Source organism: Lytechinus variegatus, chromosome 5 (assembly GCF_018143015.1).
Source record: "Lytechinus variegatus isolate NC3 chromosome 5, Lvar_3.0, whole genome shotgun sequence".
NCBI lineage: Eukaryota > Metazoa > Echinodermata > Echinoidea > Temnopleuroida > Toxopneustidae > Lytechinus > Lytechinus variegatus.
In genome coordinates, this window is record NC_054744.1 from 3,961,796 (window position 1) to 4,093,558 (window position 131,763).

General features: G+C 37.4%; 6 protein-coding genes across 6 annotated transcripts; 2 read left to right on the plus strand and 4 right to left on the minus strand.

Moving 5' to 3' along the window:
* Positions 1-61,930: 61,930 nt before the first annotated feature.
* LOC121415097 lies at positions 61,931-65,127 on the minus strand. The gene has a single exon (XM_041608191.1). It carries the CDS (start codon positions 64,993-64,995, stop codon positions 62,911-62,913), a length of 2,085 nt encoding a protein of 694 aa, XP_041464125.1. The 5' UTR covers positions 64,996-65,127; the 3' UTR covers positions 61,931-62,910.
* Positions 65,128-76,653: 11,526 nt separating this feature from the next.
* LOC121415098 (EEF1A lysine methyltransferase 4-like) lies at positions 76,654-80,641 on the minus strand. Its single transcript, XM_041608192.1, has 4 exons — positions 79,535-80,641; positions 78,791-78,947; positions 77,950-78,076; positions 76,654-77,010 (listed from the first exon to the last, which is right to left on the minus strand). The coding sequence occupies exons 1-4, from the start codon at positions 79,713-79,715 to the stop codon at positions 76,708-76,710; spliced, it is 768 nt and encodes a 255-aa protein (XP_041464126.1). The 5' UTR covers positions 79,716-80,641; the 3' UTR covers positions 76,654-76,707.
* Positions 80,642-81,026: 385 nt separating this feature from the next.
* Positions 81,027-90,945, plus strand: LOC121415099 (endonuclease 8-like 1). The gene is made up of 6 exons (XM_041608194.1): positions 81,027-81,590; positions 83,277-83,396; positions 85,149-85,306; positions 86,944-87,099; positions 88,719-88,798; positions 90,138-90,945. The coding sequence occupies exons 1-6, from the start codon at positions 81,046-81,048 to the stop codon at positions 90,531-90,533; spliced, it is 1,455 nt and encodes a 484-aa protein (XP_041464128.1). The 5' UTR covers positions 81,027-81,045; the 3' UTR covers positions 90,534-90,945.
* A 5,722-nt stretch (positions 90,946-96,667) lies between these two features.
* On the plus strand, positions 96,668-100,307 carry LOC121414820 (SET domain-containing protein 4-like). Its single transcript, XM_041607876.1, has 2 exons — positions 96,668-96,755; positions 97,308-100,307. The coding sequence occupies exons 1-2, from the start codon at positions 96,668-96,670 to the stop codon at positions 98,516-98,518; spliced, it is 1,299 nt and encodes a 432-aa protein (XP_041463810.1). The 3' UTR covers positions 98,519-100,307.
* An 845-nt stretch (positions 100,308-101,152) lies between these two features.
* Positions 101,153-109,061, minus strand: LOC121415100 (scavenger receptor cysteine-rich type 1 protein M130-like). Its single transcript, XM_041608195.1, has 4 exons — positions 108,048-109,061; positions 106,307-106,621; positions 105,321-105,638; positions 101,153-104,900 (listed from the first exon to the last, which is right to left on the minus strand). The coding sequence occupies exons 1-4, from the start codon at positions 108,118-108,120 to the stop codon at positions 104,095-104,097; spliced, it is 1,512 nt and encodes a 503-aa protein (XP_041464129.1). The 5' UTR covers positions 108,121-109,061; the 3' UTR covers positions 101,153-104,094.
* A 6,294-nt stretch (positions 109,062-115,355) lies between these two features.
* LOC121414724 (tetranectin-like) lies at positions 115,356-119,878 on the minus strand. Its single transcript, XM_041607788.1, has 2 exons — positions 119,474-119,878; positions 115,356-115,836 (listed from the first exon to the last, which is right to left on the minus strand). Exons 1-2 carry the CDS (start codon positions 119,565-119,567, stop codon positions 115,691-115,693), a joined length of 240 nt encoding a protein of 79 aa, XP_041463722.1. The 5' UTR covers positions 119,568-119,878; the 3' UTR covers positions 115,356-115,690.
* Positions 119,879-131,763: the final 11,885 nt, after the last annotated feature.

The window sequence follows — 131,763 nt, forward strand, 5'->3', positions numbered from 1 at the left end:
TTACGCGCCATCACCAATGAATACTTTATGGTGGATATCATTTACCGCAAGAAATTATCACCAGTCGTCCTTAAAGTCACTCTTAACTTTAGCCTTATGGAAGGGCACCTGATTCCTGCTATTACGTTTTGACCACTATGTGCAAGATATCATTAAATTAGTGTAAATGTCAACTGTAATCGTTTGGCATTATGTCAGTCTAGTGCATAAATTTGTTGGGATCTGATCATCTCAGCCAGCGATAAAGCACATCTTGGTTGATTATCAGTGTTTGTACTTCTGTTAACCCCCTTCTTTTCTTTTCATTCGGATTATGCATCATCGTTTTTTTCTGAACTATTCGGTCCTGTTTCCCTAAAGGCCAAGGAGAAAGTCTTAAAAATTTTGGACGTAAAATGTCACATCATCACGAAGGTTTCTGTCGGTCGCACTTTGATATTAAACCTGTGCTAAAATATTGATTTGGAGTGGAATTTTGCGAAGGGCGATCTTGGGAGTGTTGTTTATGATTTTACAAAGAACTTGAATTTGAACATTCTGAGTTATGCTATGCTATCCCATCTATTATGCGAAGAGGGCAATGGATTGCATGGACTAAGATGATCATTCCTAGGTGTTGAATTATTGTTTTAGTCATGTTGGTGTATACTGTAGTATATGTGCAGCACTTTGTAATCGGAAGGAAAGGGCGCTATTATAGCAAATGTCTATTGGATTGGACTAATTTGAATATGTTGGCATTTTTGTCGTTGAACTTTCACTTAAATACTTCTAAGATATATATTTATGATAAAATGTAATTTTAATGGGCTTCGTTCTCATTTTACATAATTCAAGTTTGATATTCACGTTGAACCCCTCCGGTCAGACGTAGCTTAACAAAAATCATTATTGCAGCTGTTCATCTAGCATGTCTAGTTGCAGAGCTGCATATAACACTATTTCTGTTAGTGCGGGCAACACAGCTATGTTTCTGTTGCGTTAATTTCATTCCTATATCTTTCTTAAGATAAGTATTAACCATATGACTATAGTTGATAACCGTGCGTTTGTGTAGTATTAATCCTGTACAAGCTTTTAATAGATTGAACATGACCTGCAAACGATAGATAACAGCATGGTTCTGCATGTGCACTCACAAAACATTCTCGCAGCTACGATGTGGTGACAGAAATCGAGGGAGGAGGACGGAGGTGATAAGAGGTTGGGGTGGGGTAGGGGAAGGGCAAATAGGTGGGATGGGACGAGAGGGGGAGGGATAAGGGATTATTTTCATTTGGTCCAAGGCCGATTCGTCCAATTGCCAACTCGTCTACTTTCATTCGGTCTACCATCAGTTCGTCCAATATCCACATGGTCTAATTGCCATTTCGCCCACTCGCCATTTTGTCTAATAACCAGTTGGTTCATATACCATCAGGTTGAATTAGACTTAGTGTTAATGTGGCAAAATGAAAGAAAATAAAACGAATGTTAGACCAACTGGTTATGAGACAAAATGGTCTAGACGCACTGGTGATTAGACGACGTGATGATTGGACCAAATGATTATTAGAGCAATTTTTTGTTAGACGAAAATGTTGATGGACGGAATGGCATTAGGCTAAATGAAGGTAGACCATGTGGTGAGTGGACGAGTTGGTTGTGGACGAATTGGCCATTTACTGTGGTATAAGTTGGAACATGGACCTAAGTCCATGGTTGGAAGGAGTTGAAGGCATTGTCTAAGCTGGAATCGTGATAAGATCAGCGTTGATCAGGGGAATTATTGGGTCCATTTATTTTGAATTATAGAATCGATGAGCGCGGGAAGAGCGTCACGGGTTCATAGGGGGGGGGGGGGGGGAGTGAATGAATGAGTAGAGAGAGGGGGGTAGGGAGGAAGAGAGGATGAAGGTGGAGAGTGGGGGGCAAGAGGGTGGGAGAGGGTCACGGGACACGAGCTTAAGGGCTGAAAAATAATTTCTATCAAAGCGAGGATGATGTTGGAGATGATATTAAAATAATATTTGAGTATTAGACATTATTTTTTTTCTGCACTGTATACTCACCAAATCTAGAATAAGAAGAATATTGCCAATCACTCTCCTCTCACCATCCATCTGATTTTCCCTCTATCCCCTCGTCTGCCTTTCCCACCTAAATAACTCTTCTATTTCAATAACAAATAAGCGAGGAAAACATTTAAAATACACTTTCCCCATTTCAATATTTTGAACGATCACGATATTGTTAAAAAAAAAACAATGGAATGAACATGATGTCGTCATCGGGCCAAAGCCTCTCGGAAGTGACACAATCATGAACAGCATTCCGAGGCACCTACCGTATCCTTGAAAAATCATGAAAACAAATAAAACTCGAAAAAGTTTCATATCCTGTATTCAGTTTTAAGTCGTGGATTTTGATGACGAGACGTAATGCAACTCATGTAGATTCGGTCGCATAACTTGTTCGTTTTTGCCTTCATTATTTTGTTTGGGGTTTATTCAGATGCGCTAGTTATGGTTGAAAAATTATATAGATTTTGCTTCACCGGTGGAATGGCTCTTTCATATTCCTTACTCTTCCTTATTCCAATTTACCAGTGAAGCTCAGTTATTAATAGTTGATATATTTCATGACTGTAATTTCAAAACGGGTACAGGTAAACTGCCACTATATCGGGCAAACATGCCATGTTCTCTGTGTTAGACATTTGGACTATGAGAACGTTAGAAACAATGAAGTCAATCTAAAATAACCAATGCAAAATATAAATCTAGATCAGGATTTAGAAAATAAGCTCAAAGTCACAATAGCACGTGATATATACAATTACAGCAAAGGACCTTCATTACAAAATGGACAACTAGTAAAGCTAGGCTTTGGCTTCATATATATATATTCAGAAAATTATTTTACGCCACTCCCAGCACAGGATATATCGTGAGGGCCGATGCAGTGGCAGCCGCCCCTTATCATTTTATTAAGTAATCAAAGTTAGTAATTAAAAAGAAGAGGTATAACGGATAAAAAGATGAATAAAAGAAAAGGAAGAACATAATTCTTACTGGGGTCTAAAACTATTTTGATACCCCTCTGCTTTTTTGACAAAAAGTTCCATTATAGTTCACCTTGCCCTCTTTCCCCTGCTATAGTGACAAATGTTTGCGTTAATCATATTGCTTGTTTAGAGGGGGAAAACACAGCTATATGGATCTTGAAGGATGATGAATTATCTAAATTTATAAGATATCAAATTAAGGAAACACACCAAATCAGGTTTATAGACTAATGAATATAATCCAAGAAAACATAGGTGGGGGCTGCGGGTGACCACCCCTAAAATTTCGTAACAAAAGGTAGGAAATAATGATAAGAAGTGATATAATTACATTTATAATTGGCAAAATTGTAACCCTGACGTCAAATTCAGTTTTGAAGACAATTAAAAAATTGAAACAACTGAAGTTTGGGCAAAAATCCACCAGAGAATAAGAAAAAAAAGTAATGAAATGTTTTTTAAGTTCTGTGACGTCACGTGTAAGTTTCTCCCATTTATGTCGTAATATACGTTCCATAAATTATTGTTTTTGTTGTTCAGGGTAAGAATATTTCCTTTTCATTTTCCCCTGTTTTCCCCTTCACCTTGGATCCGAGAATACCTTATGGCGTGTGTTGGGCGTTCCTATAATGGATAAAAGCCAATCAACAAGCAGCAAATAAAAGGGTTTGCTCAAACGTTTTGCTCCATGTCCCTTTAAACTGTTTTTTACACGCATATCGCTTAGTACGTTCGTAATTTCACTCAGCTCTGTAGTAATCTGTCCCATTCATCGGGCATACCCATCACTCAACAGATATCACCTAATTTAAAGATCTCCTTCAAACATGAATTCTGAATCATTACCTCCTTTTACAGCATCAATGGTCTCCCTCCAAGGCGGTTCGTTCATTTTTTTTTAATTCAAACAACCGGCGACTCGGGATTTTTTTAATGGAATTGAAATCTGGTAACAGGAATGAATGTTTTATGTCGATTTTAATCGGTAAAGACCTACATCTGATATAAAATTGCTTTGACACTTTCTCCGATTACATCCATCATAGACCTACTTCAGAGTAGTAGGTCCACGCATTCACTTAATGCCATTTGTAAAAAATCCTCAGAAGAAAACAAAAAACAAAAACAAACATACTGTTACTGTGCCCAAAATGTGTTCGAAAAATTAACCATTCTACACAGTTAAAAAAAAAACACGTGATTTTACAGAAAAAAGGAGAAAATTTTGCAGAAAGCAATAACGGAATCATTCTGTAAATTCATAAAACAGGATTTTTTCTGCAATTTAACAGAACAGGTCTGTTTAAAAGGGAGAAAAGGGTGTTTTATTGAAGGAAATTGGTAAGATTCCATACACCAAATACCAATTTCCTGTAAGATTGCGCAATCAGGTAAGATTACAGGTGTTCTCCATACTCTGCTGCAGGAACTTCTTTTATTTTAAGGATAAATTTTCTAACAGTGTAACAATCAAGAGTTTAACCTTATCTATCCAAGCTATAGGTTTATTTGAATTCACTTTTTTTTTTCATTTCTCACTACATTAAGATCACTTATTTTCTTCCCACGTACATGAATATTAAACTATCGAGTGATTAGCAATCCAATAAGTAAATTAATTCAACTACAATGAAATGATAAGATTAATTAATGTGCATCTTTATATCAATGTTCACAAATTTATCTGATATTTTTTTACTTTTCTTTTCATTTTGTTCAACTATTTTTTTATTAAGTCAAGTAATAGCTTGCCTCTTGTAATAATTCCTATATCGCATATTTTCTAATAAAACTGTTTAATTTCATTAAAATTAAAAATCTCCTTGCTATATGCTTAATCAGTTTCACCAAACAATCTGTCTATTAAGACTACTTCTATTTTGATTGCCCGTTTAATTCTTGGCCCTCCTCCAGAGATTTTAAATGCTCTCCTCCTACAAGATGTCTTCGTCACCGCGTATAGACCGGATCTTTACTCCCCTTTTTGAAGTTTTTCCGGTCGTGTTCTACCCTATTAGCACTGTCCGCTACCCCCAATTTACTTCCCCTACAATATTTCGTGGACAAGGGGGCATGAAAAGGCAAGGAAACTCTGTTTGTTGATCAGAAACCTTGCTTTCCATCATAAGTATTAAGAAAATCGGATAAAATAATTTTATCGGATTTTTTTGTCATCCAGTTACTCTTTTTCGTTCTCCGATTGTGCAATCTGCATCAGATTACTGGTCGGCCCTATATCCTTCGCAAGTCTGCAAAATTATTTTGGACATCAAGGTTAATTATCAAAAGTCTCCAAACACAAAAAATGATTAGTTGTGTCTCTGATAATCCATACCAGTCACCAGAAATAACCTCAAGCTTTATAAAACAGGATATGTGTGGGTTTGTTTCGGAAGCAAACTTACATTAATATTTCTATTTTTTGTTAAATAATGAATATCGATGAATCAGAAAGAAAGCAAATCCCAGGCATTTGCTTTTATTTCATAATATCATCACCGTTCTCAATGCCAATAGTCTGGGTGATCGAATCAATTTACATGTTTGTATTGATTTGAATTGATTGATTTATTTACTTATTTATTTATTTATTTATGTATCTATTTATTTACTTACTTATTTATTTATTCATTTATTTATTTATTCATTTATTTATTTATTCTTTATTTGTTTATTTATTTATTTATTTATTTATGTATTCATTCATTTATTTATGTATTTATTTATTCATTTATTTATTATTTTTAAGGATGTTTTTACTTCTTCCTCTTCAAATATGAAAATCGTTACAATAAATCGCGCATAATCATTGGAAGATTGTACATGGACGACTTTCCCTTTCAAATCATACACTCGTTACAAATTACCTTTCGATTGATAGAAACATGTATACCTGTAACAAACATACACACACAAATGAAAATAAAAATAGTAAACAACGATTTTTATTGACTGAGGATGGGTATGTATACGCGAAACCTTCGTCTCGATCTTGGGCAATAATTTCTGTGGGGGGGGGGGGGGCGTATTGCTGTTTGGGCTATTATCAACAATGCCTTCCTTAAATCATTGAGATGTGTAGTGACAATTTCTGAGTTTATTTTATGATATCAAAGAAGCCTGAAATACGTTTATGTGATACTGTGTAAAAAAAAGAATCAAAAGCAATTTGGCTTTTTTTTAGTTGGACGCAAAGAAATTTCCACCTGTTTTTATTAAAGACAGTATTTACCGAACAGCAAATGAATTTCAAAAGAAAGCATGCCCAATACGTGTTGATCCTTAAGAGACACGGACTTTAGTATATGTAAATAATGGTTTTCTTGGTTACGCAAAATGACCAATTAGATCTCGCCCTGTAAGGGCGGTTTCGTGCATTCGTAATTAACGAATCTCGATTCTTAAGAAAAACCCGGTTGCTGATACTTCAGCAGAGTCCTCTGTGTTCAATATTAGTTACATCTTTTTCTATGGGGATTTGAACCAATATCTCCCCGAGATCGTCGGCTTAGCTCCCAACAGCGTACCTCACCGATGCTGTCTGGGCTCTTCATTTTGTAGAGGAGAAATGGACTCCTGTTTTAGCTGACTTTTTACCTACTTCTTTTTCCTGATATTCATCGGGTATGTACTCTAATATTTATTAAAACGTTTCTAGTAAAAAGAGAAAAGAGACATTTGACATAACTAATTTCTTGACAAAGTATTTGTACTGAAGAAATTATGCTGAGTATATAGGCTATACGTTTGTAGACGACTTTGTTTTTGGTATAAAATGTCATCTATATGAAATGTCGAATATTATACAAAAAAAATCTTTGAAATTATTTACGATAATTTATAAGTCATTGTAGACAGCTTATTTTTTAAGCGATCTTCAGTTGTCGGTATAGACCAGTTCGTAGTTACTTCATGGGCAATTTGGGTCAAATGACCTTTCATTTCTTTCATCATGATAAGCAGACTTCAAAGCAAAAAGCTTGCCTTACATAGCAGGATGAAGAAATTGAATAGACCAGGTGACTAGAATAGCACACAAATGAACACGGTATTTGTTGCATTGCTACTTTGAATGCATATCTTAGCATGTTGCACAATGTACTAGACAAACTGTGAAATACCAGTCGTTCGTGGAAGCATTGTTGTTTTTTGTGGATGTAAATGAAAACGACAATTCAAAAGAATATATGAATAATCAAGACATCAAAGTTGGTGCTTATCTCATTAGATTTTAAAGCACCATGTCACTTCAGTACAAATGACCTTCTTCTGATCATGCGTAGAATCTTTTGATCATGCGCAGAAAGGAACAACGAACTGGCTTATTATGGAGAGTTTTCCCGATGTACTTGATAGTGACCATTGTTATTTGACCTTGACATTATGAAAGTCATTCTCGTCGAATTTCTTAAAGGCATATAGCCTGGTTGTATATGATGTACTTGTATTTTTGTTTGAGAAATGCTCCTAAATAGTCAATCCTCATTGTCATTATTATGAGATGTAAAATTATATCTTGTTATACGTTTTGAGGTCGTTTATCTTTGTTCGACGATGATAAGTGTATTAGGACACTGTTTTATTTTGATAATTATCAGGCACAACTGAGACCCTCACCATTGACGAGTTTTTGTCCTGATATCGATGATTCCTCTAGACGAGTTTTCCACTCTCCGATGTACACGGGAGGCCTAGCTACCTATTTTTGCGATTATTTTGTTTTCTTTCTTTCCCCCTTTTTCTTTTTTTTTTGCTCCGCCAATAGGGGGGGGGGGCATCCTCATCGTTGGCCTTAAATCAGCCTTTCGATGTCCGGTACATCTGCTATACTAGCGTCAGATAAAGATTTCCTATTTCAAAAACACAAAGCAACCTTGAGAGATAAGGAATCCAAAAGAGATGATCTCCAGATGATATCATTCTTTCGTTTAACATTGTACTTTTAAGCAGGAAAGACGTAAACAATGATAAGTAACTGCATGTAAAATCGTTAAATTGATACATTTTTTCTTATCTAAAGGAATTATATGTAATATATTAGTTTGACTTTGTTATGCCCGTACGCATATTGCTTTAAATAATGCATAATTTCTAAATGAAAACAATTTTTGTTTGGTTGGTTGTTTATTACTTATCGCTTGACTTAAAGTTATTGATTGATGTTCCCGAATTATCGGGTTTTGTCTTTGATGATTTTGTGTGAACGATCTAACTTTCATGAGTCTAGGTGAATCATACGAGGTAGAGATATTTAAAGTGTTATAATTTAGCAGATTGCAACCACCGCCATTTTACCTTATCACATGATTATTTTTTTAAAAGTCCATTCGGTATAAAGTATCTACAAACTCTCCGAATTGAACATGAAATGTATTCAGATTGTATCTTGAAGAGATAAACTTTATCTCCCCGAGGATGATTTGCCAATCACATCAATCTTTCACAATCTTTTTTTTTTATTCCCTATGAAAATTATCTTAGATAAGAAAAGGTCTGTGAGTGCGCTGGCGCGAAGGTGTTTCCTTTTACGTCTACACTTTGACTTAACTGCCAAGTTCGTTGAACTTGACCTTTTCCGATGTTGTTGTACACGTCCATTTCAATTATAAAAGCAAAACAATGAATAGGTGTGTTCGAAATTATGTGAATATAATGATATGTCCATGTATAGCGCAGATACTATGTGCATATACTGAACTGCGCTTTGATACTTGTTATCATATTATTACCCCAGCTGTAGCTGAGCCGTCATATTAATAGGCGCTGAAACATGCAAGGAATAATCCTACCGGGTACCCATTCACCTCACCTGGGTCGAGTGCGGCACAATGTGGATAAATTTCTTGCCGAAGGAAATTACACCATGGCTGGGATTGGTACCCACGACCCGCTGTTTCCAAGTCGGGAGACTAATTCACTATGGCGAAAGATATAAAGTAAACACTGCAGAGAGAGAGAGAGAGAAAGAGGGGGAGGCAGACGGACAGAAACAAAGAGACAAAAAGAGACGAAGAGAATGAGCGTGATATACATGATATAGGGGTTGGTGCAATAGCAGAACCCCAACATGCCCAAGGGGTGTTAATTGGCACAATTGTGTTCATTTGTGTACCTCTAAGGGTGCAGTTAGCTATATTTCTACACCCTTTAACATGCAGAGATGAACCATTAAAAAAGGTGCAAATTTGAACCTTTTTACTGTCAAGTATTATACACTTTGAAAAGATGAAAAGTTGCACCTTCTCGGGTGCAAACGAGCATTATTGGTGCAAATAATAATAAGAAGGGTGCATTTTTACACCCTTTTCTACTGGCTGCAAGATTACACCAGGAGGTCGGTATAAGACGTTTCATTTAGCATGTTTAGGTTGCAAATATTTCTTAATGCTTAGAAAGACAGAGAGAAAGTGAGAAAAAACAGTCAGAAGAGACAGAGTGAGTGAGTGTTGAGAGGGGGGGGGGGGGGTGGGTGGGTGAGAGAGAGAGAGAGCGGCGGGTGATAGCGATAGGGTCAGGGAGATTCAGACAGTTCATGAATGAACATAATAATTATTCTTTGTAAATGTTTTCATAACATGAAATGCAGATATATTATGGCAGTATCAGTCTAATGAGAAGCATTCTGATCGCAATCGCTACCATCTGTTCAAAATAAATCCGATTTATAACAGCCTCACATTTTGAAATTTGATTATCTCGAACACAGTAGAACCAAAATTAAATAATCATAGATTAATTAACATCAAATTACAGGCTAGTTTGTTTTTCAGATGTATTTAGAACGATTCCAGATGAAATTACTAGCCAAATGTTTATTTTTTTTTCATTCCGTAAAACAAAATGTATTCATGTTCGAGCTATGCTTTTGATTATTTAATTCTGACATGTCTGACATGTCACGCACAGAAAACACCGATACAGGTAAATGAGCTTTGTATTATACTGCATGCACACTAATAACGCCTTTTTAAAATTCTTATACAACGCTGTTCACTAAATGAACCTTACTGTATAGTTGTTTAATACTTTAAACAATCATGATTGTTATTTTGAGAAATGAATATTGATGATTAAACTCTGTTTTTCTTTTATTAAAGATGTTAAAACATGTTTCAAGTATTTACTTTAAACAACAACATAATAGTAATACAGCTTTGTATATATATTTTTTTCAACAGCGTTTACGGACAAGAATCTTTTAAATACATTTTCCACATTTGTTTTGTAGAATGAATATCTATACACATTGATATACCTAAGTATATAAATGCTTTAATGATATTTATTTTACGAAACAAATGGAAAAAATTTAAGAGTGTGCACACGAAAAATAGCACAATCATACTTAAAAGAAGATTGGAAATTTTATTTCAATATCAGGGCGAAAATAAGAAAAGGATCAGCATGAGTAAATACAGAAATAATAACAAAGGAAAGAAAAAAGGGGAAATATAACAGAAAAATAGAGAAAATGAGAAATAAAGAAAGACAGAATAGGAAACAAAACTAGAAGCAGGAAAAGAAAGGAAATGCAAATGGGTGTACATTGAATATAAAATTAATCAAAAATCTAAAAAAAATCGCAAACAATTAGCATATTATAATGTTTAGCTTTCTTTACTTTTTTTAAAGTTCATATTGTCTATAAGTTTTTTTCTGGATTAATCATCCGATTTAGCACGTAAACATTTATATCAAACATATTTTATGATATGAGTTTTCGTTCAATAAAATGTAACACAAATAGAATAATTACGTCATAGAATAAATCTGACATAATACGTGTAATACGTGCACCGTCGTGCTACCTGACATGCCTGGCGGAAAACATGGAAAAATACATCATGACATAAGTCTTAATCATCAAACATTTTTCAAGAAAATGACACGAACTATGCCTTTCTGTCACGTTTGAAACAGAACAATGAGGCTTTAAAAGATACCTTTTGATGAAAACTGATACTCCATACCCTGTGTATCACTGTTATGCTACCATGATTTGTAAATGTCACGAGACGTTTTGGTGCCAAGCGCTCATTAAACTGCGGTAGAAGAAAAATAATGATAAAAAAAAGAGTCCTTCAAAAAAAAATGGAAATCATGACTAATAATATCCCTGGATTCTAGAAATTCAACGCCACGGGGGAGTTCTACATGTTCTAGGTCAGCATTTCTCGAACTATGATGACGACAGGGAACAATTATATTATATAGTCGAACATTGCTTATGTAAAACATTTGATTTCCTGGCAAACATACTTGGCGCCAAGCAGAATATGATAATAAATCATGTCTGTTGTTGTTTTAGTTTTTACGGTGCATACCATTCAGCTGAGAATATTTGTGCTTATAAGTATTCCAGGTTATAAAGAGAAACTCATTTGTTTGCACTTCACATACATACAAATAAATGTATCAAAACTGAAATCAATAAATTCAGAATATTGCACGGATAAAGAGAATATACCAATGATGTAGATTACGGGGTTAACAAGGAAGTGATATAAACTTGACATAAATCAATATATTTATAAATGAAAAAAAAAATCCGTTAGATGATAATGGATTTGTTTTGGGGACGTCACGGACGACCAGTCTTGTTACATAAATCCCCCATAAAAAAAAAGATTTTTCTCTAAAAAATGAAAATTATTTTATTTGAGCATGGGATTTATCATCATACATAAAAATCTTATTCATGTTCTAGTGAAAAATGAAATATGGAATTGATACACTTTGATGGACATTCATCTAAACTTCTCAAATACGTTTCCTTTTTCAGCTTTTATTTCAACAAACTTGTAGTCGGGGTGAACTTCCCCGTTAAGCCTTCAATATGAAGGGCAATGTCACATGACTGTGACCACGTGACTCCGAGGCCATGTTGATGTATGATGTCACATCGCGTGATGTCACAATGAATGTTATTCGCCAATCAAAACAGAAATAACTTTTGGGGGATTTGTATCATGTAATCTAGAAACCTTGAGAAAACCTTGTTTGAAAACAAGTACTGCTGCAAATGAGTGTGGCAACGTCTGCAATCATGGTACTAACAATCTCAGTAAAAGCTTTAAACCCCACTTTAAGAGCTAAAAAAACAGATGGACATGTTCCTGTGGCGTTCGAAAGATGTTTAGATAGTAGTTCTTAGTAATTAAGAAACAAGGAAATTAGGTTATTTACTCTCTAGTTAATCGTTGTATTCTTGTTATAATGTTATATTTAACTTATTTGTTATTCATTTATTTATTTATTGTTATTATTATTTTTTTGGGGGGAGGGGGGGGGTCACGGAATATACCCATCATTGAAAATTATGGCAAATTGTTTTGCCAGACGAGAAGTGAGCAGGGCCTTTGGTTGGGAGTTAATGATAAAAAAATGTTGTTTTTCGACCTTATTATCAGGTGGAGTGAAAATGTTGAATCATAACCTTGCATTTGAAGTTAATATATTGTCTCGTGGTCAGACGATCCGTCGCAGCAAAATATTAGGCGCGGCTTTGTGGTGCTCCTAAATTTGGGCGTCTACGCACCTGTGTCCGCGAGACAGGTTTCCCGCCATGCCCTCGGTTAATAATTGGATGAGCAGGGGAGCTTTGCCGGTCAGATGACAGAGCTACCTGCAAGAGCGACATGGCGGAAAACACTCAAATGCAAACACTTTTCTATTCGTCATTAATAAAAAATAATAATTGTATTAAACTTTGGGAAGGACACTCAGAAATGACTTATCATTTTCCGGTTGTTATTCTTTTTACGAAGGTCATTTCATTTCATGAAAGTGTATTTTCTGTGTTATGTAAATAGTGTGATAATATTGCGTTACTTTCATTAGTCGTCAAGATACAAGCGCCGATTTTGTTGTAATTTTTAACTCTGTTATATCCATGTATGTAGGGTAGCTCACCGTAGCTGAAATTGAATATAGACTAATAGCATGATAGTCGGCAAAGCCATACACAGATTTTTGTCCCCTCCCTCCCCCTTTGGGTGCAAGACACTTTTTTTTCGAAAAAAACCTCTAAAGCCAAGAAGAGAAAAGACTGAGTTTGTCGAGGGGCGCTTTTGTATTTTTTAAAGTGAAATTGAAGAACCGCATGCACTGTTGGTGAATCAAGAATTTCAGTAAAAAAGAATGCAAGTTTCAAAATTTCTGGGGGGGGGGGTGCGACAGCCACCCAGGCATTTTATTTCCTAGATATGTAACGTTTGTGAGAACATAGAACAAGTGAGCGCAGCGACCGAACTATTCAAATTGTGTTTTTTTATCCTTATCCTTCATCTTAATATTTAGGTTGAAATAAGCTGGCGCACTCTAGTGGATTTTAATGAAAATGTGCATTTAAGAATATATTTTTTTCAAAATTGCAAGAGGTAAGTGCCCCTACACCACCCGCCCCTCCACTTTATACGGCCATGAGTGCGGCTAACATTTGTCACCACCGTCATCATCACTTCACCCAACTTTACCCAAACCCAACTACCCAACCCCAACGCAACGCCCGACGACTGATACAAAGCCAAGTTGCACTTGTGTGGGTTATTAAACAACATTGAATTCAATCCGCCAGAAGCTCCCCAATCGGCAATTATCTTTGATAACTATCAAGTTCCTGTCAGGGGGGAAATAAAATCTTGATTTGAAACACCAAATGAGTCTTTGAAAATGACAGAGGGAGGTGCGAAAGGTAGGTCAAAATGAAATTAAATCCAAAAGTATAATGAGGAGTATTATAATATGGGCGTGAACGGCATTGTGGTCTACAGATACATTCCTCGACAAATCCAATTATGATATACCGTACGGAAAGTAACGAAACATGAAATGAGTAACGGTAATTTGTTTCCATGGATTTTATTTTGACATGAAAAGTAAACAAAAGAAAAAGAAAAGGTAAAAGTTACAAATTGGAAGGATAAAACAAATAAAAAATGAGTAGAATTTATAAATTGTAAAATTCCTGACTTTTCACAAATTTTTGAACTCCCTGAGCTTTTGATACTTAAAAAATCACATGTTATCATGCATTACTTCATCTTTGTGGTTTTTTATACCATGGTCACATTTGTTCTACGGCGGCCGTACGGCGAGTCAAAAACAGCCGTTTTAACATTTTTGTACCAGCTAAATATAGGTGGTTTGAATAAAAATGAATAAAACGGCTGTTTTCGACTCGCCGTACGGCCGCCGTAGAGCAAATGTGACCATGGTATAAGTGCTATATGTCAAATTTAATTCAAAATTCAATTTCAAATTCAAATTCTGGGCGCATTCAGAAAATTTGTATGCACGTTTATTATCAGTCACCCAATGTCATGCAAAGTATAAGTTAAATAGATTTGGAATGAAATTAACTATCTTAAAATTTACAAATCATGAGTGAGTGATGAGTGTCTAGCTATTTACAGATATTTTGATAAAATTTGAAAAAGCTGAATAGATTGATTTATGGAATGATCGATATGCTTCTGATGAAAGATATATAGATATGCTTCTAAATTAGATTCCATACAAACCCTCACCTGTGCGAGTTTGTGATAACGTCCGATTAATGTTATAACTCACAATTCACTGGTTTTATCGTCTGCATAACCAATAAAAGGTCATGTTAATTATCGACTTCAAATACTCATAGATCCATTACATTTTATACATCGTCATTAATGATCACATTGTATGCGGATAAGACGACAAAATGCTACGGTCGAAAAAAATCCACAGTTCCTAAAATTGATGTACATTATAAACATTCTTATCTCATTCTGAAATATGTTGATATTGCATTTAGGAAACAGCCCAAATAATTGGAAACATGATGATTAAAAGCATCTTCTCCCAACAGCAAACACACCAGCTGTTCTAACTGTTCTGATTCATCGTGACTAGGGTGAAATAGAGCACTTGCGCATGGATCCCCAAAAGACAAATAAATAAATTAATCAATTAATCAAAAGATAAAAACAAATGATTGAATGAATAAAATAACAAATAAAACATAACAAAAAGTGAAAAATAAATAAATAAATAAATAAATGAATCAAGAACAAATAAGAAATAATAAAAAAGTGAAAAATAAATTAATTAATTAATACATTGAAAAATCACGACCTAGAAAAAAGAAAGAAAGAACAAATGGTGAAAAAAGCCAAAACTTCTGAATGTGAAGCAAAAATCTATTACAAAATTTGTTTTTTTATATTGATGAAATAGGACAAAAAATGTCACCTGTCGCAACGCTCGCTCGCAGCTTTTCAGATGTGTTTATTTCCCAATACTCCATCATGACCTATGGCTCCCTAAATATTTTTTGCTCATAGAGAGACGAAGAGAACAAAGCAGTCTTGAAGAAATTTCTCATTTAGGCTTTAAGCTTTGATATTTAATCCGTGTATTCACAAGAAAAAAAGTCACGAGTTTGAGGTCTTTCTCTTCTTGAAAGCTCACACCTTCAATTTTTCAAACCCTCGCCAGCACTCGATATCATGAATAATTACGGTGTAAGTTTCCAGCGGCAATGGCAGCGGTTTGGCTCAAGTAATACGAGCAGTTGGAGAAATGTCACGAGGATTCCCAGGGGAGCTAGAGATTACTTTGCGATTAGTTAAGCTCCAGATAAGACCTTGACGATATAACATTTTCACAATTTTATCCATTCTTTGATGAGTTTTTATCGTAAGGAGAAAAATAGGCCATCAATGGATGGCAGAAAATAAAGTGCAAACCGCAATTTTTACGAGAACAACACAAGGTTAAAAAATAATTTCCATATAAAATTACTCCCACGCACACACAGTAAAAAAAATCTACAACGCTGTTTACTATATGAGCCTTTCAGTAATTGTTTAAACAGTTTAAACAAGTGTTTAAATCTTAAGCAACAAAGTCTTATTTTCAATATCTAATCTTCAATAAATTTAACATGCTTGTTTAAACGATAAAACAAAATACTGTAAGGTTCATATAGTAAAAATCGTTGTATAAAATCTAAACAGCATTCACTGTGTTCAATACCAGTATTTATTAAAGACAGGTCGGTACAACAGTTCGACGTCAATGAAAAAATACCTTCCTCTGGGTTTATATGTCCCCAAATTGTCGAAAGACAAACTGAAAAATAACGAATCTTTGCTTTTGACGGTGCCAAATTTCTGTGCAGATGCCGATGGTATCATACAGTTTTCAAAAGGTCATGTTTCAGTATGTGTAATTCATTAAGCAGTCGCTCATTGCATGTCAAAACATATGCTACCCAATGCATTAGATGATATAGGGCAGTGACTTGGCTCAAAATGGGGAAAGTGTTATGACCAGCGCCAAGTACTTTCGAAATGAATATTGGTTTTTTATTTTTCGTGTTTATCATTAACCATGATTAATTCTTCCATTAGTCCCATAAATATCTTTATTAACATCAACGCTAGCATCCACTGACTGTTCATGAACTTGTGTATAGTGATAAGACACTGACTTATATTTTACTCATCAGAGATAACATTATGAAGGGTGCAAACAATTTTGTTGATTGTATACTAGTATCATTTATTCGTATTATTGCTCTCTAAATCAAAGCAATTGTAATTATTTAGATGGACATTTCTTTCGTGAATCGTATAGCATCATCGATCTCTAACTGTCTTAGCCAGACAAGATAATGTAATTTGGGAAACAAATGTTCGTTTATATTACGATATTCATGTTATATTAACCCCCCCCCAAAAAAAAAACATATTGACGGATGAAACTTCTCATCTTTTCTTTACGACATTGTTTCACCGTGTACGCTGTAAAGGTTTTGCCAAATAATGTTCAATATCTGAATACGTACGTTTGTTGTGGGTAAGACGTTAATGTGTGTTGTGCTGTGTATAATTAAACTTTGCATAAACTTCATCAAATGTTGCGTTAATACATGCTTCCATAAAACATTTATTTTACCTCATGGTTTCACAGAATTCAAGCCAACAAACTCGTGTGTTTCCCTTTTTAACCAAGATTCGATAAATTTAGAGCGTATTTAAAGATTGTTTTAGACATTTAACCGAAAAATAACAACTAGCTAGGGGAATGAACAAGAAAATATGAATTCTTTAAAAGCTTCCCAGGTGTCTAGAGTAAACCCAGACACCTGGGAGAAATTAGCTGAGGACCGTTCTGCCTGTGTCGGGATATGAGTGAAGTCGTGTGGACAAGCAAGTACAAAAACGCCAGTGTCGAAAAGACCGCAACATTCGTAATTCCGAAGCTTCGTTATTCCGAAGGTTCGGATATTCCGAAGGTTCGTTATTCCGAACATTTGTATTTCCGAAGGTTCGAAATTACGAAGGCTCGTTAGTCCGAAAACGAAATGAGGTTCGTAATTCCGAAGGTTCGTTAGTCCGAAAACGTAATGATAAACGGACCTTATTTCGTTTTCGGATGAACGAACCTTCGGAACAACGAACCTTATTTCGTTTTCGGATTAACGAACCTTCGGAACATTGAACCTTATTTCGTTTTCGGATTATCGAACCTTCGGAATAACGCCACAAATGTTGGGATTAACGAACCCTTTTACGTTTTCGGATAAACGAACATCGAGGTATAGGCAATTTACGTGTTTCGGAATTTCGAACCTTCGGAATTACGAAGTGTAACCGAAAAGACAGAGCTTGCCCCACAGCCAGCTTTTGCTTGCCCACACTGCAACAGACTCTTTTTTTCGGGCGAAAATTGGTTTATTCAGCCATCTTCAAACCCTCAGGTATTTTCAAAAGTTGTGTCGTCTTCGCTAGCGAAGGACGAACATCATCATCATCATCTTTGAAATAGCCTTCAAAATATTGAACAACTGTTTACTTTTTTTTCATTTATAGCATCGATAGCAAATATCCATTAGATTAATAGTAATTCAAACAAAGACGGAAATTTTGAAGAGCGATGCTTGTTTTAACTTATTGGCATCATTTTTTTTTCAGTTTCCCCTCATGGCTTATCCAATCGATCTTTGGCATACATCCGATAGACCTCATGATGACGTCACAAGAGGATCATAGCTTAACCCAAACCAGATGAGAACATTATGCAAATACACAAATGTTGTAAGTATGATCTGTTAAAGAGAAGTTCTGCGTATTTCGATGGCATTATATCTTAAGCATTTTCTTTGTCTAGTTCCTAGTATGATAGTAAATGTGTACGAGTGCAAAGCTTTACAACCAAGAAACTAAACTTTGGCGACCATAGCCTGGTAAAGGGGGGAGGGGGAGGAGGCGTGTTATAGATACATTGGCGGGGTTTGTTTTTCTCTTAATTTCCTGGGTATTACAGGCAAGGAACGGGTTGAGCAATTAAAATCTAAAAAGCAATTAAATCTTACTTAAACTATGTTCACAGGAAACTTGAATTCCTACTTGCAGATATTTATCATTTATGATCAGGTATGTGTCAGCTGAAAAAACCGTTATTAAATATATCATAAAACACACATCTACCGTAAGTTATAATGCCTGCTTCGCATGCTCCATCAGTTATCTGTAGATAATCTAACTTATGGGGGGGGCAACATTGAAATAATTGATATTTACTCTAACAGGAACAATGACGAAAAGTGAAATTATGACGATGTTTAATCCTTCATTTGCGTATACATTTTCATGACACAGTTGAAACATATGCCTTTCTTCTTTTTTTCTCTTTTTTATTGAGTTGGACTTTGCCTTTAAGCGAGAGTAATTGGCTACGAAAAGTACCGAGATGTAATATCACTTTTCTTTTCTCAAGAGATCTCCAACGTTTAAGATTGGGACCCATTTTCTTGATATAGCGCCTATATAGATTGTCGTTTTGATTATGGCGTAAAATTGATCTTTTCCCCTATACTGCAGTCTCTGTCCGATCCACACCCAAGTAGTTAGATCTTCGCTAGGAGGGGTGCTATTTTTCTCAAATTAGAATGGAATACGGAAATATTTTTTTTTTCAAGAAAGCCTTGCGTTTTTACTAGTGTTTTTTGTATTTTTGTACTTATTTTGAATCGTTCCGATCTTGTAAATATGTAACTATGTCAATTTATTTCAATAAAACCTTAAATAAGAGTTATCTAGATGCGACAGTAAATAGTTTTTTGAAAACCCCAGCGAAAGATTAGTGAAATAGCCTACCTGCAGAGTTTCAGTTTATATATATATATATATAAATATATATATTTATACATATAATCATAAACGGTATAGTAAATGCCGTAGAAATAAAATCATAGATTTTAAAAGGAGCATAGCTCTCAAAGATGAAAGGTAAAGTCACACTCTTCGTCAGTGCCCATGACAAACAATAAAAAACAAAAGAAATAGTGAGTGAAAGACATCATCGATTGTCTAATTTGCATGGCTCTGAGTTGGGCATATACCTGTTAAGTGAAAAATAAGCGAAACTTTGAAATGTCATAACTTTCCCATTTTACATCCGATTATTTTTGTTCAAATCTTCAGCATGATGCTAATTTAATTTTCCCTATTTAATCAGATCAACATTTTTCTGGGGTGGACTTGACCTTTAAGTTACAAGTTTGCCATCAACGGTGAAAAGCATTGAAAAAAGCATTCCGACCTGTCACTCGACGGCAGAATTTTACCATCAATGACGAAATTTACGAAATAGCGAGTTTCGAACCGAGAAACGTGTGATCCACAATCTGGAAAACTACCCACCCCTTTTCCACTAAGAAATCAGTTCGATCACAACTTTGATAAGCAACAATTGCAGCCAACGAATTTGACAGGGGGAATCATCGATTACATTCTCTTCCCCCACCAAACCCCAAAGGCTTCGGAAACAAAAGCACAGCAGACGACACACACACATCAACAACACAAACAAGCTTATTACCATGGCAACGTGACTCAGTTCACACAAAACGTTGCCCCCAATCTCCTCCGGAAAAGTTGGGCTTTGCCCCGCTCCAAGAGAGTCAGCAAATATATTGCAAACTTGTTTCCGTTGCGGAATCTCTTTTCATGTTCTGATGCGAGTAAGTGATTGCAATTATTCCGCATTGGTTTGTCTTGCCATGGGCTGTTAAAGAGGTACTCCAGGGTGAAAATAGTATGATTTGAATAGATAAAGAAATTCAGAAAAACGAAACACTGAAAAGTTGATCAAAATTGGACAAGGAATAATAAAGTTATGGCATTTTAAGATTTGCATTATTCCGCTGAAACATGTAATTCTAGGCATGTCTTCATGAATATTCAATGAGCAAACTGACGATGTCAAATCCCCATTTGTTCTTTTGTATTTTATTAGATGAAATTAGATTTATCCGTTTTTTTCCTCCAAGAACCCCCCCCCCCCAAAAAAAAAAATGAATGACAACTGATCTGGTGCATTGCATATTCATTGCTGCAACCTATTTCATTACAAGGAAGACATGTCATTCTCAAATGTATGAAACAAATAAAATAATTATGATTTCATGTGACAACCATGACAACGTAAGAAAATGACAGTGTTGATGTGACATTATCAGCCCATCTAATGAATATTCATGACACCGTGCATATAACTGTTTTCACGGTATATTGCTTAACTTAACAATTCAAGAACTTGGCGAATTTTTATCAGACTTTTATTAAATTTTCAGCATTTTACTTTTATGAATTTTACTCTGTTAAGATATCTTCCGCCCGAAGTACCCCTTCAAAGAAGAACAGATTTTGGTGTAATTTTAGTCCATTTTTAATATTTACCCGAACTGAAATTAAACTGTATTAAACTATATTGGACATGTTGGGCTGTATGGAATTTGATACAAATCTTCCACAATTGCAGATTGTCTAAGAATGTACTTAAAGACGCGATATATAAGAAACGCGTTACAATTGCCAAGTCGAAACTTGGAACTGCAAGTCCTGTTGGAAGCAACATATCGGGTAATAGCATGATCCCTTTTTCCTTAAAACTCTCAAATTTAAAGGACAAGTCCATCCCAAACACAAAGTTGATTTGAATAAAAAGAGAAAAATCCAATAAGCATAACACTGAAAACTTCACCAAAATCGGATGTAAAATAAGAAAGTTATGACATTTTAAAGTTTCGCTTAATTTCACAAAACAGCTTATGTGCACATCCTGGCTAGTATGCAAATGAGGAGACTATGATGTCATCCACTCACTATTTCTTTTGTATTTTATTGTCAAGTGATACAACGATTTATTCCTCCCTAAACATGTGGAATTAGCATCGTTTAATACTATATAATGGTTCAGTCAAGTTGGTCCTTATTGTCAAATCTATAAAAAATTTAATATGAAAAAGAAAAGAAATAGTGAGTGATGGACATCATCGATTGACTCACCTAGTTGTGCTTATCACTGTTTTGTGAAAAATAAGCAAAATTGTAAAATATCATAACTTTCTTAGTTTCCATCCGATTTTGATGAAATTTTCAGCACTAAGCTAGTTTATTTTTCTCTATTTATTCAAGTAAGCATTTTCCTGGGTGGACTTGACCTTTAAAATGAAAAGATACGTGTTCTGAATAATGCCAAGAAGGGAAAACTTACGAAAAGATAAATACATTACTGTATCTAATTCTTTATTTCATTGCGGTTTCTGGCAAAGGGTGTTATCGATACATTGGCTTTTACGGAGGCAGGTGCGTTTTGGCGCCAGAATGCCGAGCAACGGGTACAAAATTGGCAGAAGACATCTTTAATGTTTCTTGCCATAAAGGGGTGCGTCCATATCACCTTGTTTCATATTCGTGGATGGGGGATTTTGGATCGTTACTGTGGGATTATAAGATTTCCATTTTGTCTAAAGACAGTAAAAAGTATTTAAGACGTCGCTTAAGAAATAGTACAACCTGATTAATAATCAAATGTGTTTTGTACTGCGTGACCTGTTAAGCTGGTTAGTGCAGTTTATATTGACAAAATAATGGCTGCATTATTTAACCATGGAGCTAGTACATAGCTTTATGATTTAACAGTACTTTCGATTGTCCATACTTTCTTTTAGTAATGTCACCATATTTCTTACATAATGACAGAAATATATCACAAAAGGCATTTTAGCGTACAGATACAATGAGAGGGGGAAATTAAGGGGGAAAAACAGAACAAAGATCAATGGAACAAAAAATGAGTGGGTGAGAGAGAGAGAGAAAGACGGGCAGAAAGAGAGGGAGAGGGGGAAGAGGGGGTACACACAGACAGTTTGACAGACAGTAAGGAACGGAAGAGATACACAAACGGAGAGAGGGGAGAAAGAGAAAAAAAGGAGAGAGAAAGGGAGAGGTGAAGGAAAATGGAAGCAGGATAGCATGGAGATCTGCCATGTTCAATTCATGTTCAATCACGCGGGGGTTCTCTGGGGAATAATCACATGGATACCGTAGCAAGCAATACGAAAATCATGTGATACTGGCGATTATCAGAAAATCATTGAACATATACTTTTGTAGAGGATAAGCCTGTTTGCAGATGCATATATAATTTCTTCAAGTAAATACAACGATGACGTAACCCCGAGAGTTGTATGACCCAATACAATATTTATCTTGAGGGGGAAAAATCGTGTGATCACGTCAAGATTAAAAAAAAAACGCATTTTCTCATCGAAGCGATCCTTTTGAAAGACCAATAAACAGGTAAATATCAATTATGAATATGACGTTTAGATGACGAGACAGGACGTCATAATTCATAATTCTATGTCTTTAAAGGGGTCCCATGTAGGAGGTTTGTGTTATTCCCTCATCGGAGAGCCGCCCCAGCCTATTATGTTCACCGCCCACTCCGCAGAGGTTGTGCCAAACCATATATCTATGCGTCACTTCTCACAGCCAATAATGCGCCCACGAGTACACTAGAGGCTGATTATTCATATACGGGACAGCCCCTTAGTAGCGTAATACGCCTAACAAAATGAGTGGGTATTGAGCGAAGCGAGCGACTGAATGAATATTTGATTCCCTCTTTAATATAAAAAGCTATTATTGATTGGTTTTTCTTTCATAATATTCTACCCTTTTCTCTTTCTTTTTTATTTCCGTTTCTCCTTTGTTTCTTAGTCGTGACTAATTTTTCATTTTTCATTTAATTTTTTATTCATTTATTTGATCATTAATTAATTAAGTTAATTAATAAATTATTTTATTTATTTTTATTTATTTAATTTATTCATTTATTTATTTATTTAACAATTAATAAAAACCTGCCCTGCTCAAGCTTCTGGCCTCAAGTAATGTCACTGATCACAATGGTAGAAGAAATTAGACTTTAGGTATACAGGTAATTATTTTAGTGAATTATAGATGTAGCATCAGACTAAAAATTACGACGGCGATGACAAAGATGAATCTCTTAAAAGCACAATTTTACTAGTTGATGGTAGTTTACTGTGCGTGTCAGTAGCCACACTGCGCTGCACTCAAAACCAGGTGAGGTTTAACATGTTAAAGGGATGGTCCTGGCTGGAGATATTCATATCTCAATAAATACAGTAAAATTCACAAAGCAAACTGCTGAAATTTGATCAAAACTCGGAAAGCAAATAACGGAGTTAGTGAAATTTAAAGTGCTGCATTATTCCGTGTGAAAGTTCTAAGCACGTCTTCATGAATATCATTAGATGGACTTGTTCTTACATGAAATTAGGTTTATTCAAGATTTTTTTAACAAGAAATAAAAATTGGATTGACAAATGATTAAGTGCGTTAGTTATTCATTGCTGCAACTTTATTTTATCATAACGGAGTTACATCATTTACACATGTATGAAAAAAATGAAATAATAATAACATAAGAAAAGGAAAGCGGGGATATGACATCATCAGCCCACCTAATGAATATTCATGACGAAGTGCATATAACTGTTTTCACAAAATATTGAATAAACTTTAAAATTCAATAACTTTGTCATTTGTTATCCAATTTTGATGACATTTTAGGTATTTTGTTCTGTCATCTTACTCAATTTTACTTATTTATTTTGATATAAATATTTTTAACCCGGACCATCCTTTAATGGGTACCTGGAAGGAATGAATTCCTTAAAATCATCGTGTGCGCTCTAATAATTACGGCTGTCATTTGGTTAAATCTGGGGTCTTTCAGAAGTGCATAGAGACGTGGTAATCATATAGTGGTATGCGCTAAATAAGAACTGTTTATAATTGATATTATACTATTGTTAACGTGAACAAATATGACTTCTTGGTATCAGGTAATAGGAATAAATTTATATTAAAAGAGCTAATCTAAATCCACTTCGCAATCCGACACAACTTCTATGATACCTCTGATCTGTGTTAGCTCCATGCTTTGATAGTCAATACTATTTAAACAGTCCCAATAAAGCCTTTTCACATTTCATATCTACCTAAGAATAAAAACAGGAAATCACAAATGACACTCGTTTATCCATCGCAATAAAGCGTGTCAGGTATAGACGCTAAAACCTGGATCATAACGTCCAAATCCTCGACCAAACTCTGAAACTGTACAGACGGAATTCATTAACCTGTTCGCAAAATCAATTTCCTCTTTCGTAGAAATTCTCCCTCAACCCACACGTCTCGGCACCCCGGAGTATCATTTATTGCACCTACAGATACGGTTTTCAGCGCGTGCCAAATCAGATATATCTACTAACAATAACTGAAAAAAAATATTTATTGAATCTCCATGAAGAGTATTTTTCATCCTTGCTTTAAGATAAGTTTTTATTTCAATTCAGAAAAAAAATGCTATGTTTGTTATGCCTCTCGAAGAATGTTTATAATTTTCCATCTTGCAAGAATAAGCCCAAAAATTTAGGGGGTGTCCACCTAAAGTTTTGGGATGGACACAGGTAAAAAAATTGGACAAGCGCCCGACGAAAAGGTTATCAACCGAAATTTTAGGAGTTGCTAACCAAAAATTTCTGACAAGCAAAAAAAAAAAAAAAAAAAAAAAGTTCAACCTAAATTTTAGGGGGGACAACACACGTTTCAGGGGGGGTCCACGTGAATTTAGGGGGATGCAGGAAAAAAAAAGGTTATCCAAAAAAATTAGTGGGGATCGTTCGTCCCCCCACCTAAAATTTAGGGGGGACACGTCCCCCCGTCCCCCCCCCCCCCCGCTTCCGCCGCCTATGGACAGGGGTAAAGAATCCCCTAACTCGGCTCCTTCCCGCAGATAGAGTAGAGAAGGGATTATTATACTAATAAAGCAGCAATTAAAGATACATGTGTACTGCCATCAGAATTGGTAAAGGATTAAACACTCAAAATAATGATCAAACCAAAGAAGGATGCTTCGATCCAACAGCAGAAGCAAAATCTTCATGACTTTGCAGTCTCCTGAGTCATTCATTAGAGAGAATGACACCCTTGCTAGTAAACAAGTCACGACCGATTATCCCAGACGTAATTAAACACTCCCCAACAGTCTACATCATTTATTTAAATAATACCCAAACCTTAGCCACACTTATTGCAAACGTAGGTTCCCATGTATCTCTCCATGTAGCTACCTTCCCGCGTGATTAGGGAGTTTTTGCAACACTATACGCAGACGCTTTCTGGAACGTTAGGAATCTATTGTCGAAATCCATTCAAGCCGAAGCAGCCTTTGTCGAAAATCGGCGAATCAAAACAGCAGTGTCGTCCTGGACTCGGAAAAAACCCCGACAGATTTGCAATTTTTCATTAGCTCCGAAATTTTGGACAAAACATGTCATTCCGGGTTCATCATTTTCGTCAAAGAACTGCCAGCTGGTCTTTGTCATTTGACGGGCATTTTCAATATATTCATTGTCCTCTCGAATCATCCATACGTTGCGGAGCTAAAACTCCAGAGTATGTTGCTACTAATGCATATATTTGAATCGTCTAGTTCTTCTATCTTCATGATGGTGTATTAATGGACGATGTCCGCGTTTTGCACCATACAGTCAAGCATAATTGGCCCATCATTCACATTGCCCACATTATTTGGTATGGAATAGCACCCACACGAATCGTCAAAATTATCTTCTATAACCATGATGTATTTGCAAATCCCGTTTCGCGCCAGGTAGATTGACGGATACGTCATTTACATTGTCTTTTGTGCATGTCAATATACCTCGACCCCTTTAATTATGCCTCTGGAAAAAGTTTACCCATGCATACAATTGAAATAATCTAGCACGTTACTACTTCTCCTCAATACGAAACAAAAAGATGAGTAGGTGAATTAAAAAAAAATCATGGTACCCCTAAAAAACGGTGGTGTTAAAACTGACACCAATTGGTGTTAATAGAGGACCACACCATGAGGTGTTAAAATTACACCCTAGAGATTAAACATAACACCAAAGAGTGTAAATGTAACAACAAAAGGTGTTGTAATAACACGTATATGTGTAAAACTAACACCACCAATTTAACACCGGTGTAAAATAACTGGTGTGGACCTCTATGTACACCGGTTAACACCACAGTTTTTGCTGTGTATACAAACAGTTGTAATGCTGTGCAAAGTAGTGAGCAAAATTGACAACGAAATTAGCCCACGCTGAACCATGAATCTAAACAGGGGATTACCACACACTCAAACACACACACGGGACTACTCATCAACAAGTAAATTCATAAGCTTAATAGGTATTTGACTGACTAATAATGTAATTAGGGATGTGCTACCACTGGCAAGAGTGACTTGCTAATTAGACGTCATTAAGTTATTAACACCGAGCTTGTCATTAATTGATGACGTTTTATCGATATCATTCATTTTCAAAACATTATCATTACACAATCTACTTCATATGCAAATAATAATCTCGATGTACGATTGGTAAAAAGGAAATCACGTGGGAAGAAAATGTTTGCCTATCACACCCCCCCCCCTTCTGGATAAAAGTAGCACTGAATACCATAAGGAAGAAACCACACATTTCGCAACCCCATGACATATTTGTGAACATCGGTATCGATGTTTTTTAAAGAAATCTAGTGGTTAGACTCCCGTCTTTCAATCAGAGGGACATTGGTTCGAATCCCAGCCATGTTTTTTTTTTGATCAAAGCTATATGCATGATATAATATAATAGTAAGAAATTTACCCACACGGTGCAGCACTTAACCCAGGCATGCCAGGTGAGGAGAGTAGGAAGGATGAATTCTTTCAGTGTAATGAGCGCTAGAAGGCAGCTCGAGCCAGAACCTGTGTAATGATAAAAATAACAATGCGCCTCTGAATACATTATTTCGAGATAGATGACGCTATATAAATCACTACTATTATTATAAAAATAATAATGATAATAATAGTAATAATAATTATTAATATTATTATTACTTTTATGATCATTATCATCATCATCACCTTCATCATCATCATCATCATTATAAAATAAATATAATTGATTTTCTTGAATAAAAAAATGGAGGTAAACCTCCACCAGGTGATAGTAATACACCAGAGTGTGAAAGAAAAATCCAAAGGTGTTGTGATAACATCCTTGTGTGTTCAACCGACACTGTAAAATAACACCATAGTAAAATAACTGGTGTAGTGCTCCATTTACACCGACTAACACCAAAGTTATTTGCTGTGTAGTATAATGAACCATCATGTGGACCTATAAAGTAGTAGGCATATGGATAAACCTAACACTCTCTATCTCCTGCTGGCGCCAAAAAGGTGGGAAGGAAAAAATTGTAAGTTCATTCAATGCATGGTCCTGACTCGACTGGAGCTGGTGTCACCATGAGTGCACCTGTCCAAAATTAATGATGACAATGAGACAGTATGATTCGAGATGATGCATCAACTCTTTTTTTGTTTTTTTCTTCTTAAAATCAGGGCGTGTTCTCTAATCAAGAGGGGGAGAATGAAAGAGAGAGGGGAGGGGAAAGTGTGAGAGAGAACGAGAGACAGAGAGAGAGTGGGGGAGGCTATGATTTTCTTTGTCATGTTGTTTCTTGTAGGAATTCCAAGGCGAGGTTCAGATGGTGACACATTATAAAAATTGATAAGAGAGGGAGGGGTGGGGGAGAGACTGGATTCAGTGTTAAGGCACCAGCCTCATGAACGGAGAAGGCGTGGGTTCGATCCCCAGCCAGTAAGTCTGCAACTCGTATACCAAAGTCTCACAAATAAAATACATTTTACTCTGCCTTCTCGACAGGCACTCGAAATTTAACTATCGGATAGAGGACGGTACTCATAGCATTGTGTCACGCGGGGCCAGTTATTTAACTTAGGCTGCCCTCGGTATAAAATTAAAGGCTTTCATTATCCTTACTATCTTAATTATAGAGCGTAAATGTAAGGGATCCGTGGGGGGGGGGGGAGGTGGACGAAGGGGGAAGGGCTGTAGAAAAAACAAAAGATCGGGTGCAAAAGTGATGACGATGATTCGACTTAACAGTTACATGAGGTTGCTATTGCTCGACCACCCTGTCTATGGAAATTGGAGGGGAGGGGGGGGGGGCTGGCATTTACCGTGTTTTCTGATCGTATCAGGGGTGAACAAGGGGTGAGACAGAGTCTCAAGTTTTACGAAGAAGCCGTTTTAAAAAGATGATCGTCATCTCGCCAACCAGTGTAACTAAGCACCCTTGCAGTTACCATGGAAACTAAACACCGCAAAAACGGGGTGTTAAAATTGACACTAGTGTCCCAAGAGGTTAAACCCTGAGGTGCTGACATTACACCCCGAAGATTGAGTGTAACACCAAAGAGTGTAAAACCAACAATCAAAGGTGTTGTAATAACCCACATAGGGTGCATTATCGTCCCTTCAAAACCCGGTCATACGAGATTGATAGACACTCCTCTATTTATAATGCTATACTACTCTGTTCTCAATAAAAAGTTGGTTTGAATAAAAATAGAAACATCCAATAAGCATTACACTGAAAGTTCCTTCAAAATCGGATGTATGGAATTATATTAATGACATTTCAAAGCTTTCTTTAATTTCACATCACAGTTCTATTCACATCCTTGTCAGTGTGCACATGAGGGGACTGAAAACATCACCCATCTATTATTTATTTTATACTGAAATGTGAAATATTTCAATTTTCTCCTCGACATCATGTGCAACAAAACTTTATTTCCTCCTCTATTTCCTCCTCCCAGGGCGCCGGAAGCGGGGGGGCAGGGGGGGCACTTGCCCCCCAAATAAAATTTTTGGGGGGGCAAAACGAGATTTTGCCCCCCCCCCCACAACGTGCCCCCTGAAAGATGAAAAATGATAAATTATTTAAGGACAAAAGTAAATGAAGGCACTTTTCTGCCTGAAAATTGTCATTTCCATTGTCAAAAATGAAAAAATTTTGCCCCTGACGGGGCAAATACATTATCATAGTAAGCCTCTCGTCTTTTGACGAACAGTTCCTCTGTGAAACATAGCTTTGATAAGCCCCTTTTCCATCTTATTACAGTGTGATAACGTTTAACCTTTTAATGAATACATTTCAGACTAAAAGCGAATGGCAAATTGATAGTGGTCCACCAATGATTAGGTTAATAATTCTATGATGCTGGCTGTGTCGTCTAACAAAACGCGCGGTCGCCCAGAAACGCTCAGACCGGACCCGATATAACTAACGCGTGTGAACACTAGTTACTCGAGCAAGATATGGAATCTATGTCATAGCTGTCAAGCCCAGAAACCATAACATCTCGAGAAACTTGTTTCAATTATTTCATTTTCAACTAAATATAAATTGAGTTAATACAGTGATAACAAGAGAGCGGTGTTGGCTCAGTCGGTAACGCGTCTGCCCGTCGAAGTCGAACCAAAGATCGTAGGTTCGAGTCCACCCTGGGCGGATGACTGAAGTCAGTGCGTTGTGTGTAAACGTCTCTCCCATGTTTCATAGATGCAGGCTATGTTACAATGGAAAACACTCCGTCCCTCGGATAGGACGTTAAATGGAGGCCCCGTGTAGAGGAGAGTCACCACCTTGGCACGTTAAGAACCCACTGCACTATTCGTAAGAGTAGGGGGAAACCCCGGTGTCGAGGTCCACCTGCATCCCCCCCAATCAGTTATATCGGAGAGACCTGTGGATCATAGTGATTCAGTTCGCTTTTCGCCTCCCAGGCACAGGTGACGCCAAACAAATAATAATAACAATTCAGTGCCCTAAAGAAAATACCAAGGTCATTTCTACTCAATATAGACATGTTATCAGAAAATTACACTCAGAATAATCATGTGTAGAGGATTATAATTTATAATTTGTAAAAATGGTGAATCCCACTCGAAAGCAACTTAGAGATAATGTTTAGACATGAAAAAAATAAAATCATCTGTGAAAGTGTCTTCTTGACCGGACTCATATTATCCGAGATATGAATAATAATGTAAAGAATATAAAAGAAAAAAAATAAGCGTTACAGTAGTGCTCTACAGTTTTATAAAATAAATCTTAAGATATTTTCACAGCCCCGTATTTTCCTCTATTTCTATTCATTGGCATGATTGGAAGGCGTTTTGTCTGATACTATTTCAGCTCATATATAGCACTTATGTATTTTAGATTCCAAAACTTCTTCCCATTACCTGTTACCAATCAGATCGAGATGGCAGCTATGTTCTCTGGTTCATCCCAGCTTTTGTTATTCATGGACGTTTGCAAAAATAAAAAAAAAAAAACCCGGGAGTGGGTGGGGCTGCAAGACCTAAATTTTCGAAGAAACGTAAGAGCGAGGGGATTTGTGATGGGGGAGCTTTTGCATTTTCTAGAATGAAATTGAAGGATTTCGTGCACACTTTGGTGAATTTTGTGAATTTTGCCCTCTCGATCGGCGGTCCCCGGCTGCGTACGGTCATGTTTGTCATCTTAAAGTCTTTAAAAGGCCTATATTACACTGGTTTGAAACAATTTCGTTTGCAATAAGGCTCGTAATTTGCTGGAACTGCGACCCTGGTCATGAAGAAACACCAGGCTGGGTCAGAAGGGAGGAAACAGAAGGAGCAAAAAGAACTCCAAGACTGTTTAATTCTCAAGAAATTTATTTTTGAATGCACTTAGAAACGCAACTTTTATACTAAAAAAAAAATTTTTTACACAAAATCCTTACCGTAGGGGGGGGGGGTCCCATAGCCTCTCCCGCTCGATCGCTTCGGTTACGCTGTCAAAAATATTGTGCCCCCTCAGTCGGGATTTTGCCCCCCCCAAACTGAAAGTGTTCCGGCGCGCCTGTGTGCACTTACTATTGTTTTAACACCTGTGGTATTTATAGTTAGATATGTAAATATTTATATATATTTTATTATTCAAACTATGAAAAACAAAAGAAAAACAAATCATCGACTCTCTCATTTTGCGTAATCACCGAGTTGTGCATATAACGGTTTAGTGTAAAATTAGTGAAAATTTAAAATATCATAGCTTTCTTACACTGCATCCGATTGATTACTTTTCTTCGTTATGCATGTTTTTCTTCTCTCTACTGATTGAAGTAAGCATTTTTCTGGGGTGGACTTGACCTTAAAACTACTTTCTTACCCATTACCTGTCCATTTTTTGAACACGATTCCACTTCTAGAAAGAGAAGGACAATGCAGGAAGAGAGGGAACTTCCGACAGATTCTTAATCCAACTGCCTCTCCGATTAAACCGAGAGGTTGGTTTATTATTGACGGTAGTAGAGTCTGTCATCTATGGGATTAAAAGCTTAGATGTAGAAAGGTGAGCAAGGAAATGCACTTTGACAAAATGACGTCGCTTGACCTTGAATCTGAGAAAGAGCGAAACAAAAGACAGATAGGCATCTTCAGGTTATAATCTACGGTCTCAAAATATGACGTAATCATGGTAATGAAATGGTGATACTTTCCATACTTTCTTAATGTGTTTTGCAAGATGTGTGTCAACTTCATTTTTCGTATTGCGAATACTGTGACAATCGTTGCAAATAAATATTATTTTATCTTTTACAATTTCTGTGGTAATTCTTATTTTCGGAAACTTGCATTAAAACATAACGGTCTATTGTCATGTGACCTACAGCGTCGATCTTCAGTGGCCAGAGCCAGCACAACTCACAAGACATATATACAATACTCTATGCTATTAAGGTTAAGAAAAACTACGCGTCCATGTTTTGAAACAAAGGTTTGTTTAGACCTTTGAAAAGTATTTACCTTTCATCAGAACTTTCTCAAAATGATAATATATGCACATATATGTATATAATCTGAGGCTAAGTATTGTTAATTGCGATTGCGAAACTCTATTCACTACCGCACTAAGAAGAGTCATCGCAATTATGATGTCATAAAACTGTAGTAGGATTACCACAAAGTTTGAGCCAAGACTGTATGTGCGGTTTACGATTATCTCCCATCCACCAAAATCGACAAATTGATAAAGAATGCGCATGCGTACATGGTTATTGGAATATGAATATGCTGTCAAAATTGAAGTTTTAAGGAGCATGGCTCGGATTGTATTTGACATTCGCTTCCTGCTTGAAATGACGTCTCCTCAGGAAAACCCTTTCAATCTCGAAGATTATTCCCCTCCGTACCAGAAGGGGGAAGTGCCTTTATTTTTAGCAAAGATGAGCACATTCTTTTGTGATCACCTGTCTCTTCGAACGGTTGTTTAATGTCTAAATCAATTAAAGGGAAGTCTGCAGGTTTCTGCTCGAGAATAATAAATGACTCACTCCGAACCGTAAACTTCTAGACTTGGGGGGGGGGGGGCTATAACTGTATGAAATCTCAACTTCGAGATTTTTTTTGTCAATAATACAATAAATAAAAAGCGAAAGTCGGACAGCTAGAAAGTGAATTGATGGTAAATATGTTGGTCAAATGTATTTAGAGTTGGGGAAAAAAAGAGAAATGTTATGGGTTACATTTTCAGTAGATAAACATGGTATTTGAACCAAGTTCCATGACAAAATTCAAGTGGCGTTTATATAATTACATATCATCCTAGAAGTCAAAATTATGGCAATCACGTTGTTTCAATGTATGCACTTTTACATGATTGTTAAGTCATGTAGCAAAATACCTCATATTTTCTATGCGTATGTGTTATTCTTTTATTACTGTAAAAAAAATATATCACCTGTCATTTGCCTATGTTACTTGTGTCCACCAAACATAGGTGTCACCTATAACAAATGGCAATTCATTTTATAATCACTGATAATAAATATCTAAACATGTCCGCTCTCATTTGTTATTTCACATTCACTCTCTCTTGACATGCTGAACATTATTATCCGTGTATGGGTGTACGGTAATAGACTCCGGATATCAAATTAAAGAATGAGATTCAAATCTTTAAGAGTATGCTGAAGAACGTGCTTATTTTGGCATCGTTCTGCCCCATTAGAAGCCAGTTGCTCAAAAAAGGGGGAATGATTAGAATGTCACAAGATTCTTTTTCTTCAAATTCCTTATCCAATTTTGATCAAACTTTCAGTGTTCTGTTGATCAATTTGTTCTTAATTTCTTCAAATCATATTATTTTCAACCTGGAGTACCCTTTTCAATATAATCCCCTTCAAACCGAAGTAAAAAAATCTGAGCTGTTGATTAGATTAAAATCAGCTTGTGTTCGATCAATCGAGATGCGTTTTAACGAAATTCTTTTTGCAAGTGACTCTTGTGCCGAAGATAACACCTCCCTTCCCGTACTCGTTCCCCATTCGTAAATTAATGAAACATATCTTGCTTTCTGCAACAAGCAGCAATAAGATAACACCCAATCTGAATGAAATTAGAGAACATTAAGAGGAAATTTAATTTCAAACAGTGGGAGCTCTATAATACATTTTTGTTTCAAATTCATCTATCCATTCAGAGGCCTTTATAATCAGTATAGAAGGCCGGGTAAGAAACATAATTATCGACTCGCATGAATGGAAAAAAATCAAAGGCTTATGAAAATGCTAACCTTTTTTATTTACAAAAAATATTTGAAATGTACTATTTTTTGTTCTCTCGGTTAGGACACATGTATATACATGAGCATGATGGGGGACCTTCCGAAATGAAGTAGAGATTCGAGATTCGTGCCCTAGTCAGTAGTCACGTCTTTCGGATGGTGACGTTTTAAAGGTAGGTCCTTGATTATTAGATATTTACACTCCGTAAAAAATAAACATGCTTTCGCGCGATCGGGCGTTCAGCATTTGGAACTAATTTTACATCGAAGAAAACGGCTCCCATCTGATTGATTGCATGTCATTGAAAAAGTGACGTGATAGCTTTGATCGGCCTGGAGCCGTTTCACTTATGTGACTGTAGAATAATGATGAGAGGCAACTTATTAGATAGGCAATCCTATGACGGGCCGTTCATGCCATAAGCCGTCACTCACTCGCTCGAGTGAGTGAATGAGTATCGCTCACTCGGGAGAGTGAGTTATTGAACTGTTTCATCCAATCAGAGAGCTAGTTCCTTAATCGAGACCCCCTTCGCAGAAATGTTTGTACATGATGCATTCGAGTGCATGTAAACAAAATCATGAAAATGTACAACTACTTATGTGGACTTATACCCGAGTGGCTGTACAACCATTCGAGTGAATGCATGTCAATCAATTCGGTGAGGGGGTCTATAGAAAACGATTGTAGCTCTCCGATTGGATAAAACAGTTCAATCACTCACTCCCCGACTGAGTGATGGTAATTCACTCACTCGGGTGAGTGAATAATTGACGGTTTATGGCATGAACGGCCTTTCATACATCCCCGACAAACCTAATATGAATATCCCTTTCAGAATGAATATGTATATGATTTTGTTAAGTAATTTTATCATTTATGAGGAAATTATATATGTCTCGAAAATACGAAACCAGTTGCGTAAGGATTTATGAAATAAATGAATGGGCAGTGATACCTGATCAGGCAAGGAAGGAACTCCGTCCGGGAACTCCGTCGGGGAGAATGATCTCCATGCCAGATTTTTGAGTAAAATGATAACCTCGACTTGTGTTTGACTTCTCAGGCCATCCAGAACACCAAACTGGGATCTTGAAAATATATCCACTTGGGACCCTAAAATAGACTAATTTTGGCAAGGACCTCTTTTTCTGATGGACTTAGAAAGGTCATATTAAAGATGTGTACATAGAAGGTGGTTTAATAACTGTTAATTTTGTATGATACCAACTTGTAAATGTAGAGCAATTATGCAATAGAATAGAAAAAAGGAATGGATTTGAAACAGTCATGACAGTGTTAGTAATTTGTGTTTTAAATCTTGTATTAACTATGAAACTACACTAAACACTTCGGGAAAATTTTGTAACACTTCTTATTTAGAAGGACAGCAAAATAATTTAATATCCTTCATGAATACAAAAATTTGAATTTAGAAACTTTAGAGTGGTCTTGTTGGGTTCAAATTTTCAATCTCAAATTTCTGACCAGGAACTGATTTGTAAAATGAAAATGCCTTGTTATTTAGGGGAAACTGAATCTATCGGGTAAGAAAAGTGAAATTACTCCTGTACTCAAATTGACAATGGAAATGTTATTGACGATGTGGAAAATTTTGTATAATAAGGGATAAAGAGGTAAAATAAAGCGGGTACGTAAAGTCAAAGAGAAACAATATTAGCATTATTCTAATAAAAAAATTGTCTGGCCGCTTATCAAGCAACGCGAATTCTAGTCTCCATAAAGATAAAAATGCTCTAGATTTCCACCCGTTTTAACTTAAAAAGACCAACACCCAAAACTAGTCAATTAACATATATTTTGAAGTGCCTATAAAGATCAAATTAGTGAGCGAATCAGTTCCGCGATTACTTAACAGTTACCTGGAGTAATCTCGAATAGTGAAGAGCTACAGTATACACTTGACATGAGGCAGTCTTCGGCATTTGATGTAGGCAAAAATGCTATTGAAGGAATTCAAAGCATTAATAGACACAATGTAAAATTCTTATTACTCGGTTTCATATTTCTGAAATGCATGTTAAATGTGTTAAATATTTGCATTTGAATAAAAAGTAAAAAAGCATTGACTGAGAGGTAGTATTCCAAAATAATGTGTAGTTCTAAGCAGAAATTGTAAAAATCCACTTAATTATAAAAAAAAGAATTAGAACAGCTTACACATGACAGTCTCCGACTTTAGACCTGTTTTATCTTAAAACAGGGCCCCTATTAAAATTTGCAACCAATTATTAAATAGTTGAAACAAAAGTTCTGATGGGTTTTATCGCGCATTCTTTTCAGCAGTAGTTCCGACTGGCCATTGTCATTTTAATAGCCATTGATTGAACAACTATGAGTTATAGAATCCTGGAGTACATTACTTTCATCATGTATGCAATCTCGATAGAACCAAGTAACTCCTTGATTGAACACAACTTGCGGTGCCACCATGAAGCAATTACAATGCCGTCGCGGATGGTCGCTATGTTATCAAGAGCCTGACACTTCTTAAAATAAACCCGTTGACACCTTGAAGCTTTCCTCACCCAGAACAAGCGACGAAGAAAAGATGACAGGACGTGCAGGAAGGAAAGAGTCCCGCGCCAAAGACACAACTCTCCTGTCAAAAGTGGGTCCTGGCGAGACACGAGCAACCGTGCTTTTCTTGGGTTAGACAAACTCTGGCTTCTTTCTTGTACATTATTCGCAAAATGAAGCTCAGGGGAGAGAAAGAACGATTAAAGGATCGATCATACATAATTTGTAATTCATTTTGTCTTCTTCATCCATATGAAGTTTACCGTTCTGATCAAGAAAGCCTATATGCCAACCCCAATGGTTTGTTCCAAATATTAAGTAGGTCTGTGCCTGCCTCTATTAATGTTGATCTTAGCAATGAGTATGAAGATGTGGATGAGGCAACTGCTAATTACTATAAAGGTAAAATTTGACAGTTCAAGAGAAACTAGGAAACTATTCATGACTTGAAACATCAGGTTCATGTCGCTATTCTTGTTTTATCAGTCAGATATAATGAGGCCGCGGTGCCGAGAGGGGGGGGGGGGGGGGGGGGGCTTGCCCGCCACTTTCATGACTTTTTTTCAGTGATCATCAAATTTGGATTTTATGCATCCTAATACCCCCCCCCCCTTTCCCACTTCCAAAATTATTTTTCAGCCCCTTTTTGCTTCTTTTACTGTGCCATCATTCTGCAATGAATGGGATGGAAATCATATCAATAATAGTCTGAAGAAAAGTGCGATAATTAGACATTAGACAGGTTCGAGGCGGTATATGGCTGAAACATAGATTTTGAGGGTTTCCATAAAGACCATAATAACGTATTTTAGCATCCACTTCGCCGACGCTCTCTGCAACGTTCAGAATCTATTGAAAGTGCCCGTATAATCACAATGGACAGATTAGAGGTCATTGTCGAGTATTGGTGGACCGGGACAACACGTCGGACCGGACTAAAAATAAGCGCAAATATGTCATTTGTTCAGAGTCCACGACGACACTGCTATTTTGATTCACTGATTTTCGACAAAGATTTTCTTTGTTATGAAGGGCTTTTGACAATAGATTCTCTGCGTCTTAGAAAGCATCTGCGAAGTAGTGATTGCTAAAATGCTCTATTAACATGATTAATATGGCCTTGTCATTCCATCTTGCCCGTTTCTTGCATGGGTTAAGAACGGAAGCATGAAGAAAGACCACGGGATGTTCTGTGTAGGAGAGAGCCGCCGAGTCATGTCATTGTTCATGACGACATAATTTGAAATAGCTATCGGTTGTAGACAAATGGAATCTCTATGGCCTGTGTTCTATCTCGGCCGTTTGGCGGATTATTTCACTGAAGCTTTTAAGCGAGACCCCTAAGAAGAAAATTTCTTTGCTCGCTGGTTTTAGAGATTGCCGTTCACTGTGTTACTCTCTGTTATTCCTTTTACACTTTAAGACAATGAGCTCGAATTTAAAGAGACACATTTTCAGACGGGAATTTAATAGAATTTCTATTTAAAAAATGAAAAGTTCCTTGTAATGCCATTTTGAAATAATAGAATAGATTAGTTTTGACAGAAATCTAGTCATTATTTAATAGAAATTCTACTAATTGCCCCTTTAAATTTGTGTTAACTGCTTTAGGGTGTAGTGTGGCAGGGGGCCTTTCTGCTAGGACATTAGAGTAGATCAATTACATATTACGTGATTTTATAAACTTAAATAACGCATGCTTTTTTTCCAGTTCAACAAGTTTTAAGTACTATAACTTACAATTAACAACTTTGAATGGGCGTCAAGGGCATTTCTCATGATAAGTATCGGGTATAGGCCTATAAAATGTACCGATTAAAGATATCCAAATACGCCTATTACTTCATAAGAATTTATATGAGCATGAAATTAAGCATAAAAAATATTTTATCGCAAGTATAAAATCAGTTTGATTTAGAAAGAGCGTTAACGTTGTTGGCGTAATTCATTCAGTGGCGTATACAGTTTGGATGTGAGTGGTTGGGGGCAGTCCCTCAAAATGTTTCTCGACCAAGAACAAACAGAGAGAGATAAAAAGAAAAGGGTGTGGGTGAAGTATAATATCTTTCTTCAGATATGTCAAAATCTAAGCCAAAATTCGAATTTTGTATCAAGAAGTTCAACATTTTGACCCATACGTTTCATCTGGCCCATCATTATTTTTTTACTTATTAGGCTACTGTATCTGATCTCATGATCAAGTATATCAAGCGATCATTGCTAATGTATTTCTAATCTTGTTTCTTTGTCTTCATAGTCTTAAATACTTAAACCACGTGATGCTAACGGTTATAATCATTTATAGAACTGTGATGATAGAAACCATGGACCACTGTATTCAATAGCGAAAATGAAATACATCAGCGCAATAGCATGACTCATTGCACGTGACCACAGGAAGCGTTTTGATTGGTCAATCAACAAGATTGCCTTTATTCGCAGCGAGTCGCCGGAATCCAAGGCGTCTTTACGTGCGAATCCCTGGATTTCAACCACAAGCCCTTTAAGAATATGAATACTAAAGGAGATGTTAAAAATATAGGTTTATAGGCTTACGAAAGGTCGCCATGGAAATCTACGTAGGATAGAACTGCCCCGTCTCGAATTACCCAAGACATAGATTCTGCATATTTTATGTCTGATGAGGAAAATCAGTGTCCTGAAAAAATTTCGCCCACTCGGCGGTAGTTCCAGTGAATTGGCAGATTGCAACTGCAAAATATACTGAATTCGATATTGCACAACATAATAAGGGAAATGTTTCATAAAAGCGGTTATAAAATACCTTGCTCAAAGACAGTGAAATAATTGTCATAAGGGGACAAAACTCCTGACCTTTTTGACTTATTTCCACTCAAGAACATTTTTTTTAATCAGGTCGATACGTTGCGTTTTAGACGACGAGTGCTTCTCCGACGGCTGGAAACTACAACTGTCCCGTCGATCAGTGTATTAAGCGTTTCCGTCCTGTGAATAAACCATTTCGATTTTTGAACGCGGACGTACTCGCGTTCACGGACCAATTTTGTCGTTTTCAGTAAACGCTGAGTTACCCCGAAAATAAGTCTTAAAAACTGGAGGATGGACGGAACCTCAGAGTTGGCGCATGCGCAAATGGTTCAACTGTCAATTTCATCGTCGTATCATCCGTCTATATAGTCGTCCATAACGAAAACACATTAATGCCCGTAGATGCACAATTGGACAGCAATGCAGATAAAATGCTTTGCTCGAGGCAGGGGCAGATCTAGATTTTCCAAAAAGAGTAGCTAGGGGCATTTTCACGGGAGAAAATTGACAAGCAAAAATGAAGTTCTCAGTACAAAATGGAAATCATTTTATTCGAGGAAAAATTTGACAATCAGGAAAAAGGTTTTCACTACAAAATGGAGATCAGTTTGTTCCATTTTTGTGTCTTTCAATTAATAGTCGGGGGGGGGGGGCACGGGGCGGATGCGCCGCCAGTGGCTCAAGGGGAAGGGGGGGGGGGGGTGCCCGGGAGTCGAACATTTTACTTCCATGCGTGTACATTCAGGCAAGACCACGCGGTCATGGTACACATCCATGGTACGTCTGCGCACCGAGGATCCTCCATGCACATTTCATTTTCTTATTTTTTCATTTAGGTGTACACTGTAAAAACTGTGGTGTTAAAACTGACGACCACACCCTGGGGTGTTAAAATTACACCCTAAAGATTGAACATAACACCAAAGAGTGTAAATGTAACAGCCAAAGGTGTTGTAATAACACCTATAGGTTTTAAACTAACACCATCAATTTAACACCGGTGTAAAATAACTGATGTGGCCTTCTATGTATACAACGGTTAACACCGGCATAGTTTTTGCTGTGTAACATTGAAGCACCCCACTATTGTACACCCATCACTCATGTACCCCTTCCACCCTCTTTCTAACGCTTATAGGGTCCTACCCCACCTCTACCAATCAGAATATCGGTATCTGTCAACTGGGATACACTCATTTGGTCTAAATCGGAGGAGACGACAGCTATGTTTTGGACACTTCTTTCAACGAAGAAGACATCTCCCGCTTCCTGAGACCATCCCAGCTGAATTTGACCAGGAGGTATTTAATTAAGATTAGTTTCCATGTTAATCATGACCGAATCCAGTACCCGGATGGGGGTCGGGTGAACATTCTCATTTGCATCCGAAAATCCGCGTTGCTTGAATTTTGGTCAGAACATGTTCTGTTGAGGACCCAGTCAGTAGGATTTATAGCGTTAATTCTGTAGGTCTGAATGGCCAACACAGACCTTCCCACATGGACCTGGACCGTAATGCATAAACGTAACTAATATGGTAACGTTGCCATCGAATGGTAACTTCCCTGAAATCCTATATTCTGATTGGCCGATGACAAAGTTACCATGGTTACTGTTGGATGACAATTCGTCATAATGGTAACTTTCATGCAGCGGGATTCTCGGCATTTTTAGGCACTGGAGGCAATAAACAAAATATGCTCAAAGCTCTTGAAGATTGGGTTAGGATATTTTTAAAATATATTCATGGATAGTATCTTACAACTGACAGACCCTGACACGACATTTTCTCCTGCGACATTTGCTCCGATCACAATATATCAGAGGGCATAGGGTTAGAGTTGGGATCGCAATGAAGTTTTTGATTCGGAATAGTTTTAAGATAATGATTAGGGTTTATTTAGTTTTGGAGGTTAGGTTTTATGTTTGGCTGAACGTGCAGATTTTCCATCTGAGCAATTGTCGCCGGAGTAAATGTCGTGGAACCACTCAAACATCATCGTCAGCATGGCATAGTTGGTTGAATATTGACTTGACCTTGTCTTCTGAAGTTCCGCATTAAAACTCTTTAAAAATGCATCTAATCAAAGAAATAAAACATACTATGCATAACCCTCGGCATCTTTCTTTTAGAATAGATATACATGTAGTTGAATCAACTGGTGTGTGTTTGGGTAAAATTTCAACGACCCCCCCCCCCCTCCGTCCCGTTCAATTATGCTTTCCCAATCCCCCGTCCTGAATGACTCATCCTTGATCTAGTTTATAAGTCAAGTCCAGTTAATGAAGGTCAGTGCGTATCGTGTCGATTGTAATCAGTAGGAATATAGGGGTGCAGATATTTTTTAAGGGGGGGGGCTGACACAATTTGTATGAAATAAAAATATGGGTAGGTTTCCATTGTGAATGGTGTAGAATTTACCCCGCTCATCCTGCTCGTGGTTTAGTGGAGGTGCCTTGGCCGAGTGGTCTAAGGCGCAGGACTATAGAGATCCGAGGATCGGGGGTTCGAATCCCGGCTCGGCATTTATGCCCTTAAGCAAGGCATTTTATCCACATTGCTGTTTTATCTTATATCAAATAAATGAAAATAGTATTACGACTACAAATGTGTGGTCTTTTTTATTATTATATTTTTGGGTCTTCCAGTTTAGATTTGTTCTCTTTTTCTCTCGAACCCCATGAACCCCTCCTTCCTCCTATCGCGCGCTCTCCCCCCCCCCCCCCCCCCCCCTCCTCTCAACCCCGACTACCTCTCCTCTCTCTCAGACTACCTCTCCTCTATAATGTGTATATTTATCTCTCTCTCTCTCATTGTGTCTCTCCCTCCCCGTTTCCCCCTTTCTTTGTTCCTAGGGATCACCCTCCCCACTTTTGCCCTTTGTTTTGTACGTTTGAGCAACCTCTCTTGCTGCACATTACAAAAATATGAAAATTGCACGTTGTTCAAGCCCGTCGCTCTAACGACAAGTTCTTTAAACTTTTGAACAATTTTTCTACTCGTCAAAACCTTTTTAACAACTTGTTTAAAACTTTAAAGTTTGAAGTTATTTGAAGCAAGCTGTTTAAAAAGTTGAAACAAAAATAAAAGAAACAACTTTTGAAAAAAAAATACAATATTTGTTTAATAGAGTGATGGACATCTCGGTTTTTCTAAAATGACCCCCACCACAGAGTGAAATAAACTACAAAGACAAATCCCCCTATTCCGAAGCCTGGTTTATCAAATATTAGATAATTGCATTCTTCCCTATATAGGATGACAGTGGTCTACAAAAGCAATTACTTCTCTTGAAAACAAGACTAGAATGATGCATTATTATTGACCTCGTAATTCTCATAGGGGTAGAAAAATTATAAAATGTATATATTTAGGGAAATAAGCGAATAAGATAATATGATTTAGTTTGTCGGGTCAGACATGTCAGAGGTACATGGGTTAAGCTTAAGTATATGATATACATGTATTATTCTCATTACTGAGCTAAACGTTTCCATTTCTTATGATTTATGATAAAGCTGAAGTAGTGATGAAAGTAAAAACTTCACGAATTACCATTTGCCTTGATTTTTTCTGTTAAATCAATAAAATATAGCGTGTACATTATTAACTCGGTTATGGGATAACTGGGTTTGTGTGTACCTGGTAAAAAAATATGTAGGATAAATTTTTCATCTCCGCTCTACTAATCGGTATCAATTTGTTTCGGATATCTCCCTGCTTGGTAAAACACTGTGAGCCGGATATACTATTCCTACAGACCAAATCGGATACTTCCTCGACTAAGGGTTTGGTAAACCTATATCGGTTGCTATGGAAACTACCAATATGCACGGTTTGCACTCGATACGGTTTGACTGCTCTACCCAGACGAAAGCGAGTATAATTCATTACTATTTTTTATCATTTTGTTCGGAAATGAAAACAGAATCATTGTATACACTCAAAGGGGTGTGCCAAGCTGAATATATTATATATCCCAATAAATAGAGTAGAATTCGTAAAACAAAATGTTGAAAATTTCATCAAAATCGGATAACAAAATACGCAGATATTGAATTTAAAAGATTTGCATTATTCCGGTGAGACCATTCTAGGCATGTCTTCATGAATATTAATTAGGTGTGCTGATGATGTCCCTACTTGTTTTTTTTTTTGTATCATATTATATAAAATTAGGTTTATTCAAAAATTTTCTACCAAGAACTAAAACAATCGCGATGGATTGACAACTTGCTGATTAAGGGCATTAGTTATTTCTTGCTGCAACTTATTTCATAATAATGGAGACACATCATATATACGTTTATGAAAAATGAAACAATTATGATTTCATGTTATAACATAAGAAAAAGTAAAGTGGAGATGTGACATTATCAGCCCACCTAATGAATAGTCATGAAGACACAGCGGCGTACCTAGGATTTTTCAATTTTTGGATGATATTTCGTCCGCGAAAAAAATTGACAAGCAAAATAAAAAGGGTCCTCAACCACAAATAAAGGATTTCGTACCAGAAAAAAAATGACAAGCAAAAAAAAAAGATCAGCAGCCCGGAGTATCCCTTCAACTGTGATGTAATAATTGTAGTTGAATCAAAGGCATCTGTTTTTGCATGGAACTTTGTATTGTATATTGATTTTTTGGTATTCTGAATTTATTGATAATTATCATAGTGCTTACTACATTTTTTAAAAGAATTTCATACTATTACTCTTTTTATCACGGCTACCCTGATCGAAAGTTAGAACAGTCAAGAAATTCTTCCCTACCTGGCATTTACTACACATGGGTGGAGAGTGGCAAAGGTAGATAAAATCCCTTGCCAAATTGCGTAAATGAGAAATCCATCAAAATATGATAACATGGATCTGCCTACATAATCTAAGATTCGAAATACATGGACAATATTGGATAGCTATGTCTAGACATGCTTTCAAAATTGAAACGTCGAACTCTTTATATTGGTTTATACGTCGTCGCATTAGGAAATTTCTCAGTGAGTTACCGCAATTAGTGACCTTGGCAATCGAAGAAATTGCTTTTTATAGGAAGGAATTGGTTTTCGTCACCACAGGATAATGAGTGTCCAGGCAGCTTGCCAATGTCTTCAAGGGCGATTCGGTCTGGGGTGAACCCCCTTCAAACACTTAAAAATTAAAAGTTATATAAAAATGTAGATGCAAGGAATATTCTATATAAAATAAGTTAAAACCCAAACTCTCTCTATCTTGATTCCATGATTGGACATGATAGTTTGATATTGTATCTACCTTTGATTATGAGTTTCACTTTGTAACATTTGATATATATATATATATATAATTTTTTTTTCATTTTACACATCAATCATTGTGTTTCTTTTTGATGCCAAAATCACACTCAGATCAAACTATGTGTTAGCGTTTAATGACATGCAGTAAAACACTCTATTATTGAGGTTATGTAGATTCGAATCAGTGATTGGTCGATACGCCATCACGTGATCTTAGCTACAAGGATCGCGATGGTAATATTCCAAGCACACTAAGGTAAACGGCGGCGGTATTACTACTACTACTAATAATAATCCGCTTTTATATAGCGCTTAATCCATCGGAACGACGTTTCTAAGCGCTTTACAGATATATTATTAGCCCGTCATCGGATTCAATCAGTCATTCCCGCACACAATGTGTGCACATCCTCCACTCCCTGGGGAGTATTCCAGTCAGTCGCCTGTGAGGCGCACACAATACTGGACAAGCTACAATGACTTTCACATCCTACCGGTACCCATTTAGCACCTGGGTCGAGAGTGGCAAAGTGTGGATTAACGCCTTGCCAAAGGACGCCAGACCGCGGTGGATTCGAACACACGACCCTCTGTTTACAAGGCGAGAGTCAGAACCACTACACCACGGCTCCTCCACTTTACTAATTAGGTGACGTCACTCACTGCTTAAAGGCTGCGTAATCACGTAGTTGTATATTCAACTCGATTCAACTTGTCATGATTTTTGTTTTGTTCAGGTTATGGCTATTATCATTTTCTGTTTTTGAAAGTGCATATGCTGCACAATGGTGTATACGTCATAGTCCAATATCTAGGTTCGATTTCTCTGAATGAATACGGAAAGAATGCATAATTGTTTACAACTCGTGGTTGAAGGAAACCCACCATCAAAACGATAGAAATTCGTCACATCCCTACCCCTCTACCATAAAGACCGTGGGAAAATAAACTAAATGTTGTGGCGTGCCCCTGTGGGCCAGCTGCCTGTAGAAGTTACAATAGTGATTCCGAAGTCCATGGTTCAAGCTTTTGACATTCCAATTCATCTCTGAATATTAAATAGTACCACAAAACAGAATCTAGATTACTTCGATAAAACAATAATCATAACCGCAAATTCTGGCAGATATTAAGTAAAGGATAATTAAAACTCCCGTACTTTATTCGTATTCTTCAACGGAACTAAAGTAATATCAATTGAGGGAAAGGATATAACAGTCATCACAAATACAAATTGATTGCAGCATCCATTTTACAACTGAATTATATAACTGTTAATATAGCTATTGAAAAGTGACGGGCGCATACACTTCAAAGCTGTACTCCTCCCCCATTTAGATGAATAGTGCTATTATAAAATGGACTTTCAACATTCTCTATGGACATATAAAAGCATAAAATTAAAGGAAGATGTTTTCCCGGGGGGGGGGGGGGGCAGTCAAATATATTGCTGTACACACGCGTGAAAAAAACGCATTTAAAGGGTATTTTTCAGTTTTGGACGCGGTCCGCGCGTGGACTCGTTAAGGGTATCAGAAACACCGATTTTCAAGAAAAAGGGTGGTTTTGAAAGACTAGTCAATGGTCAATTGCGGGGTAAAACGTACTTAGAATATTTTTCCCCCAAAGTTTTTTTTTAAGACAAGTCAAACGTACTGTTTAGGTTTTTTCTCGAGGTCATGTTTTGGCGACAACTTGTTAAGGGGCCAAAATGTGTAAATAAAGCCCGCGAAAAAACTTGTGTAGGGGGTTATTTTGCACACAGAGAAAAACTCGTTTTGGGGGTGTTTCGAAATTCCTTGCTCACGCATGTGTACAGCAATATATTTGACTGCCCCCCCTGGATTTTTAAAATATTCACTTTTGAATTGGGCACTAACCAACACCCAAACACCAGCAATGGGATGCCGCTTATCAACTCGTTTAGTACCTGCATCATGGCATTGTTCCCATGCATGTTGTGACACACCTGCTTGTTCTCGAAAACGTTTCTGTCAACACCGAATTCAAAACCGAAAAGGACCAGGAAGACGCGTACTATTGCTTACAACCTGGTCATCAGATACGTTGATAACCTTTAAAATATGAATATGCCTCATTAAATTATGTTAAAAAGAGGTCTGGATTAATTTTGCTCCTAATGACTATGTGAATGGACATTTTCAGTTTGCGAGTATAAGATCCTGTCGAAGCCAGGTAAGAGATGTACTTGCTTTATCTTGCAAAGATACTACTGTAAACCTCTGGACCAAGAGAACACACGACCAAGTTTGGTCAAAATACTGGAATGATTTGCCACTTATAATGAGACAGTCTCCATCACAAGCAATTTTCAGAAAGGCATTAAAAGTGAAAAGCATCACTTTTTTGTTTGCATTTTTAACATCATATTAATTAATGATTTCATTGTAAGCGCTTTGGGCCTTATGGGGAAAAGCGCAGCATAAGTAATAACTACTACCTGCTGCTGCTACTATTGGTTAGCCTCAGTAATGTGCCGTTTCTAACACATTCCTTCGGAGGAAGCCACATATAGTAGGCATCTATGAGTTGAAAGATGTACTCGACCGACTTGATCCGTAGATCCACTATTGGCATGTTTCTGGACCTGACAAAAGTTCTGAAACCAGAAGTGCCACAGGATGGTCCTTGGCAGTGCGAACATACTGGTGAGATTCTCGGTATGACTGACTTGGGTGAAACGAAATATCTTTAAAACTTTTACATGCCATAATGTGTTAGCTGTTTAAGAAGACGAAGAATACTCCACAGGGAGTGGAAAAGTGCATGCTTAGTGTGGGAGTAAACCAGAATCAGCTGACCGGGGTAAGTCGAATACGAGTATCTGGTGGAACAGTGGATATGGAATATTCTTCAAGAAGATTGCAAGAACGCTATAGGTTGCCATTTTCAAGAAGAGAAAAACCATGGAAAGAAAGTGAGTTTCATCGGAAGGAATCCTAGAGTAGTAGAGGATGATACCAGGTTCCAATACTCCAGAGTGAAGATGACAATGCCGCCATTGCGGTGTTTCACTTGGGAAGTTTCTGGAGCGTCGGAAGTGTCCTGTCAACACAATGCCCAAAACCAGAAGTGGACGGGAAGAACCTTGGTATTGCGTACATCCTAGTGAGATAAAGGAGGAGGGAAACCGGAGTTGATAACCTTTCTAATATCGGAGAGAATCTTCATTTTAGATTCATCAAACATTACCGGAAGATGATCACTGATCATGCACAAGGTCCAGATCTATTACAGGGCGAACATCATTTTTATGACGCAGGCATGCAGTACCCTGGGAATTATGTTTTTACTGGGGGTGCTGATGAAAATATGACAAGCCCCCCCCCCAAAAAAAAAGGGGGCTGGGTTCAATACAAAATGAAGGTCATCTTTTCCCCGATAAATTTGACAGGGAAAAAAAGGGTTTCACTACAAAATGAAAGGTCATTTTGTTCCGAGAAATATAAGAAGCAAAAGAAAAGGGGGAGGGGGACAGCATCCCCCCGCTTCCCACGGCGATGTAGGCAAGCAGAATGTACTCTTCAAGAGAGTTGCCAAAAGAAAACATACACTCTTATAAAAATAGTTGCTGATTAGGACCATGGGCCTGGGAAGCGGGGGTGCTAGGGCGCTGAATCACCTAGAAGATTTACTGGGGGAGCAGGGATACTGCGTGTATTATTTACCAAAGCACCATGCATCCCCTGAAATCTGATTTGAAGTATGCTAAAAAGCAGAAAATTGATCCAAAATCACCTTGATTTTGTATCGAAATCCCTTTTTTTTTGGGGGGGGTGTTAAATTTCTCGTGACTAAACAATTTCATTTGGGTGAAACCCCCTTTTTTTGCTTAAACCAGTAACCCGTGTTCGTTCCCAAGGCCCTGAGTTGACCCTTTCTATATCCCGTATTTAGAACTTGTTAAGGTTCTTTAAACAAGATCGAGGAAATTGGTTCGAAAGTGTTTTTGGTTCTACAATGAATCCTTAAAGGATTTATAAAAAAAATCATTTGCACGATGTTCCCACTATCAAGAGCGGATCACTGTTTCGAACCATTTCCTGCTTCCTTGAAGAATGTTAAAAACATTCCTAATGCGGGATAAAGAAAGATTCTAAAATTTCGAAGTAGACAATGTTTTCCCCAGCATTTGCCATCGTGTATACATCAAGACAAACCCTTATAGACGTTCTTGGTGATTCACTTTACAACATTAATAAATTAAAACACAGAAGTGTTATCTATAATACACCTTCAGCCATTTTACTGGAAAGTGCTGGCTGGAGCAAACTACAGAATAGCCAGGTTTCAGACAACAGGTTCTGTCAAGAAAGACACCAATGATTAACAAATTAATAATTACCAATTGCTTATAGCTCAGGACTGCATGAATCATAGGTTTGATCCAAACAAATACAGATGAAAGTATATATGTCCATGAAAAAACAAACAAACATGATGAAATCACATCAGTATTTACATTCAATAAGTAGGGATGAATGGCCTAGAGATTAGCTAAAACTGTTATCGCATTTTAACATCCACTTTGCATACGCTTTCTGCAACGTTGAGAATCTATTGAAAATGCCCGTCAGATCACAATGGACAGATTAGAGGTCATTGTCGAGAGTTGGCGGACCGGGACAGCACATCGTCTTAAGATTCGGACCGGACGAAAAATTGCAATTATGTCGTTTGTCCAGAATCCAAGAAGACACCGCTGTTTTAATTCACCAATTTTCGACAAAGACTGCTTTTGTCATGAAAGGACTTTGACAATAGATTCTCTACGTTCCAGAAAAAAAATCTGCGCAGTAGTGTTTGCGAAAACTCCCTACTTGTGACACACGATGTGAAAGTCGATCACACACAAGCGAAAGATCTGCTCCTGATGAACTCATTAACACCAAGAACACCGACCATTGATACCAAGATTAAATTCCGATTAAAAGGATACCGGAAAAGGTCAAATACACTGGCCTCAAACTATGGCTTTGACCCATGAGTCAAAGCTATTAAGCCCAAATCAAAAGATTATTAACTGAGCTATAAGCGTGAACCCCCCCCCTGGTCCGAGCATCAATGCATTCCGGTTTAAGATGCCATATAAATTTAGTTTCTACCTAAAAATGTTCTAACAAAAAAAACTTTGTTTTGTCTGTATATTTCTCATAATAACCCCGACACTTATCATGTGTATCTTGCTTGAATACTTCTAATGGTTGCTGTACAGAATTTAACATTTTCTTTCGCATTTCACAACAATCAATATATGCTTCATTATTCGTATTTAGATTTTTTTTTAAATGAACTGAAACGATCAGTCAATCAATCGAAGAATGCTCGTTTTGACAAATACTGTTTTAGTTTCATTGTTGCCATGGCAATATGATTCAAATCGAACATATGTTGCTATGTTGTCAGCATATATTTTGAGAAACAATGATATATAGAGCTATCATCCCAGATCGCAGATTATTCATTGCCAAACGGAATGCGACAAAACAGAAATGTGATTTCATGTTTATTCACTCATTTCCTGGGATACCTCCGGCCCCCGGGGACTCGTCTAGATCGTGAGATGATTTGACTTCCATAAGTCCCTCTAAAATCTGATAACTCAATCCACATGAATCGAAGACGAAGGCCGAAATCAAAATGTAACAATTTATATTTGTCCATGTTTCTGTTATGACTACAGTGCAAACTAATAACTATCATGTTCTTTCGAGAGATCCTGATAGATTCAAAAGCATTTTCTTAAACTTGTATTGCAGTTGCTTAAGATTTTCTTAAGATTGCAGTTACTTAAGATCTCCTTGAGTAGCTGCTTGGTGCTTTTCATATTTAAGTCTTCCCAGATTAAGCCGTCCTTTTCTTCTTTTGGCTCAGTCCACAGTATTGATTAAATCCTAAATAATTATGATCATGGACCTACGGATTAATATACGAAGATTATAACGCGGACGGTAATGCATTCGATTCATTCAGAAACAAACCTATCTCGTCTGATGAACTGTTTTCCTGAAGACATCACATATATTGTCCCTTTATTTGTCTGCTACCGAAGACTAGATGTATTTTCAACGTATTTGCTATTTTTTGTTATTTATTCATCACTGAAAATAAATCTTTTTTAATCTTCATTAACTGACTTATTACAAAAATGATAAGACATGATATATTTTTTGACACAATCTTGCTTTGTTTATCAATAGTACCGCCTAATTTCATTCATTAATTTTCATTTAATTGTCGAGGGGTGTGAGATATCAGAATATTCTTAGTCTAAAGATTTGGTAAGCATCATTGTTCCTGTCTTGATATATAAATATATCAAAAAGTATAAATTCATACCTCAATGTCTAGTTGTCTATATCAAGAATATCATGAGAACGGGCCTTCAGCTTGAAGCTCCCCCATAAATGTAATTCTGGATTGATTCACAATTTTTCATCACTTCATATATGATTTAGAACTTTCATTCATAGCATCAGAAAATTTCCATTAACCATCAACCTTGTCGTGTTTCTTTATCCATGCGGATGTTTTTACTTACATCTGTAAATGTTATATTTGTATTTGTATCATAAATTGCACTTTTGTAAAACATGAGGTGACTAAAAATTATTTCCAAATCATTTTTCTTTTCATTTCAGATAAAAGATGCACCAATTTCAGTTGGGTAAGTCGCGAAATTTTATTCCGTATTCAGTTTAATTTATTTGTTTTGCATGTAATTCCTTCATCATCAACGCAAATATCTATATAGTTTAGGTAAAAGTGAAAGTTGACATGGTTGAAGGGTTGTCTCCTTCACTATTTCATAGATTACTGACGTTGATATAAATATGACATATTATGTAAGCCTATTGGGAATCTGGAAAATATTAGGAAAATCCATCTCAACCTCCAGACAACCGGTCATCAGTCCACATGACTCCCAGGTCCCCGTTAATAATAAAAAAATGAATTAATCATCATAAAAATATACAAATACAAAAACTATACTTTCATCATGCTCATGGTCACTTTTCATTGGTTGTAATTCCATGCTATCCTTAATTTTAATAAGCTGTTGACGTTGTTACCATTGGTAACAAAGTAAGCATGGAATTAAGTTTCATGTAACCTGGTCCTGCTTATAGTGATTTTTGTCAGAGGAAAATAGAATGGTTAAAGTGGGAAGGGAGCTATGGGAAGGATAAAGAAGATATTTGCGTCGATGATGAAGGAATTACATGCAAAAACAAATAAATAAATTTACATTTTTTTAACAAGTGCACACCGAGTTACCAATATAGCATTTCCATTTATTTCGAAAGCAGGATAAAAGAGCAATGTAGATTAAATGCCTTGCTCACGGGCATAGGTATTTTGTATTTTATTTATTTAATCACTGTTAAAAAGCCTGCTTTCAGCTAGAAGCTGCTTTTCAGCAAGGCCGTGGCGCAGCCGGGGATCGAACCCCGGACTTTACATGTATAGCCAGGCGCCTCAGGCCGTGTTTATGCTTCCACTTTTCAGGCCAGAATCAGCGTTTCCAAACGTGATTAGTCCGAAACACGGTTGCGACTCGGCAACGGCATCTCCACACACACACACACACACACACACACACACACACACACACACTCACACACACACACACACTCACCCACACACACCCTCACTCAAAATCGAAATCTAAGGAAAATCCAGACAGATGTCGTTGTAATTGTCTTTTATTCGAAATGATGACTTCCATTAATTGTTTATTTATGAACGCATGATTTTTTTTCTCTCTCTCTAGGGGAGTGAATCAGTAAAAAAAATCTGTCCGATAATAATATACGCAAGAGAGCTAAGCAACCGAGCTGATGACGGGAAGCTATTTTTGTCACCTTTAAATCTTTAATTGGTTTTCTTTTGTTGAACATTTGTGATGAGATAAATGTGTTATGAAAAATATTAGACACCCGGGTTGGACAACCGCCCACACGGTACCACTGTCCAGTTTATCAAAACTTTATCTTATACATTGTTAAGCTTACTCATTCCGCGCAGGCGCGATTTCATATTAATCAATTAGCGTTGTGTTTTATACAACTTTCATGGGCTCGTATCTTGCTTCTGCGGTTAGTGACAGTGCATGATGTTTAATCATCACCATTCTACTATTGTTTTTATATGAAAAAACTCCACGTGAATAACTAAATGGGAAACGTTCCATGACAACACCAATCTAATTACCAATCAAAGATAATTTCCTTTTGTAAGTGGCAAAGAAAATGGGTTAAAAAGTAACGAGAATTATTCCTTTTTGGTGTAATCAAATTAACCTATTACGTAACATTATTATCTAATTCTCACACATTTCCTGCTCTTTTGTTTCTGCCAGATTTCATGAAAGTGAACCTGCTTCGTGACAGGTGTAGACATAGTACACGAGGTTTTTGTGTACTATGTGCTTTTGAATATGATTTATAAGAGAAGTTGGCGAGAGAGCAAAATGTACATCTTCAAAAAGTTGATTAATGTCGTAACAGTTTTGTCATAATTCAAAGATTAAAAGTCGATGAGGTTAGTGAAAGTAGAAAGTATCATATCGAAAAATAAGTTTCACATTATTTTTCCCTTTTTGTACTCTATTGTGACATTTTCATGCACCACAAAAAAAACCCCGTCATGTGAGAGGGGAAACTGAAGGAAAGAAGAGTGAAATGGGGGGGGGGGTGCAGATGGGTGCTCTTGCCCTCACCCCACCCCCAAAATAATGAAATAAAAAATAACACTTAAAGAAAAATCAAATCAGAAAATGAAAAAGAATAATATTAATAGTAATAATAAAAAATCGCGACCAAGAAAAAAAAAGAAAAGGAAAGAGAGAAGGGTGAAATACAACATTGAATTTTTGAAATGAAAATGTCAAGACTTTTGCTCGTTCGCTTTGCTTGCAAAATTTTTATTAATTTCTGTGTCTAGCTCCGTATTTTTTGGCTCATTACGCCTACTAATAGAGAAACAGATGCAGAGAAAGACAGACAGACAGACAGACATGCAAATAGAAGCTGGCATAAGATAGAACGACGTTGAGTGAGTGAGAGGAATATCAAAGCAATGCAAAAGAAAATGAAGTTGAATAGAAATTGACCGAATGTCGATTAAACATTTAGCCTTTGTTATAGATATATATTTTATTTTTGGGATTTATGCATAAAAACTAAGATCAGAGATAAACCTTTATTAGTCGCAGCTTATTTCGAAAATTAATTTTAATAAGGAGTTATTAACTTAATCCAAAAATATTTTTCCCAATTCATATATATGTGATCAGTCCCGAAACCTGTTGTAGGAAAAGGGAGAAATTGAAAATAGTGCAGAAAATGACGTCATGGTTTATTGTTAGGTTGATGTGGTCGTCATGGCAGTAGCTCTCCAAAACACAGAAAAAGTTTGAAGAAGAGGGCGCTGTATACGTCAAGGCTTCGAGGTGATTTATTATCCTAATTACCTCAATGACAATGATTTCTACCATAAATTTCGAATTTTCCAAAGTTGCCCATATCATAGTTTATCGTAATGATCCACAAAACTTAACCGATCTGGCATATTGTGTGTATGCGAGATCATGCAGAAATCATTTCCACGGGAATAGATCGCTCAATAGATTAATTCTATAAATCATGAAATATTTCTCTATAAACTCGACAATTTTGGAGTTCATGGGAAGGCCTTGGAGTGGTTCAAAAAATGCCTCTCATATCGTAAACAATTCGTAAGCATAAATGAAAAAAATTCTTCTCTACAAAACGTTAACAGGGGTGTCCCTCAAGGCAGCCTTCTAGGCCCACGTTTATTCATCATCTACATAAACATGATAAATGACATCCAGAACTCTTTTAAAATATTATTTTATGACCTTTTTGCATGCAGATGATTCAAATGTACTCTATTCTTTTCCCAACACCGAAATTTAAATTAATGTCCTGAAGACTGAACTGGATAAGTTGGTACAATGGATAAGGGCTAACAAATTATCATTTGTTGTACATAAAACCCGAAATGCATGCTTTTCAGCAATTCTTTAGAACACGTACCATTCAATATTAAACTGGACAATATATACATCGAAATTGCAACTACAACAACATTTTAGGTCTCACAATAGACAACAAATCATCTTGGAAAACAATTATTGACTATATGTATATATATATGTCATACAATTTTACGCAATATTGGTGTTATCAACAAAGTTAAGTTTTTTCTTCCAACATCCTCTCGAAAAATGCCTTACTCAATATTAATCTTACTCTATCTAAATTACGGGACGGTACGTAGGCTGGGGAAATATTTCAACCTACCTAGCTTTTTAGACTTTTTAGACAAAAGAATGCGTTGCGTGTTATGTTTAACCTGTCCTGGAGATTCCATACAGATCACTTGTTTTTCAACTATAAAATTTTGAAAATAAAAACTGTGTACCAATATAACTTAGGTCAATTCATGCATCAGTTAAACAATAATATTTTACCACCCATATTTAATTCTTCATTTAACAAAATAAAACTTTTCACAAATATCCCACACGCCAATCAGATGAATTCCATCTACCACTTCCCCGGACCATCCTTGCAAAAATCAATATTATTTACTTTTTAAGGCCCAAGACTCTCTTAGCTTAAACTCATTCAAATTTAAGTTAAAAAAGTTTCTCCAAGATAATCACTGAATTGGAAATTGAACTCTTCATCATTCAAACTACTTTTTACATGAATACCATTATACGTACACTTTTTCATATCTTTCGTTATCCTGTTGATCAGCGAGGTCGGTTTGTGAGTGCTTGGCATTTATTCTGGAGACCTTTAATGATCTCTTCCCAATTTCCCTTTCTATTGTCATTTTCTCTCTATTTTTTTTTATTTAACTGGTGTATGCTCAAGCTGTATTTTTTATTTTTTGTTTATATATACTATGTACCTACAAGAATGTTTTGTATTGGGAGGCTGCACTCTACAAGCTCCGATTTTTAGCAGCCTTTCCTTATAAACTCCATTTACAACCTCAGTGTTATAATATAATAATATTGAGTATAATTTTTATACATGGAGATTTGAGATAGGTTTTTCTTGCATATTTGTATGTCAAATGTACAAAACATATTGTAATCATTCGGAAATGTATTAAACGAAATGAAATGAAATTCTTATTCTTTTTCATGTTTCAAGATTTTTAGAGTATCCAAAGGGAGCCCCTATAGCTGTCCGCACCGGAGAGACAGGACAGCTAGGGCTGTACGGTGTCGTAAGATCCAGTAACCTGTAAGATACAATAATCTTAATTTTTTTCAAGAAAAGAAGAGGAAGAAGAAAATTTGGCGATAATAGTCAAATATGACTGGTCTCTATTATTACCCCCAAAAACCAACAATGACAACATCAAAATATTTTACTGTAAACAATCAGTTCACTTGTACATATTGCATGATGTTCTTATGAAACATGGATATAACATGATCATTTTGTTTCTCTTGGGTATCATTATAATTCCATCGCCTTAAAAAAGTTTCGTAAGTCCCACATTATCATACTTTACTCTCTCAAATGCTCAAATCGACTTTCTATTGAGGGCGATTTAAAAGTATAGTATGGCCAATGCCCCGCCACTTCCGCCCCCCCCCCCTCCTGTTATTGTTGGTCTGTAGATTTGTATCTTGGTCATGAATATACTTTGATATCAAGAACATCAACCAACTTGATTGATGCATTCATTAGTATCATAGCCTTTGAAATCAATGGCCGCATAATGATCATGATGATATCGATATAAATTATGGAGAATAGCGCATTAACTTTTACATTAAAAAGCAGAACTGCCATTGAAATATTGACAATTTTAACTTCAATCAATTAGAATGAAAAAGGAAGGGGTACATTTAAAAAATAGAGAGAAAACAGAGAAGAAAGTGTGAAGATAAAGTCAGTTTAAAATAGAACATGGGCTTTAAACCTTTTCGGATTTTGACCAAATAGAGAAGAGAAACCAGAATCTACTAATATTTACCGAATAAAATCCTGACTTTGGCTAAACAAAATTGAATCGGTCCCAAACATGGTGCATATTTCAGTAGTCTTTGATTGCCAAGAAAAGCATAATATGCCACACTCGCATCATGGACCTACATGTATGGACCTGTATGATCAAACTCTACTGATCAACCGGTCTGGTTTGTAATACAAACTGGCGCCATCTATTGTCCTCTCTTTGGATTACACTTAGGGGGCGCGGTTCTTGGACTAAATTTGAGGGGGTGCTCTCCTGGGATATTAAGGAACTTTTCACATTGGTCATTTCAATAAAAGGGAAAAATTTAATATCGTGGCAGCATATGAGCTAGCCTCTTGTCGAGGCCCCGGCTGCTGCTTCCCGAGCGAAGCGAGGGATATCCTAATTCGCGAAGATAATTATGCCTGGCGAGCGCAGCAATGCACTCTGCGAATTAGCGAATTTGTTGTCATTTCTGTACATTATAATTTTGTTCTTTACATTGTATTTTTTTGTTGTATGTGAAATATGCACTCAATCTTTCGATATGCAGCAATAGCGAGAGGGGGTGCTGGGAACTGCATGGTGGCGGTAAAATCAGCCCCTTCAAAATACACGTATGTGAATTCAAACTTTGTTTTTAAAATCTTAAACACTTGTTTAAAATTTCTAAAAAAAAACTAATGTGCGATTCACATAGTAAACAGCGTTGTTTAGATTATTTTTAACAGTGTATCACCCCCATACCCGGCGAAAAACTAGTGTGAATTATTATGCGCCGTAGCGTATAAAGCGACCAATAATTGAGAAAAATCACATATTCAAACCGCTGGTAAATATATTTCAGACCCATTCCATCCCCATATAATTATAGCACCCATCAGGACAAGGCATTTCGTTTCACGTGACTGGTAATCAAGAAGGGTGCCTTTTTTACCCTCTCCTTGCATTTTAATTATTTATACACGAGGGAGCGTAGAGACAGAGCGGCAGAAATTCCTATTTTCTTGAGCGAAAGGTTACATTTCAGAAACCTTTGGAATCAATAGTAGGTATAATATGGTATTACATGGAATGGGTTTATAGCATCAATGGCCATGGCACCCTCTCCCCCCTTTTAACAATATTACGAAGGAATTAAGTGACCGATTAGAAACTTTAGAAAATGAAACTTCTTTGTTTGAAGCACTATGTTATAAGAAAATTTTCGAATCCTTAAACAGATCATGGTGGAAATAGAAAAAAAGGTTACATATTCAAACTGCTTGTAAATGTCTTTTAGAACCATTTCATCTACATGTTATAGCACCTAACGATAAGATTCGGACCGGACAAAAAAATTGCAAATTTGTCGTTTGTTCAGAGTCCAGGGGAGCGTTTCATGAAAGCACTTGTCAGACGTTTTATCCATAGTAACAGTATTCTCAGCCAATCAGCATCAGAGAAAGATGTCAGATCTGACAACTTGTCGGACGAAGATATTGATGAAACGCCCCCAGGACGACACTTTGTTTCCTTCACTGATTTGCGACAAAGACTGTTTTTGACAATAGATGTTCTGCGTTATAGAAAGAGGCTGCGAAGTGATTGCTAAAACGCCCTATTGTCTCGATATAAACCCCTTTAAAAAGTTTGGAAATCTTACTTTGATCGATAATCCCTCCTTCGGTTTGAGTAAATATTAATATGTGACTGATACCAATGAGTATATCATTTAATTCCTTTAAAATGATATTCTACATGATATGATTATGGTTTGGTGAAGTGCCTTAAAATGTGGGGCAAGGTCAAAATTCAAAAGTTGCAAAATGACGCAATATTGAAAGTCACTGTTTTTTTCCGTGGTGAAGAGTGTGTTTCTCGGCGGTTTCTTTTGTTTTCATGCACCTTGGAGATCTGTGAGATAACATGGTTTGAAATATCCACGCGTGTTTGTCTGTTTGTTATGTGTTTGCTTGTGCAGAGGGTGTTTGATTCCATGTTAAAGTTGATGTCAAGGAAAAAATGGAACCAGTGAGATTCGAACCTGTCATCTCTGCTTGCATAGTTTAAAATTGGGAGTTGGGAGAAATTAATGGCCAAACTCAGATTTCTAAACTATTTAGTAGTTAGTATATGACGTTCGATCGAGTGCCGTGTTAGATTACTATGAAGTGCATTTTTTTCTTTTATAAGAGGTCAATTGTGTAGAAACGTTGATCAAATAACATGAAAGGCATGTTTTTGTTTATCTTTCTCTGAAAACTATCAGTTTCATTTGATGGTAGTCTATCTTCCTGAATGATATCATGTTAATGGTAAAGCGGAAAAAATACCTAAATGTCGGCCAATCGGTGAAAGATATCAGAACTTTTCAAGGACGGTTGAATCAAAATTTAAAAAGGCTTTATTTTAAAGAACAGATGAACAAAAACAGTTTCAGATTCATTGGTTCGTTCGATCATAATGAGAGACTTCATCTTAAAGAACAGATGAACAAAAATAGTTTCAGATTCATTGGTTCGTTCGATTATAACATGTATAACGCGAGACAATAATAGCCGAGAGTCATTTGACACGCTTTCATTGGATAGCATTTTGATTTGATTTGATATGAATTGGGACTTGTAAAATTGATTTTTTTGTGTTTTAATGTACTTTAATATACTGGTTTACTAGCGTACCTGGAGGGGGGAAGGGGCAGTCTGCCCCCCTGACGAGTCACAACCCATGCAATGGACGTATCTCTGCCCCCTAACACGCATGAAACACCTCCCCCCCCTGACGAGCTTGAAGGCCCTTTTTTTTGTCCCTTATTTTCTGGTACAATATCCTTTATTTGTGATTGAAGACCCTTTTTTATGTGTGGACGGTTTTGCCCCCCTATGGAAAATCCTAGGTACGCCACTGTATTGGGTTGATTAAACTGATCAAGATAAGTTACCACATGAACCGCAAAACGACTTAAACCTCATTGTATCTTATATACATCTGTATTCCTACTTAAGTATAATGATTAATGTGACAGCATAGTGGCTTTTTCGGAATTTCTTTTTTTTTTAATTATGTGTTTTATTACCGCAAAATCATAAAAAAACCTTAAAATAGGTTCAGATGAGTGCACGTTGAAAACCTTCAGTACGTCCGTTTTCAGGGCTATTTTAAAATTAGGTTTTGTTATGACTGATTTTCTGGGTCACCATAGTCCTATATGTTTGAAATTAATGCATTATCAAACATAAAGAAAACAAACGTCATGGTACAAGAATTTAAATTTACAAGTAAAACAACAAGATAGAATGCCAGACTTGAACTAAAAATTGGGTTATAGCGCTGCGCCTGAAGCACTTCACGAATTTGTGTTGAATTGTATTTCTAATTGTTATTAATTGCAGTTGCTAAGTAATATTTTGGGATATTATTGATAACTAAGTTACCGTTTTTGGAAATGATTTTTACAGACCCTTATTTTAGACAGCAGGCTTTTCTAAAAAAAAATGACAATGAATATGACTTGATGACTCATAACAGAGCATTTTTTGTACTAGCAACAATGGTACATTCGGCTCAAAATCAAAGGCAGAGGCGGGGCTTCGGATTGGGGGCACCAAACCTCTGGGATATTTTAAGTATAAAAATAACGATACTTTGTCATCTTTCCACGTATGCTATTCTTTTTTGAAAGGATAATCTGTTTATTGTGTGTTTTTTTCAATGAGATTCGCTCTTCCGATTGCGGCGCACTATAGTTCGCACAATTTGCACCCTCCCCCCTCCATCACTCTCTCTTTCTCTCGTCTCTTTCCTTTCCCCATTCCGGCCATGTGCTCTTCTCTTTTGACTCAGACTTTTTATTTTTCTCTCTCTTTCTCCCCCCCCCCCTCATTATAGTTTACCCCCATTTCCCATTCATTATCTATCTCATTAATGCGATCTCTTCTCCAATTTTTACGTTACATTTTCCATAATATTTTGTCTCACTCCCTTACAGCTCGATCATTCACAAGTCCTTATTCTCACTCCTGTAGACTGTAGAGTTCCTTCAATGTTGATGTAGACTGTAGATTTCACATTGAAAACGTTACATCAATATACAGACATTTCTTTAATGTATAACTCTTAGCATTTCTCTTAATCAATCTGCAAAAATAAAAGAACAAATACGGAAAATAGCGATCAATATATACATACATTATTGCAATGGTCCAGCCATTGTCTTTATGCACAATGCAGAGTAAGAAACATATCAAATATTACACATATATATACATTTACACAATTATTAATGAAACAGTTTTTTGTAATACCAATACATAAAACATTAACTTACTAAACTTGAGGGGATCATATCCACAAATTGCGATTTAGAAGTTGAAAGTCTTTTAAAATGGGTATAAAAGATATTGGTATTCCAGCAAGCCCGTACACGATTGCCCCCCCCCCCACCAGCGGAGGGGTGGTCACTTTGGTTATTTTCATTGACCAAAACAGACTTCAATATAAATAAAGCGAATAGATTTCTACTTTTCAGAAAGTCTGAACCCCAACCATGTGAAATCTCATTCTTTTTTTAGGTTCTATTTAGGGGAGATGCAAAAACTCTGACCCCCCCCCCGTTTGTACTGCCCTTGGTAATCTCGCCCTACCAAGACCCCCTCCCCTGCTCCCTTCTTGATACGCTACTGTACTATTTAGTGAAATAAACGAGAAGTGGATGGATTGGTAGATAAAAGTAATGACCATCAAAACTCACAAATATATCGTCGCACGCACCACGAACCGTCCGACACTGGTAAATAATTTGCTCTCCTTGTAGGTGCACTTATTGCTGGTTTTAAAAAAGCTTTTCTTTCAATGCGTTTTCTGCCAAACTAACTTTCGCATCGAAGTGCGCAGAGAGGACGGTTTATGGTGCGTGCGACGATATAAAATAGACTGTATATAATATATCACCTACTGTAATGACATAATAAGAAGGCCTATTACCACATAATCGTCTGTAATAGTCTGGAGCTAAAAAAAAAAGTCATTGCCCCCTTTAAACACCAATGACATACATTCTGAATCATCTTTACATGGTTTAATACCATTTGAATATCAAAGGTGCATGTCAATCCCCAAATATTTGGTGGTGACTTTGCAGTAGAATCTATTAAAAAAACAATTGTAAGCCTAAACATTCGACTCCAAAAAACGAACAATAATCATGAACATAATTCGAATTTGTGACGTACATATTTCAAACCTATATTTTGGATGAAGACAAATTGTGACCATGGATGCCATTGAAACAATTTATTATCTAAATCACTCGTCCTTAATTGTGGTCAAACAATACTGCAGTCACTTAATATAATACCCGAATTCAATATGCTTTAACAAACACTCTTAAAAAGGTTGGGCAAAAAGGCCCAATTTTTAACCATCACTGCGTTAAATTCTGTCCCAATTGGGTATCAAACTTGCTCAACTGGATAATAATTGCCTATAATATATATATTTTTACCTACATACATTACCCAACACAGTGGACAGTATGTTGCCCAACATTTCAAGTGAGAACTTTGGTGACTGATCATTTTCAAAACAACTAGAGCATCACATATTTTGCTGTTATATGTTCGCTATATTGGATATGTGGGAACGATTTAATTCAGTCGACAAAATGTGAATAAATAAATAGAATGAAATCAATCTGAACCATTACGTAAATCAGAATCTGAACGAAAAACTAGAATTATAATCGAATTATGAAACTGTAATTCCTACTTCAGGAACTGCCCTTTTTGGTGCAGGTCAGTTGTGACCTTAACCGAAAGTACAATCTTATCACAATTAGGTAACGAATATCCTTACAACGTGTGAAAACAATTTACACTTTAAAATGTATCCGGATATCAGATGTAAGGAACCGATATCAGTCATAATCACTACAAATTGACCCGGTTGGACATTTCCTTCTGGAAACAATGTTTTTTTCTCTCTTGGTAAGAATAGAATAATGATCTTTTCTTTCTAATAAAAAAAATTAAGTAGAAAAATTATTGTTGCGATATGATGTGCAAGATATGAGTTGTGTATGATCGATTAAGCATCTTACAGTTAAAGTTTTAGAAAAAAAAATAATGTGTATGCTATTTGTTTGATCTTTGAAATGCACCATATTGACAATGAAAACATGTATGGTACATAATACGTGAAACAGATTATGATCTGATCTGGTTCATGCATGGCGTTTGTTTCTCTTTACAAAACATCAAATGGACCAGCCACCGATATCGAGTAAAATAATTTCATAAAAAAAAGTTTCAGTCATTTCTTTTAATAGGTTGGCGATGATGAATTGTCTAATCCTCTATATTTTCATTTTTGGGGAAGCTTAGAACCCATAAATGTATACTCTCGTTTGCTAGCGTCGGGAGGGATGTCATACACCTCATCGGGTGATGAAGAACTAGGCGGTAGTTCGTACACGTATCCGTCATCATCGTGGTGCTTGTCAACGTCAACGTCGTGGTCATCGTCGGAATCCACCACCGGATGATCGTAAGGATTGTACGCTTCGCCATTCAACCTCGCGCCTTGCTGGAGCACCTGATCAGCGTAAGCTTCGTCATAGTGGCAAAGGCTGAGATACCGACTTTCTGTTCTCCCAGGGGTCAATCCGCAGTATTCGTTTTTCGCAGGGGCTGTACCTTTTGGATTGGACTGGCGTTTATCAGCTGGGACTCTTGGAGGAGGCTTGTTGGGTGGTGGGGAGGTAACGGCGACGGGAGGGCGTGGCGGGTTGCCGGTGGGTGGTGGGGGACGCCTGGGTTCTTCCTCTGCCTCCACAAATGGCACCGAGTCGTATCCGTAGGGGGATTCTGAAACAGTGGACGGTGACGTAGGAGGCGCTGTCGGAGGTGGCAGACGACCCTGGGGTTGCTGATTACTCTGATCAAGAGCAACAGCATTGCTGTAAATCGGCGAGGGAGGGGACGCCGAGGAACGTTGTCCGCTTTTTGGAGCATCCAGAGGAGATGCCGCAGGGGTACCAGCTACACCTAGAGAAACACCCACCGGAGGAGATGAAAGTCCTTGAGAATAGACCCCTTCACCCATGCTATCAAACGACGAATCATTTATGCTATTATAAAACACCCTTGGTGCACCGGTTTCAGGATCAATGTCACTACGATCATTAGGCCTGATACTCACACCACCGACATAGATGTTCTCTCCCATATCATCGACACCTTTCGCTCTCGGTTCTGGAGGATTTCTCATGTCCACGTCTCTCATCACAGGGGCAGGGCGACGTCTTGCTTTCCTATCTTTCATCATCCTGTTTACATACCTATGGAGAGAATAAACCATGATGACAAACAAGACTTGTCCGACGATGACAGCGATGACGATTATTGCTATGATGACACCAGAAGTTTTATTCGGTAACTCGTCCATCGTTTCGTTATAAAAACCAGTTGCGTTAATGGTAGTCGGTTCAACTGTATATAATTCTTTGACTTGGAGCGAAGCTCCTGAAGTTGACGATAACCCATGCGTTGTAGTTGCAGTACAGTGGACAGGACTTTCGTCGTCTTCAAGTGTAATATCGTTAATTATCAAAGTTCTGCCATCTCGGCTTACCTCTATTCGCTGGATGTCATCAACTGGATTGTTGTCGAATAACCAATCGTATTGGACGATTTCGGGTAGGCCGAACGCGACGCATGTAAAGACAATACTTCCTCCGACTTCTGCGATGCCGAGAGGAGGCTCGACTCGAACATCGGGACGAATCGACAAAAGAGTGACGCTACAGAAACGCGGTTCGTCGACTGCAGGAGACTCGCTGTCGCAGATGAATTCTCGTCCGTTGTGCTCACCACTTACAACGACTGACAGAATGTTGGGTGATTCTTTCGGTTCTGTAAGGATCCTTTCTCCTAGTCTCCAAGTCAGCCTCGCTGGCGGTCGACCGCCTTCGGATCTGCATGTCAGCATCGCTACGTCATCAATGTCTGGTCGGTCTGGAGAAAATTCACACATCGGCGAACCCTGATTCGGTGGTCTCAGCACAACAAGAACGACACTTCTGAAGGTAAATTGCATGTTGGGAATCGCAAATCCGCATCGATAGGTGCCGGCATCTTCGAGCTCAACGTCCCGAATCTGCAAGTGGTACTCTCCAAGATTTGCATTGCCCAGAATAGAAAGGCGTTGATGCTGTGGTACGTTCGAATGAACCATGCGGTTAACCGTTAAGAACCTCCGCGTTGACAAACGAAACCAATAGACATTCTGGTTGCTTTGTAGGTTCCTGATGATGCAACGAAAGAGAACGGTCTGCCCTTCTCGAATAGTCTGGTCCTGGGGACGTTCCACAAAGTTTTGAGACAATGCAACATTGCAGAAACAAATGCAGAATACTGCTAGCACGGGGTATATCACATAAGCTTGCATGGCTAATCAGCTTAAGAACGACAAACTTCGATGTGAATGTAGATCTGTTGCAGCAAGGTGTATTTACATCTGTACCCAACCGCTCGCTTATCTCATCTATGCCTATTCCCTGAGCGAAAGTGGTGTTAAATAATCAATTTTGTATATTATCTCTAACCTGACGTTCAATCAGTTGACGTACGTCATTTCCAAAAGATAGCTATAGGAGTTAATAAAAAAAATAAGGCCAGACTAATGATAACGCGATGTCATTGTAACCGATTACCCACTTCCTGCATCCGACTTCTTTCCGGAGCTGGTACTCTAAGGGGGCGGAGGAACCGGGGGAGCAGGGAGGGGGCAAGTGCCCCCCCCCCACAAAAAATCCCCGTTGGAAAGAAATACCCTTTATAAAAATGGAAAATACCCTTTTTTTCGAAATGAAATGTGCCCGTTTTCAAAGTGAAATACCCATTTTAATTAAAACATACTACATTTTAGGTTAGAAAATCACAAAATATTTGGCTCGCGCTTCACGCTCGCATAAATTATTGTTTAGTATAAGTTATTTGTCCTGTCCATGGTTACAAAAATGCATAGAATGTCCAGTTTTCAGGTTGGAATATCATACGATTTTGGCTCGTGTTTCGCGCTCGCATCAATTACTGTTTATTAAGGTACTCATTCTGTTCCTGGTTACAAATAGTGCTTAGAATATCAATTTTTCAGGTGGTGAAATCGCAATCTTCTGACTCGCTCTTCGCGCTCGCATCAATAATTGTTTAGTAAGATATTCACCCTGTTCGTACAAAAATGATTAGAATGTCCAGTTTTCAGTTTGGAATATCACACATTTTCGGCTCGTGTTTTGCGCTCGCACAAATTACTTTTGGAATTTAGGTAGTCATTCTGTTACTGGTTAAATAAAATACCTAGAATGTCCAGTTTTCTGGTTAGAATATAACAAATTTTCAGCTCGCACTTCGCCCTCTTATTATTCGATTGGTGAGATATGCAGACCGTATCTTATTCATGAGTCACTAAATGCAGTATTTAAAGGGTTCCTTTTCTGGTCAGTATTTTAAAAATTTTAGCTCGCGCTTCGCGCTCGCGTTAAATCTTTAGTTAAATTCACATCCTTTTTTCATGATTACAAAAACTGCTCGGGATGTTTACTTTTCATGTCTTTTTACATGAAATGTATAGAAATTTGAGGCCGTGATTCGCGCTCGCAACATATCGGAAGGATGCCCTTTGAACAGTAATTTTTAGGTTCATAATTGACCAAAAAGCGAATTTTACAACTTCAGATTTGAACATTATTCCAAACCGCTCGCTCGCGAAAAATAATAATACCTTAATATCTATATCTTATCAATCAGAAATCACTTCAAAAAACAATTGTTCAACTATATACAAAACATACGCATGATAATCTCATGGTGAAAATATCCGTTTGCACCAAAATGCCCGTTTTGGCAGATAAGTGCCGTATTTTCGCTATGCCCCCCCCCCCAAAAAAAAGAAGAAAATACGTTTCGCCGCCCCTGCTCTACTTGCGATTTAAGACTATGGATGTAGTTTTTACCTCCATGTTTAGAATTATATGGATTAGACGTAGCATGGGACGGTGCTGCGGAGGGGGGGGGGGGGGGAATGAGGTGACCCTACATATGATTTTGCACTTATCATACAGTGTTTTATTTCGAATGAATGGCATAGTTACTTCTTAATTTTTTATCCTTTTTCTTCTCTCTCCTCTCCAGTTAGATGAAATGTTGCATGTGGGCATACAAGAATAGGGTTTTGTTGTGTCATTGGGTTTCTGTCGAATCTCATGTTTTTTTTCTTGTTTTCTTGTTTTTATCTCTGTGTAAGTCAAAATTTTTTTTTTTTTGGGGGGGCGGGGAGGATCCTGAAGGAGAAGGATTACTTTTAATTTAGGTTTTGAGTTAGGAATAATGTGATGGTGCATGTGTCTGTCTTTTCTCTTATTCTTTAATAAAAAAAATCTGTATCATATTTCTTAATCTTTCTTTCCGTGAAAGGGACGTCGGACTTGACCAGTTGAAGTGATTTATAAATATAATGTACATGTTTGCAATTTTTTGTTCTCGATTTTATTGGTACCTTAATTGATGTATATGAAATTATTTGTTTAAAATTGTAAAAGTATTTCATTGCTGTTGTCAATGTTTACACTGTAAAAAAATTATATTTGGTAAAATTTTTATACGAGGGTAATTATGTGTCCAACTAATTTGGGGTAGTATTTTACCCAATGCGGGAAGCATATTGTCCAGTAAGGTTAACAAATAAGCAGCAATTACGTTAGAATGGGCGCAGTTTTCATCACAATGGATAAATAAAAGTGCCCAAAAGAAATGCCCAATCTTGGTTGGACACATAATTACCCTCATGGAGTACTTTTGCCCAATGTTGTATGTCACTGGAAAATGGTGATTTCATTTAATTCCTCTTGCACCCACCCCCTCCTTTTATCGACATAGCCTTGAGCTACCAACGGGTCTCTGGACGTATATAGCCAAAAGTAATATTACTAACGGATTTCTTACGCAGCACATTGCTATTGCACATTTCTCGGAATAATGAATAATGTAGTAAAAGTAGTAAGTTTTTTTTTATATTCGGGATATACTCAATTATTTTGTTTAAATTATGAGAAGAGATAAAGAGTTAATACATTATTAGGTAATGAACATGCTTTATTACTTTTTCAATTGTTGCTGCAAGTTCATCCCAATAAAGTCATTTTGTTTGTTTCTTAGATTGATTTATTATTTTTTTACATCCATTCAAAGGTGCGAGGGCACCGAAGCACAAAATTAGCGACCAAGGGTAATTTTGTATCCCACGATCAACCAATAAGAATATGTCAGGAATATGTTATTAGATCTTTTCATCGCATGCAAATAATTACTGTAAAGAGCAAATATACTTGATTTTCATTCGGTCGATTCGTTCTTTCGCCTATATTTTCTTCTCGCTCCCCCTGTTTGTTTTGTACGCGATCTTTCCTTAATAAACTGCAGGTACCTTAAAAGAATCTTTTAAATATATCCGATGGAGATTTTTGCTATCATCTCAAGACTCTGCCTACTTACTTTCTGACTTACACTGGCAACTAAGCCTGCTTAAAAGTGGCAGCGGAAGCGGGGGAGGGGGCTTCAAGTTTCTTCCAAAACCGTGTACAAAAGCGTAAAAATAACCCTATATTGTGATTTTTTGCATGGTCAGCCCCCCTCCCCCACTTTGAAAATCGTTCCGCGGCCCCTGCAATACCCCCCCCCCCAAAAAAAAAAAGAGTGGCAACACAGAGCAACAGAGGAAGAAAGAAAGAAATAAAAGTAGAACGAAATCAATATCAAGTCGCTCATGTGTTGTTGAAAATGTCAAGACTGGACAGATATTAAAGGAAAATTGATTAACATTGTGTGGTTATGATATAATGGTGAAACCTTCACAAAGTTCACTGTGCGACACATTATTACACGGTCGTCAAGTGAGATCCTTCCACTAATACCGGTGCATTTCCCCTCTCATAAATTACAATGCTATGGATGTATGAATGATCAACCGTTCCAAAATATGATTTCAACATAATTATTCATATCATGATTCAACATGAGTAACATTTTACGTCCGTCTTAGATTTGCATCACTAACTTTTTGTTATCTACCCATTTTCCATGAATATCAGAAAGAATAGAAGTGATTAACATGAATTCAAACTTTGAATATCGCTATTAATTTCTTCAATACTCCCCACCCCCCCCCCATCTTTCTCTTCTTTTCTGTCTCATGATAAATCAAAATTTTGAACAAAAAAAATCACATAAGCAATGTGGTAATATTATGCCTACTTATCATTTTTCCCCCAGCAGTCCTGATAAAATAGAATTGTACAACTGGTATGCAGCAAGAAAGATAGCTTTCATTTTACGAATACATTTAGTACTTTGTTTTCGAGGCTTTCGCGATTTTTCTTCTTATCATCTATTTCAATGAATATGGCTACCCAACCTCCTCCTCCTCAGATGAGGGGGAGGGGGGAACAATATACTATTTAGACACTTTTTTCAAACAAAGAAAACAAAAGTATAAATTAGAGATTGGTGTGTAACTACTTTATTTCATTCTAAGTGTCAATACTCCACACCAACAAATCAAGCTAACACATAACCTAAACTAAAACTACATAATAACTTAACCTTTAACTACCAATCAATTTGTCAAACTTTACTTATAAAAAAAACACCAACAACACTACAACATGATACAATACATTACGACCTGTGCACCTGTCATGTTCCTCTTTTCATTAGCACTTTTTATTTGCACCTCCCTTTATTATCTCCCTCTTTCTTTCCTTTGCCACTTTACCCTCCCTATTATAATTTTGTAAGTACTTTTTTGTGTGTGTTACCACTGTAATTATTATTATTTGAACTACTTTCTCTTCTTTTTTGTCGCTTATTCGTTTTATTTTGATATTTGTGGATTACTTGTTTTAAGTTTGTCTTCTACGTCCGTCTCGATTTTTGTATATAGTTGTATATAGTTTGTTTATAATTAGTATTGAAACTAAGTTTAGGGGCTTGCCTTCTCTACAAGCTTTTGCTTTTCTTGGCAAGTCCCTCCGTTCATTTCTTGTTTCTTTTCATTGATAAAATTACTGCAACAAATTGTAGTTTTGTTTAATTTATATTCAACATTTGTTACGAAATTTCATTGATTTGTCTGTATTATCTATTATATTGAATATGTATTGTTACTTTGATTGTATTTTACGGAAATAAATAAATCTAATCTAAATCTAATCTAAGTAGGGCGATACCATGCTAGAAAAATCAGCCATTTTCGCAACATTTTTCAACCTACTGTCCAAACAAACGAGGAACTTAAATTTGATTTGTGGTAATGATAAAGTAGCACTGGGTAGTCACATAAAAAATGACAACCGTCAAAAAATATGTTGTCCATGCCAGTGGAGGTGAAAATATTGCGTACCGTGCGGGACATTTCTGAGTCCCGTACGACACACAACATTTTCACCTTTAATTCACCCATAATCAAACATTTTTTGTTGGTAATTAGTCTTTCACATGACTACCAACTATAACTTCTCTGCTGACAAAAAACAAATTTTAATTGCTCGAGCAATCAGCTAAGACACTTGACATTGTTGTCGAAATGTCCCATACGACACGTATGGAATCGCCCAGTATCTCTCAAATTGTGCATGCACTGTTTCTTTTGTCAACTAGTATATTTTTAGGGTTTTTTCTGGACCAAGGCAAACTTTTTTAGAGAAAGTTCTTGAAAATAAAGGTATTGAAAAAAACAAACGTAAATTTTGAATGGACAAAATTAGGTTAGATTTAAGAACCTGTTGAGTTGTATATGTACAACATATTTTATCAGAGCCCCTCCCACAAATGAATAAAAAGAAAACTCTTTTAGTTTAGTAGGGCTTGGCAATTGCTTTTTAATTACTTTCAAAACTGATATTGTCTATATTTCAAAATACAAAAATAGGCTCTCCGTCGCAACGTTGCCATGGAAACTAAATAATGAAATTGAAACCATGCAAAGCATGACAATGATGACAGTGAATTTGCGATTTGATGTCCGTCCGTCAAATCACTTTGCAGAGAAGGCGACATAATCACACCCACGCCTCTGCGCATTTTTTCTTCATTGCTGAGTAAATAGGCCCTTCGGAATGACATCCGTTTACAGCAGAGTTTCGAGAGTCACTGTGTTGATGTCCCGGGGGGGCCACTTACATTGAGGAGTGGATACCATGCGCGACCAAAAAAACACGTAAAAAGGATGTCTTTTTCACGATAGGGCACGTTACGTACGTAACGTGATAAGGGTGTCAAAAAGACAAAAATACTGAAAAAAGGGTATCTATTTCGCTAGGAAAATTACGTGTTTAGGGTCGAATTTGCGGGAATGATAAAACAAAATTAAAATGTTTTATAAAGGATGTCCTTTTTGCCTCAACACTTCGTGTTTAGAGTCCGATTTGCGCGATGTGTAAAAGGTGGGGTCGTACTAAACCAAATAAGATAAAGCCGACGACCGAAGGACCCGTAACAATAAAATATTCCTGTACTTGTTTAGGGGTTCATTTCAGGGAAGATTTGCCAAGAGTATCGTTTTGTTTCCAATACTCGTTAAGGGTAGGGTTTCACATGCCAATACTTGTTAAGGGGTGCATTTTCAGAATATGGAAATTACGTGTTTAGGGTGCTTTTCGCGACCCCATGGTCGCGCATGGTATCCACTCGTGAATGGAAGTGCCCCCCCCCCCCGGGGAGTCTTTTATCTATTGCACTGGCTGAAATCTAAATACTTTACAATTTCTTCCTCAGTAAATATAGGACGGGCTAAAACAATTCCTTAATTATCATAGGAATTGTGCGGAGGCGCGATAGCTCAGTCGGTATAGAAGGGGTTTCGGATTCTGGTGACCCGGGTTCGATTCCCACTTGGTGTGCTAGTGCCCTTTGGTAAGGCATTAATCCTCAGTATCAGGTCCCTCGGAGAGGACCTTAAGTCGTCGGTCCTCTGGTTGCTTGCTTACAAACATCAATACTTTCTTAGCAATCGGGTATAAAAAAATCACCATTTCTCCCTTTCTTCCTGTTGTCATTGAACAAGAATTAGCAGAGGCGTCGATTATGGGGGGCAGGGGGGGCTATCGCCCCACCAATGAAAATATTGGGGGGCAAACATATCATTTTGCTCCCCCAATAATTCCGCATGTGCTAAAAGTAAAATAAGATTGTAATGTTACACAGAAATCAGCAAGCGAGAATGAGATACACAACTCGTTCTTCGTCTAAATTCGTGCTCAAAATGTCCACTTTTCAGATTGGAATATCAACAAATTTCAGCTCGCGCTTCGCGCTCGCATCATTTTTGTAACAAAAACCCATACTTTCCATGATTAAATAGGTGAATATGGTCCCGTTTTCAGATCTAAACCTAAAAAGAACTCCCACTTCGATTTGCAATAATCTTTTGTTGGATATATATGTATCTTGTTCTTTATTAAAAACGTCCATTAAACTCAATTTTTTATTCCAGATCGAAATATCAAAATTTTCAGCTCGCGCTTCGCGCTCGCATTAATCTGCTGGTGATATATATATATATATATATATATATATATATATATATATATATATATATATATATGTCTGTGTGTGTGCGTGTGTGTGTATATATATATATATGTACACATATATATAGGCATATGTGTGTGGGTGTGATCGAGCGCCTTTGGAAAATTGATTCATGATTTTGCCCCCCCCCAATCTGAAAAATGGATCGACGCCCCTGAGAATTAGTGATCATTACTCCCCTCCCCCAAGTTTTATTTAGTTGGAGCTGTGTTTCTGCGTTCGGCATGTTTTGACAATGATTTTTAATCCTTTTCCGATGGGGACTTTAGAAAGACATTCATGATAATTTGAAAGTGATTAAAACAATACGTACCTGAAATTAAATAAAACCCATTTTCGAGTTATTATTCTGCTCGAGACTGAAGTTTCATTAATTTGTTTCAGTGAGATACACATCCTGTTCTTGATATAGAAAAATTGTGAAAAAGTTTCAGCTCTCGCTTCGCGCTCGCATACTATTAAATGTGATGCCCATCCTGTTAAAAAATACATAAGACTGCTTAGAATGTCCCAATTTTAGGTCTAAATCGCCAAAACTTTAAGTTCATGCTCATAATGCTTTGTACATTACTTTAAAAATGTGTTTAAAGTGTCCAGTTTTATGTTGAAATATATATAATCCCGCGCTTCGCACTTGCATTAATATTTTTTCTAGAAAAAAAAGTTTAAAACCGAGTGCATGTTTAGGGCTTGGTGGCAAAACTTTCTTTCCAATCGTGGAATAGATGTAACCCTAATCCTTCTCTATACTCTTGGCCTTGTTTACACTTAATACATTGGCAGATTCAGGTGGGGATACATCCGTCCTGTGCCCCCCCCCGAGATATGAAAGATAAATCACCATGATTCTGGAGTGAGGTCCTAATTGCATTTGCAATCGTCCACTCACCATTTAATAACCAGTCAGACCAATAGCCATTTAGTCCATATACCATTTGGTCTTATTAGACTAAGTGTTAATTGGGCAAAATGAAGGAAAATAAATCAAATACTAGACCAACGGATTATGAGACGAAATGGTGATTAGACAACGTGATGATTGGACAAAATGATAGACGAAATGTTGATGGGTGGAATGGCATTAGACTAAATGAAGGTAGACCATGTGGTGAGTGGACGAATTGGCAGTTTGCCATTGAACTCAACCCCCTCCCCTTACACTTATCTCGATTAATTCTTTTGCTCCACTTTCATAATTAACATCTCTCCTCAGCTCAGAAAAAATAAAAATTCTACAGATGTACCAATTTTTTGTAAACCCTGAATAAAACGATTTATTACTGACTTATTGTAAACACATTTCAAAAATATATTTAAAAAAATGAATAATGAAATAGTTATTCACCCAAACACACACTAAAATGCATCATCAAAATTAAGAATACCTTCAAATACTGTATGCTTCAAGATTTAGATATTGACAATATTAACCAAAAGTCCAAAATATGCTTACATAATTCTTCCAAGCATTCCTGTTTGACAAAGATCAGATTGCCATCAATTAATACTGAAATACAAGATATGATTTTAATTGTTTTGTGATATGGCTTTCATTAATGTACAGTTGATGCGAGAAGTTTACATACACCCAGGAAATTCAAAGAAAAGTTTACACTTGGCAAACATAATAAAATTTACTGTATCTTACAAAATATTTGTGCTCATGGCAAACACATGTATCATCTAAAACAAATGAGTATATCATTTGAGCATCTTCATTACATTGCTTTGTCATCAGGAGCTGAAAAAATATTTGGGTGTCATTTTCCCCGAAAGTATTCATATTTTAGACAAATTAAAAATAAAAACTCGACAAAAACATTTCATATTTGTGCTGGTTACTTCTTAACACAAACATTTCAGATTACACTTTTTTGTTCAGTGGTGACAAGATAAAAATGACAGAAAATGTAAAATAAATCATAGATTTGACATTTTTATAATTTCTATGAAACGATGTTAGAAAATTACTTCTCTAATACTTGTTTTGTTTGTTTGCCTTTTTTAATTTTTATAATGGTATGTAGCCGACATGTACATGTACCTGTATGCTGTTGTGTACTGGTATGCTGTAATGTATCATGATGTGTTACATAGCTTACATAGTAAAACAAGTGTTAATTGTCAAGGCAAAGACTGTATCTATTGCTTATATTTTTTATTTGAGCAACATTACTTGATCTTGTGAGACCTACGTAGAAACTGAAAGTTCAAAAATGACAATGTACTGTACATGTTAAAGACATATCTTGCTGGTGTTCAACTGTAAATGAAAATGTAACATGAAGTGGCATGGCAAAGGTCACATTTACTTATTTTTCAGACTTGCTTTTTCAGAAGATATTAATGTGCAAATGTCCTAGTTAGACCTAGTCCCAATCTTCACGCTCAACTCCGCATATCATAGAATTAATAATAATAATACATGTACCGGTATACTTTTGGCCTTGACTATACATAGGTCCATGGCAGGAGTTCATTAGTCTCTGCAAGAATAGACTCAAGTTTAACACTTTAACAAATTATATCATATCTAGGTTGAAGACTAGACTTCAAACCCTATGTCTGGTAAAACGCCAAATAACGATCAAATTTCTGTTGTCTGAACAGGTTTGACTTACAGGCAAAAGATACAAAGTAAAATGATATCATGGTCATATCGAAACATATACAGTAGGCATATATATTACAGAAAAGAATGAATACTTCCATACAGGCAAAATTGACAATTTTTAGCAGTATATTCCTGATTTATAAAGCACCAATTAGGAAAATGATTTCATCAGTTGTAAAAAAAATTGATACTTCCATATTGCCACTGAATAACAATTACTGATAAATAGTATACAAATAATGCACGTAAGCGTGTGCATGCAGGGCCAAATAATGAACGATGTGCGAGAAGAGCCAATGGATATACCACATTTGGCGAGTCGAGCACAGAGTTGACTTGGTAAGATAACGTATCTCGCCATGTCGAAATAATAAGGGTATTTCGTCGACATGGCAAGATAAAGTATCTCGCCAAGTTGTCTGCACTTTAAAGTCTCTGTATTATATATTGCATTATTTGTTTTATAAGAACAGGTAGTAGAAAGGTTGATCAAATTTTTGAGGATCGCACAGAGAACACATCACATCTGCTTTTAATCATGACTTCAAAGGTGCATGTGTAAATAAGTCAGGGTTCCCAGCTTTTCAAGAAAACAAAATTCCCTGATTTTCCCAATATCAGTTTTGCATGTTTTGTAAAGTTGTTGCAGTGAAATACATGTATTTCAGTATAAAAATAGTGTAATTTCAGTAACACCATAACCAGTCATTCAATGGATGTTGTTTTGATATGCAAAAAAATATAACAGAGTCTGACCGACTACCATGCTCACCACTTTTGGGCTGATCAAAATTCCGATATTCCCTCATTTGAGGCATTTTTCCCTGATTTTAGGTATTTTTAAAATCAAATTCCCTGATTTTTCCCAGACTGGAAAAAAGTAAAACAATTTTCCCTGATGAGCTGGGAACCCTGATAAGTGCATCTAAATCCTTGATAACATTTCAAATGAAATTACACATATTTCTTATGACGGCTGTTTTTATGCACTATGGGTAAAATGATGCACCAAAAATGCACAGTGCTGTTCAAAAATGTTTGGCTGAGAGGTTGCATAGAATTAAAGCAAGAATATGAGACTTGCTACACATTTACTTCTACTGGCTAGATCCTTGAACCATTATATGATGCACATTAAATTAAAAAATTTGTAACCACAATAAAACATGTTAATTTTATATTGCCCTTTACACCATGGAAGTTCAAATTTGTCGAAGTTACTTCAGCAGGCATTGTTAATGCTAACCCAACTGTAGTAAACTCCTCTGAACTTGAAGGCATTCAAAAGGTGAGCTCATTCTTCTCCTCCTCTACAGGTTTTAGAATATTGTACTTTCTTCTGCAGAATATGATCAAACAATTGCAACAAGTGATGATTATAGCACATTAATTAAATATCCACTTAATTCTGTCATGGAAGCGTCGTGGTGTAGCAGTTCTGACTCTCTCGCATTGCAATCAGAGGGTTGTGTGTTCAAATCCCAACATGGCCTAGCGTCCTTTGGCGAGACGTCAATCCACACTTTGCCACTCTCCACCCAGGTGTAAGATGGGTACCTGGTAGGATGCGAAAGCCTAGATGTAGTATGCTAAGCAATCGAGTCTTGGAACTCTTGTTGGAATGCTCCCCAGGGAGTGGAGAAGGTGTATACATATACAATGTGTGCGGGCATGCCAGGATCCTATGACCGGGGTAATAATATATCTGTAAAGCGCTTAGAGAGACATTATTCTGATGTATTAAGCACTATGTAAAAGCGTATTATTATCATTATCATAATCATTAATCTAATGTATCCACAATTCACCATATTGTGTTCATATCGCCTTTTTTCCACCAATGTTAGTTCAAATTTCGTGAAGTTAATAAAGCTGTTTCTATAGGCTCCAATTCTCCTGTCATGACTGGAAAGCATTCAGAAAGGTGAGCTCATTTTCTTCCTCCTCAACATGTTCCACTGTTGTAGCTTCTTCTGCGTAGGACTGCATCTTCAAAATCGTCTTCTTTTCAAGTTCCCTATCTTTGGCGCTCATTTCTTTACCTTTCTCCATGGCAAAGAAGAAGAAGTGGAACTGTTCACCAAGTATCATCAACTCAATGTCCCATTTGAAGATGCTCCTCGCAAGGAGAGGGCGTCTGAAGTGCGGCTGCGTGAAGGTAAGCGAGAGAAAGCGTCCAGCTGGCTTCAGAACCCTGCTCACCTGAATAATTTTTTAATAAAAAGTAATAACTCACATCAATAAAAAAGTACTGACACAGAATAAAGCAAAATGGTAATATGTCAGGGATATTATCTGTCTAACTTAGTCTAATTACTGCTGGTAAAAAGATTCTTGCAGTTCTTCAAAAATATACATTCCTCCTGTGCTGCACTTGATTTAAGAGTTAAGTAAATGCTGGTGGGGTAAACTTTAAGAACTTTAGATTAAAACCACTGAAAGATTTCAAGTGGCAATGAAGCTGTTGATCAAGCTGGTGTAATAAAGGATAAACTGTGCACAATATTTCTATATAGACAGCATTTTAAAAATTGTTATTTTTCCTGTATAAGGCTATAGTCCACAACTTCTGACATAGGTATTAATGAAAAACTGGCTTAAAATCAAGAACATTTGAGGATAACTAACAGATGACAGATTCAGAGCAAATGAAAGTGAGAAAAAAAATAATGAGTTTCAACACAGATCATATCTATTTTTTTTTAATTCATAAATTTTTTATTCAAATTCCATTCATAAAGATTCACGTATTCAATTAAAGCTATCTTCAATAACCTATTCTGATTTCACCTAATACGAGTCTGACCTTTGAAATTCTATTGCAATGTGACATGTGGCCCTTAAACAATAATGTAGGACATTGCTGTAAGGCATTAACATGAAAAAAAAATATTGCGAACAGGCAATTCTGTTGAACAAATTTGGTAGCCGAGAACCAGAAGTACACTGTAAATATAATTCATACATTATCCAGGCTGCATTATCTGTCTCATGTGACCTTTTGACAAACTAACAAGACCTTTGACAAAATAACAAGACCTCAAACTCAAGATATCATTTTTTTTCTTAAAAAGTAGTTACAATAATACTAATTATAACATTTGTAGGAAGCCTAATACAGAAACTTGAAACTACAATTACCTGTGTGAGTGACTGATTCATGACATCAAAGCCCTCTTCTGAAATATTCCAAGGATCCTTCTCATTAGCAACAAGAGCATCCAAGGTTCCTTTCTCTAACACAACATCAAAACTACAGTCTGGAAATCTAGATAAAAGTGGAAATGTAATATGTAATACTGTACTTCCCTAGGCAGCATAGTAGAATAGAAATTTATCTAATCAACACCCTGAAATCTATGGCTGGTTTAAGAATTTGACCATCCCCCCCCCCAGCAACAAAGTGAATTCAAAGTCGGGGTCAGAAGTCTTTGTATGATTATTATGTTATAGGGTCAGCTAATCACAAGGCTCGTTCCTTTCTTGCTGTCCCTCTCATATTCAATCCCATGTTTATTTCTATTTGTTGTTGTTGTTTTTCTATTTTGTTAATACGATGCTTTGTATATGTTGTGTTTTTGTATGGATTTTTATGAGAAAATTGAAATTGAAAATGTCAGTTAGCCATAATTAGCATGTCTGCACTACAGACAGTCTGCCATGTCGAACTTTCCCTTACACACTAAAACAAAAACAAACTAAAATAAAAACAAAACAACACTAAAACAAATGGACTGACATTGTACCAGATTTCAGCTTTACAGCCACATGATATAAGTCATCTGATCTACAGACACATTTTTATTCATAACTATTTATGAATTTTCATTTTCATCTGATAATTCCTGTTATATCCATCATTTCATGACCAAGCAAAATCAAGGAGAGTTGTAAGATCTGACAATTTGTCTGATGGGGAAATGAAAATGTTGATAAAATCCCCCTTAAAACCCCCCTTTATGTGCCATCTGTGTCGACGTACTTCAAATCCTTGATATCCATCACCATCCACTCCATGGTTGGACAATGTTGATGATTCTCTTTCATCTTCTCAATGCATACCGATGAGAAATCTACGTTGACGATCTTGTGATATCCATCCTTGTACATCTCCAGACTGAGCGTGCTAGTACCACAGCCTAAAAACAAATTAGAGAGAGGTGGAGAGAAGAAAAAACGTAATGGAATGCACGTTAATGTCAATGGTCAATCATGCATTCATTTATACTGCGCATCACTGGTCAAAATCCTGAGAATAGCATGACCAACTGATATCTCAAAACTCAGACACAAAACTAATTTGCTACAATACTTGCTATCCCTGAGGCTGACTTAATTGTCAACAACTACATGCTAATTGCTATTGAACATTATTTCTGAAAATTTATAACAAAGGGTTCAATACTTAGTTACATATTTTACAATGAAGCCCTCATAAAAAAAACACCACCAAACACCAAAATAAACACCGGTACTTGAAAAACATGTCTTTCTAGACTAAATACAATTTAAAAAAAGGCATAAAATAGGCTTACATTAGATTAGTGATACTCTTGTGTAAATTAGGACTCCAGCTCACTAATGTGAGGTTCCTATTACTCCACCCTAACAAACTAATAATACTTCAGTCAAGCAAAACACAGAATTTTCATCAAAAAAAAACAGAACACAGACAGAAAATTTCGAGTTAAGCATGAATCTAGTTTCAAGAGTCTTCTAAGTTTACCTAGCATGAGTATTCTTTCGCTTTTATCCACATATTTTTCCACAAGATGACTAAATTGTTGATACTCCAACAACCAGTCGAATGACTCCTCCCCTTGAAATCTTTCATTCCAGTAGCTTTCAGTTGTGAAATCTGGTCGTTTTGGCCTAATTTTCCTCGTCTCTGTGGTAGCAGTAGCCATCAATCATGAAGTGGCAAAAAACACACGATGAAATAGCATAGAGATAGATCTCTCCCAAGAGTGTGGCTGTGCGATCCAAATGACTTCAATGAAACTGGAAGGGATAGGGGGTTCAGTTATTAACGGTCCTGATTCAGCACCAAGGCCAATATTAAAATAGACCAAAAATATAACTTATATTTGCAAATTCCAGTCTGCCAGTCTCTGTACAATATATCGCTGAACTAGTAGTTAGTTTAGTTTAGTTTAGTTTACTCCAATGATGTTGTAGGACGAAGCCTGTTCATCGATCAAAGTAGAAATGTCTATTGTTGCTCTCCTTCAGACAAAATTAGATGCGCTACTTATGTTGGCATGGAGGGGTGGCAGGGGTATCGTAGACAGTGAAAAATCCCATGGAAACACACAAGAAACGAAAATTACTCAAAGTCATAGGCAATCTTCTCCCAATGCTTATCCAGTCTATTCTTAAAAGCAATCACTGAACAAGCAGTAACTACATCTTCTGGGAGACTGTTCCACACATCTATCACTCGGTTAGCAAAGAAAAACTTACGCACATCAAGACGCGAATATCTTTTCTCTAGCTTTAAGGAATGACCTCGCGTTTTACCACCTTGTCTCAGATAGAAAAGTTCAGAACTTGAATCATAGTAACCATGCAGATATTTGTACACATCAATCATGTCACCTCTTTTACGTCGATGACTGAGTGATGGCAATTTCAGGAGGCGAAGACGTTCAGTTAGTACTAAAAGGGGAGAATGAATCCCCGAAATTGCAAACGACGGTTATTCCCGTCTACTCTTTTAATAAATTCACTCTGGCATATATCAGTACTGCATCAGAAAAATTGTCAACTGAGCTCCATACAGTCATGACAGTCAGTGCACAATAAACGCGAAGATCCCCGAACCAAATCACAAAGATCCCCACACATGCACAACATGCACACGGAATCTTTGCACTTATGGAAAGCGCCTAGCGGGGGATACTGTCGATATTTTATATCAAAATTCTGACTAGTCACCCTCAAAATGCATATTTTCTTTTACATAAAACTATAATGATTGAAATAAATTTCGATTTTTTTTCAGGAAAATTTTTATGAAAACATTCTGCTACATACATTTTGTAACTCCTCATTATTTGGTTCTTGTTTTTTAATCTTTAAATCTACAAAAGCACTTGTGGCTTTCCATAAACAAGCATTACGCAAGATAAACAATTGCACGAGGTTATGTTGAGTTCAATCCCACTGCTCCCGACTTGAGCTTCTCTAAGGTTGTCTTAAAATTCTGTATAGTGGCCATCAATCGAAAAATCCATCATGCCAGAAGGTCCTGAGCTTCATTTGGCCAGTAGATTCGTAAATCAATCCTGCATTGGGCGCATTTTCAGTGGGAAAATTGAAAAGAACCCGGTGCACAAGTGCAGCGACGTTGAATTCGACGCGACAGAGTACACCATCGCCGCGGCCTCCCGGGGGAAGGAGATGCAGCTTACGCTGACAAAGCTCGATCGTGTTGACATTGGAAAATCGGAAAGTAGCGATGGCGGTGGCGACAAGAAAAAGAAAACGTCAAGAGGAAGGAAGAAGATCACTACCCAGGATCAGGACGAGACAGATGACAAGAAGAAATTAAAGATTCCTGAGACACTAAAAATCCTATTTCGATTTGGGATGTCTGGAAACTTCCAATTCACCACAATGGACGACATCCACAAGCACGCCCATTTGAAATTCTACACCAATGATAAACCTCCAATGGTCTTGAGTTATGTTGATATTCGCAGATTTGGACGTTGGGAGGTTGGTGCAGATTGGTCCAAAAACCGTGGTCCTGATCCCATGTTCGAGTATCAGGCATTCAGGTGAGGCATTAGGTGTTTATCAAGTCCACCTCAGAAAAAAAATCAGACAAGCACAATGCTGAAAATTTCATCAAAACTGGATGTACATGTATGTAGAAAGTTATCATGACATTTCAAAGTTTCGGCTTATTTTTAACAAAATAGTTAACAAAATAGTTGCATCCAAATGAGAGAGTCGATGATGTCACTCACTATTTCGTTTTTTATTGTTTGAATTATACAATATTTCAATCTTTACGAATTTGATGATTAGGACCTCTTTGAAGCACAGAATGTTAAAATAATGGAATTCTACATGTTCAGGGAGGAATGAAACTTCATTTCACATTTAGAACAATGATGAGAAAATCAAAATATTTCAGATAGTAAAATACAAAAGAAATAGTGAGTGATGTTATCAGTTCCTTCATAAATTTTGAATACTGACCAAGATGTGCAAACTGTTTTGTGATATGAAGTGAAACTTTAAAATGCCTTAACTTTCTTATTTTATGTCTGATTTTGATGAAACTTTCAGTGTTATGCTTGTTGAATTTTTCTCTTTTTATTCAAAACAAGTTCTTGTTGGGGTGGACTTGTCCTTTAAGCCAGAATTTTGTTTGGGGAGGCAGAATGATATTTTCTGTAAAGATGATTTATCTTGGTTTGACGACTCAGAATTTACCTTGTTATTTTGTATGGCTTCAAATTGAATTGTAAAATTTTGTTTTTATTCATGGTATCAAAACTGTAATTTTCAAAGTTTAAATCTATGGTCAGGAAAAAGAAATATTCAATAGGACTTCTTTGAGAAATGGAAATTAGCCAGTATCATCATCGTTTATTAATATTATGTCCTGGAAATTACAAATGATAAATAGTGTAAATTATCTAAAATTGTCAATATCATTGTTTTATATGGAAGAATTCCATAAAATTGTGTTCATTTCATTTTGTTGATTTTTAATGTTTGAATTTTAGTCTGCTATAATCTTATCAATCAACCAATTTTGGATTTGAAAGTAATCATTTTCTTTACAGTTTTGTTATACAAGTAATCTAAACTGCAGTGTAGTTGTGCATGTGCAAATTATGAATTAGATGTTCTTTTAAAGGGGAAGTTCACCCTGAAGAAAACTTTGTTGTAAAAATAGCAGAAAAAATAGTAAAAAATATCGGTGAAGGTTTGAGGAAAGTCCGTTAAAGAGTAAGAAAGTTATTAGAGTTCAAAGTTTTGGATTTGTGACGTCATAAACGAGCAGCTGTCCCATGTGTTATGTAATATAAAATGCATGAATTTCAAATTTTGTATGGTTCCTGATGACTTAATTTTGTTTTCTTTTCATGATCGGGTGTGAAATAATTTGCCTACTGTATACAAAAGGTACAGTGAAAACCATTTTCAATTTTCTGAGAAAATGACATTTCATTGATTTTTTACCATTTGCTTTGTAGGAATGCTGCTCGCATATGACGTCACAAATCAAATAATTGAAATTCTAATAACTTTTTAATTATTTGATGATTTTTTCTCAAACCTTCGTCAATATTTTTTATTATTTTTTCTGCTATTTTTACAATAAACTTTTTGTCAGGGTGAACTTCCCCTTTAAGCTCTGTGTAGCCCTGCTGTCCTGCTGTGTACTACATGTATGTACATGTATGTCTAAGAATTTCAATGTCTCCAATCTGTAATTAATACCCTAGGTCTAAAGTGGTGGAGAACATCAACAATGCAGCTTTTGATCAGCCAATCTGTGAGACTTTGCTGAATCAGAAATTCTTCAATGGAATCGGCAACTATCTGCGAGCAGAAATTCTCTACAGGTTTGATTGTGAATCTTTTCAATAAAACTATGGTTTTGATTTTGGATTTATTCATGTTTTATTGCAACTTTTACAAAATTTCTTTTTATTTTCAAATTTTGTGAATTATTAATTCACACATACAAATGAAAAAAATAATTAATTCAATTAATTATTATTTTTCCCAGGGGGGGGGGGGGGCTGTCAGTTGTCCCTGGCCCTGCTTCCCCTATCCTCTTACATCTGGCAAGGTTGGCAGTTCAACATCCTCTGTGAATGTATATTTAACGATGCTCATGGCTGAAACTTGATGCCAATATTAACAGCATGGTAGCATGTGAATGAGGACACATGAGGAAATGGTAGATGTTCATTCCTAAAGGGATGGTCCAGACTGGGGATATTTATATCTCAATGAATAAAGTAAAATTCACAAAGCAAAATGCTGAAAATTTTATGAAAATCGGATAACAAATAACTGAAGTTATTGAATTTTCAAGATTTGCATTATTCCGGTGAAACAGTTCTAGGCACATGTCTTTATGAATATTCATGAGGTGGGCTGATGATGTCATATCCCCACTTGTTCTTTCATATCTTATATGGAATCAGGTTTATTCAACATTTTTCTACCAAGAACTAAAACAATTGGACTTACAACTGATTAAGTGCATTAGTTATTTATTATTGCTTCAACTTATTTCATCATAATGGAGACACATCATTTACACATGTATGTAAAAATGAAACATTTATGATTTCATGTGATAACATAAGAAAAAGGAAAGTGGGCATGTCACATCATCAGCCCACCTAATGAATATTTATGATGATGTGCATTTAACTGTTTTCGCAAAATATTGATAAACTTTAAAATTAAATAACTTCGTTATTTGTTATCCGATTTTGATGAAATTTTCAGCATTTTGCTCTGTGAATTTTACTCTATTTATTTAGATATAAACATTTTCAGCCTGGGCCATTCCTTAAAAAACAGCTTAGAAAATGTATCTAAAAGCTGGTTTTCTAAGTCTAGTCTAGTATGCTAAAAGAACACACACAGACTATCTAAAGTTACAAGTAAACTTTCGACCTTACGTATGTGTCCTTATACTTATAGGCATTATTCTTGGTTAAATTTCAGGCTCAATGAATGCTGTCTTAAGATAACCAAAAATAATTTGATACTTATTACGAATAATAATTAAGTAATTGAGTCATAAAAATACATAAATAGCATTGCCTAATTGGGATGTAGATATTCCATTGTTTCAAGTTTTCAAAGAATACAATCTACACTTGTATCTTTTGTCATATTGATGTCACCCTGATCCTTAAAAGTGGCCAATATATATATATATAGTAAAGAAATGGATGAAGAGAACAATGGTAGGCGTAGCTTAAATCAAGGTTCCCCAGAGCTATCTACCCTTTGGAAAAATTGGTGATGCCGAAAAAATGTCCCTGCCGGGTAGATAGCTCTGGGGAACCTTGATTTAAGCTACGCCTACCATTGTTCTCTTCATCCATTTCTTTACAATATTTAAATAAAAAAGAGTTGCCAAAAGCTGTTGTACATGTATAACTTTACACATTTATATATATAATTTAAACATAACTAGCTGATATTGAATTCTGTAACCAAGAAAGTTATCATTTGAGCTAGCTTGTATTCTGTTATTGTCTAAAAGAATGGCAAAGGATAACCATCATTGCATGATCTGTATAGAAATTAGAATGAATATAGGAAATCTTTGTTTCCTCATGTATCAGGTTGCGTATCCCTCCGTTTGAGAAAGCAAGAACCGTCCTGGAAGGACTGAGTGTTGAACCACCTGATGTGAAACCAATGAAAGGAGGAGCAAAGAAAGGAGCGCAACCAGATTTACTCCATCTGTGTCACACAGTGCCTCTTGAGGTTATTGCTATAGGTGAGCCCTTCTTAAACATCCCGAATAGTCATGTCCGTCTTCTCTGCAATGGATTCCTAAAACAATTTTTTGTATTTATAATGCAGGTCTACTCTTTATGATTTTTTTTTCAAAACCTTAGGAAAACTTTCTCAAGAACACAAGGGTTTATGGTAATAATAATTATACTTGCTTATATAGCGCTTAACACTTTTTCAGAAGTTTCTAAGCGCTCTACAGTATATGCAGCATAATTACCCTGGCTTTAGCAGTGCAGCTGTTACGCGCGCTGCGTTTCAAGGAATAAATTCCTGCCAGGTACCCATTTACCTCACCTGGGTTGAGTGCAGCACATTGTGGATCAATTTCTTGCTGAAGGAAATTACGCCATGGTTGGGATTCGAACCCACGACCCTCTGTTTCAGAGTCCGGAGACTAATCCACTGGGCCACAACGCTCCACAAGAGGAATTGTCCTCCAAGAATCAAAGCTTTCCTCCAAACAGCTAAAATTCTTCATAGGAGATGATCGCTGGAGGAGTTGTCGGGAAGGCATGTTTGATGAGATGTCCTGGTACATCTTTATGTATGGACTACTCAGTTTTGTCCATTGTTATTGTGATGAGACATCATTCCTTAGAAATGACTCAAAATGATTAGTTTTTTGATAACATACTTTTGAATATATACAATGCTTGAAAATGCAGGAATGCAGAGAGGATAAGAAAACACCTTCCTGCTAATAATCTCTTCCATCTTTTTAGAGGCATACTGTCATGAGCAGAATTCCTTGTGACTGCAAATGCTTTAAAATTCTTGTTTGATATACATGTATTTTTCCATCTTATTTTAAAAAACAGGGTAATCCTTTCAGAGCAAAGAGGCCTGCTTTTCAAAAGAGCCCTGTTACATGAATATTTCATACAAATGAGAACTTATAAAGTACAAAACCATACAGATAGAACTACACGAAATTAAACAACACATGTAATTCAACTAAACTAAACTAAACTAAAAACCTGCATGTAACTAAAATCATAACAAAACAAGGCATGAAAAAGGAAAAGGAAACTGGTAACCCGCATGACATAAATAGTTTGGCTTCTATTATTGTAATAAAAATGAACCAGGAATTTTCTGCCTTATTTTAACAATGATGACAGGTTGATTGTGCGTATTAGGGTCTAAAAAGAATTGAGTGTAAATGCTGTACAAATATAGGTTGGTACTTTGTTGTAGATACTGGGGGCTACGAATGAAAATGACCTATTTTTAAATTCAGTACAGGGTTCTGGTATGAACAGTGGATTTAATGTAGAATGGCGGGTTACATAATAGAAGGGACATTTTGTAGCAAGACCATTCAAGTAATAGGGTGCTAAGTCATTAAGTATTTTAAAGACAGAAATACAGTACTGATAGTTAATTCTTCTGTCAACACTTTGCCATCCGAGACTGGTAAGTAGAGTTTCTTTGGTGGTTGTGTTGTCTGCATTAAGAACTAGTCTTGCATATCTGTTCTGGGTGCATTGCAGTTGTATCAAGTCCGTGTTGTTACATTTTCTCCAAACCACCAAACATAGGATAATGAATAGAAAACTTTTCCAATATTTTCTTTTTTTAAAAATCTTCGTTCAAATCGCTATCTCATTCTTGAAGGCGCTGGTGGATACACTGCCGATGGTAAAGCATCCGACTACTCTGATTTCATGAAATGGCTTCAGTGTTACTATCAGGACGGGATGAAGAACATGGTAGATCATAATGCTAGGACCATCTGGTTTTCAGGACCACCAGGACCAATGACACCTAAAGGTAACTATTTAATTCTCATTTTTCAGATGGTAAGACTCCTTGTCTAATTTCGCTCAGTTTTTTGTCTCACCTGCGAAGCAAAGTGAGACTATAGGCGCCGCTTTTCCGACGGCGGCGGCGTCAACATCAAATCTTAACCTGAGGTTAAGTTTTTGAAATGATGTCATAACTTAGAAAGTATATGGACCTAGTTAATAAAACTTGGCCATAAGGTTAATCAAGTATTACTGAACATCCTATTAGAGTTTCATGTCACATGACCAAGGTCAAAGGTCATTTAGGGTCAATGAACTTAGACCATGTTGGAGGAATCAGCATCGAAATCTTAACCTGAGGTTAAGTTTTTGAAATGTCATCATAACTTAAAAAATATATGGACCTAGTTCATGAAACTTGGACATAAGGTTAATCAAGTATCACTGAACATCCTGCATGAGTTTCACGTCACATGACCAAGGTCAAAGGTCATTTAGGGTCAATGAACTTTGGCCGAATTGGGGATATCTGTTGAATTCCCATCATAACTTTGAAAGTTTATGGATCTGATTCATGAAACTTGGACATAATAGTAATCAAGCATCACTGAAAATTTTGTGCAAGTTTCAGGTCTCATGATTAAGGTCAAAGGTCATTTAGGGTCAATGAACTTTGGCCGAATCGGGGTATCTGTTGAATTACCATCATAACTTTGAAAGTTTATTGGTCTAGTTCATTAAACTTGGACATTAGAGTAATCAAGTATCACTGAACATCCTGTGCGCGTTTCAGGTCACATGACCAAGGTCAAAGGTCAATGAACTTTGGCCGAATTGGGTGTATCTGTTGAATTACCATCATAACTTTGAAAGTTTATGGATCTGATTCATGAAACTTGTACATAAGAGTAATCAAGTATCACTGAACATCCTGTTCGAGCTTCAGGTCACATGATCAAGGTCAAAGGTCATGTAAGGTCAATGAACTTTGGCCATGTTGGGTTTTTTGTTGAATAACCATCATATCTCTGTAAGTTTATTGGTCTAGTTCATAAAAAGTGGACATAAGAGTAACCATGTATCATTGAACATCTTGTGCGAGTTAGAGTAGTATTCAAAGTCAGCACTGCTGCTATATTGAACCGCGTGATGCAGGTGAGACGGCCAGAGGCATTCCACTTGTCTCCATTTTGAATTCTTGTTTTCTCCTTCTACACAAGGCATTTTAATACCAAGGTTATTGCTGCTTTGTGATATGAACATGATCCAGTACAATTTGTTTACCTCAAAAATACTGGTATTTGTACAAAATCAATATTTTAAAGATGAAACTGTGTATGGACACAGTGAAATTTATGAGTATTTCATGATCTGTGATATTTCAATGGTTTGTGTCATGAATATATATAAAATTGTATATGTTCAATGTATTTCTTGTTTGTCATATTTTGAGGAGCCCTCAATATACAAGCTTTGCTTTTTAGTGGGATCCTTCATTTTCACAAATTATAAATCACAAATCATTTACACATGATTATTTTGTATGCAAATTTCTTATAACATGTCTTTTTCAAGTAGATTTAATGACCTTGGTATATTTTAGCACTGACCGGTTGTCGTCTATGTCTCTTTTACCATTTGTAGATGAAAAATCTCGCAACATCAGAAGTCCAAAGAAACGTCCAAAGGCTACTGACACTGACGATGTACAAACTACAGTGAAGGTAGGCACCTGAACTAACAGCCTCGTTGTGTCCACGTTTTTGCTTTATGTGTGGTTTTACTGCAGTTTACCTAATCCCCAAATTGTTCTATACAGATATTGAATAATTTGAAGAGAAACATTTGCTCAGCCGGACGGTCACCAAAAGGCTTTTGTTAAAGGGATGGACCAGGCTGAAAGTATTTATAGCTTATTATATAGATTAGAATTCACTGAGCAAAATGTCAAAATTTCATCAAAACCGGATAACAACGAAAACAAAGTTCTTGAATTTTAAAGTTTCTTTGTGAAAACAGTCATCATGAATATTCATTAGGTGGGCTGATGATGTCATATCTCCACTTGTTCTTTTGTATTTCATTATGTGAAATTCGGTTTATTCAAACTTTTTCTCCAAGAACGAGAAAAATTGGATTGACGACTGATTTAGTGCACATTAGATATTTATTGCTGCACGTTATTTCATTATAAGGGAGACATATTATTCACACAAGTATGACATAATGAAAAAAATATGATTTTATGTAACATAAGAAAACAGAAAGTGGAGATGTGACATCATCAGCTCACCTAATGAATATTCATGACGACTGTTTTCACAAAATATTGCTAAACTTTAAACTTCAATAACTTTATCATTTGTCATCCGATTTTGATGAAATTTTCAGCATTTTGCTCAGTGAATTCTACTCTGTATATTAAGATATATTTCCAGCCCGGACCATCCCTTTAATGTGTGTTTAAAGAATGTGGGTCAAAATTATTTTGCGGTGAAGATGATATAAATGCACAAATCATCAGTCAACCAAATTGGCCAATCGATGATAGCACCAACTACCTTTTGGAAGAAACTGACAAAGTGGATGGATATGAAACTGATAAGTTGAAAGGGCATACAATCAATGAGCAAAATATAGGACCTGCCATACTCTATATATTGGTTTGCATCTTGAATCGTTGAAATATAAATTTTAAGTTGTTGAGCAAAGTTGAAAATATAAACAATGCATGTTCTTAATATTTCTTTCGCCTGAGCAAAGTTTGGCCGAGACCTAGTTATGACTTTTTCTGTTAGTCTGTTACAAAAGTTTAAAAGGTTTTTTTAATGAGCTGTCATGGTGCATAAATTGTTCCAACATTTTGTTACAAATGATCTTTGGGGTATTAGTACATGTGTGTTCATGAGGATGATGGGTTCGAAGGTCATCTGGGGTCAAAAGACCATATTGCATATAGATAATGAAATCAGCGAGACTCATGGTTTTGAAATTTGAACGACCTTGTTATGGATAAATTATGTATTAGCAACACAATTTTTCTTTTCCCCCTTCTTATTTCAGTCAAAAAGGAAAGAAGGGTCTGACATTGATGCCCCCCAAAAGAGCAGTAAAAGACCACCAAAGCGCAAATCGACCACTACCTCTGCAACAGAAGCAGTACCCAAAGCCCCACGACCATCACAGAAGAGGAGAAATTCAAGTAAAGAGGCAAGCGGTGAGAAAAGTGAGGAGAGTCGGAAAGGAAAAAGTAAGAATGGGAAGGGAACTTCAAAAAGTGTGCAATCCGGAAAAGATTTGAAGAAGAAAGCTGCCAGTGTGAAGGGCCGCAAGAAAGGTAAAATAAACGCACTAGCTAAAGAAGATGAAAAGGCAGAGATTGTCAAACAGAATGGAGTTACGAGCAAGAGAGGAAAAGGGCTGCAGAGAACAAGTAGGAGGTCAGCAAAACAGAAATGATTTATTCTGCATAAAGGATATGTTCATCAGTACTGAGTCAAATTCAATGGAGATATTGGATGTCATTTACGAAATCATGATCATCAGGCAACGATGGCAGTTATTTCCAAAAGTCCAAAAGGGTATTAGTGGATATCAATAGAGGGCATATTGAAGGTCTATAGATGCTATCTTCCTCATGTCCATTATTTTTGTATTAGCCAAGTCAAGGATCACATTCCAATTGAAAGTTGGGAGCAACTGTGGTCCCTGGTGATGAAGTTTGAATAGAAATTTCTTAAAGGCAATCTTTTTTTTGTGTTCGTCACGACTACCTGACAATCATTGAATCCCGAGGTAGATCCAGGATTTTCCAGGGGGGGCACATTTTCCTGATGAATATTTGACAAAAAAAAAAAAATGTCCTCACTTCCAAAAAGAGGGGGGGGGGCACACATGGGTAAAAAAAAATGCATATTTACAATAACAGTTTTGATTATGACTCTCAAAGGGGGGGGGGGGGATGGGCCGGATGTCCCCCCTGGATCCGCCACTGTTCTAATATTTTAACCTTCCACTTATCCATTATTTCTTGACCAAGCCACATGTATTCTATTTTACAAACGTGCATGGAAACGTAAGGTCAGAGCTACATATATATATATATGTATGTATGGTCTCAAGGTGACGGTCATGAATAAACATTTACTTTCAATGGAATGTTATCACCAAACATAGAAATCTATCAAAGACAGTGTTATCATTAATCAGTATAATGCTCATTCCTCAAATTACATTTACATAAATGAGGATGTAATGATGATCACCTGAATATGTGCATGATACTTTCACCTTGACACAAACTCATTTTTTTTTATTTATGTTGATATTCTCATTTTACCCAATTTGTGTATCAAGTCTGCCAGACAATCATTCCCGGGGGGGGGGGGCACTTACATTGAAGAGTGGATACCATGTGCGACCAAAGAAATATGTAAAAAGGATGTCTTTTTCAAGATACATGTAGGGCACGTTGCATACATAGCGTGATGAGGGTGTCAAAAACACTGAAATAATGAAAAAGGGGTATCTATTTTGCTAGGAAAGCTACGTGTTTAGGGTCAAATTTGCAGGGATGATAAAGCAAAATTAAAATGTTTTATAAAGGATGTCCTTTTTGCCCCAACACTACGTGTTTAGAGTCCAATTTGCGCGAGGTGTGGAAGGTGCAGCCGTACTAAACCAAAATGGTGTGTAAAGGTGAAACCGACGTGACATAACAAAATATATCTTTACTTGTTTAGGGGTTCATTTCAGGGAATACTTGCCAGGAGTATCGTTTTGTTTCCAGTACCTCTTAAGGGTAGGGTTTCACATGCCAATTTCTTGTTAAGGGGTGCATTTTCAGAATTAATGTATTAAGTAAGTATGATTGAGGCACTTACTGGATAAATGCCCCTGAGCTCCAAGGTGTATAATATCCCTCGGTAGTACGTGGTGTCCAGCGTAAATCCACTGGTACTCTATGTTGCGGCTGAACACGTACTTGACTTGACCTTCTTTCTCCAGACACAGAACTCTCACTGGTTAACCTTGACACTCGTCGATCGTCGGGGGTAATTTTGGGGGTATTGCGGGCGCATCGTGCGTAATGTTCATTCATGCACGGATGTGAGTGAAGGGCTATTAATCGTCTATATGGCCGGTTAGACCCAGGCGACATTGTTTAACGACCCTTTATGCAACACACCCCCCGGCCCTATAGATTGGCAAATATTTTGAAATTGTGAATTCTAAATTGCCAATCTCTAAATATAAAATCGAATAAAAACAAACCAAATAAAAACAAATGAACATAATCCCCAATTGTAAACAAAAACAAAGTTCAATGCTTTTATATACAATATTTACAAACAATGACTTCCTCCTCAGTTTCCCTGAGATGGATAAAAATTAGGTGGAAATACCTGTAAATTACTCATGATTTCCCCTGTTATGATCAATCGGACTAATTATCAATATCCAATTGTCCGTTTGTTTACTTATGGCATTTCTTTAGCCTGTCATGATTAACAACGGACGTGGAATTCCTATATGAGTTGCAATAGAGGTAGGGAGGGAGTTTTGTAAGCCTGGTCGGTATAGGCCCTTCCAGGGAGGAGACAGTTTCTTTGTCTTCCCCTTTTTGAGTGGCCGTGTCGAGTAAGTAAACTCGATCCCTCTTTTGGAATTCACGACAATAAACTCTGACATCTATTCTCTTTTTAAGCGCTCCTGGGTTGTCCGGAGCTTAGTCCTTGCAGTTTCATGGGCTTGGATAAGAGTCTGTTTGAGCTGAAAAACAAACTCCTCCGTTGAGCCTGATTCTGCTGCGGACGGAAGATCAGATCCGATGGCTAGCTCGTCTTTCGGCCAAGCATGAACATGTTTGGGGTGGATGTGATAGGCCTTGCTATTTGAAAGACTTACTTTTCCAATTGACTTTCCAATGGAGCACCTTATAGCCTGCATGAGATTTTGGTCAAACCGCCCAGCTTGTCGGTTAGCAGATGGCCGATAAGGTGTGATAAGGTTGCGCCTCATTCTTTGTTTGATTGGCGCTACGTTTCCCGTGTTAATGTAATGTTCTATTTCGGTAAATTTCCCGAGGTCAAATTTATCTCTGGCAAAGAATTCTAACAGTAATTCCTTGAGAGTTCGATGGACTGTTCCCAAAGACCCTGTAAGTGAGCAGGGATTGGAGTCGGCGAAGATAAACAGACACCCCGCACTTGCTTAATGTCCTAGGTTGGTGGATTTTGTGGATCCAAGTCTGGTTTAATGGCGGTAGCTCCTAAGGCTTCCCCAATTACCATGCCTTATTTCCAACTTAGGTTTCGGCCAGTGGCATTAAATACAAAAAGTTCAATGGCTCCTGCTGTTTCATGAACTGTGATCCGATTTTGGTTCAGCTGGTGGGGGCCATGGAGGTAGCACCCATGGGCAGGTTATACTAGATGAAGGCTGTCCCTTCCTTTCTACCAGGGTAGACTGCAACTGAGTATGTCCTCGGAAGTCTGCACCAGTATTACTCCTCAACTCTTCAGTTACCTTTGCTGAGGAAGCAAGAGTAGGTGAAGTAGAGGTGGGGCACACTACCGACTTATATTCAACAGTTGCGTCAGTCACTTTATGTAAGGCAGGGAATGGGGGCACTCCATCTTTCTGGACTAGTGTACGAACCTGCGAAGAATTCTGACTAGTGCCCTGGGCTATGTGGATCGGGGTCGGGCTAGTTCCTCCGATCCCAACTCGTTTCCCGGTTCGTCACCAACAAATGAAACAGTCTTTAACTGTTCTACTTCTGGACAGTCCCGTTTAAAATGGCCGGATTTGCCACATTTGAAGCAAGGATTGTCTGGGCCAGGTGACCTCAGTTTTCCTCTGGCCGGGGACGCCCTTCCTGGGGACGATCTGGGTTTAGGAAGGTCTCTTCTCATTTGAAGGGTCGTGATGAGCCCTTGCACCATAGAGTGAAGTGTTCCCACCTTTGCTTCGACTGAGTCTAGCTGCCCTTTGACAGAGTTCTGAAACGAATCAAATTTCTGTTCTAGTTGGGAGACTCGAGTTTCGAGGCTAAGATCGGAACAGTGAGAAGTAAGTGAAGATGGGACAGGTATTTCCATCTTCCGCACTTTCTTCTCAAAGGGGTCTACACAGGTAGATAACTGTCTGATGTCCTTCCGAGGTTTGCCTTGCATGGCCTGTCTGGCATGCTGGAACATTCGGGAAACTCGTAAGGCATCATCAAGATTTAGGGGTTGATGATTTAGTGTGTGCTGCCCCGCTTCGCGATCAGTCGATCCCTGACAGAAGCGCAGCACAAGCTGCTTCTGCACGTAACTATCGGGCAGATTGGGGAATGCCTGAGATGCTAAAGCCTGTAGTCGCTCGGCCCACTCTACACATGATTCTTCGGAAGTTTGCCTTGCATAATTAAAATGCACCTGGGCGACTTCCGGGAGTTCCTGTGGAGCAAATCGTTTCTCCAACTTCAGAACTACATCATAGTAGCTTATGGCCGGTTCACGTCTAATCAGTGAGGCGTAGTACTCGCTGGCTTTCCCATCTAATGCCCAACACAGTTGGTTTTGCCTATGTTGTTCATCCCAATTACTATCATTGGCAAATGATGTAAACTTGGCAAAAAATGCGTGCCAGCTCCCTGAACCATTAAAAACAATTGTTCTAGGTAAATATGTCCTGGGAGCGGGCTTGGGAGGCATTCTTGAATTTCCTGAGGAAATGGTGGGGGGAACTATCTCGGGCCGGTTTGAACTATGGCCCTGAAGTTTGGGTGAAGGCCTTGGCTCTGGCTGGTTGAACTTTGGAACTGTAACGGAAGAGACATTCTTCTGTCGGGTAGGTCCAGAACCCAGCTTAAATTGATTGGACCTAGGAGCCGGCTTAGGAGGCTGATTCAGTTCGGGATGAGGCAGTGGTGAGAGCCGGCGAACAGGTGGCGGCGACACCTTTACTGATGCTGAATATCCCCTCTGGTTTCCACCCTGATTGGGATAAAAATCATCATCCCTTAGAGCATGAGTTGGGGTCCGATCATAAGTCTGACGAGTATGATAACAATCACGATCGTCAGGGAGATATCGATCACGAATATGAGTACATCGATCATAATAGAGATCATCCCTTGGTCTTCGGGGAAACGACCCATTAAATTGATCCTCTTTCAGCTGCCTTGGGGGCACTTCCATCTGAAACAGAGAAAGTAACTCTCTCAAAAGATGTGAAGCCTCCTGGATGGAGTGCTCCCTTGGAAGGCGAGACTGTTTTACAGTCTGGAAGGCAGATGGACCAATTGGCTCGCCATATGAATGCAGTGGCTCGTCCATGGGACCACTTGGCTCGCCATACATATGCTGTAGCTCGTCCATGGAGCCAGCGCGATGGCGCTCGTTGGGATCGCCACTGATGTGCGGTTGTACCCCGCAATCGGGGATTGTTTCAAGATGATCTCTCGGCACGCCCTGGGTTTGCCTTCCCCCCTCTCCCATTAAGGGCTGTTCAACCTTATTCCTCTGGGGTGTGGAGGCTCCTTGCTGAGCACCCTGTAATTGTTTAGCTACTGTGGCCCGCGGTGTCGCAATGGGCCTAGTAGCTTGAGGTCTACCGATGTCAAGTGGTAGGGATTGTCCCTGCTGACCATATGACACAGTAGAGTCAGAGAGTCTTATCGGGAGGGATGCAGCCCTAGGATGTCCTGGTGCCGGAAAACGATCATAAGGATACGGGGCAATAGGCGGTGGAGGAGTTCTCCTCCGTGCCTGAGGCACCGGTGAAATATGCGCGAGTGCATCTGCACCAGCAGGTGTAAAATCAAAAGCATCTATCACTTCGTTTAAGTTACGAATATGCGGGACCGAAGCTAATAATTCGGGAGTGATGTTTTCGGTAGCTTCGCGTAACGCAAGAATGCGATCGGCAGTGGCGGAGCCAATGCCTGGTACTCGTAACAAGTCATCCCTATCACAAGAATTAATACGGATCTTATCCATTGCGAAGAAAATTGAAATTAAAATCCGCAAATAAGATTAATTCAAAGACAATTGATGAATATTCGCTAGAAAATAGTGGAGAAATACATCAATTACATTCAGCAATAATCATTTAAAATTTATCCACTTAATTCAGCAAACCAATCGCAAATTCAAATGATTTGCAATTTAACAGTTAATCAATTATTTGCAAATTGAAGCTGTATAAGCATTCATTCAACTATTGCAAATACAAATAGAAAATTACATCCAATTATATTATCAATTATTTACAAGTTATGAAGTTAACATCAAATAATTGGTGACAATAGAGCGGATTCTCCAATTAACAATTATCTGCAATTATTTCCTAAAGTAGAGAATGACAAAATAACAATAATTAATTGCAAATTTCCTATCTATCATTCATCAACTTATTTATTGTAATCTTTCTGGTGCAGTGTGATAAATTGATCTTTACCACTGCCAATGTTTCCGATTTAGAAGTATCAGGAAACAATATTGATTCCAAAAATAAGAGCAAATATCATGAAATGGAAACAATAATCGGGTCACAAAATTTAATTGCAAAAAGAGAACAATTAAATCTACATTAAATGCTAAATGAGACCGCCTGTGATAGCAGAGAACCTAAATAAGCATAAGGAATTTAAACTACAGGTTTTCCTTTTATATTTACTTATAGAGAACAGTAAGGGAAAGTTATATTTAAATTACTCGACCAATATTAAATTTTATTTAAAAGGATGCCAATATGAGAAAGGGAAAATTTATTTAACAGATTTATACTTTGCCTCCAATTGTAAATTGGCAACAATTATCATTCGAGCCGCGTTTTTTACCGCTGGCGCGAAATTCGAGTCATGTGAGTCACGCCCGAATTCAATAGGCTATTCACAAAAGACAAAGGCAGCCACACGTAATGGCGGCATGCAGCTACGTTAGGGCGGAATGTTTTGCGTTTAAATAGCTAGTTTAAGCAATTTACGCCCTATACCTAGCCAGTGACAGTAATAACTATTTAATATGCCCTAACTAATTATTACAGACCTACTAACGTATATAAGCCCTATCTAACTAAGTTCCTAAGTCCTAACACAAATTTTAATTCTATCCGGTATCCCGTGCAGAAAACGTGTTCCTTAAACGGGTTCAAAATGGTGAGCAGTGTTTAACATTTGATCACCAAAATGCTGGAGCTGCTCGGACAGCGCCATTAATGTATTAATTAAGTATGATTGAGGCACTTACTGGATAAATAATTTATCCAATACTGGACGAGGACTAATGGCAAGAAAGAATTTTAGGCCCGGTGATCTGATAGTTGAGATTCCACGGCGTCTGCTTGTGACCCCGAAAGATGTCTTGAACACGGAATTAGGACCACTTATAAAGAGACAACTGCAGAAACCAACCCCCTACCAAGCGGTCTGTGCATTCCTGATCACCGAAAGGACAAATGGCAAATCTTCTTTCTGGTACCCTTACATCAATGTCCTCCCAAAGAACTTCACCACACCAGCCTTCTGCTTCGCCACTCAAGCCCAATTTGATCTGCTGCCCTCTCAGGCACGGATAAGTGCCACCAAACAGCTACAGGATATCCGATGTGCTTTTGAGAGTGCTTCATGCTTGTTTGAAGACATCGAAAGGACCTTTCCCCGGTACAGGGGCGTCTTCGACTTTGGGTCCTTCCTGTGGGCGTGGTTCGTGATCAACTCTAGGTCGGTCTATATGGAGCCCAGCGGCTGCGAGACATTTGATCCAAAATCAAAAGACGACTTTGCTCTAGCTCCTTTCCTCGACCTTCTCAACCATTCTCCAGGTGCCGAGGTCAGTGCAGGCTTTGATTCAGCGTCTAATACGTATCAGATCAAGACACTAGACAGCTACCGTACCTATGACCAAGTCTTCATTCACTATGGCCCCCATGACAACGTGAACCTACTCTTAGAGTACGGCTTCGTGATCCCCTCCAACCCGCATGATGTAGTTTGCTTTGAGCTAGGTGAGGTTGTGGATGCAGTAAAATCTCAGCACAAGGGCCCTCTTAGCTGCAGAAAAACTCGAGAGGTTGCTGATTTGTGGGAGGTCAAATCTCGCACTTTGAAGGCTGCCAATGTAGATCTTGACCTGTCCTGCAGCATGTCGGGTCCCTCCTGGAATCTTCAGACAGCACTGAGAGTTCTTTGTATGGAGTACAACGAAATAGTGAACTGGAAGAGAGTTATTGCAGAGAACAATATCCCACCATCAACCAAGAACTTAATCAGAGGAGCCTTAGATAAGTTAACCACTGATGAACAAGAGAGGGTGCTGTCTATGCTTCAGATACTTGATCGTGCAGACTTGGGAGAGAAGATGGGTGATTATATCCAGAATGTTAGAATACTGTGGAGCGAAAGACTGAACATCCTTCGGGCCACTCGGGCAGAGTTGGATCCCAACGGTTGATGGAGAATGAGAAGATGACAGAAGTATTCCAGGACAAGAGAGTCCATTAGACATGAATCTTCAAGACCGATCGGGCAGAGTTTTGAGAAGGAGAAGACAGGTGTATTCTGGTATGAGGCAGTCCATCGGAGACCTATATTTTCAGGACTTCTCATGCTGAGTTAGATCCCAACTGTTGATTGGGAATGAGGAGAAGACAGTTATATTCTAGGACAAGTCGGTCCATGAGACACGAATCTGCAGGTCCGATCGGGCAGAGTTTGGAGAATGACAAGACATGTCTTGGGTCCTGGGTGGTATAGGAATGATTAGACAAGACTCAGTTGTAGTCGGATCATTTATTTGCCGGCCAGATCAAAATGCCATTACAATGGCAATAAAAACTGAAACGGAACAGAGACAAAACCCTGCTCGCAGCGCCATTAATGTATTAAGTAAGTATGATTGAGGCACTTACTGGATAAATGCCCCTGAGCTCCAAGGTGTATAATATCCCTCGGTAGTACGTGGTGTCCAGCGTAAATCTAGAGGTCCTGTATGTTGCGGCTGAACACGTACTTGACTTGACCTTCTTTCTCCAGACACAGAACTCTCACTGGTTAACCTTGACACTGACTGATCATCGGGGGTAATTTTGGGGGTATTGCGGGCGCATCGTGCGTAATGTTCATTCATGCACGGAAGTGAGTGAAGGGCTATTAATCGTCTATATGGCCGGTTAGACCCAGGCGACATTGTTTAACGACCCTTTATGCAACAGAATATAGAAAATAGGTGTTTAGGGTGCTTTTCGAGACCCCATGGTCGCGCATGATATCCACTCGTCAATGGAAGTGCCCCCCCCCCCCGGGCAATCATGTTTAAATCTTGCTACTGTTTTTGGCCATAATTTGACACCTTTTAATCGTTCAATCCATACTACAATTTTATAAACATTGGCTAGAGGGGGGGGGGGGTACATTGAGTGAAGATCTGCATAGCATAGGATAGAGAAGGCCTTATATTTTGCTCTTTTTTTCAATTATTTCTAGTAATACTAATGTTATTTCGTGTGTGATAATACAAAAAAAAACAGTAATAGTAGTCAGGAAAGTGTTTGAGTGTGTTATGAAATCATCTGTTACCATGTTGATTTTTAACGTCAAAAGTCACGGATGGAACAGATGGAAAATTAATCATTGTGTCTACCTCAGATATTTTGCATTAAGATAATGTATGTACATGTACTTAAGGGCTTGTAGTCATTGGCATGATACTACGTGTACATGCCTGGCAATGTATGTTTATGGCTTGTTTACTGTAATAAAGATATTTTAGTACTGTAGTATACGTTTACATTATAGACACGTTGTTATCACTAGACTGTTGCCATCTAACTTTTATGTTTGTCGTTATATAGTAAGACACTGAATTACATGCGTAGAGTAATAGAGATGTACAGTTTTACCAGTTAGGTTAATAGTATCATGTTCTTAATGTTTTAATGTTGTAGCTATAGAAAATGTAATTACATGTATGTATAGAATGTACTTCATTCATATCTGTGATAAGTACTAGCAGGAGACTATGGCCATATTCTGAAGTTGGGTTTAACTTAAATTCCGGTTTAAAGTTCTGGTTTAAGTATGGATAGCCAATCGTTAAATATATTACTAACATTAGAGATATCATATATCAGCTACTTTGGCTTTCAAATCATTCATAATTGTCTTGGAAGTGTAAATAGATGATTGTCTTCACCGTCGATGAATCAGGAAAGACCACACGAAACATAAGAAACATACAACTTGATAAAAATTTCGATACTTTTGGCTTGCCATAATTTTAGCACAGAGTTAGACCATGGTCTAAGTTAAACCTGACCTCAGAATACAGGCCTACATGTATATGTTCACTGCATGGTGTGTAATTGTGTGAATACATTTTTATACGCCCTTCTAGACGGGACGTATTAACGATCAATCGCAAGTCCTAGTAAGATGTGCCCAAGAGGTCTAACACCACTTTGTCTATGTGATTATAAACTGCTTAATATCCACATTTTCACTAATCATTGTGTAAAGATTATCTGGGCATTGGACTGAAAGGAGATGCATATTAGGGGCTGAAAACAATTATATCCAGATGAATAGAGTAAAATTCATAATACCAGAAACCTGATCAATTCAAATATAACAATATATAGATCTTTAAAGCGCTTTATAGAGACGTGGTTCTGATATGTTAGGCTTTATATACATATAAATGCATAATAATATTATTACTAATTCTCAGTCACATCTGTTCCCATGTCCACAATCGGAGGTGCGCTGCCCCCCCCCCCCCCCGACCCTATCCTGCAGGTATAGACCCTTGCTTTTTACAATTCGCTCAGTGCATGATGCAGAGTCTGACGTAGTTAGACTAGGTTCACAATGTACTGTGAATCTTACCTGACACAAACAAGAGAGTTCAGAGCCTAGTCTTAACTCTATACATGTTTTTTTGTCAAATATTGCAGACTACCCTATCCCTGCTAAGTGCTATTCTGGAGCAAGTTGCTGAAACATGTATTTTAACTTTAGTTTTCTTATATGAATAAGGATACAAATAAAACACAAGTAAGACAAAAGAGAAAGCAACTTCAAGATACACGAGGAGCTGTAATTCTTTTTCCAATAGATACTTGTAAAAAAGGTGAAAAAGCAATACAAATAATAGATGATCATATGATATATATATTTTGTTTGTCTATATTTCAGCTTGTTGTATCCTTATAAGTATGACCATTTTGTATTCTTTTACACAAGGCATTTTATGTCTCTAAAAGTGGTGTAATGATGCAATATTTGAATTGCTTACCGGTACCTTATAAATAATTCATGCCCCATTTTCTCAATGTATGGCTAATATATTCAGATTGGCATATCAAATCTTAAATTTCTTGTATCTTTTAAATCATATATTGTGTAAAGACTGCTATTTTATATTTGATGAACACCAGAAAAATGAAATGTAGTTGACTTTTATTTGCACCGCATTAAAGGATTTTTTTTTTAATTTACAGATAGAAGTAACTTTAAAATTAGTTAAAATAGATATAGCATCCATGATCTAATAACCAGCAGTTGTAATATATTATATTTTTTATTTAAAATGGCTTTGAATAGTATATAGGATTGAATTAAAGTATATCAGCTTAGACTAGTTTGATATAATATTTGCATACACCAAACAACAATAAGTCATGTTTGCATGGGAAGTTACAAAGAAGTCTCTCTTTTTTTGTCTCAGTAGCAAATGCAGAGTGGTTGCTTTTACCCGTGCATCAAGGACATCATGTAAGGTGTGTTCAAGGTCGATTTTTAAATTTAAACAGCAAAATGAATCATGTTTGAAGACTCATTTCCAAAGTTCCGAACGCTTTCGTTATAGTCTGCAGGCACAGATCCTGATTGATACTTTGATCCGCAAGTGTGTCTGTATGCCTAGACCAGAGGGCCTTCAGTAAATAAGGCATGAGTACATGTAGGCTGCACATTCAGACCCTTAATTGAGTGAAGGGTGTGCACAGCAGACTACTTTCATTTTAATGCTTTAACGCTCAGTTTGACCCATCACAAAAAAGGTCAGTTCCGGTACCTGTTCATGTAGGCTTCCAATGTGAGAGCAAATTTAATGATGTTTCAAAACGCAGTTGTGTTCAATGTTGATTCCCGATACTCAAAGTCGTAAATTTGAGCTGATCGCGTTTACAAATGCATTTTTTTAACGTTTAAATTTTCCTCTGAATCTTGATTTAAAACACGTTTACTTTTACGACCGGGAATAGTAGACATTGAACACGCCCTACATATGTTTCGCGTCATATATAAGCGTTTTGTAATCGCGTTTTCAATCATGATTTATGTTGCCGTTTAAATTTGGAAACCAACATCAAACACACTCCTAGTCTGCTGGAACTGAGCAGTATCTGTACCAAGTCTGCAGATGAGATTCACAGTATAGACTATAGTTTGCTATATTTGCATACATTGAAACTCAATAGGCAATGTTTGCATGGAAAGTTACAACAAAGTCTTTGTCTGAGTAGCAAATACAGAGAGGTTGCGTTGATCTTGCATCAAGAATATAGTCTAGTCTGCCAGAACTGAACAGTATCTGTACAGACTACGATTTTCACAGAATTCACTCTATCTATAAATTTATAGTCAGACCTCATGGGACAGTAGAAACCTGTTTGACTTGTGCAAAATTTGAATTGAAATAGTCATGTATCAACACTTGTTTTGCATACTCTGGGAGTCTGGGGGCCTGTAACACAAAGCTTAACAATTTAAAATAGAGCATTTTATTTTTACTTTTGATTTTATGGGCTACAATGTACAATCAATCATGAAAATCAAGTGTACAATTATAGCTAATTTTTGTGTTATGTGATCCTTTGATATGCTATTTATTCTCCTTCTCTCTTGGATGTGTCATTGTAATCATTGGCAAAAGAATTGATGGAGATGAACATCTATAATATAGTTATATACACAAGACCTATCTATATTTGTGGCACACTGAAGTTCAGCTGATTTGTTTTTGGCAAAATACATAATGAAATATTTAATTTGCATAGTATAAAATGCATAATTAGTATTTGAATATCATAAATCTGTGATGGTAACATAATTGTGTTAGTAAAGTTTTTATAACGATTCTTAATTTGAATAAAATGCACTCTTTTTATACCCTTTTTACTATTTACAAATAAAATCTGTATACTATTTATATATAAAATTGTTTCGATAAAATCTCATTGTATTAGGTATTTCAGTGATATATTTTTATTTACATAAGGATGTCAGTGAATAGTTCTTCATTTTGACATTTTAATTGTTCATCCTATGTTGATCAAACAGTTCTTCACCAAGGCCTGATAATTCACAGCTACTTGATGGACGTTTGTAAGCCTGGTATACCACAGAAGTGGATCTAAATCTGATATATCCTTGTTTTTGGCACTTAAGCATGGCTGTCATTGTCATTTACTCTAACTCAGGACAGCAGTATGCCCATTCTAGTCATCTTGAATGAATGTGGCATGAACCAATCCGACACAATGGAAGATGTCAGCATTCTGTCCTACATGCACTCGATCATACCTCATACCGAGGCTGGTCATGGTTCCCAGTCCAAGACCTATCCACGGAATCCTGGACCATATATATAGGAACATCCTGGAACATCTATCACACCTCAAGACATTGACTCTATCATGTAGGTGAGAGCATGTCAACAGATGAGGTGCCGAAGCCATGTATTACAGAATTTAACCAACCAGGTTTGAAATAAGAGGTTGCTTCTCAACTGCTTTGTCAGGCAAATCACCTGGACACTGAACAAAATAATTTGCTGTGATAAAGTGTCACCTCACTAGTTGGCCATAATCTGTAACTAGGAACTAGGAAGTGTATGGCTGGTGACCATGCAACTGGTTCAGGGACATTTAACACATTATCCATAGTACATCTGTATATACCTTCCATTCTTTTGTTCCTAGGAGATTGAGAACCAGCATACAACTTGACATGTTGTTCATTGATAAATCATACAAATGTACTAACACTCCATGGGGAGTATGGAGGCGGCTGTTCATTGGCTGCTGGAGAGAGTTGTCCATTGCTAGAGATTATGGAAGCTCTGTGGTGAGGAGATGATGGGGTGTGGTCACCATTGTGATCGTCAGTTGATGAAACGGAGTTGTGGGCCAAAGAATCATCATACGGTGGTGGAAAGGCGCCACAGACAGGAGATTGATCTGGTTGGATGGTCACCCCAGTTTGTTCGGGACTCCCAGTCAAAATTGATATGCTTCCTTGTGTGTTCCTTTGGTCAGTGTCTTCCTCTGCAATAGGTGGTTGTTGGTCGCTGGATGGACTGTATGGCGGGGGCGATATCATCAGGCCTGAAGACACATTACTTCTAGCATCAGTGGTGGAAGGACTGTATGGCGGAGGTGAAGTTAGACCCGAAGGGAAGAGAAAAATTTGCCGATTGTCAGAGTTCACATTCACAGAAATGTTTGTAACATTGATTGGTGGACCATCGACGTATGAAGGACGGTGGTGATCAAGGTGAACCGTCAGTGGGTATTCCGGAGGAGGGTGGTGTGGGGTTAGTTCCCTCTCTTCCTGGTGGGTTTGGGATGCGTCCCTTGACTCGCCTTGGAAGGCGAATGGGTTTCTTATGTTTTCAGCCATATGCCTCATCCCAGAAGGACATGCTAATTTCTTGCCACGTTTGAAGTGTATGACGACAGCAACCATCAAGATTAGTAGGACGATGCTGGCAAAGGACAGGCATCCAACCAGCACTGATGATGTTGATGATGACGATGTTGACTGACTTTTGCCTATGAAGTAAAGAGGGGATGCAGGTATTATAAACTGAATGAAAAAACAAGAACTACAATTATGTCATTAACTTATCACTAATAAAACTTTCCTTTCGAGTACACATCAGTGTTTTAACGGGCATTCTTGGTCCCGTTGTTGAAAGACTTTCAATGAAATGTAAATCCGAATGATTTTGAACCAACAGGAGCACACATATAGGAATCTATACGACTGGTCTCATGTCCCCATATCTTACAATATCTTCAGTAGAAAGTTTTTAAAAATCTGTATCTTTTCTCGTAAGAATTCATGCTTATTTTGAGGAAACCCGAACTCCGTTATCGGTCGTTTTGGTTCATAAAATATAAAAGATCGCTCATGAAGAGTTTGAGATTTGATACCCTACACTACAGTAAAGGATGGAGACTCGGACTCACCGCATATGACACCAGCATCATCGGAATGGAAGCAGGAACTAGGATACCATTCACTCGAACATGATAACAGACTGGACTCGCCTCCTGAGCAAGCGACGTTGCCCAGGACAACCCTCTGTCTCCCTCGTCCAAAATAGGCGTTAGACACAGCTGTCACGTGATCGCTTGGGAAGCCGACCTGACGACAGACAACCGAAGCATCATCTTCGTCCCATCTTGAATCGCAGATTGTACCCCATTGCCGGTCGTGGAAAATTTCTACACGACCTTCACTGCGCGATGAACCTCCCACCAGCCGTACGTCTCCATCCTTTGGAACTGAAATATTTAAAGGTTAATCAAATTTTTTGGGGGGGTTCTGACGTAAATTTGACCCCCAAAAAGGGTTTCACTACACAATTCTGAAAGTCATTTGGTCATGAGATTATTTCATTTTTTTTACATTTTCACTTCAGTGGGAGTTCTGTTCTCATGCACTCTCAAAAGATGAAATATTTAAAAGTTAATCAAATTTTGTGGGGGGGTCTGACGTAAATTTGACCCCCAAAAAGGGTTTCACTACACAATTCTGAAAGTCATTTGGTCATGAGATTATTTCATTTTTTTTACATTTTCACTTCAGTGGGAGTTCTGTTCTCATGCACTCTCAAAAGATGAAATATTTAAAAGTTAATCAAATTTTTTTGGGGTCTGACGTAAATTTGACCCCCAAAAAGGGTTTCACTACACAATTCTGAAAGTCATTTGGTCATGAGATTATTTAATTTTGTTTACATTTTCACTTCAGTGGGAGTTCTGTTCTCATGCACTCTCAAAAGATGTTAATTCCACTCCAAAAACGAGTGGTCCCCCGTCTCACTGAGAGGAGAGAGATTAGGAACCCCGAATTGGCTCGGTGCATGTAGGATTTGATTTTCATACATATTTCATTGAAGTTGCGTTTTGCATTTAGCAATTAGATATGGATGAAATGTCATTGATCTTACCACAGTCAACTCCAGCATCTTCAGAGTGTCTACAATTGCTCGGCCTTGACGAGCTCGGACAATGTACCAATTTCTCTTCTTGGCCGAAACACTGTACATTATCAAGTGATATATACCCAGTTCCCATGCCATAGACGGCTGAATACTGGGCGATAGCTCCATCCGGGTCATAACCGAGCTGTCGACAAACAACCATGGCATCTACGTTGTCCCAGTAATCATCACAGACCGTTGTCCATCGTTCGCCATCGTAGACCTCCACTCGACCTCGTGATGATTGGCCACCATTGATCAGCCTGACGTCGCCTTCTCGCTCTGGGTTATAAAATACACATGCAATATATTATATTATCGCATTTGACAATTCACTCAAACAAAGCGATATAATTCTGCCTATTGTGTTTCATCAAATAGCTAGACTGTCGTTCTTTCGTTGCTTGAACCCCCCCCCCCCCCGATATCAAACATGGAAGGAATGGTTCATAAAATTGTGATGAAGAGGCGGAGGGGGCCCTGCTGCTGGTACTGCTGCTGATAATGATGGCGATATGAGGATGTTGATGAAAATGATGACATGATGATGATGATGGTGATATGATGATGATGAGGAGGATGATGATGTTGATGGCGATATGATGATGATGATGGCTATATGATGATGATGATGATGAATGATTATGATGATGATGATGGCGATATGATGATTATGCTGATGACGATATGATTATGATGGCGATATGATGGTTATGATGAGGATGATGACGAATGATTATGAATATATGATGATGATTATGATGATGATTGGGATGATGATAATGATGGTGATGATGTGCAGTGATGATGATGATGATCATAATGATACTGATGTTGATGTTGATGATAAAGCTAAGATGACGGATAATGATGGCGCTGTTAAGATCGAGTGGTGGACTTTGTGCAGTGATTATTTATACCCTTTTTCCCTTTTAACGGATCTATAATTATACGTCATTTATTCACTGGTGCGCAGATGGGGGTGGGGTAGGGGCTATAGTTTTGGGCTATGGACCCCAAAATTTTTACGACCGTAAAAAGGGGGAAAGAAAAATAAAAGGAAAATAACTAGTAAGGCAATGACTATTAATACCATGGTCACATTTGTTCTACGGCGGCCGTACGGCGAGTCAAAAACAGTCGTTTTATTAATTTTTATTCAAACCACCTAATATGTAGCTGGTACAAAAAAATGTTAAAACGGCTGTTTTCGACTCGCCGTACGGCCGCCGTAGAACAAATGTGACCATGGTATTGGGTCATTGCCTTACTAGTTAGCTTCGGTCGCTCTCTGCATTTAGTAAGAATTGCAGCATGCCTGGCCCTATCAAAATGTGTGGCTTATTGCCCTGCTAGTCTTATTCGAGATAAGGTAGATTAAACAGCAGCTTTCCCATGGTACTGATAACCAGAACCGCCGATTTTCTCGACTTTCCATAATCATCTTTGCAAATTTCTTTTCGAGAACGTTTTTCGTCGTGTCGATTCATTTTCATGCGTTGACTATTAACTGAAAATACCAAAAAAAAATCTTTGCACATGTACATGCACGTGAATTAAATAATATAGCCATACATATTTGTTTCGGAGTACATTATTCATTCAAGATACCGACAGAAAGGATTCCAGATTAATCAACATTAGGCCCTGTAATGAAAAAATATACAGCAACAAATTAAAATGTTTAAAAAGAACTGAGTATACTCACGGGCTTGAATGAATCGAAGCCACAAAAGGAAGAAAATGGTGCACCAGAATATACTTGTACGCGTATTCTCCATGTTGTTTTGGTACTGAAACCCAGCTTTATTCCATGATTATGATACTTTCCAGATGAGCGATTCGGGCTTTTGTTGTGCGAGCGAGCAACCTGACTGCTCTTGGTACGACCTTTTCATTGAATAGAGACCAGTGTTTGTGTAATGACATCGAGCTTCAGTTGATCGGATAGAGGATGAATCATGATCTAGTCTTCGTTACAAGTACAAGTGTACTTTCCCACTCGAGAATTGTGGATGGAAATTATAGGTAAGATTATGTGCTCAACATTTGATTAATTTAGTCTAATTGATTTAGTCTACTTAGAATATGTCTAAGAATACGAAACCTCGAGTATTTCCATCGTTTAAAACTATAATAATAATGATATAACGTTTGATTAATACCCAGGGTAGCCACTTCAACCATGAGACTGCTCTTCCAGCAGGCCCTGCATCGCATAATATGTCATTACCCCTCTCCAGTCTAAATGCTGAGCGCCAAGCAAGAGGGCAGAAGGTCCATTTTTTATCAGTCTTTGGTATGACTCGGCCGGGGATCGAACCCACGACCTCCCGTTCATGAGGCGGACGTACACTCCGTCTACCACTGTAACTATAACTAATACACCTTTAATAGGGTCAATGGACTTGTCAATTCACCCAGTCTATAGCTTCGAGAATGATAAAGTAATTTTAGTAATTTTTTCCTGATTGCGACCGTCATTACATGAAATTCAGCAAGCCATAGACTTCATGCACATACGCCATCCCATTCTTTCTTCCCGTTCTTTACTTTCAATCCTCAGCAACTCTGCTTTGATCTTAAATTCTTTATTTTCCTTTTTCTTTTTAATTTTCCAAATCAGCTTTTCAGTCCAATAGCATTTTAGCTCATTCCATACTACCTTCATTTCCCGTCTCTTGCCTCTTTACTTTTTGCCCGTTCCATTTGCCAACTCTTAATAATCATATTTCCCCTTTCTCACTCATTTATCATTATTTCGAGATGATTTATTCTTTCTCGCATGTTCTTTCCTTACTTTTGCGGGATTTTTCCTTCTTTCCTTTCGTCTCACCTTTCTGCTCATGTTCTGTTTTCCCTTTCCCTGTTTCATTTCCCTTACTTTAATCTCTTCCCTCTTTTTCTTCCCTTTTTCATTTGTTCCCTATCCTTTTTCCCCTTTTATACCGGGCCCTGCCTGTTACGCCACTGCTTATGGTCCATTTTGAAGCCGCCACTGAGCCAAAAAGGCTTTTCTGATACATCATCATAATAGTAAAGCCATTTCTATTTTCGTGAAACCACTAAGAGACGAAAGAATATGATTTTTCTTTCAGCTAGTAAAGTAGAAAGTGCTGCTGAATTCAAGCTCCAGCGGGGGGGGGGGGCTACCGAATTCAACCCACCCCCTTTTGCCGAATTTGCTTTATAGTAGGAAAATTCGCCATTTTTGAGCCACCATTGAGGCAAAAGGCGTTGTTGCTGTAAAGTAAAGTCATTTCTATTTTCGTGAAACCACTTGCATAACTTGGGGGGCGAAAGGGTAGGATTTTCCCTTTCAGCTACATATGAAAAGTGCTAGTACATCTAACCTCCCGTGGGGGGCTGCCGAACCCGAAGTTATCCAACCCCTTTTGCCGATTTTGCTTACTTATGTAGGAAAATTAATTCGCCAGTTTGGAGCCATGATGGAGGCAAAAGGCGTTTTTGCTGGGAAGTTTGGAATAGCCCCTCATTATATTTTGATGATAAGCAGTCAACTAATTCATCTGAAAGATTCAATATTTTAGGATGTCATATTCGTTATTCTCAAGTTCACCCGATTTTGAAGGAATCTGTAATGTACGATTATTAATTCATTTTCTACAACTCAATTGACTTTCTGCAGGGGTAACCCTTGTTCGTGAAGGATATGTAATCATCACCAAAGTGGTATACCATTTTCCAAGCCAAATAACATTTGTTTAAAAAAAAGAACCATTTCGTTAGGAGCAAAATAACCCCCCAAAAAACAAAAACAAAATAGAGCATTTCATGTGAAGATAAAGAAATTTTAATGAAATATTCAAGACTCATATTGCACATAAACAGCATACTTATACAGCACAGTTTCAAGATAACAAATTGCCAAATATAGCTGAGATCACACAAGAACTTAATACCCAGACTTCGTGCTTACAGTACACACCCATCGTTTCTAGGTTAATATCGCAAGCATTCATGGGCGGCAATCCCAGGGGGTACAGGGGGGGGACGTGTCCCCCGTACTCCAAATAGTAGCTTTGCTTTTCAAATTTATTTTCGTCGAAATCACCATAAATTTGGGGTGATAACTTTTTTTTTGCTGGTCAAATTTTTCGAGCCTCTTCACCCTCCCCTACCTTTTGGGAGAGATTTCCGCCCCTGCAAGCATTGTCAAATGAGTTTTTGAGATCCTTAACTGATTAAAAAATCTTTGAAACCAAAATGATCACTGCTAAATTATACAATATAATATTGTATTAATATCCACAATATTAATCAGTATGGAAACTAAACAGAAAATAACTTCCTTTTATATGTATTACAATAATAATGAAGGTGATGATAATGATAACTATTTATGATAATTATTATAATAAAAACAATGATAACAGCAACGACAATAATGTTGATAATGATAACAATAATAATGATAATAATGATAATACAGTTATATCCATACTATAAATGTTATGCATTATTATTATTATCAATACTATTAAATAATTTAACCAAAGTTTATGTATTGCCTGATGCGTAGTAGATTTGTTTTTATAAATACATGAAATAAATATAAATTGGCATTTGTACTTTGATAACACTTTGATCGGTCTGGCATCTTTCTCTTTTTTTGCGTGACTATAACACAGCAAAGCATGTACTGGCACATAGTTCTGTTATCAAATAGCATGGAATTAAATGATAGAATACTAGGCCTACTAGAAAGTTGGGAATATACGCTCATCGCATGTTCATGATCAGGGGCGGATCCGGATTTTCCAAAAGGGGGGAGGGCACATTTTCCCCGAGGAAAAGTTTGACAAGCAAACAAATAAAAGAAAAAAAGGGTATTCACTTTCAATGGGGGGGGCACACTTCTGCTCATATTATACATTAGATATTTTAATTGTGTCTCTCAAAGGGCGGGGGGGGGGGCAAGGGCCGGTTCTGCCCCCCTCCCTCGATCCGCCAGTGTTCATGATGACATGTAGTCAAAATTACTGTTTCATCTGAAAAATCAATACTTGAGGCTATCGTAATTTTTTTATTCTTCATCCAATTTCAAAGGAATTGCAGTGTATGCTCGTGAATTCGTACAACCTGTTTCTTAGGAATGGAACCAGTCTACTGTATACATATGTGACGAGCCGATAACAAGATGGAATGTGGTTTAAACAGGTGTTTCAATCATTCTTTTCAGGCTTTTCAATAGTCTAGATTCTAGACGTCGGTGTACTTGTTATTTCTCTCCATTTGCTTTATTCTCCATCCCCTGCGCGCCTTCCCCAGTGATCGCGCTATCCCCTCTCTTTCACGCCCTTCAATCGTGCTGTTTTCATTTCGGGCGTAGAGGTCGAAGATTGTGTTATTGATCAACAACATAACTGAAAAATAAAACAGTCCTGGCAAAGGACTAGCTTTTCAACGATCCAGACATTTTCAATTGGCGACAATTTCTCGGAGCAACAAGATAAATTATATTCTTACTTGATCTGTCAAGTTCCTAATGTTGCATTAGTACGTACTGTGGGCATAGCGGGTATCAGCAAACAGAAATGATCATAATTCAATTAATATTATCATATTTACACAAGAACACGCATATATTATTACACAAAATATGGTCATAATTGCATTACCAAACACATGTATATATTAGCATTAATCCTCATTTCTCTCTCTAAAAAAACACTGCTCCGAACTATCCAGAACGCCCTATTTTGAAACTTCTACTACAGTATCGAATCCGTAATGAAATGTGTATTCATTTATGTTGTAGGTCACTGTTTGTTTTTTGTGATGAATATTCCCAGTTAGCTGCCAAAATTGCCGATTGTGAACCCCGTGGGGACACAATTTGGCAATGGGATCCTTAAAATTGATTAGCTCGACATTTAATGTCTTTCGATAGTGGACCCCAATTTCTCACGATTAACAAAGACCTTTTATTCAGCTATTCTATTGCCATGATTTTAAATCGATCCTTGATATCAACTAATTTACTTGTTGACTGAAAATATATAACAGCAAAATAGGTGGCATACAACAAGAGTTGCATTTTTATCATTATAGCTCTAATATCAATCTTACATTTATTTTTTTCCGGTAACTTTGCTATTCCAAAATCATTTCATAAGAACAAGCTTTATTACTGGTAATAATTCTATACATTCATTTAAAGTAAACAGCATCACATGGAAAAAAATAGGTAAATTTGCATTGGCATTTGATGAGATGAAAATTAATAACATGAACAAATATTTTAAAATCATATGCCCACTTTTGTAGTACAACAAGTCCGACAATGCCTTGATCGGAAAAGTGAATTATGTATCAACCTTACTTATTGTATTGATATACAAATAGAAAACTTTACATCTCAAAGATAAAAATATGTCAGAATTACAATTTAAAGATTGAGATACATATAATATATAGTTTTTTTTAATATATACATGTATATACATAGATGCGATTCAAAGCGAAACACAATATTGATTTAGTACAGTACACTCTTAGAAAAAAAAGGTGCAAATTGGAACAATTCCGCCCCGTATTTGGAGCCCTCGAGAAAGGAGTTCACAAAAAGATTATTTAGGTGCTCAAGAACCTTAAATGGTTTTATAATGTTCAAAAGTAGCAGTTTGGAACCTTTTAGAGAACCTTTAAAGGTTTCAAATACGAAACAAGCATAAAACCTTATAAGAATCCCTTTCTTAAAAGACAAGTCAACCCCAACAAAAACTTGAGTTGAATAAAAAGAGAAAAATTCAACAAGCATAACCCTGAAAATTTGATTAAAATCGGATGTAAAATAAGAAAGTTATGGCTTTTAAAGTTTCGCCTATTTTCAACAAAATAGTTATATGACGAGCCAGTTACATCCGAATGAGAGAGCTGATGACATCACTCACTCACTATTTCTTTTGTATTTTATTATATGAAATATGAAATATTTTTGTTTTCTCGTCATTGTCATGTGAAATGAAGTTTCATTCCTCCCTCAACACGTGGAATTCCACTATTTTAACATTTTGTGCTTCAGGCAAGGAGGTCCTAATCGTCAAATTCGTAAAAATTGAAATATTGTATAATTCAAACAATAAAAACCAAAAGAAATAGTGAGTGACATCATCGACTCTCTCATTTGAATGTAACTGGCTCGTTCATATAATTATTTTGTCGAAAATAAGCGAAACTTTGAAATGTCATAACTTTCTTATTTTACATCCGATTTTGATGAAATTTTCAGTATTGTGCTTGTCTAATTTTTCTCTATTGATTCAAATCAACATTTTTTCTGAGGTGGACTTGATCTTTAAGCAGGATGCATATGTAGGGATATGAGGAATAATGATGTTTAATAACTTCCATTCCATTAAACCAATTAAATTAACGATCTATACAAGAGAATAATTCGTTAATGGGACTTCCATTTAAACTATTGATGTATACCTCAGTCAAATTCATTCTACAGCGGTGGTACGGCGAGTCGAAAGTAACCGGTTTAACATTTTATACCAGCGACACAGGTTGTTTGAAAAAAAATGATTGAAAAGGGCCGTATGGCCGCCGGTTTGTTCGAGGAATTGTGACCGAGGTATTTACGTTGTAAGCGTGAACTACCTGAAGAGATTATTACAGTGAGTCCCAGAAAAAAAAGAAATTGGGTCCTTCGTGATATTCATTTTATACCATCATGACCTTCAATTTGCCGTCTTTATTTCGATATAAAAAATGATCATATATTTTATGCTTAAATGACCAAGAAGAGTGTGAAAATTTAATAAAAAAAACAAGTTGCGCAGAAAATTGTGTCGAAATAAAGGGATAGCTAATTATCAGCACTTCTTTTGTTTCCCTTGTTAGGTTTCTAATTACAATAATCTCTAAATGAGAGTTGATTCAGATTCACATGCCATGTAATTATTTGGTCTCAAACTGAAAAACACACACCGATATACTTTAAGTTATTGAGCTATTTTACTCTAAAAAGCATCAAGCTTTATGACTCACACTCTTAAAATAGTTGGGAAAAATGCCCAACTTTTAACCAACCCTTGGCAACAAATTGTCCACACAACTATGGGTTAAAATCTGTCCAAATTGGGCAATAAAAACTAATAATTGGGTCATAAATTTGCTCAATTGGATAATATAGATAGCCCAGAATAATATATACATGTATATTGTTTTTACCAATTGACATACATTACCTCACAAAGTGGACAGTATGTTGCCCAAAATTTTAAGTGTTGCACAATTGTAATCGAATACATGTAACAATAATATACAAAAGAAAAAGAAAGAACCCAAATTAGGGTGAAAGACAAACAAGACGCAGGAACACTCGAGCATTATTAACAAAATAATCAATCAATCAATAAATCACTCGTGTCATTGGGAGTTCTGTTCGGAATGTGGCGCTATTAAAAAACATCCAAATCCGTTGGATTCCATGAATACTCTCTCCACTTCCCCAAAAAAGATTATTAGATAATAAATAATGAAATTGAACAAAAGTTGAAACAAACTGAATTGAATACTACTACTACTACTAATGATAATAATGATAACAAATTAATGACAATATATACATAATGATATAAACATATATACATAAAGAAGTAAATCAAATAAATATTAAATAAATGAATGAAGGAATGATAACAAAGCAAATAAAATGGTTTCACAAACACCACATTGTTGTTCTTCAGGCTTTTAGCAACATTATTGGACCCGATTGGCCAACAGGTTCCAACATCACGATTATGATGGTTTGTATTCTATTTCTCCTAGTATTGGTCTTTTATTACGCGTTATGAAATTTGTGATGGTCTGTTTGAATGAGAAGAAAACTGCTGGTGTTATGTTGGATCCTATTGGAATTATAGGTGGGGCCGTTTCATTAAGCTGTTCATAAGTTAAGAGTGACCTTAAGAACGACCAATGACCCTTTCTTGTGGTAAATGACATTCGCCATTAAATGTTCATTGGTGATTATTTAGAGCGTAAGAAGGATCACCAGTCGTTCGCAGCGTCGCTCTTAACTTACGAACAGCTTTATGAAACACCCACCTGGAATGTAGTCACATGCTGGGTAAAACCTTTTAAAACTGCTCAGATAATATGAATAAATTACATGATTCAATCATATTCCAGCTTGTTCATTTTTGTCGATAGGCCTACATGTTTTACTTTATTGCACGTCATCCACAATGTTTTGTTTACTTGGTATAAAAAAATGAAGAATTAATATGGAGATTCTTAGGAGTTTAACTCTATCATGCATCCTTTTTGTTGAAATTCATTTTAATTTTTTATCCCTTTTTCGTCATCCATCACTTTTTACAAGAATATCTGACATATTGTACTGAATACATCTTGACACGGTGCATCAGCCCAGCCGCCACTCATCTGACCAATCTCATCAGTTACCGGGATAGCTACACAGTTCTCGTCCTCGGAACCATCCGGTTCGCCAGCTAGCCATTCTGTGCCAAAATAACAAATGTGAATAGAGAAAATATTAGCATGCCATGGTCTGAAGTCACAGTAAGGTTATTTTTGTCAGAACTAGATATTAAATTGTCTTCCCCTACACAGCAAAATCTGTGGTGGTAACCGGTGTACATAGAGGACCACACCAGTTATTTTACACCGGTGTTAAATTGGTGGTGTTAGTTTTACACCTATAGGTGTTATTACAACACATTTTGTTGTTATATTTACAATCTTTGATGTTATGTTCAATTTCTAGGGTGTAATTTTAACACCTCAGGGTGTGGTCCTCTATTAACACCAATTGGTGTCAGTTTTAACACCGCAGTTTTTACAGTGTATCATTAATTGATTTGTTCAGATGACTATTGGCAGGTTTGCTCCTAATACCTTTTGCCTGATTTTGTTTTATTTTTCGTGGATTGAAATGTATTGCTTTTATTGTTAATTCGTATGGTTATTGTTCACTTTGACATCCTATTTTACTATTTGTTTCCTTCAAGTGCTTACTTTATTTCAATTTCTATTGATTGTTTGCAGCAATTTTTCTTGACAACAAATCTATCGTGGCAAAAATAGGGCAAAAATCATGGTGAAAATAATTAAGTTTTCCATCTGCATACCACTATCATATTATTTACACCGTTGTTATTTGTGCAAAGTTACAAATGGGAGATTTTCATTTATTCATTCATAATATGTCAATGGCCTCTTATGCTCGTGCCCGATCGTACGTCTTATATAATGCCCGTTTTTACTTCTTCATAAATACATGCTGCCGTCTTTTTCATGTTCTCTTAAGAGCATCTTGAAGAAGACTCAATAAGTCGTTCGGACTCAAGGGTAGCAAACCTATGGTTCGATGCCTTTTAAGCCCCTTTTACACCTTCACGGATGCAACACGGATCATCACGGATCTCAGTCCGTGATGATGCGGGGTGCCAAATTTGTATTTTCCTAGCATTCCCGGAGTGAGTACGGAGTTAACTGGTTATTAGCACGGATATGTACGGAAAAGTACGGAGTCTACAAGGATAGGCAAGGTAGCAATAGGGATCCTGTTTGATATGCTCCCGGAGCCAACACGGAATACCCGGATGATCACGGATGTTACTGGGTCTTTACACGGACCTTAACGGTTGCTCACATTCTGTACTGGCTAGAATGAAGTTTCGTCCCTTTTTGCAGCATCTGGAGCATGCTCGTGCTTGGTTATGAATACGGACTATTGTTCATGTACGCAAACAATACAAACATTTGACCCCGGATAAAGCCGGTATCAACAAGGATCACCCGGTTCTTACAAGGAGCCTCCCGGGTGCATTCGGTAGCTACACGGATGTACAAGGAGGCTACAAGGATGAACACGGATGATTATTTGAAAAAAATTGAACATGTTCAATTTTTCTCCCGGAAATGCCGGTACATCAAGGATGGCGCCGGTGAGTAGCAGGAGTGTACACGGTAGTCCCGGACTGTACACGGATGACCCCGGATTGACAATCCGGGATGATCCGTGTTGCTTCCGTGAAGGTGTAAAAGGGGCTTTAGAAAGATGTTAGGATACGCGGTGGGATTCGAACACACGACCCATGATAATAGGAAAGAGACAGAGCCACTTATTTGAAATATTCCATTATAGGAAGTATTCAATCCATCTGTGGCCTAAGGGTGAGGGGGGGGGGGGTGGGTAGGCAAGAGCCGAAACTTCCCCGGTCATAAATCCTGATGTGAACATGATTTTTCATTACTGTACGCGAGCTTCAGCGCGCTCTATGCGGCAGGAGCGTGATGAGTAAAAAAATAAAAAATAGATAAAGGGCACTGCATGGCGCATGCGACAAGAAAAGGCTGCTTAATACAACTCCTAATAGAGCGAGACCAAGTTTTCACCTTTTCATTTGGTCTTGGTCATAAAACTCATTTGGGCCATGCCACCAAACTATTCCATTTGTGCTCCAGTGCTATGTTGGTAGCCTCCGGGGCGGAGCCTGTGAAACCTTTCCAAATTCAGCCATTTCAAACCTTCAAAGAAGGTCGTTATTTTCAATCAAATCACGGGTATAGGTTTTACACAACGGGTTAGTTCACCACAGAAGCGTAATAAACCAAAAATATTGAAGGGCACAACTCGGCAAATGTGGGTAAAGTTCTAAAATGTCGAGAGCGAGAGATTTGTCCAGATTGCGACCTATTCTGCATGAAATTAAGCAAGCCTATAACATTCATACACATACACCATCCTATTCTTTCTTCCCATTCTCTATTCTGAATTATTGACAGTCTCGCCGTATTCTTGAATTCTGTTTTTTCTCTCCTTTTCCCTTTTATCCTTTTCAAATTCAATTTTCCCATAATAGTCTTTCAGCTTATTCTTTTTTACCTTCATTTCCCATTTATTTTAGTTTCTTTTCTTTTCCTCTCCCACCATAAATTCTCTTTCTATGTCATAATTTATTTCCCTTTTCTAATGTATTGGTATTTCGGGATGAATTTTTGCTCTTTCTTACATGCTCTTCTTTTCTTCCTTTATATTCTTCTTTCCTTCCGTTTTATTCTCTCACCTGAGAAGCAAAGTGAGACTATAGGCGCCGCTTTTCCGACGGCGGCGGCGTCAACATCAAATCTTAACCTGAGGTTAAGTTTTTGAAAAGACATCATAACTTAGAAAGTATATGGACCTAGTTAAAACTTGGCCATAAGGTTAATCAAGTATTACTGAACATCCTATTAGAGTTTCATGTCACATGACCAAGGTCAAAGTTCATTTAGGGTCAATGAGCTTAGACCATGTTGGAGGAATCAACATCGAAATCTTAACCTGAGGTTAAGTTTTTGAAATGTCATCGTAACTTAGAAAATATATGGACCTAGTTCATGAAACTTGGACATAAGGTTAATCAAGTATCACTGAACATCCTGCATGAGTTTCACGTCACATGACCAAGGTCAAAGGTCATTTAGGGTCAATGAACTTTGGCCGAATCGGGGGTATCTGTTGAATTACCATCATAACTTTGAATGTTTATTGGTCTAGTTCATTAAACTTGGACATTAGAGTAATCAAGTATCACTGAACATCCTGTGCGCGTTTCAGGTCACATGACCAAGGTCAAAGGTCATGTAAGGTCAATGAACTTTGGCCATGTTGGGTTTTTTGTTGAATAACCATCATATCTCTGTAAGTTTATTGGTCTAGTTCATAAAAAGTGGACATAAGAGTAACCATGTATCACTGAACATCTTGTGCGAGTTAGAGTAGTATTCAAAGTCAGCACTGCTGCTATATTGAACCGCGTGATGCAGGTGAGACGGTCAGAGGCATTCCACTTGTTCTTCTCTTTGTATTCTTTGTTACCCTTTATTTTTCCTTTTCCACTCTTTCTTCTTTTTCTTCCTTTTCTTTCCCTCTCCTTATTTATTTCTTTCTATCTTAATTTCTTTCTTCTTTTCTTTCTTTCTATCTTCCTTTCTTCCTTTTCCTCCTTTTCCCCCCTTTTCCCGGTTTTTTTTTTTATCATCCCAGTGGAATCAGCAGCAAGGGCGCCACTGATGTACGCTTTAGTTAATCCTGAAAGGAACGAGAATGCATAGGAGAAAGCAAAATTAAAAGATGTAAGTCATACATACTGGTCGTGCTTTGCAGAGTTCCTTTACCGTCTACGTCACAGATGAGTTCCTCTTCGGTTTGCTTGTCGTTGCAGTTAATCCAAACACCCGGCATGACCAGAGGCAAGTTCCAACCTCTCTCAATGATGTCTCGGATCTCATCATCGGTTTCCACATAGAGGAGAGACGGTTTCTTGTCTCCGGTTATCGTTGGTACACCCGGTAGGTTGCTGCAATACTCTTTCGCCCCTTCCCAAGTACGTGGGGCACCAAAGTGGTAGCACTTGAGCGATATGCATTCCCAGTTATTAGCAACGTCAGGGCCTTAATTTCAAGAAATAAATGAAGATGGCAATCGTGTTATATGTTTGTGAATATACCATTGCAATATTACTATCCATGGTGGGAATCATTCCACTCTCTCTCTGACAGAAACACACGGGATTGAGCACTTGGTGGGGGAGACGCTGGGGGCCATACCCCCCCCCCCCCCGCCTTAAAAAAAAATCATGTTTAACCAAATATGAAAAAGAGAAAAATACGGAAAGGAAAGAAGGTGAAACTGAAATGTCATATTATTCTTTAAGTATTAAGACAAAATCTAAAACCAAATTAGAATATCGTATATGTAAAAGTCACATTCTTTTTCGCTTGATTCCCTCCCTCTCAGATTTTAAGTTTTATCTCCTTGGTAGAACTTAATATTTTGTGGAGCGATTACTGAATTTATCTCTTCAATCAAATACTTGAATGGATACTTCAATCAATCAATTTCGTTTAATAAAGCTTAAAATGTGCCTTGAAAGCTCAATAAAAGACTCTAAATTCATTTTGGTTGACTTATCGTTGATTTAGGGGTGGCATGTCACATAATTTGACGGTGAGATCAAACTATTCGGCTCTCAGTACCATCATATATGTTATAGTGTTTCACATAATATTTTAAGTTTTGTGTATAAAAATCAATTCGTCAATTCTCTACTAGTTCTGAAAAGATTCAAAGAAACAAATGAGAAAATTCTAATTATGTAAATCTGGCTACTTCTCACCCACAATAGGAGGATCTCCGTATAACTCCATACGAAGAGCAATCCAGTGATTCCATGATATGGGTAGGAGACGGATAAAGCGACATACCGTGGGTTCGGGGAGAGCATTCTTCACAACAGTGTTGCGGTCTGAATTACCTCGAAACTCCTATAATGATATTACACATAATTATGAGTATAAATTGTTATCATCCATTTCCCCCATCTTTATATGAAACATGATATAGGCCTATGTATATCTTTAAACATGTGTAATTCCCATTTTTGTAATCTTTTGTCGTGATTTGATGAAGAGTTACCTATATTAGCAAATCTGCAAAAAAAAGTGAATATAGTTTAATTCATATACACCCCCACACACAAGAAATACAAAGTAAGTGTGTGACACCATGCAGGGGCCGCGGAACGGTTTTCAAAGTGGGGGGGGGGGGGGGCTGACCACGCTAAAAATCACAATTTTATGGTCATTTACGTTTTTGTACACGGTTTTGGAAAAAAGTGGGGGGGGCTGCCCCCCCCCCCGGTTCCGCGGCCAATGCCATGAATTGAACTATCTGTGATATTTGCAGATCATTTTGCCGTGCAGCACATAACTTTTTTGTTGAAAACTCAAAAAGCATGTCAATACTTTCTTCTTTTTTATCAAATTTTGACAAAGTTTTCAGCGTTATGTTGGTTTGGTGCATTTTTTATTCATATAGTTAGAGTGGTATTCCACTTTACAATTTGAAGAATTAGGCATGTTTGCCTTATGATTTTTCTTTTAAATCGTAGGAATGTGAAAGAAATTCCGATTGGTCTGCTGCCATCTAATGTCGTGAGATTGGTAAAAAAATTAGAAGTACCTTGTCGACAATCGGATTCTTGCTGATATCCTGCAAGGTATAAAAGTTATTACCATCTTGACTGCAGTTGATCTTATAGCTAGTCACCCAATGAAGAGCGCCGTGGCTACCTTGTGTTGCCACTCCTCGTACTCGGTACAAGGTCAAAAGATCGACCTGAAGATTTTAAATTAAAATGAAATTAGGACAAATTAATGGCACAAATTCACGAATACTTGAATTAACACACAACAAATAATAAAGCGTTGTGCTCATTTTCAAACCATAGTTTAATTTAACCCAACTTTAGAGGACATGTTTTTAGTTCACACATTTTTCGCCTACAGATTTCTTCATTGTATCGATTCGTTCCCAACATGCAAAAATTGTGTGTATATATTATGTGTGGTGTGGATATAATGTATAAGCATTTTTCTTTATCAAAATTTCTATCTTTAGTTTAATCATTCTACACACAAGTAGCTAAACTTCAAATTTGATTATTTTCTTTAACTGGGATAGCGAAAAATAATTACCTCAGCTAAAAAAAAACCTTACTACGTGTATCCAGTTCTTTTTGGTTCCATATACAAATACTATTTCATGTGGTTTTGCATATTTCATTTTGCGATTCCAGTCCTACTCTAAAGAGCTTTTATTTCTTTTACCATCATGAGTGGATTTAAATGACGGTGTTTAGTCTAGATGTGCGTCTTCTCTGCATGCTTAGTATATGTTGACGTTGCTGGCCGTCCATAGTTGCGATTGATCAGATCAATCGTAACTCTTTGTAAGACTGGGCCCTGAACACATCTATCACACAAATATTCATCATAGGAACGAATAGTAGTTTTTTTTATTTTCCTTTTAGCTGACCATATATACATAATGGGCACGGGAATTCTACCACCCCCACCTCCTCGACCTAATATTTGCGCAACGCGAAAAATTCTTGCATCGATGTTTTGGGGATTTTTTCTTCTAGACTCCCCATGGCCGTGCGCAGCAGAGCTAGGGGCACGGGGGCATGTTTTAGTAATAATAATTCGCTTTTATATAGCGTTTAATACAGTTGCCCCCACCCAAAATTTTGAAAACTTACATTTTCTACTGAATATTTTCACAAAATTAATCAAAAGTATGCATAAAATCCTTCAATTTCATTTGACGCAGTGCAAAAAATGCCCCCAAAACAAGCTCGGTCCCTTCGCTCCCTCGCTTTCATTTTTTTTTTCGAAAAGCTTACGTGTGCTGCCCGCCCAGCGAAAATTTATGCGTATGGCCATATGTCTCCGCACATCTTTTGATGACAAATTTGCGACGTCCAGGTTTTGAAAATACGTATATGATAATACATCCATGTCGAACCCTAAATTGGTCAAATAAGCAATTTTCCGTAGATTTTCTATAAAATTACGATTTCAGCCGTTTTCATAACTCATAAATGTTTTTGTGTCTACTGATTCAAATATTGATTTTATTATATCTCCACCGTAAAACCCACATTTGCAGCTTTTCCAAAGCCGTGTTCAAAATATTTTCTAGCTGTGGTGTATATTCATGCATTCATTGTTTTCTTGAAAATTCACTGCGCTTCTGTTTGCATGCAAAGGACATTGTGAAAATTTTCGTCGAAAAAATATGACACTGATTGATTTCCATATGGAGTTATAGAGTTGATCAGACCAATCGTAACTCTGTAAGACGGAGCCCAGATCTGAAGGAAGGGGGGGGGGGTGCTGCGAACCCACATCTATTATGATCCCACAAAATACCCCGTCCTAGTTAGGGCTATAGGGGAAGTTCACGCTGACAAATAGCTTGCAAAATACAATACTATTGATGAAAAATATCCATGTATATTTTAGTGAAATCCATGAAAGATTGAACAAGTTATTATAATTTGTAAGTCTTTGATAATGTGGACGTCATATACGATCAGCAACCACATATGTATATTTTGACCCCAATTCACACACTTCAACCTCTCAAATTCATTCTATTCTGGGTTGGGACACTATTCAAAAGAGACAGTATACTCACTTGATATTATTCATGTATAAGATTAGTAACAACATGTCCACTGAATATATGAAAAGTATGTTTCGTACAAAAGCTACTCCTTACCCTCTTAGAAATGAAAATAACATATGTTTACCCAGACCTAGAACCAATAGTTGTAAAAGATCTTTCTCTTACCGAGCTGCCTCTGAATTCAACAGAATCCCTTTGTACGTGCGTAATGTCACCACTTTTAATTCTTTTAAAAATACATTTTTGAAATATATCTGTGCTAAATGAAACTAAATCACTGATTTGTACCGGGGGAGGGTGGGGGGGGGGGGGGTAAGTGTAGGTTATATGTTTTATTTTTTCTTTTTTTTAATGATTTCACTTTTATGTCTGAAGGTCAACTTCCTTTTCATTATGGTAATCATAATATTGCAAGTAACCTGCTCCATGGAAGACCAGCAACAATGCATTATTGCAGCTGAAAATGGATTACCAGCCGTATAATTAAGTTTATTGCCTTACCTTTTTATTCTTGTATTTAACATTGACCTCATCATCTCTTGTTATGTGTATATGTACTTTGTATTTGTAATTTTATATACGGAAATAAAACAAACATTATAATTCATGAATTCCACTAAAACAAAACCTCTATTTCACACGGCAATGGAAAATTATGATATTTTATCATTCAGATAATAAAATACATTAGAAATAGTGAGTGGATGGGTTCATCGGTTCCCTCATTTGCATACTAGCCAGGATAACTGTTTTGCGAAATCAGTTTTTATTCAAATCAATTTATTGTTGGGATTCATGATTTGTTTCTTTCAGTTTCTTTCAGGAGTCTGAAATGATTTGTATGTTGATATACTAAAGGTACAATGAAACCGTGTTCATTTTTTATCTTTACATTTCTTCCCTTTTAACATGATATGGGGAAGCTGATTTAAAGGTGACATCACAAATAAACAAAAATTGTAATAACTTTTTAAAACCTAGATAGATTTTGTTTAAATCTTCACAATACTTATCGTCTTTTATCTGTTATTTTAGATTAAGATTTATTTATTACTGTTCAACAAAGTTAAAAAAAATAATCGAAGTTACAGTACATGATCACAATAATACAGACAAATCAAGGACATTCATATTGAAGTTACAATAACTGACCTGCCCAGAAACGCAAAGCTTGTATAAGAACCAAGAACCAAGGCCTTAACTTAGTTTATTTTTCAGAAAATATTCGTCAGTGTTGAACTGTTCCTTCAAGAGGCACACTGTCAAATTTTCTGGGGCATGGAGTGTTATAAGCTATAGCTCACCTGCATCCAGTGGTTATTATTAGTATCAGCCGGTGACCAGGCTCCACAGAGTATGGTACCATTTTCTAGCTCTTCACTGCCTGTAGATAAACGCACCCTTTGTGGTGGACAGCTATAATGAATACCATCATGATTCCAATATCTATGCCAAAAACTTGAAGCCTTTAAACTTGAATCAGGAATAAATCCATTCTCAACGCCCAAGGGGTAATCGAAGTCACCTGGCATGTCTGGTGGAAATAAGAACGAACCTACTTTAGCATGCGGTTATGAAATTAATTTTATCAGTGTAGAAAACTAATAAGAAAATAATTAATGACTAAGACTTAGTAGTAACCGCTATACTCTCAAACTTCCCAGATGAACTATATAGATAATCAGATCCTTTACATTTCAGTCTCCTGGTGAAATTCCCAATGTCTTGACTACAAGGGGAGTGGATGTATTGGTGTAAAATGACCCTAAGAAATATTAGGCTATAAACGGGGATATTTCATTTTGCAGATTAAAGTTGAGATTGCTGATATGATTTTACGGCCATTCAGAAGTGATTAAGGTCGGGACGCCAGGCTGAGAATGATATGATTTGAATAGGTAAAGAACAAGGCGGTTCACGAGTCTCGCCTGACTACGTGATCAATAAGATATGCACTACATAATAATTAAAATATAACTCTCCTAGATGAAAATTTTGAATCAAATTATTGGTACTATTTGATTACAAAAAACCCCAAAGATCAAAGGAGTACTCCAAGATGACAAATCTAGATTGAACTGATAAATTAAGAACAGACAAGACACTCTAAATTCGCCAAGAATTATACAAGAAAATAAGAAGACGTGACATTTTAATAAACTATACACAACAAAAAAGTAAGTCCCCCTTAAACAAACATCAATAATTTCCGAACCAACGCGAGTTTTTAATATATATTTTTACAATGAGCGTGTTTATAAGCTACCCTCTGAATAAATGTCATGGACGTATTTTATGGCATGCTTCAGCGAGCACCCCTAGATGTCAAATTGTCACTTTTCAAAAGTCACAAGCCAAATATCATGATTTTGATTCCACTTTATTGGAACGAATTCCACATTCTCATCATGAAAAATAGTCAGAAGACTTGTTGTCAGATCTTGGGACTGAAATTCCCAGTCTGGTAATAGATTTGGTTCTGTTTGAAATGAACGTAGTTACCACTTGCACTAATCACACAATCATTCAATATCTATAAGTAACATAAATTTAATTCAGAGCGACCAGCTCTATAAATGTACATATAGTTAAAGAAATTGAATAATCAGAATTAGATCATGAATCACATGCATATCAACATAACATCAAACTGTATTCAGCAGTTAACATCAGCATGAATTAACCTATACTGAATATGTTGCAATATGTATCTAATGAGAGTGATTTATTTATATTTAATCAAGGCCTAATAATTTGGCATCCAAACGTGACAATATTTTTGGTTATTAATTCCACCAATTAAGTTTCATCAAAAGAGGGTTTATACTTGGATGAATACATACACTGGACCGTAGTATATCTAATCTGGTTATAATTTATATTGTTCAGAATAAGGACCCCTTCGACATCGTCAATGACTATCGTTGGTCCGATGAATATAGTCGTCTAAGAGCGAGCTGCGGTGGCTTCGACGACGCGAAGTAAAGCGAGCGAACTCTCGACGAAAAGCCAGTCCAGATTCGCGGACGAAATGATGAGGGCTGAGAGCCACAGTACGAAGATTGCTACGATGAATCACAAGTCACGAACTCTGAGTTCAAGGATGAAGTACGAGCCCAGCTCGTCCAGTTCTTTGGAACAGTCGTGCCTGGTGAGATGAGGGCAGATGTGGTGGCTTTACCTGGCCTGTGCTGCCTGGATCCAGCCTGCCAACGATGGGGATTAAGACTCCGCTGTGCCTGCACTACACAGCCTGCAACATACACCCAAAGTAATGGCCTACGAGAACCACACCCTCACACTCCGAGTTAAGACCAAATGTGGAAGGGTCTTCCTCTCCCGAGAATCAAACGATTTCTGATTTGCTTTTACTCAAACACCACTCCATCTTGACTCTCACAAAGACAAAGTCATTAACATTCTCAATATTCCTCTGCTTTACTCTTCCACGCTGAACATATCCAATTAAAACTACTTAACTATCCAAGCTTTAATTTCACCTATTCAAAACTCCCATCTCAAACATTCTCAACAATCTTTTCCTCTCATACATAAAAACAAACATCTATAGAATTTTAGAGACCCATTGAACTTAACAAAATATATCAAGTTAAATGACCCAATGCTCATGACCTAAGCTTGTCAAGAAGTCAAAGTAAAATTCTAATCCTTACACCCCAGCGGGTTTGATCACTTACTTAAAGATACAGTTGATTGACTCTGGGACTTTGACAAGAGTCAACCACCCAAATTCCTTTTATTATATACAAGCTGAATGGTTACTAGGGGTTAACACTAAATAGACTTACAGTCGCATTGTGACATATCTCCCCTTCCTTCAAGAAATTTCTATAATTTTTGGAGTGAGTTTCTCCGAACCTGGAAGGAAAATCAAACAATTAATATATATATATACAAATATAAATGTATTTACAAGAAAACCAAAAACACTCATCCTGGTTTCTGCTTCATGTAGAATCATTATCCGGTATCCTACTTAGGTAGTCTGCACCGACATTCTCTACACTTTTGATCGCTGTGATGGTGAACCGGAACGGCTGTAGTAGCAGAGCCCATCTCAGGATCCTTGCGTTTGCCACCTTCGACTTGGCAATACATTTCAGAGGTTGGTGATCCGTTTCTAGGTGGAAGTGCTTGCCATAGAGATACGGTTCAAACTTCAGAACTCCCCATACAACCGCTAAGCACTCACGTTCCATGACTGAGTAGCCTTGCTCTCTTGGAAGTAGCTTCTTGCTGGCATAGGCGATCGGAAACTTCTTACCTTCTGTTTCCTGAAGCAAGATTGCCCCGAGGCCATTATCTGAAGCATCGGTCCTCAAGATGAAAGGGTGATCTAGGTCTGGAAGATGGAGGATGGGTTCTCTAGCGAGCTTCGTCTTCAAGGTATTGAAGGCTGCCTCTTCTGCATCTCCCCATTTCACGAGAAGTGGTTCCCCCTTCTTCGTTCGATCAGTCAAGGGTACTGCTATGGCTGCAAAATTCGGAATGAATCGCCTGTAATAACCTACAAGACCTAGAAAGGATCGAAGTTGCTTTTTGGTCTTCGGTCTTTGAGCTTCTTGCACTGCTTTGACTTTGTCTTGCACTGGCCGAAGCTCTCGTTGACCCACTCGATGACCAAGAAATTCGATACTTACACATCCGATTGTACACTTCGTTGGTCTGGCCGTCAAGTTGGCCTTCTTCAGTCTCTCGAATACCTCCCGGAGGGTATCCAAATGTTCCTCAAAACTTACCGTGTGAATCAAAATATCATCAATGAAGTTGTCTACATACTTCAATCCACGGAGTAGATCTCTCATAATCCGACTAAAACTTGCTGGAGCATTAACTAGCCCAAAAGGCATGCTTCGAAATTGGTACAAACCTTCTGGTGTCACAAATGCCGTCAACTCCTTGGCTTCTTCTGTTAGGGGTACCTGCCAATAACCTTTGGTTAAATCAATTTTAGTGAAATACTTGGCCCTAGACAATTTAGCAAATATTTCTTCCTGATCGGGAATTGGTTCTGCATCAGTTATGGTGACTTGGTTTAATTTGCGATAATCACAACAAAACCTAATAGACCCATCTTTCTTTTTTACCATAACAACAGGGGATGCGTAAGGGGAATTGGACGGTTCCACTATCCCTAAATCCATCATCTTTTGAACCTCTTCGTTCACCTTACCTCGCAGAGCATGTGGCAATGGATACGGCTTACTCTTAATGGGCTCCTTAGTGACAAGTTTAATGTCGTGTTTACCTAGGTTTGTCGATCCCGGCATATCTGTCAAGACTTCTTCATACTCATGTAAAAGAGAGTTGACTTTCTCTTGCTGGTCATCATCCAGTTGTGGACTGATTTGCACATCGTTGAGTGATTCTGTAGGGTTAAGATTAGGGAGATGAAGAATGTCTTTTCTTACCGAAGGGTCCACATCTTCACTCTCTCCTTCACAATCCTGGGATACGTCCTCGTCCACTACAGAGACACAAACAACATCAAACACTCCCGCACTTACCTCTTCTCTCCTGTAATATTTCTTCAGAAGGTTTGCGTGAAATGTCTTCGTCTTCCCGTCCAAATCGATTTTGTAGTCGAGAGGTCCTACCTTCTGCACCACCTTGAAAGGTCCTTTCCAGTGCATCAAGAACTTGTTGTTGTCGCTTGGAAGTAGAAGAAGAACTTCGTCGTCGACTTCAAATTTTCGCTCCTTGGCTTTCTTGTTGTACTGTCTTCTGTATGTCTCTGCTGATTTGCTGAGATTCTGCTGGGCAAGTTGACACGTCGACTCCAGCCTCTCCTTCAGATCCAGTACGTATTGGTAAGTAGTCTTGGTATCTGGCTCGTCAACCTCACCCGTCCAGAGCTCTTGAAGAATAGCAAGAGGGCCTCGAACTGCTCTCCCATACAGGAGTTCAAAGGGTGAGAAGCCTGTGCTCTCCTGCACTGAATCTCTGTAAGCAAACAAGAGGGGGTTAAGATACCTTTCCCAATCCTTGGGTCTTTCTTCACACATTTTGCGGAGCATGGACTTCAAGGTACCATTGAAGCGTTCAACTAGCCCATTGCAAGCAGGATGATAGGGTGTAGTAGTCATCTGCCGGATGGAGAGTAGACGACTCACTTCCTTCATCAGCTCTGATGTGAATTGGCTGCCACGGTCTGTCAACACCTCTCGTGGTATCCCTACCCTGGAGTAGATGTCCATCAGTGCCTCCGCAACCGTCTGTGCGTCAATACGGCGAAGCGCTACTGCTTCTGGGTAACGAGTAGCATAATCTACAACAGTTAGTATGAATCGGTTACCTTTACCACTAGCCGGCTCTATCGGTCCAACCAAGTCCATCGCCACACGTCTGAAAGGTTCATCGATGAGAGGGGTTGATCCCAGAGGTACCTTCGTGACCTTTCCCTTCGGCGAAGTACGTTGACATGGCCCACATGACCGACAATACCGGACTACATCTGCATGCATACCTGGCCAGAAGAAATGCATCAAGATCTTTTCACAGGTCTTATTCCCTAGATGACCACCTAGAATCGACTCATGAGCCAGTTTTAAGACTTGATTTCTGAACTTGGTGGGCACGACAACTTGTAACAGAACATCTGACCCTGGGGTTGCATCCATGTATTCCCTATAGAGTACATCCTTCTTAAAGAAAAAGCAAGATGAATTTCCACCCTTACTTATCTTCTTTTCTCCTTTCTCAGCGGCTTTCCTAGAGGCATCCAACGAGCTGTCTTCCTTCTGGGCCTGGATGAGATTATCCACTGACACCATGTCTTCTAGTGGCTTGGTTACAGGAAGAGGGGGCCTTGTCCGTCCCGCCTGCCGCTTCTGCCCTCTTGTCTCCACTGCACTGCCTTGATGATCTCCTGGCGTCCAGTCTCCGTCTGGATCAGCTGGTTGCCTCGCTCCAGGAATATTACCTAATACAAGATCATAAACAGGGGTTGGTACACATAGAGCTTCTACCTTACCCTTGAAGTATGGAGTATCTATGTCGATTTTGGCACGTCGGAAGTTTCTCAGCGTCCGGTCGACGAGCAAACACGTCAGCCTATCTCCAAAGAACTGCTCTTCACGCACCAACTCATATCGGACGATGACTGTTGTGCAACCACTGTCGCGAAGAACATCCACGGGCTTCCCATTCACCAATCCATCGACGACTGGCATCTCCACTTCTGATCCACTCGCCACTGCCGATAGTACCGGTAGAGTGTCACCAGATGCCAACTTCACTCCGCTTCCATCTTCTGTGAGATTCTCCTGCACGATTAGACTCAAACTCTTGCTGCAGCATCATCTCCAGCTGATGTGTCTTCTGCTGACCTGCCTGCGACAACACTGGCTCCCATCTCTCGACGACCTTTCTTGTTTGGACAATTAAAAGAGATATGTCCAAATTTATTACAATTGAAACACTTCTTGTCATCAAATTTGGACTTACCCGGTTTTTCAACCTTAGTGTGACTAATTGCATTGTTATTACTCTTATTCACATTAGGATTTACATTTTTAGAACTGGACTGATGGGCTTTATTCATTCTCCTTATTCTCATATCTGCATGGGCTTCATTGAATTGATCAGCTAGGGAGGGGAGGGGCGGAATACTAGGCTTATGTGAATGCCCTGCACGTGAAACATTTTCTGTCCCATTATTTTTCCTTAACTCTTCAAGTTTAATCCGTTTATCTAATAACTCTGATTCTTTTTTCCTAGCTTCATCCCGTTGAGCTATTATATAAGATTCTGCCTTCCTAGCTTCAATCTCGGCATTCCTAGCTTCAATCTCAGCATTCCTAGCTGCAACCTCAGCACTCCTTGCTGCTGCTCTTTCATCTCTAGCTTCTCGCACACATCCATCAACATATGCTCTCAATTTATCACCCTCTAAACCAAACTTCTCTCCTTGTGCAATGAACTTGTCTCTCTCCATACTGTAGGCCACTCCACAGGTTTAGTTACAAACTTACCATATGCAGACAGTTTACGCAGCGCAATGTAGTCCTGATGCACACAGCACTGGCACGTACAGGCGTACACGCAGTAAAGCCTCCTTGCCCTGACCTCCACATGCACCACTGTCTTCTACAACCTTGGACCTACAACAAACTTTGTAAAAACAACCAAATGGAAAAGAGATCAAAATATCATTATCAGATCTACATACAAGTATAATTACAATCAATAACAATCATTTCATTATTAACCTAACCTATCAAATGGACAAGAGGGTCCCTTCGTGGTCGCCAAAATGTCAGATCTTGGGACTGAAATTCCCAGTCTGGTAATAGATTTGGTTCTGTTTGAAATGAACGTAGTTACCACTTGCAATAATCACACAATCATTCAATATCTATAAGTAACATAAATTTAATTCAGA

Bases quoted from the DNA above. Each gene is read 5' to 3' on its own strand.
- LOC121415097 (XM_041608191.1), bottom strand. From the start codon at position 64,995: ATGCAAGCTTATGTGATATACCCCGTGCTAGCAGTATTCTGCATTTGT.
- LOC121415098 (XM_041608192.1), bottom strand. From the start codon at position 79,715: ATGGCTACTGCTACCACAGAGACGAGGAAAATTAGGCCAAAACGACCA. The intron at 78,948-79,534 runs GTAAACTTAGAA...ATTTGTTTTTAG, and splicing joins CGAAAGAATACTCATGCTAG to GCTGTGGTACTAGCACGCTC. The intron at 78,077-78,790 runs GTACGTCGACAC...ACTTTTATCTAG, and splicing joins ATGGATATCAAGGATTTGAA to ATTTCCAGACTGTAGTTTTG.
- LOC121415099 (XM_041608194.1), top strand. From the start codon at position 81,046: ATGCCAGAAGGTCCTGAGCTTCATTTGGCCAGTAGATTCGTAAATCAA. The intron at 83,397-85,148 runs GTTTGATTGTGA...CTCATGTATCAG, and splicing joins CGAGCAGAAATTCTCTACAG to GTTGCGTATCCCTCCGTTTG. The intron at 85,307-86,943 runs GTGAGCCCTTCT...TCATTCTTGAAG, and splicing joins TCTTGAGGTTATTGCTATAG to GCGCTGGTGGATACACTGCC.
- LOC121414820 (XM_041607876.1), top strand. From the start codon at position 96,668: ATGAGACCGCCTGTGATAGCAGAGAACCTAAATAAGCATAAGGAATTT. The intron at 96,756-97,307 runs GTAAGGGAAAGT...AGTATGATTGAG, and splicing joins ATATTTACTTATAGAGAACA to GCACTTACTGGATAAATAAT.
- LOC121415100 (XM_041608195.1), bottom strand. From the start codon at position 108,120: ATGGAGAATACGCGTACAAGTATATTCTGGTGCACCATTTTCTTCCTT. The intron at 106,622-108,047 runs GTGAGTATACTC...TTTATAACCCAG, and splicing joins GCTTCGATTCATTCAAGCCC to AGCGAGAAGGCGACGTCAGG. The intron at 104,901-105,320 runs GTGAGTCCGAGT...TTTACTTCATAG, and splicing joins TGATGCTGGTGTCATATGCG to GCAAAAGTCAGTCAACATCG.
- LOC121414724 (XM_041607788.1), bottom strand. From the start codon at position 119,567: ATGCCGGGTGTTTGGATTAACTGCAACGACAAGCAAACCGAAGAGGAA. The intron at 115,837-119,473 runs GTATGTATGACT...ATTTTGGCACAG, and splicing joins AACTCTGCAAAGCACGACCA to AATGGCTAGCTGGCGAACCG.